At 40.4% G+C, this 140,658-nt stretch overlaps 6 protein-coding genes and 4 pseudogenes across 8 annotated transcripts; 3 read left to right on the forward strand and 7 right to left on the reverse strand.

The window, feature by feature from the left end:
- Positions 1–4,499: 4,499 nt before the first annotated feature.
- On the reverse strand, positions 4,500–5,024 carry LOC139453274 (toll-like receptor 4). Its single transcript, XM_071234912.1, has one exon. It carries the CDS (start codon positions 5,022–5,024, stop codon positions 4,500–4,502), a length of 525 nt encoding a protein of 174 aa, XP_071091013.1.
- A 1,045-nt stretch (positions 5,025–6,069) lies between these two features.
- On the reverse strand, positions 6,070–8,963 carry LOC139447178 (leucine-rich repeat-containing protein 4-like; annotated as a pseudogene).
- A 3,591-nt stretch (positions 8,964–12,554) lies between these two features.
- Positions 12,555–13,079, reverse strand: LOC139453283 (toll-like receptor 4). Its single transcript, XM_071234925.1, has one exon. The coding sequence runs from the start codon at positions 13,077–13,079 to the stop codon at positions 12,555–12,557; it is 525 nt and encodes a 174-aa protein (XP_071091026.1).
- A 1,059-nt stretch (positions 13,080–14,138) lies between these two features.
- Positions 14,139–18,423, reverse strand: LOC139447185 (leucine-rich repeat and immunoglobulin-like domain-containing nogo receptor-interacting protein 1-B; annotated as a pseudogene).
- A 4,152-nt stretch (positions 18,424–22,575) lies between these two features.
- LOC139447193 (uncharacterized) lies at positions 22,576–28,511 on the forward strand. The gene is made up of 7 exons (XM_071228412.1): positions 22,576–22,673; positions 23,528–23,563; positions 24,700–24,822; positions 25,559–25,705; positions 26,880–26,999; positions 27,786–27,899; positions 28,276–28,511. The coding sequence occupies exons 1-7, from the start codon at positions 22,664–22,666 to the stop codon at positions 28,350–28,352; spliced, it is 627 nt and encodes a 208-aa protein (XP_071084513.1). The 5' UTR covers positions 22,576–22,663; the 3' UTR covers positions 28,353–28,511.
- A 12,129-nt stretch (positions 28,512–40,640) lies between these two features.
- LOC139453291 (uncharacterized) lies at positions 40,641–46,323 on the reverse strand (annotated as a pseudogene).
- An 8,215-nt stretch (positions 46,324–54,538) lies between these two features.
- LOC139452671 (CCN family member 1-like) lies at positions 54,539–56,092 on the forward strand (annotated as a pseudogene).
- Positions 56,093–63,055: 6,963 nt separating this feature from the next.
- On the reverse strand, positions 63,056–76,080 carry LOC139447198 (SCO-spondin-like). Its single transcript, XM_071228426.1, has 6 exons — positions 75,986–76,080; positions 72,523–72,575; positions 67,679–67,814; positions 66,137–66,244; positions 64,642–64,791; positions 63,056–64,105 (listed from the first exon to the last, which is right to left on the reverse strand). Exons 3-6 carry the CDS (start codon positions 67,782–67,784, stop codon positions 63,867–63,869), a joined length of 603 nt encoding a protein of 200 aa, XP_071084527.1. The 5' UTR covers positions 67,785–67,814; positions 72,523–72,575; positions 75,986–76,080; the 3' UTR covers positions 63,056–63,866.
- Positions 76,081–81,815: 5,735 nt separating this feature from the next.
- On the forward strand, positions 81,816–89,998 carry LOC139447219 (transmembrane protein 208-like). Its single transcript, XM_071228449.1, has 6 exons — positions 81,816–81,890; positions 83,008–83,103; positions 84,218–84,277; positions 85,870–85,973; positions 88,358–88,442; positions 89,286–89,998. Exons 1-6 carry the CDS (start codon positions 81,885–81,887, stop codon positions 89,409–89,411), a joined length of 477 nt encoding a protein of 158 aa, XP_071084550.1. The 5' UTR covers positions 81,816–81,884; the 3' UTR covers positions 89,412–89,998.
- A 15,708-nt stretch (positions 89,999–105,706) lies between these two features.
- LOC139447224 (uncharacterized) lies at positions 105,707–138,421 on the reverse strand. 3 transcript variants are annotated; one of them, XR_011652013.1, is made up of 4 exons: positions 138,362–138,421; positions 111,517–111,560; positions 109,420–109,537; positions 105,707–106,112 (listed from the first exon to the last, which is right to left on the reverse strand). XR_011652013.1 is itself a non-coding variant. In XM_071228462.1 (4 exons), the coding sequence occupies exons 1-4, from the start codon at positions 121,153–121,155 to the stop codon at positions 105,969–105,971; spliced, it is 369 nt and encodes a 122-aa protein (XP_071084563.1). In that variant the 5' UTR covers positions 121,156–121,203; the 3' UTR covers positions 105,707–105,968. The 3 variants fall into 3 exon arrangements, 1 of the variants encoding a protein (XP_071084563.1); XR_011652014.1 differs by lacking the exon at positions 138,362–138,421 and adding an exon at positions 129,448–129,537; XM_071228462.1 differs by lacking the exon at positions 138,362–138,421 and adding an exon at positions 121,093–121,203.
- Between the last annotated feature and the right edge of the window lie 2,237 nt (positions 138,422–140,658).

A 140,658-nucleotide genomic window follows, 5' to 3' on the forward strand; every position in this document is an offset into this window, starting at 1 on the left:
GATTTAATAAAAAAGATGAGCAAAGGCTAATAGGATAACATAATATGTGTGTTTTAAGTATTTAAGTTGATTCAACTTGTAAGGACAGTACTAAAAAGAAGGTATGTCACATCACAAGCTTAAAAAAATAACAGAAATGTGTTACAGTGATCCTTCGCTACAATACTACCTTCGGGGTCCAAATAATTGATGAGTGTTATAGATGATCAGCGGTTTAACAAAAGTCGAGTCGTAGGTGGTAGAATACCAACAAAACAGTATACATGCTCTGCCTACCTAACACAATCTACGTTGCACATTTCAGAGTTTCAAAAAATGATTAGAATAGAAGTTATTCATGATTCATTGTGTAAAAAATGATGTTCTTGTTTCATTTCTCATCTTCCCTAGGCAAGGACGTTAACTGACTATAAATGTCCAGTTTTCACCCTTGCCGGACTAGGCCGGAAATTCCAGGCTCAATCATTGCATCACCAGTGGTTATTACGAGTTGTTACACCCCTTCCATATCCCTACTACAGACCAATCAGATTCCACCTATCATACTACTTACAATTGCTTCAATCAACATAGCGGTGCCCAGTCAAGACAATCTGATCAATAATCAAGATCTATATTGTAATAAAATGGGCCTTATCTCACGAAATGCATCATATCATTTGAGCACCTTGATTTAAATTATGAAATGGTTTTCAAAATATCTGTCGACGCCCGGTTGGTGGTATACATGCTTTGCAAATCCTTCAGTCAACTGAAATCTGCATGTTGAAAGCTCGTTACATGATTTTGATTGGACTATGCATAGGCTTGTTCGTCCAGCCAAAATGTGACTCCGGAATTCCATCCTTGTTTGGCAAGGGTGGAAACTGGACTTTTATAGTCAGTTAACTCCCATGCGCGGGGAAGATGTTCAGTTCTCTGCAGATGCTTCATCTTCATGACTGTATCTTAAGCATGTTTGAAAGGCAGCTTCTTATGTCCCATCATGTTTGTTCCTGTCTCTGCTGGATGTGTACATACATGTATATGGAATACCAGATATTTTTATATATCATATTCTTATGTTGTATTCGTATTATGTAGAATGTTTTGCCATGACAAAGTTGTAATTCCCAGGGTTACAACTCAACACAGCATCTTGTTAAGATAACATCAGTAGTTTTGAATGAGGGCTTTTTTCCATTTAATAGTTAAGACATTGAAAGAAACTGCACAGTTTCTTGACCAAACTTGAATATTCTTAATACTACCCATCATTTTCTTTTAAATATTTAGCAAAGTGTTTATAAATTACCTGGGAGTCGGTGTTAAAGTGGAACTATGTGCCAGAACATGTTGTCTATTTTCAGTCTGGACAATATAATTGGTGTCCTGTTTGAAACTGACACTGTGTCTTAGTAAGATTGTGAACTTTTAGACTGACATACATCAATGTCTTTGTGGATACGGAAAGTGGTGTTTCAATGACTTCGATCAAGTTTCCCAGCCTTGTTCCTCTTTAATTAGCACTTGCAGGCATCATTTTCAGCTGCTTTTTGCAGTTTGTCTGCATGACTTAACATTCCTATCCATAACCACATTGTTGAAATATCCCATTGTATTTATTTTGGCTTATGTAGCTGTCCATCAGATCTTACTACGAAGTCATCTTAAACTTAATACCTTGATCTCTCTTTCCCAGTGGGTATTGGTTACCACATCCAATTTCATCTAAATTGCTATACTGGTCTGGAATTGTTTAGTATCATTTTCTAGAGGACTTGTCTGTCGGCAACATACCTTTCAGCAAAGTGGGATACATATTCAAGCTTCCCCCTTTGTTTGCTGGCTATAGTAAAGTTGGAAACATCCTTATTCTGCCACTTTTGTTGCCTATAGCAAAGTGTGAAACATCTTAATTCTATCCCCGGGGGGCACGGTCATCGAAGGCGCCGCGATTCGCTGTGAAGAATTGCGTCTCTTGGGCTCGCCAGAAACCTATGATTGTGGGTTCGAATCATGGTTCGCCCCGATTATGTTTCTACATTTGTCAGCACCATACCCGTGCTCATGGGTTTCACCAAAGTGGTAAACATCTGAGACCTGCATCACTTTGGGCTTTCCTCCCATATTAAGCTGACACGCCGTGATATGACTGGAATACTGTTAAAAACGGCGTTAAACCCAACTCACTCACTCACTAATTCTGCCACCTTCATTTGCTGGCTGTAGCAAAGTGTGAAACATCTTAATTCTGCCACCTTTGTCTGCTGGCTGTAGCAAAGTGTGAAACATCTTAATTCTGCCACCTTTGTCTGCTGGCTGTAGCAAAGTGTGAAACATCTTAATTCTGCAACCTTTGTCTGCTGGCTGTAGTAAAGTGTGAAACATCTTAATTCTGCCACCTTTGTTTGCTGGCTGTAGCAAAGTGGTAAACATCTTCAATCTGCATTCCTTTGGGCTCTCCTCCCAGTTAGCTGCCATAGGTGTTCAAAGCAGCATTAAAGCCAACTCGCTCCTACCCATATCATGCCAAAGAGCATGGGTAAGATGTGTAAATTGTTGATTCTCCCAGCAGCATGTGTTAAAGTGCACATGAATTCATTAAGAAGTGATGCTTGGACATTTCTGAATTAAAATTGTTCAAGATGGGTTATCTTTGAAGAACAATACTACCCACAGCATGGACATGTGACCAGCTATGACCTGTGTTAGTTACAGCATCCCTGGACATCAGGTTAACCCTTTCATCACAATTGTTTCTTCAGTACCACCCCCATGATGTGGGCATCACCAAATTGCGAATACCCAAGGACCTATATCACCTCAGGCTTTCTCCCACAATAAATTGACATGCCATGCTATAACTGAAATACTGTTAAAAGCAGCATTAAGCCAAAGTTCACTCAGCAGACATGCCATATGCCGTTATGACAGAGGCCAACAGAGAAGCAGAGAGTTAGAAAGCATATCATGGTGGCATCTACCTGCTTCCAACAAAACCAATATAATGTAAATACATTTGTATAGCCTTTCCTTATCATAGTACATCTGGTATATTATATTTGAAAAGTTGCAATGATGTATAGTTGTTAGAATTTTAGTGCTGTTACTTGTTAAATTTGTTGAATAAAATTTTAAATACTATGTAACTATGTTTTAGTAATGTTTGGCTGCCTATGCCATGAACCCAAGTGAGCTCATGCCATAGTCTGTGAACAGTTTCTTCTGTGAAACCTCTGAAATTATGAAGCATGATTTGGACATGGGTGGCCCAGTCGTCTAAGGCGCTGCGTTTCGTTGTGCAGAGTTTCGTCCCTTGGGCATGCCAGGAACCTATGATTGTGGGTTCGAATCCCGGTTCGCCACGATTATGTTTCTAGGTTTGTCAGCAACATACCCGTGCTCGTGGGTTTCACCGAAGTGGTAAAGGTCTGAGACCTGCATCACTTCGGGCTTTCCTCCCACATTAAGCTGACACGTCGCGATATAACTGGAATACTGTTAAAAGCGGCGTTAAACCCAACTCACTCACTCTTATGCTAAATGGTTTACATAACTTTATGTTCAAATCAAGAAATATGAGAGTTTATTTTTACAGGATTCGTACACGCAAATTTATGTACACATCCATTTGAGGAGAACAGGGATGTTTGATGTAGATTCGTATATTTCCTTGTGTAAATCGTTATCTGATAACTTAAATTAGGGCATAAGGAAAACATCTGGTTACAAACAATAGTACATGCAATCACAAAACCATCGGCTCGCGTACACAAACAGTACAATACAAAATGTACCAGACGAAGAATACTATCTTACACGCTACATGTTCATATACACAAATAATTAATCACGGATTTGTCGTTGCACACAAACCAGGCAAATAACTTCGCTTAAGCATCCATCTCCTGGCGTATCACCTCTAGGCAGGACAGATTCAAGTCTAAAGTCTAAGGTTATCAATGACATCTAAAGATGCATGACTACTTACATTTATGCAAGTGCTTCTACACATCAGGATGGACTTTACACTTTATAATGAGTTTTATATGCAACAATACATTCAAAGCAATGGAAAACTTCTAATACTATAAGTCTAATACTATACTCAATAACAGTATTTACAATATTCAAAGTGCAGGAATGTGTATGTGCATGATATATTTGCACATTAATTGCATAAGAGAAGTAATATATGTTCTTTGGCTCACAGCTTAACAATTCTACTGTACAAGTATGCTATCTAGATCTTTGGCATCATACCGAGGTTTCAATTCTATTAACATGGTTTTAAATTCCTTTATTAACCATCAGACAAACTTGATATTGCTTGATAGTATGTACTCAACTTATCGTCATTATGATAAGGAGCGATGCTGGTCTCAAGTTTCAGAATTATTATTTTTTTTATTCATTTACATCCCCTTGAAAAGATAAAACGTCAAAGCTAGGGATAGCTATTCTCGAGTATCCGCCGAAACAGATTCCATTGGTCGTAAAAGCAAATTTTAGTCTTCCTAGTTCTCGAGGGCTTCATTCAATGCTATCCAGAATGTGGCCTGATCCACAGCATTTTCCGGATACTCTGTGTAGGAGTCCGTCTTCATCATGTACAGAAGCTCACGAGGAACAGACTCTGCTTCAACCTCACCGATCTTCACAACAAGGATGACGCTTCTGGCTTCATAAACACCTTCCATTTTCGCCATCTCAAATTCATATCGACACCATGTGCTTGACAGGAAGTTCGGAGAAAGTATGATGAGTGTTCGTCTACTCGTCTGCACAGCTTTGACAATGTTTGATGCGATTGGTTCTCCGGGTTTAAAGTCTCTGTGATGAATACATAGCCGCCTGCCCTGTCCCTCCAGCTGACAAACCAACTTGCCCACGAAATCCAAGTCCTCATCAGAACAAGACACAAAAGCATCGAAGTCAAACTCTAGTTCCCCTCCCACACCACCTCCCACAGGGCGATAACGATCTCTGGCTACGTAATAGAGATACCTCAGCTTCCACCTATATCTGTACACCAGGGCCATGACAGAGAACGACAGGGTAAATGTTATACCAACAAGACAACTGATTATAATTCCAAAAAGTGGCTTACATTGTCTTTGTAAACCATCTACTACTTCTTCAGTCAAGGGGATTGGTGTATTCATCTGATGAACACATGTATAATTACTCAAATTTCTGAAATACATTGCATGTTGAAATAGCCAATTGAGGAAATCCAGATTTTCACAGGCACATGAGAGTGGGTTTTCGGAAATATCTAAAGTAGGATTCTTTGAAAGGGTTCCCAAAGATTCACGAAAGGTAAAACCAAGTGTCCGGAGTTGATTCTGGTTAAGATCCAAATAATTAAGGCTTTTCAACTGTCTGATATCAGGTTCCCAGTCTCTAAGTTCATTGTTGCTGAGATCTAAATGACTTAGTTTTATATTGGTTTCAAATATGTTTTTATGAAGAAAACGGATTCTATTTCCTGAAAGATCAAGGGTTTCAATATTTGTCAAATTTTGAAAGATGGTCCCACTATCCTTTCCGAGTGTACGTAGAGCATCACCTATCAAATTATTTGAAATGTTTAAAAACGTTAAATTTGGCCACACAGAGAAGAAGCGTTTTTCTATGTAAGAACAGAAATTGTATGACAAATCTGCACGTTTAAGAGATTTTAAACCTTTAATCGGACCTTTCCATTTTGTTATAACGTTATTGGAAATATCAATTGACTTTATATTAGGTAATTCGATGTGAATGCTGGAAATAACTGAGTTCATTTGGAAGTTTCTGGCAGTAAAATTTTCAAGATCAGGAGGACCAAAAAACACCTGATCCGTGTTTTGATTCCAACGTTGTTGTTTTGAGAACTTCCTAAAAAAATGATGAGTAATGCTCATGTCGCTCATATCTATACTCTTTAACCCTTTTAGTTTCATAATATCATATACATAAACACCAACAGTGAAACGATTGTCTACAATTGACACTCGCGCTAGTGTTGGGGGGTAAAAGTCAAAAATACCTCCCTCCAATATCTCTATGAAATTGTGTCCAGCATGAAGCTCTTGAATTGATGTGTTTCTCAAATAGTTGAAAGTTGTGTTTTTTGCAACCACGCCAATCGTGAAGGGCGGAACAACTTTGTTCATCTTGAAAACTTTTATTTTAGTTCCAATCATCCCATGAGTAGAATTGGTTGCGTTTGGAAGACCCAAACCAGTGTTTCCGGATACATCTATGGTGTGAATGTTCTTCAGTGGAGAAAACGCGTTCCTGTGGATGTCGTAAATATGACACCTTGATAAGTTCAGTAATTTAAGATTTGGTGTCGTGGCAAACATGTGTTCTTGTATATACAACAGGTTACAGTGACCCGTATATATCAGTGAGGTCAGATTTGTCAGCTCTCTGAAGGCAGTTCCCATCCGGGGTTTGGGTATTCCATCAATGTACAGCTCTTCCAATGACTTTAATTGTCTCAACGATTTGTCAGGATAGGAATAGCTTAATGTTGTATTTAAGGCAGCATCACAGTTGCCGAAGAGTCTGAGAACACGTAGCTGCACCAGTCCACAAAACGCACAAAGACTGTAAACATTTGAAGAGAGACTTAGTTTGTTGTCCTCCAAATTCAGGTCAGTCAAGTCAGGATAGTGGATAAAACTCCCATTTTTAATTTCCTCCAGTGAATTATTCCTCAGACTGAGATGTGTAATATTAGTTGGCAAATGCTGAGGAACAGCTGTGAGATTCCCGCTTGAGCAGTCAGCATAGCGTTGTTTACAGAGGCAGGGCTTGCAGTCAGTTGAATGTTGGGTTGCCCGCTGTTGGCTTAGCGTCACTAAAACTATTTCCAGGGCTATGAAGCAGAGTATTCTCATTGTGGAGCTGGAAAAAAGTAAGTTACATTAGAGAAGCAGCGCTATGATAAGTTGTCCACATTGCTCACAAAATAGTATTTTAAACAGTTTGAATAGATATTGCTGTGTACAGGAAACATGATTGTACTCTCAAGATCCAGAGTATCAATTGTCGCGATTGTTATGATTCAGCTGGAATCGTACAATAGAGGGTCATGTATGGCCCTATTTGGGTAAGAAGGTAGCAGGAAAGGATTATTATCCTTAATAAATAAAAAAAGGGATAAAATGAAAAATGTCGTACTTAAACTTTGTTTGTTGGTTAACAACTCTCAACAACAATCCACCTACATGACTGCGTTTTGTAAATACTCGAATCTGGACCAGACAATCCAGTGATTGACATTTGGAGAACCGAGCTACGAAACTGGGATACGATCAATTAAGTCCGCGAGACTGACCACCCGATTCCGTCAGTTGCCTTTCACAAGAAGCATGGATTGATGAAGATCAGTTCTAACCCTGCTCTTCACGGGATGAATAATTGACCTTTAAAACACTACAGTTTGTTGCTTTGTTTGTTTTGCGAAAACAACAACAACAACTGTTTCTGGGTGTAAAGTAAAAAAAATGAACGTTTGAGCTGAGGTGATCAGCAATGGGCCATGCCACCACGATTGGTCACACATTCGTTTAAACCGCGCGGCATGGTCCGAATCAATGTCAATTGAAGGTTGTTTGGTTTGTTTGTTGTTTAACCCCGCACTCAGCAATATTCCAGCTATTTGACGGCGGTCTGTAAATGATCGAGTCTGGACCAGACAATCCAGTGATTAATATCATGAGCATCGATCCACACAATTGAGATACGATGACATGCATCAACCAAATCAGCGAGTCTTACCATTCGATCCCGTTAGTCGCCTCTTACGACAAGCATAGTCACCTTTTACGGCAAGCATGGGTTGCTGAAGACCTATTCTACCCCGGGTCTTCACGGGTCGTCAATTGAGGGAGTCTTGTCGACTCCTCTTGCAACGCCTGGACGAGTTTGGTTCACGTAGCATCGGCGAACACCCCTCCCGATCATGTCTCAGACGAGTTTTGTGCGGGAAACTTTACATGAGACCATCGGCGATACCCCAGTTCATAGGCTGTAACACACAGACGAATCGCCTGGTCAGTAACTTTAACGCCTGTGGCGTTTTGATTAGCTCGATTCCTTAAAACCTAGTGTCTTTTTTATCGACTCTGGACGTGTTATTTGACAATTGTGGGGCCAGTCATTAACATTTTATGACAGTTATATGTTCCAAAGTCTGCACATCTGAGACACATTGAACATATTGGCTACCTTTCCCTGAGTTCTAATGTCAGAAGCATTTCAATAGCACTCGGCACTTCATACCTCTTTATAACATTTATATTTCTTGATCCGCTACTTTGTTTCGGAGAGTATATATACCGGATGTTCCTACACAGTGTTCCCGAGTTTGGTTCTCCCAAATTCGGTTTTGTCGAGCCACGAGGGTTACTTTGTTCGATCCGAAAGTGAATTCGGGGGTTCTTGATCATGTTTTTAGATTCTGTATTATATCTTTTCTTTTAATTGATCCGGAAAAAGCTGCGAACTTATGATATGGTTCATCTTGGGAGAACAACCTTTGGATTAATCATGATCTAAGAATAAAGTACTCATATGCCACTCTTATTCCAGCCAGACCATTTCTGCACGTGTATTTCTACAGGTACCCGAAAAAAGTGTTTAACTATTTGACCTTTGATTTGGCTGCCATCAAACAAATTATGTGATTAAAGTCAGTGTTATAGGATATAACAATGAATATACTGTTTTTACTTAACATTGAGTATGCTATATAATCAAATAAAATGTCATTCAAAAATGGATACGTTCGTTTCTGTGGCACACTAACCCACCTCGCATTTATTTTAATATCAAATTAAATTAAACCGAACATGTTAAAGGAAACAATTGTTCATATACAAACACAGCATCAATGTACATGTAATCCTATTAACTATTAAACTATTGAAGAAATAGGACCCACCTGATGTATGTAGGTTGCATGCGTCCAATACTGAACGAAGGCTGTCAGTAATTGTATTTGAAGTCAATGTAAAATGTCCTCAACATCGTGTTTAAGGAAAGTATTTATCTAATCTAGGAGGAAACTTGCAACTAATTCAACAAGTGATATAAAAAACTGAATAAATAACGATAACAACATGATGCTTGTGTTTGCTCGCGTATGCTTGTCAAAGCAGTTGCAGTGTTGTCAAAACGCCCAATGGACAAACGGGTCGCTTCCCGTCATAAATGAAGGTTTTCACTTTTCGCCAACTTCCGTGTTTCCATTCAAAGGCTGGTGGGCTGGTATAATTGTCAATGTCAGTTAGTCAAGGCTGAGAGGTTAATGATCACACGTAAGGAATTTGCAATGTTAATTAACTTATGCTTACCCCTTATTCGACCCATGTAGACGCGGGGTGGAATAGGTCTTCAGCAACGCATGCTTGCCGTAAAGGGTGATTATGCTTGTCGTTAGAGGCGACTAACGGGACCGGGTGGTCAGACTCGCTGACTTGCTTGATGCATGTCATCGTATCCCAATTACTTGAATCGATGCTCATGATGTCAATCACTGGATTGTCTGGTCCAGACTCGATTATTTACAGATCACCGTCATATAGCTGGAATATTGCTTGGTGCGGAGTTAAGTAACTTACAAACCAACCTGTTATTCATCGTACAATTTATGGCAAATATCCATTAAATCAATCCTCAGCCCTTTCCCGTGTATTGTAGATCTCTGAGGAACCTCACAGAATCAAATCTTAGTGTTCAGGTGAGATGATACAAAATATAGCGACAAGTTTTATGCGCATATGGCAATGAAATTTTTCTGTGACTTTTTGTGATTACTTGTAATTTCGCTAAGAAATCATCTTGTGCAAAGACATTTATAAGGGTGTCTGTGTTAATAATACAAATATAAAACATTTTAAACTTCCCTCTGTGGCGTTGACCATAACCATACTATTTGAGTCAACATTGTCCCACTACTGATTGTGTGTGATACACATATACTTGAAACAGAAAATGTTTGTTGGTGAAAATTAAATACATTTGTAATCCCATATTCTTGGCATATCATGACAGCCATTTGCATTTCCCTCAGATGACGTAGTTGTCTGCTCCTGGTTAAGTTGTTTTCTGAGCGAAAATTACGATATGCCTTTGTCTTTGTAAAGATATGTGTAACGTACCAGTGTTTTCCGCGCTTTAGAGCAGTTACTTAATAATTGATATCAACACTCTTGAAATCTTTATTGGATGACATAAAATAATTGATATAAGAATATAATGTTGTAAAACTATATACACTGTATACAGTCATTACTCCCTTTAAAATCTGACCGCACACTTAGTAATGTGATAAAATGTGTTAACTTACACCTCTGACTCTGATGTGACAACCTCGGTTCATGTGGATCCTTTCAGCTGTCTAATATGTTCATTTATGATCATAGAAGGATTTATTTGTCAGGTAATGTATCACACCAGGTACACTGTATCATCTATATTGTTCTGCAGCTAGTTTCCGACATGGAAAGTTGTTAAGGTAGCCAGTGTGTATTCCGGACTATGATAGAGGTTTCACGTTAACAGCGAGGCCTAGATGTCCCCATTCAAATGCGCTTGAAATGCCTGCATCTTATGCTAAGTGGTTCACATTATGATATGTTCAAATAGCATAAATTAAATAGTTTCTTTTTGTATGATTATTGTACACAAATTTATGTGCTCACCTAATCGAGAACAGGCACGCCAGCTGTCGGGTCGTATATTTCCTTGTGTTAATCATTATCTGATAACATAAATTAGGGCATGAGGAAAACATCTGGTTACAAACAATAGTACATACAATCACAAAACCATCGGCTCACGTACACAGACAGTGCCATACAAAATATAATAGACGAATTATATACTTTAAATTTCTTTGAATGGCTTAAAAGTGATACCCATAACGAAGAGAATTAATGGATGTTAACTTCTTTGTTATGAGGAACACAGCGTTTCGGAGTATGCACTTACACCTTCATGAGGTGAATTAATGCCATGAAGCAGAGAACATATATATGTTCCTGTAGGAACAACAAAAGTAATAAGATCACAAAAGATGGAAACATAACAAGTGAAGCCACCAGTTAATTGGCGCTGATAGGTGACTAGCAATGAACAAATGGAAGCCAACACTTAACAGTTAATTAGCGCTGATAGGTGATAGCAGGACATAAATTATCACTGACTGGTAATCGTCAATGGTCAATGAGCAAACGCGAGGCAGGAGGTAATAAGCACTGGAAGGTAATAGCAATGGAAATGGACAAATGGAAGCCAGCTGGATAATTAGCACAGACAACATCAAAGCAATAAGTTCCAAGCACTGGGCAGGTAGGATTCATGCCCGGCTCCGAAACGTTGTGTTACCATTAATTAAGAAGTTGACATCATCCATAAATTCTCTTCCCGAATATACTATCCTACACACTTCACACATATCCATGTACACATATTAATCATGTCATAACTTTGCAGAAGCATGCATCACCTGGCGTATCACATATAGGCAGGAGAGATTCACGTCCAAAGTGTAGTCTTTCACTGACATCTGAATGTTGCATGAGTACTAACTACCTCTATACAAGTGCTTCTTCAAATCAGGATGGATTTCTCAATTTACGATGAGGAAAACTTAGTACAATCTGATATTATAACTCTTCAATAGCAACATTTACAATGATCAAGGTGCAGGTATGTGTATGTTCAGGATATACGATGGGCGTTCAATAAGTTTTGCGACTTCATTACAAGACCAAGTCGCAGAATATCTTTTGCACTTTTATTTTTCAATATAATCTCCATTCACCTCAATACACTTATTCCATTTGTCCTTCAAGCTTTTAATATCACTTTTATAGAAATCCGCAGATTGGCCCTCTAACCACGCCTTTGTGGCAGCCTTTATGTCCCCTAGTCACTGGGGGCTAAGTCTGGTCTGTACAGTTAAATCACCCACCCGTCATCCTGGAAGCGTCTTCCACGTAGGGCAGATTTCATTTGTCGGAACAGGAAATTATCACTGGGGGCTAAGTCTGGGCTGAAGGGTGAGTGATTTAACTGTACAGACTAGACTTAGCCCCCAGTGACTTGGGGACATAAAGGCTGCCACAGTGGCGTGGTTAGAGGGACAATCTGCGGATTTCTATAAAAGTGGTTTTAAAAGCTTGAAGGACAAATGGAATAAGTGTATTGAGGTGAATGGAGATTATATTGAAAAATAAAAGTGCAAAAGATATTCTGAGACTTGGTCTAATATTCAAGTTGCAAAACTTATTGAACGCCCCTCGTATTTGTACAATAATTGCATAAGAGGAGAAATGTGTCCTTATTCTCACAGCCCTGTTCAACTCTATGAACAAGGTTTTCTGCAAATCGTCTCTGCTTTATGCAGAGTTTCTATTGGATATGGAAAGGGTTATGTCGCTTTATTAACATCACCTATTTAACCATCAATCATCAATCATATTACTTCATTTCATCCTCTTGAAATATCGGAGCCAGAGAATAGCCAGTCTCGATTATCCACCGAAACAGATTCCGTTTTAGTCTTCCTAGTTCTCGAGGGCTTCATTCAATGCTATCCAGAATGTGGCCTGATCCACAGCATTTTCCGGATACTCTGTGTAGGAGTCCGTCTTCATCATGTACAGAAGCTCACGAGGAACAGACTCTGCTTCAACCTCACCGATCTTCACAACAAGGATGACGCTTCTGGCTTCATAAACACCTTCCATTTTCGCCATCTCAAATTCATATCGACACCATGTGCTTGACAGGAAGTTCGGAGAAAGTATGATGAGTGTTCGTCTACTCGTCTGCACAGCTTTGACAATGTTTGATGCGATTGGTTCTCCGGGTTTAAAGTCTCTGTGATGAATACATAGCCGTCTTCCCTGTCCCTCCAGCTGACAAACCAACTTGCCCACGAAATCCAAGTCCTCATCAGAACAAGACACAAAGGCATCGAAGTCAAACTCTAGTTCCCCTTCCACACCACCTCCCACAGGGCGATAACGATCTCTGGCTACGTAATAGAGATACCTCAACTTCCACCTATATCTGTACACCAGGGCCATGACAGAGAACGACAGGGTAAATGTTATACCAACAAGACAACTGGTTATAATTCCAAAAAGTGGCTTACATTGTCTTTGTAAACCATCTACTACTTCTTCAGTCAAGGGGATTGGTGTATTCATCTGATGAACACATGTATAATTACTCAAATTTCTGAAATACATTTCATGTTGAAATAGCCAATTGAGGAAATCCAGATTTACACAGGTACATGAGAGTGGGTTTTCGGAAATATCTAAAGTAGGATTCTTTGAAAGGGTTCCCAAAGATTCACGAAAGGTAAAACCAAGTGTCCGGAGTTGATTCTGGTTAAGATCCAAATAATTAAGACTTTTCAACTGTCTGATATCAGGTTCCCAGTCTCTAAGTTCATTGTTGCTGAGATCTAAATGACTTAGTTTTATATTGGTTTCAAATATGTTTTTATGAAGGAAACGGATTCTATTTCCTGAAAGATCAAGGGTTTCAATATTTGTCAAATTTTGAAAGATGGTCCCACTATCCTTTCCGAGTGTACGTAGAGCATCACCTATCAAATTATTTGAAATGTTTAAAAACGTTAAATTTGGCCACTCAGAAAAGAAGCGTTTTTCTATGTAAGAACAGAAATTGTATGACAAATCTGCACGTTTAAGAGATTTTAAACCTTTAATCGGACCTTCCCATTTTGTTATAACGTTATTGGAAATATCAATTGAGTTTATATTAGGTAATTTAATGTGAATGCTGGAAATAACTGATTTCATTTGGTAGTTTCTGGCTGTAAAATTTTCAAGATCAGGAGGACCAAAAAACACCTGATCCGTGTTTTGATTCCAACGTTGTTGTTTTGAGAACTTCCAAAAGAAATGATGAGTAATGCTCATGTCGCTCATATCTATACTCTTTAACCCTTTTAGTTTCATAATATCATATACATAAACACCAACAGTGAAACGATTGTCTACAATTGACACTCGCGCTAGTGTTGGGGGGTAAAAGTCAAAAATACCTCCCTCCAATATCTCTATGAAATTGTGTCCAGCATGAAGCTCTTGAATTGATGTGTTTCTCAAATAGTTGAAAGATGTGTTTTTTGCAACCACGCCAATCGTGAAGGGCGGAACAACTTTGTTCATCTTGAAAACTTTTATTTTAGTCCCAATCATCCCATAAGCAGAATTGGTTGCGTTTGAAAGACCCAAACCAGTGTTTCCGGATACATCTATGGTGTGAATGTTCTTCAGTGGAGAAAACGCGTTCCTGTGGATGTCGTAAATATGACACCTTGATAAGTTCAGTAATTTAAGATTTGGTGTCGTGGCAAACATGTGTTCGTGTATATACAACAGGTTACAGTGACCCGTATATATCAGTAAGGTCAGATTTGTCAGCTCTCTGAAGGCAGTTCCCATCGGGGTTTTGGGTATTCCATCAATGTACAGCTCTTCCAATGACTTTAATTGTCTCAACGATTTGTCAGGATAGGAATAGCTTAATGTTGTATTAAAGGCAGAATCACAGTTGCCGCCGAGTCTGAGAACACGTAGCTGCACCAGTCCACAAAACGCACAAAGACTGTAAACATTTGAAGAGAGACTTAGTTTGTTGTCCTCCAAATTCAGGTCAGTCAAGCCAGGATAGTGGATGAAACTCCCATTTTTAATTTCCTCCAGTGAATTTTTCCTCAGACTGAGATGTGTTATATTAGTTGGCAAATGCTGAGGAACAGCTATGAGATTCCTGCTTGAGCAGTCAGCATAGCGTTGTTTACAGAGGCAGGGCTTGCAGTCAGTTGAATGTTGGGTTGCCCGCTGTTGGCTTAGCGTCACTAAGACTGTTTCCAGGGCTATGAAGCAGAGTATTCTCATTGTGGAGCTGGAAGAAAGTAAGTTACATTAGAGAAGCAGCGTTATGATAAGTTGTCCACATTGCTCACAAAATAGTTTGTCAAACAACTAAGACAAAGTTGTTATGGATGAGCAACTTCTTTATCACAATTGGGCGATGTTTCGGTGTAGATTCTAACAAATCATCGTTTACTTGATAACGGTGTTAGAATCTACACCGAAACGTCGCCCAATTGTAATAAAGAAGTGTCTCATCCATAACAACTTTGTCTTAGTTACCATTCCAACTTCTAAATGCCACTCAAAGAAGTAGTATTTTAAACAGTTTGAATAGATATTGTTATGTACAGGAAACATGATATGGTCGATCAGGTGCGAAAGAATTTTGAGTTTTATACTCTCCAGATCCAGAGTATCAATTGTCGCGATTGTTATGATTCAGCCAGAATCGTACAATTGAGGGTCGTGTACGGCCCTGTTTGGGTAAGAAGGTAGCAGGAAAGGATTATTATCCCGAATAAATACAAAAAGGGATAAAAAGTAAAATGTTGTACTTTAACTTTGTTTGTTGGTTAACGCCGCTCTCAACAACAATCCACCTACATGACTGCGTTTTGTACATCCTCGAATCTGGCCCAGACAATCCAGTGACTGACATAAGGAAGATCGAGCTACGATATCGGGATACGATCAATTAAGTCCGCGAGACTGACCACCCGATTCCGTCAGTTGCCTTTCACAAGAAGCATGGATTGATGAAGATCAGTTCTAACCCTGCTCTTCACGGGGTGAATAATTGACTTTTCAAGCACAACAGTTTGTTGCTTTGTTTGTTTTGGCGAGAAAAAACAACTGTATAGTAAAAAAATGAACGTTTGAGCTGAGGTGATCAGCAATGGGCCATGCCGCCACGATAGGTCACACATTCGTTTAAACCGCGCGGCATGGTCCGAATCAATGTCAATTGAGGGTTGTTTGGTTTGTTTGTTTGTTGTTTAACCCCGCACTCAGCAATATTCCAGCTATTTGACTGCGGTCTGTAAATAATCGAGTCTGGACCAGACAATCCAGTGATTAATATCATGAGCATCGATCCACACAATTGCGATACGATGACATGCATCAACCAAATCAGCGAGCCTGACCACTCGATCCCGTTAGTCGCCTCTTACGACAAGCATAGTCACCTTTTACGGCAAGCATGGGTTGCTGAAGACCTATTCTACCCCGGGTCTTCACGGGTCGTCAATTGAGGGAGTCTTGTCGACTCCTCTTGCAACGCCTGGACCAGTTTGGTTCACGTAGCATCGGCGAACACCTCTCTCGTACATGTCCCAGACGAGTTTTGTGCGGGAAAGGTCAGGACTCATGGCTGGCCATTGCATTGATAGTTAATCTGTAAACTTTACATGAGACCATCGGCGGTACCCCAGTTTATATGCTGTAAACACACAGTGACTTTAACGCCGGTGGCGTTTTGATTAGCTGTATTCCTTAAAACCTAGTGTCTTTTTAATCGCCCCTGGACGTGTTTTTTGACAATTGCGGGGGCAATGATTAACATTTTATGTCAGTTATATGTTCCAAAGTCTGCAAATCTGAGACACATTGAACATATTGGCTACCTTTCCCTGAGTTCTAATGTCTGAAGCATTTCAATAGCCCTCAGGCGTTCATCACGTTGTCGACGAGCTCACTGAAGTGTCAAAAGGAAGAATGTTTGAGGTGCGTTAGATGTTTGGTTCAGAAACCGTTCTCTCTTTAGCAGTCATTTTTCATAGCTCTTTATAACATTTATATTTCTTGATCCGCTACTTTGTTCGGAGAGTATATATACTGGATGTTCCTACACAGTGTTCCCGAGTTTTGGTTCTCCCAAATTCGGTTTTGTCGAGCCACGAGGGTAACTCTGTTCGATCCGAAAGTGAATTCGGGGGTTCTTGATCATGTTTTTAGATTCTGTATTATATCTTTTCTTTTAATCGATCCCGGAAAAAGCTGCGAACTTATGGTCAGGTTGAATCTTGGGAGAACAACCTTTGGATTAATCATGATCTAAGAATAAAGTACTCATTCCAGCCAGACCATTTCTGCACGTGCATTTCTACAGGTACCCGAAAACAAAGTGTTTAACTATTTGACCTCTTTGGCTGCCATCGAACAAATTATGTGATTATAGTCAATGTTATAGGATATAACAATGAATATACTGTGATACAAAATTTGTTTTTACTTAACATTGAGTATGCTATATAATCAAATGAAATGTCATTCAAAATTGGATACGTTCGTTTCTGTGGCACACTAACCCACCTCGCATTTATTTAAATATCAAATTAAATTAAATCGAACATGTTAAAGGAAACAATTGTTCATATACAAACACAGCATCAATGTACATGTAATCCTATTCACTATTACACTATTGAAGAAATAGGACCCACCTGATGTATGTAGATTGAATGCGTCCAATACTGAACGAAGGCTATCAGTAATTGTATTTGAAGTCAATGTAAGATGTCCCCAACATCGTGTTTAAGGAAAGTATTTATCTAATCTAGGAGGAAACTTGCAACTAATTCAACATGTGATATAAAACTGAGTAAATAGCGATAACAACAACAATTATAATAATAATATCAATAATAATGATAATGATAATAATAAGTACCAAGTACCAAGTTGTCCGACTCCCCCTTGTTCTCTCAGTGCCCTAGGTTTGGTACCTCCCAATCTGTTGACTGACATTGGGAGAGTACCCGGGTTTGTACCAGGAATACAGCCCTTCTGACAATCTGGGTAATGCAGAAGGCTGCAGTGTTGGGGAGTCTTCACATTCTCAGAAAAGTTCTGGGTGGGTTTGACTAGGCAACGCTTCCTGAGAGAAGTCCCATATTATGATAATTATTATTATTATTATTATTATTATTATTATTATCGCCAACCTGAGCCAGAACACGCCAACATCAACGACAAAGATTGAGATGCGCACGCGCAATACGTTATTCGCAGAACTGGAACTTGGGCTTCATCAAAGCGGTAAACGTGTAAGGTCGCCATCACTTATCAGAGAACCTTGCCAACTTAAAAAACCCGTGACCTGTTACAGGCAATAAAAACACTCGATCGACATGTAGGTAGCATGCATATGCTTGTGTTTGCTCGCGTATGCTTGTCAAAGCAGTTGCAGTGTTGTCAAAACGCCCAATGGACAAACGGGCCGCTTCCCTGTCATAAATGAAGGTAAGTTTTCACTTTTCGCCCACTTCCATGTTTCCATTCAAAGGCTGATGGGCTGGTATAATTGTCAATGTAAGTTAGTCAATGCTGATAGGTTAATCATCACACGTAAGGAATTTGCAATTGTTAATTAACTTATGCTTACCTGTTATTCGACCCGGGGTAGAATAGGTCTTCAGCAACCCATGCTTGCCGTAAAGGGTGATTATGCTTGTCGTTAGAGGCGACTAACGGGATCGGGTGGTCAGATTCGCTGACTTATTTGATGCATGTCATCGTATCCCAATTACGTGAATCGATGCTCATGATGTCAATCACTGGATTGTCTGGTCCAGACTCGATTATTTACAGATCACCGTCATATAGCTGGAATATTGCTGTGTGCAGAGTTAAATAACTTACAAACCAACCTGTTATTCATCGTACAATTTATGGCAAATATCCATTAAATTAATCCTTAGCCCCTTTCCCGTGTATTGTAGATCTCACAGAATCAAATCTTAGTGTTCAGGTGAGATGACACAAAATATAGTGACAAGTTTTATGTGCATTTTGGCAATGTAATTTTTCTGTGACTAATTGTGATTTCTTGTAATTTCGTTAAGTAATCATCTTGTGCAAAGACATTTATAAGGGTGTTTGTGTTAATAATACAAATATGAAACATTTATGTGCACTGAAAAGTCAGGTTTTGTTTTTCAAAAACAGGTTAATCTAATTTGTAAATGATGATGACTAAATCCTTGTAAAGTCTGTTTACAAAGAACTCTGCACAGTGGCCTCCGTATTCTGTGGGACATGATTAACATGGTCATTACAGAACCAAAAGCATTTGTTTAACATGTTCAGTTATAGATAAAACTTACAACTTTAATCTATCAACTGTTTCTTAATGTAAGCATTGTAAGAAATTCGTAGTTTTTTTAGAAGCATGTCGTATGTGTTCTCAAAAGTGTTACCTATCTTATGCAGTTGGGCCATATGTTCATGTTTCAGGGGAGAAAGATGTTTTTAAAGATTTCTGGTATTAGCTATGATTTGAATTTACATTGAATATGACATCATAACAATGCACATTGAAGGCAGGATAATATATTGTCAGTTCATAGGGCAATATTTTCCTTCAAAATGCTTCACATGCTAACCAATGAAAAGTCAATGGCATAGGCAGTTATTTAAACATGAAATGAAGTATTTGTTGAAATATCAACAATTCTATAGTTTTTGCATCATATGTAAGGGTCCAGCAGATACACAGGACAATAACCAATTAACATTTTTTTCTGGACCAGTAATTATAAACAATATTGGTTCAACTGGATAGTGGAAAATGTGAGTATTTGGAATACACAAACGATGAAACATAAGTGCATTTGTTCCTATCTATGGCTCAAGTCAATATCCTTGTACTTAATCGTGTTCATCAATGTTCACTGAATGATGATCAAGTTGAACGTATTAATGCTTTCAGCTTCCCGTCTTTCATCATACAGGAAACGTCATTGGGTTATCGCTTTCATTATTTACACCACACGAAGGGACAGTACTTTCCAAATTCAGGCATGCTAGGAAATGAACGCTTGAACCGACGTTTGAAATGTATGTAGCATTAGGCCGTCAAATTTGCACCTGTTACGAAGTTCTTGAAAATAATGAGCTTTCAACTTCAACAAACCTGACACTCCCCACTTGAGATTTGCAAACATGTGAAACCAGGCTATGTACAAATTGTATTTTGTAATGAACAATATACCTTTTAGACACAAGAGGTCGATCAAGCCTTTTTATCACTGTTCTGATGTTCCTGGTTTGTTACATTTGAACAGACAAAGGCACAACATGATTGTCGGGGAAAATTATCTCACCTGTTGGTAATATATTTACAAAGGGTTGGTTGGTTGGTTGGTTGGTTGGTTGTTTTACGCCGCACTCAGCAGTATTCCAGCTATATGACGGCGGTCTGTAAATAATCGAGTCTGGGCCAGACAATCCAGTGACATATATCATGAATGTCGACTCACGCAATTTGGATCGATGACATGCTTCAACCAAGTCAGCGAGCCTGATCTTTACGGGTCATTTACAAAGGGTAATATCTACCTTTACGTCAAATATGTTAATCTTGAAACAAGTAGTCTGAGCCATGATGCTTGTGGAAAATTGGTCGTACTGTATTTTTGTAACCTGTGTTTCATGAGAGAAAACGTGTTCACACATATATATTTTCTGTTCTAGATTAGTTCCAAAAATGGATAGTAGAGGCGCACCTTTGCGCAGTTTGACATCATACATGTATTGTAAGACAGATGTGTATGTTCAGATTAGTAAAAAAACATACAATGAGATATGGCGCCTGTATACAAAACTGATTTGACATTGTTGGGCGTTATGCTTTCATAAAGAAAAGAACGAAGTAAAATCGTGTGATTGAATGAAAGCGTTTGCTGGTGTGAAAACATCTCGCACACAGGCCCACGTAGTGACCTTTCACACCTGTGTTGACTTCTCATCACCCGCGTTGGCGTCAATGTCGTTCAAGATATGCGAGTGCGAGTGACGCATTGTATCAGTTAACGAGTGACACATTGTGTCAGTTAACGAGTGACGCATTGTGTCAGTCAGCGAGTGACGCATTGTATCAGTTAACGAGTGACGCATTGTGTCAGTTAACGAGTGACGCATTGTGTCAGTCAGCGAGTGACGCATTGTATCAGTTAACGAGTGACGCATTGTATCAGTTAACGAGTGACGCATCGTGTCAGTTAACGAGTGACGTATTGTGTCTGTCAGCGAGTGACGCATTGTATCAGTTAACGAGTGACGCATTGTATCAGTTAACGAGTGACGTATTGTGTCAGTCAGCGAGTGACACATTGTGTTAGTTAACGAGTGACGCATTGTGTCAGTCAGCGAGTGACGCATTGTATCAGTTAACGAGTGACGCATTGTTTCAGTTAACGAGTGACGTATTGTGTCAGTCAGCGAGTGACGCATTGTATCAGTTAACGAGTGACGCATTGTATCAGTTAACGAGTGACGCATTGTATCAGTTAACGAGTGACGTATTGTGTCAGTCAGCGTGTGACGCATTGTGTCAGTTAACGAGTGACGCATTGTGTCAGTCAGCGAGTGACGCATTGTATCAGTTAACGAGTGACGCATTGTATCAGTTGACGAGTGACGCATTGTGTCAGTCAACGAGTGACGCATTGTGTCAGTCAGCGAGTGACGCATTGTATCAGTTAACGAGTGATGCATTGTATCAGTTGACGAGTGACGCATTGTGTCAGTCAACGAGTGACGCATTGTATCAGTTAACGAGTGACGCATTGTCAGTCAACGAGTGACGTATTCTATCAGTTAACGAGTGACGCATTGTATCAGTTAACGAGTGATGCATTGTATCAGTTAACGAGTGACGCATTGTATCAGTTAACGAGTGACACATTGTATCAGTTAACGAGTGACGCATTGTATCAGTTAACAAGTGACGCACTGTGTCAGTCAGCGAGTGACGCATTGTATCAGTTAACGAGTGACGCATTGTATCAGTTAACGAGTGACGCATTGTATCAGTTAACGAGTGACGCATTGTGTCAGTCAGCGAGTGACGCATTGTATCAGTTAACGAGTGACGCATTGTATCAGTTAACGAGTGACGCATTGTATCAGTCAACGAGTGACGCATTGTGTCAGTTAACGAGTGACGCATTGTATCAGTTAACGAGTGACGCATTGTATCAGTTAACGAGTGACGCATTGTATCAGTTAACGAGTGACGCATTGTGTCAGTCAACAAGTGACGCATTGTATCAGTTAACGAGTGACTCATTGTATCAGTTAACGAGTGATGCATTGTATCAGTTAACGAGTGATGCATTGTATCAGTTTAAGTGTTTGATGCATTGTACAAGTTGGTGAGTGAAGCATTTTATCAGCGAGTCATTGACGCATTTTATCAGTACTGCTTCTGTTGTCCAGTGGAAAGAGCGTCTCCCCGGATCTAAAGATTATACCTGCCTGGCGCTCGGCATTAAGGGGTGGGGTGGGGATTTGGGGGTGGGGTGGGGGATAAGGAGTGATCAGCTCGGAATCAGTACCCTGTGTCTGAGTTGTAAATATATGGTGATCTGCAACTTATCAAATATTGCAACACTCTGCAATGCATGTGACTCGACGATCTATCACGCACCTGTTCATGTGTTTTGACACGTCCTATATAATGACTTCACTTCACGAGCTACACGTCGAAAGCAATTTTGCATCACTATAATTATGGCATTGATTAACATGTATTAAAATTCTTGTTTTATTCAAACACAAAATATGGGGTAAGTAACTTGCCCTCGAAGATATATTTCTATAGTCTTAAGAGAATGGTCCTATACATGTGAATTGTTGCAGCCGACGTTTGAAATTGACCCCTGTGTCTTATCTTCAATACGTTGGCGTTTGAATGTGTATAAGAACAATTGTTAAGCAGAGGAAATCTCGTTAAGGGAAATACCTGAAGAATGTTGCAAGGTAAGATGCGTTCAACGTGTTATTTTCTTTTCTAATGTCAAATACACTTGTGCCTTGAAATTAAGATTACCGACTTCATATTCAGCGCTAAGCAAAAATGTTTAATATGTCGCTTGAAGTCACATATATTCATAAGTGTACGGGTTAACGAATCAATATACATAAAAAAATACTCACCAGATTAGGAGTATTTAGGAATGAATGTTGTCTTACACCAAAGGCAACAATGTTTTGGTGGCCATTAATAATTCGGTCAGTACAAACCAGTTTTTGATGGGGCCCGTGAAGATCCGGGGTAGCATAGGTCTTCAGCAACCCATGCTTGCCGTAAAAGGCGACAATGCTTGTCGTAAAAGGCGACTAACGGGACCGGGTGGTCTGGCTCGCTGACTTGGTTGATGCATGTCATCGATCCCAATTGCGTTGATCGATGCTCATGATATCAATCACTGGATTGTCTGGTCCAGAAACGAACACTTACAGACCGCCGTCATATAGCTGGAATATTGCTGAGTGCGGCGTTAAATAACAACCAACCAAACAAGCCTGTTAGTAGGAGTATTAATTATACAATGTTATGGCAAATATCTATTCAATGTATCCTCAACAAACAAACAAACAAACAAACAAACAGTTGTTGATGGCATGGTAAGTAGCCACAATGCACGCACGTCCATTGCAGCCGCATTGTGCCCTCTCGATACTCATTTTCTTTTTTTTACAACATGCATGTGGTTCATATGTGACGTATTCTGCCCAAAGGGATCTTCATTCACAGTGAATAAGAAAAGCAAAAAGAAAAGAAAACATCGAAAGAAGTAATACGCCTGACCTTCATTTTCATTCTCTTGCAGCACTTGCCTTCTTTGCAATATTACTCAGCCACATAGGTAAGCGAACGTACATGATTGGATATAAATGCCACTATCATCGTGTTTAAATTTTAAATAAACATCCTTCTACGATTTCATAAATTCAATAAACGTCGAAAGCAAATTGTAACATTCCGTGCATGCTTTTGTTTTCGTCTTGTTTGTTGTTTAACGCCGCACTCAGCAATATTCCAGCTATATGACGGTCTGTTAATAATCGAGTCTGGACCAGACAATCCAGTGATTGACATGAGCAACTGTCCACGCAATTTGGATACGATGACGTGCATCGTGATGACGTCAGCGAGCATGACCACCCGAGTCTGGGTTCGTGAAGACCTATTCTCACCTGGATCTTCACGAGTCTACTGTGTATGTAATAAATGCTAACCGATCATTTACGAAACTTACCTGTTATCTGTGAGTTGTATATCGCTACCATTGTATGGGTGAGTGAGTTTAACGCCGCTTTGAACATTCTTCTAGTTTTACCACGGCGTTCCAGCTTAATGTTATAGGGAAGCCCGACGTGATGCAGGTCTTGGACGTTTTACCGATTTGGTAAAACCCACGAGCACGAGAATGTTGCGGACAAACATAACCGATCATAGGTTTCTGGTGTGCCCAAGGGACGCAACTCCGCACAGCGAATTGCCGCGCCTTACACGACTTGGACACCCATGACCCCAACACCTTTAATGAACATAGGTTTCTGGTATGCTAGCATTGTGTGCGTGTGTGTGCGTGTGTGTGTGTGCGTGCGTGCGTACGTGCGTGCGTGGTCTTAAACGGGTAAATGTCAACAGTATAACACATCCATTTCGTTTGGTAGCTTATGAATCAAAAAAGATCTCAACACCAACAGCACCATAGGGGAGTTTCTATTTGCATAATATATGCACCTGGTTTCATCACTATTTGATAGTGATTCATAAAACACGTGCTAATGATATAGTCGGAATCGTAAAAACGACTCTGCATTTGACAGAGATTTCTTATGAATACGGAAAGGGTTTTGTCGCTTTTGTTTGCTTTATTGATATAAGAATATTACTGAGTTAAACTCACCAATGTTCTGAAATTAACATTTATGAAAGTCTTATACTTGGCTTGCTAAATCTGGGGACAGAATATATCCGATAATAACATTTCAGATGGCATCGTCATGCAAACAACGCCAGCTCCATGCAGAGACGTCTTCATGAGTTGTCACAGCGACTCCTGCAACTACGGAGACTACAGCTTATTGTTCTGTAAACAGACCTGTGGTCTTTGTGGTAAGAGGATTACATAATGCAGTCACTACCTGCCACTTCTACCACAGATCCTCTAAATTATTACGTGATCGAAAGTCATGCAATCTTCACCTACATACCTTACTATTGATGTTTGTTAGATATGGGGCGGTCGGGTAGCCTAGTGGTTAAAGCGTTCGCTCGTCACCCCGAAAACCCGGGTTCGATTCCCGACATGGGTACAATGTGTGAAGCCCATTTCTTGTGTCCCCCGCCGTGATATTGCTGGAATATTGCTAAAAGCGGCGTAAAACCATACTCAGTCAGTCAGTCAGTTGTTAGATATGACTATAACTGATGTGACAACAACTTGAAAGTATCAAAATCGTATACAAATGCATTCCATGTATATGTCTGGATGGATGGATGCAAGGCGAATACAATGTTGAGTGAGTACATCCTGGATTCGTGGCCATCCAGGGACCCGTTCCACAAAGCGATCTTAGCGCTACGACTGTCGTAAGCCTATGTTAAAGTATGGGACTTACGATCATCTTACCGTTAAGATCGCTTTGTGGAACAAGGCCCTTGATTGGAACCTATTTTCACAGACCGATTCACAGTTTTAACTTGTGGTTAACCCAACCACGTGGTTCGACGAAGTACTTCCGGTCTAGGGTCACTTGCTTCAGGGTCGATCGTACTTAACAGTGCTCCATTAAACGGTTGAGCAGTACCGATGTGCAGAACCAAGTTCATCCCGTTCTTCATTATACAGGTCCCGATGTGAAGAAGCCACCATCCTACGTCTGTAAAGACATCCTCTCCTATGATCTGTGCAGACACTACTCGTCAGGATGCACTGTTAAGGGGGATCAAATCAAATGGGCTATCAAGTATTGCCCTAGGACATGTCAACTGTGTGGTGAGAAAATAACACTAACATTCCATATCTATTCATACTTTGGCAGCTTTTTTATTGGCATGTAAGACTTCACATGATTCTTCTGTAAAGAGGTCCAAAACAACTTTACACAAGGTATATTGATCTTGTAATGGCTTCTAGCTTCTTAGTCTGTCCTTGATGTGGAGTGGTGTTGTAGTTGACACCAGAGACCATATAATTATATCATCTATTATATGGTCTCTGTTGACACCGAGTGGTTAGAGTGGTTGAGATCCGAAGGTCAACCCTCCAATGGAGTGAGTGAGTTGGATTTAACGCCGCTTTTAACAGTATTCCAGTTATATCGCGGCGTGTCAGCTTCTTGTGGGACGAAAGTCCGAAGTGATGCAGGCCTGAGACGTTTAGCACTTCGGTGAAACCCACGAGCACGGGTATGGTGCTGACAAACCTAGAAACATAATCGGGGCGAATTTGGATTCGAACCCACAATCATAGGTTTCTGGCGTGCCCAAGGGACGCAACTCTGCACAGCGAATCGCGCCGCCTTAGACGACTGGGCCACACGTGCCCCCTCCAATGGATACAATGTGTGAAGATCATTCGTGGTGTGTTGGAATGCTGCTGAAAGTGTTGTTACACTCTACTCATCCACCTACACTAGCAGAAGACGTGTCACCAACCCTTCCATAACAAGTATTGAGGCGACTAACGGGATCGGGTGGTCAGGCTCGCTGACTTGGTAGATAAAGGTCATCGCATCCCAATTGTGTGGATCGATGTTTATGATGTCACTCACTGGGTTGTCTGGTCCAGACTCGATTATTTACAGACCGCCGTCATATAGCTGGAATATTGCTGAGTGTGGCGTTAAACAACAAACAAACAAACATTCATGGCCTAGTGAGGAGAAATGACACTGGTGGTCCAACGATCTAAGGCGCTGCAACTCGCCTTTCAGAGTTACGCCCCTTGGTTACCTAGATTTGCTCATGGTTGGTTAGATTTCAGATTCGTTCAAATTAAGATCATTTTTCTGTCGTCATACCGGTTTTGTCAAAGTTGTAAACATATATGACCTTTATGTTTTGGGCTGATATGTTGTTGAGAGCAACGTCATACCCAATTGACTCACTCAACACCTCATTTGACTTTGCATATAGCTCAAAACTTGCATCCCTGCCTCTGTTGATAGCGGATCCTCCCACCTGTCAAGACAACTTTCCAACTGACTGCCGCAATGGAAAGACTGCGTACGGTTGCGAGGACGGGAACTGGGGACACACAAACTGCCGTTTCACGTGTGGCCTCTGTGGTACGTTACTTTTTCAGGGAGCTCATGTCATGCAAATTCCACATAAGACAAGGTCCAAAGCAACGTCATGGATCAGGTGATCATGCACGGTGACACAGCTGAAGGAATGTTTTCGATCGTTTGTTTAACGCTGCACTGTTTGAAAACTTACGAAATCTACATTTTATTCACTGATCATTTCTGTAATTGTGATTCAGTCTTATTCATATTCATCGACTCTGATTGAGCGATGGATGCCAGTAACAAATGACTTTATCCATAGACTAAAGTGGTAGGATACAGTTTAATTTTCGCCAACATTATGATGCCGCAAACATGTATCATGATAATTTTATCAAACAATTTGGGCAAAATTAAATATTTTAAGCATCCATTTTCATCAGATTTATTAAATCAACAAGCATGTATAGTGATATGTTTCCGTTAGGCCCGTGCAGATCCGTGGTAGAATAGGTCTTCAGCAACCCGTGCTTGCCGTAAAAGGCGACTATGCTTGTCGTAAGGGGCGACTAACGGGGTCGGATGGTCAGGCTCGCTGACTTGGTTGATGCATGTCAACGATCCCAATTGCGTGGATCGATGCTTATGATGTCAATCACTGGATTGTCTGGTCCAGACTTGATTATTTACAGACCGCCGTCATATAGCTGGAATATTGCTGAGTGCGGCGTTAAACAACAAACAAACAAAGTATACGTTAATGTTCAACACACCACTTAACCAACCTGTAATGCTGCGTACATTACACTGTTTATTACTATCAAGGCACACTTTTTTCTGAAACAGGCAATGAGTGCATAGACAGGGTGTCATCGTGCAGTTCTCGACCAAAGGAAATGTGTCAGGGATTTTACGAGGAATGGGCTAGGAACAACTGCGCATTGTCATGTGGATTTTGCAGTAAGTGCTCAACAGGATCTACACCTATAGTCAGAGGCTAAAATAACTGATCAGAACTTGCTTTTGGAGAAACAAATTTCAAAATTCCTCTTCTTTTATTAAGATGAATTTGCTTTTATAGAAAAAAAATTCAAAATTCCTCTTCTTTACCTTTGAAAAGATTCTTCATATTCAATTGTGCTGAAGATGAATCCCATGGATTTCGGAGAGATGTTTGATTATTTTAATTTTTATATTTGAACAAGTTCAGTTTTAGATTTAAGGTTTGATCTGTAATGACAGAAGATAATTACATGTGATACGTTCGTGTGCTTAAGAAATTCAGTCGAAACCGTTAAAAGTTTAATGTGCATAATGGATGTTCATCTTTTTATAGATTCTACCCTTACGCTGACAACAAGGAAAACCAATATCAATACGTTCGTACCGACTTCATACCCGTTCGGGAAGTGAGGATCAAGGTCACAACGTAGTTGTCCTATTTCGCCTGAATTATTTAAACCTTTAAGTTTCGGTTATAAATGTTGGAGACATAAAATGTGTGATTAGACTTGAGAGAAACAAAAGCAATGTATGATTGTAAATAAATAAGGCATACAGTTTCAGGTGTAATATCTGAGTATTTATACTTTATTCAAATTCCTCCTTTACCATCATACATTTGGCACGGTTGGCCCAGTCGTCCGATGCGTCGTAAGTCACTGTGGTTAGCTTCATCCCTTTGCGCCCATTTGGCGCGCCAGTATCCTTTGATCGTTGGCTCCAATCTCGAATCCTCGGCTTTCAATCAGAGTGGTTATTGTCAGGGTTTGTGCTGGTTGTTGGTTTGTTGTTTTACGCCGCACTCAGCAATATTCCAGCTATATGACGGCGGTCTGTAAATAATCGAGTCTGGACCAGACAATCCAGTGATTGATATCATAAGCATCGATCCACGCAATTTGGATCGATGACATGCATCAACCAAGTCAGCGAGCCTGACCACCCGACCCCGTTAGTCGCCTTTTACGACAAGCATTGGTTGCTGAAGACCTATTCTACCACGGATCTCACGGGTTTGTGGGCGACATGTATACTCCTCAGACGTCTGTTTTTTTAGCGATACAGATTGAAACAAACAGCTCTGCTGGTGTTAATTTTGTTAAGAGCAGCTTTAGTCCGCCATTGTTTTCATTCGATAGCGAGTACCAGTGAACGCCTGTCTACTCGTATAGGTAAACATGAACTAAGTCAAGCCAAGACAAATTACACACTGCAGGTGGACGTGATGTTCTGAACTTCTTCAAACTGCAGGCTGTCGATGTGATTTTGGACACAACAGTCTCACGTGGCTGCCACAACTATATCACGCTGTGCAGGCTATCAAGATGCCAAAACCAAACTACACTCTGCAGGTTGACGTGATGTCCAAACAAGTTATAACTGAACACTGTCGTTCTTCCGGGTGGCGGGATGATCCATCCACATGATATACAGCAAGCGTGTGTGATATTCTTGCACTCAACGCCTGCAGGTTGACGTGATGTCCAAACAAGTTATAACTGAACACCCATTTGTGGTGTCCCCCGCCATGATATTGCTGGAATATTGCTAAAAGCGGCGTAAAACCATACTCACTCACTCACTATAACTGAACACTGTCGTTCTTCCGGGTGGCGGGATGATCCATCCACATGACATACTGCAAGCGTGTGTGATATTCTTGCACTCAACGCCTGCAGGTTGACGTGATGTCCAAACAAATTATACCACGTCATCGCCGGGACCATCTTCAGTCGGCAACACAGCACCAGCATTGGCGCCACCAAGAGTCCTCTTCCCAGACGAGAGCCGTTACTGTATCTCAACAGCAGAGAGAGAGAGAGAGAGAGAGAGAGAGAGAGAGAGAGAGAGAGAGAGAGAGAGAGAGAGAGAGAGAGAGAGAATGGCGACGCGGTGGTGAAAGGTTTTCGGGTATGAAGAGAGGGGGATGCACAAGCAAACCGCCGGTGATGTGCCGACTTGACTCATACAGATTTCTAGAACCCCTACTGTTATGAACTACGTCAATTTTGATGAATAATCTTTTTTTTAAGAAACACACATTTTTAGGTTTACAATCAAACAGACAATGCAAATAGTCAATACGTGGCGGCAGCAGTAAGCAACATGCCTTATGATATATTTGTTGGTGTACTCACGAATGTCTAGAATTTGTCACGGTTGAATGTCTTGAAAGGGGCCGGTGTTGTTCTGGAATGCAGAATAGCATTGGAAGCTGGCAGGAATTCGGTGCTGTTAGTGTACCCATTTAGAACTCGGCAAGTAGACAAGACACAAATCAGGTTGAACAATGCCTCGAATCGTCCTCGCTCATCTTCCCGAGGCAAGGGAGTTAACTGACTATAAAAGTCCAATTTCCACCCTTGCCGAACTAGGCTGGTATTATGGAGTTAGCAGTTACAATTTGGCTGGACTAACGAGTCTATGCATAGTCCAATCAAAATCGCGCACGGAAATCGAAATCCGGTTCGTAAACTGTCGTGCAGATTTTCGGTCGATTGCAGGATTTGCAAAGCATGTGAACCGCCAACAGATTGTCAACAGATACTTTCTAAATCTTTTCATGTTTTAATCAAAGTGTTCGCGTGATTTGATGCACTTCGCGATGTTAGACCCGTTTTATCCCAATATAGATATTGATTATCGATCAGATCGTCTTGACTGGGCGCCGCCATTTTGTTTGAAACAAATGCAAGTGATGGGACTGGATTGGTCCATAGGAGAGGCTCAGGAGGGACATCACTCATAATAACCAGTGGTGGCGCGACGATCGAGCACTGGAATTCCAGCCTAGTTCGGCAAGGGTGGAAACTGGTCTTTTAAAGTCAGTTAACCCCCTTGCCTCGGGAAGATGTCCTCGCTACGCACTTGTATAGGACAAGCCAGTCTTCTAGAAAGAGTCCCATCCCAAAACTTTTCGAATGGTCAACACTGTCATGTTCATTGATACACAAAGGCGAACTCTAAAGCACTCTTGATCATGTAGATCGGTGAAACCTGTCCACCACAGAACTCGGATATTGTACAACCGCTTCAATCATTTGCTGCCTGACGCTGCAAATTCACTTCAAATAAGCTTTCAAACTGAAACAAATTACAACAACATCTACTGCCACATAACAATATTACAACAGTAATACATTTATATGTTTATTAAACAGTGGTATCTTCAACGGGTGAGTAATACAATCAAATCACGAAGACTTGGAGTAGTTTTGATTGTGACGTTATATACGGCAATTATCCCATATTATCATACCCCCATGTCAGAATGACGAGATATGATTGGTCCACGAGATTTTGATAAAATCTCTTATACCCCGCCACGAGCAATACAGGCTGCACGTGGATTTCTGAGAACCAGAATACGTCCCTTATACGCCTCTTCAAAGAAAACATCAGCACCCTCCCCCCCCCCCCCCCCCCCCCCCCCAAGTCAATTGAAGTCACGTGACATAGTATAAGTCAACCTCAGCTCAATCGAACAGCTGTTTTCTATCAATTTTGAACTTGTGTTAATTCCTATACAATATCACATTAAAACATGTCAGTGAGATAAATTCGCTGTAGCAGAATCATGAAGTGTACATGGGGTTTTATGTGTCCCTCGTTAGGTTTTTTACCATTCGTCTCAACCTTGTATATGTCTCTAATTTAACGCACATTTTTATAACCAAGCAATTGTTGTCAAATGATGTTGATTAACAACGACGTCTGCTTAATTTAGTAACTGAGTCTATCATTTAGGTGTAAAATAAATTTGTTGGCTTCGGTTGATATGATGGAAAAATTACGACTGTGCAATTGGTTTGTTCTCACTTTGCCGGCAGTCTGGGGGAACTGGTCAGACGATCACGTGTTTTCAAAGGTTTAGTCTGTTCCACTCTTGCTTGGCTCAGCAGTATGATACCGTCAAGTCTAGTTAAATGTCAGTAAGTGAACTGTGTTCACCAGTCAATATTATTACCATTAATTAATCATGTATCATGTACGAGGGCTGGTCGAAAAGTTCTAAGCCTATCAAACAAAACCAACAATTGTGAAAGTGCTTTAAATTTCATTTTTCAAAATACTCTCCCTGCTTTTCAATACACTTCTCATATCGATAGTGAATCTGAAGCCACCCTGAAAACCCATTCCAACAGCTTTATGGTCATCGTTGTCTTCATAGTGCTTTCTGTGTGAAGCCTATTTCTGGTGTCCCCCGCCGTGATATTGCTGGAATATTGCGAAAAGCGGCGTAAAACAAAACTCACTCACTCACTCACTTCATAGTGCTTTCCGTTCGCTCGTCACGCCGAAGACCCGGGTTCGATTCCCGACATGGGTGCAATGTGTGAAGCCCATTTCTGGTGTCCCCCGCCGTGATATTACTGGAATATTGCTAAAAGCGGCGTAAAACCATACTCACTCACTCACTCACTCACTCATAGTGCTTTCCATGAAGGTGTTCTTTCAGTTTAGGAAACAAGAGGAAATCACTTGGTGCCAGGTCTGGCGAGTGTGGAGGGTAAGGAGCCTTTGCAAGTCGGGAGGTGTGAGAAGGGGCATTGTCATGAAATAGTAGAACTCCAGCAGTCAATGAACCTCAATGAACCGAAAAAAATACACAGTCAATGCTTATAATTAAATTCGACAACGTAAAACATGTTTTATCTACAATAGTTTAACCCCAAACAGTTGCATATATCAAAACAGACAAAAATGACGGCATTGTTGAACATTCCAGGTGTAGGAATACATACAGTGGCGTGACATGAATCAGGTGATCGTTTAATTTATGCACATAACTTGACACGCCTACACAGTCAGTAGCCAATCAACGGAGAGTGGGATTAAAACAATGTTCATTTGACCTGTCAATTAAGGCAAGAGGTGAAAAGACTTGCAACAGTCAGACTGTAACGAACCGGAAGAAATATGTCCGAGAGAAGGCGGCTGTTTCAAATAACATGGTCATTTACTGCGTGATTCAAACATTACTTCTCTGATTACGGTAAAACAGTTGGAGAAATGCTAGTTAGAAATGAAACGCGAAGACATGAAAGTTGAACCGAGGCGAGCGGGAAAAAAAACTGGCGAGCGAGCCTGCACGTTTGCTGTTTCATTCATTCTCGGCCTTCGGTGTCAAATGGTAGTTTGGACAATGAATATGCATGAAAGTCGCTAAATGTCCTGTGCATGACGATACACGTGAGCAGAAAGGGAATTCCCTCGACTGTAATATTGGGATTCCCCGACATTCCGCAGTAATAAAAGTAGTGCGCAGCGGTGGGCGTGGCTTAATTTTTTACATTCATTGGGAAATGAATGCAATAACACGTGACCAGTTCAGCTAATCAGAATGCAGGAATTTCCATGAACACAACGAAAATTTAATCATTGTAGTATACTTTATTTATATTACAGTTACATTGTAGCTAGACATTCCACTCCCTGGAACGACCTATTGTTTTCATCCCTATTGTTATCGAGTTATATCGGTCCGGTGATGTTTATACGAACATTTTGACATAATTGAGAAATTACATCTCAACGGGTTTTTAAAAAATTAGCAGCATGACTTCCACTCCTAATTTCATGGTTTATGGTGAATTAGATAGAATGCCACTTCGTATTAAAGTCTACAAAAGAATGATCCATGTAACCAGTAGAACAATAGTTTCTCAACTTCTTTATAACTATGTATATTTTACCAAAATTGAAAATGTAACAAATGGCTGGAACAAATTTATAATGTATATTAAAATCGTGTGATCGTGTGCTCACCTGAGCAAATTCCATGGTGCACCGACGAAGTAGCCGACGAATTTAACAGTAGTTCGTGTGTGTGTGTGTGTGTGTGTGTGTGTGTGTGAGAAAAAAATACTGCCGGCGAGAACACCCGTGTAGTTATATCTTAACCTAATATTTACCTATGGTAAACAAGTTACAGAGAAATCACTCTGATTTTCCACAATCAACATAATTTTTTATATCTTTACTTTGTATTGGTTATTTTCGTTTTGAACGGTTTCGAACAGTTTCAGATTTTTTTCTCATAACCCCTATAAACCAGCATAATATTCAGTTAGCGAACGTTTCTTTAATTGAAAAAAAGTAAATGTTTTATGCAAACGTTATAATTTTATATATCAACGTTTCACTCTAATTAGGATTATTATTTGATCATGCCTAAAACAATAAAATATCACGATCACTGAAGGTAGACTCTTGTAAACCAATGTAGTTTACACTTTGGAAACTTTCCGAAATGATTATAACTGACAAACTGGACACGTTTAGAAACGATTATACTTTATAAGTTGTTCTAAATTTGGAAACTTATGATCATTTCCAAGATCTGAACGTTTGAAAACCATACTTTTCTTCCAGTGTTGCTTAATTGCGTGTTATCGAATCCCGACATCGTCGACTGCTGTTCATGCTATCAACCACTGGATTGTCTGGAGCAGATTTTTTTTTTTTTTTCACAGACCGCCATCATACCTATGGAATATTGCTGAGCGTGGTGTTAAACAAACGGACAATCCTATATAAATGCGATTCACCTTATCACGACCCTGTTCCAAGTTCAGCAGGTCATCTGGTCACTGACGGTCAACTGTATCTAAATATGGTGGGAATCATAAACAAATTAACTTTTAATCAAACCTTTGAATTTCGGCAGGTTAATTATATCCGAATCCATTTATATATGATATATATTCCATCTTAATTGTGAAGCTGTGACCACTTGCTTCAAAGATGAACTGTCGTATTGTCAAGGTAACCAACAGCATGTACCCTATGCAGTGATTCATAATAACAATAATCAATTCAATTATACCTTTAGTTTCAAGGGGGGGGGGGGGGGGGGGGGGGGCGTCTAAGTCGTGGTCAACATGGCCATAGGCGCGCTGTTGTTGATAAACATAAATTGCGTTTACTCAGTGATTGTTCGAAGGGCTACCCAATTCGACAGTTCAACATTGTTCTTTCGGTTGTGCAGGCTAAAGCGCCAAGTAACCACTGTAGATATATCATTGTTGTCGTTGTTTTTCTAAAGTGTTCATTTTTGTTGTTGTTGGATGTTTTTTAAAACATTTTTTGGGGTGAGTGAGTAGGGTACACATATATATTGTGAGTTATAATAGTAATGATACAATTTCCTTTTTTTTGCATTTATAAGATTTCTTTTTCGTATTAATTTCATTTTGGATTTTTTTTAGAATTTGATTGAATTTCGTTGGCTTCTCCGTTTATATACGTTCGAGGAGCTGACCATCTCTTAGAAATAGAGTTAGTTTGGCCTTTGCTATTCCATCTCCTGGCTTCAGGAGATCTACGATAGGTTCCTTTTCCCCCAGTAAATATTTCGTCCTTTGTTTGTTCTGTCACTGTAAGTGTGTGTAAGATTTGCTATAGTTTAAATGAACACCTGTCTACACTGACCCAAGTATCCAAACAGGGGACCCCCTGTCGAATGGAACAGGTGTGTGACGGTTGTTGACAGTGGTTAAATGGAAGCCCAGGAGTTCAGCTCTGTTGATATTAGACTGCGGTAGAAGTGCAGTCTCATATTGCTATGAACGTTTGTGTGTTCGGGTGTGACACGGTTCTTAACCCCCTGGATGCCGAGTTTTGTTTCTGACGCACATTTTCCTAAGATCAGAAAAGTGAAGGTTGTGCGAGAATTGCGCTCACGCGGCACTGGATCTACCTCTGGCTATAAAATTACGCAGATGTGGAGAATATTAAATTTCCTATTTGATGGTGTAAATTTAACTGCACATATTAAACCGGTTTAAAAAAAAGACACTTGTAAGTGTTGTCCGAGAATTTATTCTGCATTGAAAAACAGTAAATTTCTCCGCTTTCTATCGTACGCCGATAAAAGTACTGTGCGACAATTCTTTTTTTAGAAGCTTTACGGAAACTGTGAGGGAACAAAATACTGCCTAATATCTGAACGACATAACTACATATCAAATGGAGTTATATGCGTATGTACAACGACATACATTCAATGCCAAAAAAGCATGCCGTAAATGACGAAAACTGATTTTTCTCTATGACGTCAAAAGGCGACAGAGAGGTTACACACGCACAAAGAAAAGGGGGTATAACTCCGCTATGCTTAGCACTAGTTTATTGTAACTCAGGTCACTTGGTGAGAATTTTCTGTGGGTAAGGACAATATATTTTCGTGATGTTTTGTTCGATATTGATATTGAAACTGTATACATTTAGTTATAAAATATACCCATAAGAAATGATGAAATCGTACTTCATAAAAAGGAGGTAATAGAGAAATGGATGGCCTAATCCAACCTCTAACTTAGTCTTTAGATTCCAACATTCTCCTGATTGTGTAAGTGTAATTTGACTAATGTTGCATCATTATTAACGGAGCACTAGCCTTATCATCAAATCTAATGAAATACCAAAATAATAAAACCATTCCTTTTGACGTCATGGCGGGTTTTATGTTTTTGATAACGTCGGAGGAAGACGACACTGGTATTTTGATTAATATACATTTCCCCTAGTTTTCGTTCATGGTATGGACAATCTCGATGTGTGAAACAGAATTTGACGCTTTTTCGACACAACATAAAATGACTGCTTTCACCAAGTAAATAATGTCTTAAATATGTAAACAATTAGATAGTTTATGGTGTATCTTAATTGGACAAGGCACCTGTTTGACATCAATTTACATAATGAAATACCCAAAAGAATATTTCAAAACAACCAAAATTATATTCATTATTGGACATATATTTGTTCATTATTATGTTATTATTTCTTACACAATAAAAGATGCGAAGAAAGCTCTATTGGTATAGAATTATCAGGATAATCGTATACGTTTGAACCAACGGGGTACCTGGCATGGGTTTTATTTTTATACAATTTCTGGAAAAATAAAGTAAACTGTTTACTATCCTGTGATCACAATATTGAAAAAAGAATGAACCGATTGATTATATAATGCAAAACGAGAGGAATAATTCGTAAATTGTTTGGGACTAACGCGCGCACCTGGCGAATCGTTAGATATCACTGTTCTGTGTGTCAAACGACATAAAAAACAATTCCAAGACCAAGACAATTCTTTCAGAAATGTGTACATATATTTTACCGAAAAATATTATCCATTTTGTTAAAGTAATATATTCAGTTTTAGTTATAAAATAATATGTATTCATGGACATAGGTTATATGAACTGATAATATTGACTATTACACATCCCAAGAAATACGTACATGCTGCAGTTACATTTACACTTCATCTTGTAACACTTGTCCAAAGGAAAGAAATAACGTTTTCGACACTATAAACCTATCAATTGTTATGTAAACAATGTTCACAAAAACAGGAAATTATCAAAGGTTCGTTCATACATGTTGTGGCCTATATTTACGTCTGATATCATGTTGAACATTGACAAATATCCAAAGTGAAATTAATTGTGTGAAAAAATGCATAAAAGATATGCAAAATGTACCATCATGACTGAAACTGTAAACAACATGATACAGAGATCCTGTGCACTCTCATTCTAGGACCTTCACCTCAAAGAAATTACCAAATAGATCTATGTACAACAATGTTGACATCACTACCTGTGACCGACTTTTGCAAAACAGTACGCGGGATTTTACGAGGGGACGTTCGTTGATTCAGGGATCGTATGCACATGAATGTGACGTAATCAGAAACATTCTGATAATCTATGTACTGTTATTAGTTGTTATAATGTTCATTGAAACAAACGGAAATAGTCAGAAATTCCGATAAATACCGTTGTCGTTTGCGTGATTTTGCGTCAGTCATGGCGTAACTCAGAACGGTAACTTTGACAATTTCTGTTGAAAATTTCAAATCATTGCAATGTATCTATTTTAATTCCTCAATTTTTCCTACGATTCTCTTCCCATACTTATTCTGAAAATGTTGAGCCAATATGTTCAACGAATAGACGAATGGATATCTCAAAATAGGAGAAAATGCTACACTGTGTAAAGTCTGTATTTTGCTTTGTTTACATTTAAACAAGTCCATTTTTTCGAGCACAGCGTTCGTTTTCACACCTAACTTATTTTGCTTGATTTCGTCCAGTTACTTTGTATTGGTGACAAAAACCATTGGTCATTTGATTGTAAAATGTATGAGGAATTCAAGGATGTATGTATCGCAGCTAAGTTTGAAATATTCGTGATGTTACAGGCGTCTCATAACCGGTGTACCTGAAACGTGATTTTGTAAACACTATCCAATATGGCGGAATGTTCATTTCGGCGTTCGTGTTTGCGTATTTTCCAAAACATTCTAGATCTAAACGATTCTAGGGTTATCGGAGACGTTTTGGAATGATCACTGGTGACAGATACCCGTGATCACTAATATGCTATTTTTGGAATTCATTTCTCCGAGTAAATATCCGAAATTTAGATTTCAAAACATGCTGTAAATAACGCCGTGAGTGGTGATTTAGTAATGTGTCAAAAAAGGCGACATTTACGATGTACCTAATTTTCAGAGATCATTTTCAGAACTTTTGCTTGGCCTAAAATGCCAGTGGATGATATCACAGAACAGGGAATTTCCCACCTTATTCAAAACTGTGAAGTGGAGCAGATGTATTTTGAATTTGATTCGACTTCAAAGTGAGGGTAGTAGAGGAGGGACACTCTCAGCACAGGTTCAATAGGCATGAAATTAACTATGTAAACTATGGAGTAGCTTAATTGTCTTACTGTATGATCAGTTGAAGGAGTTGAGTTTAGATTATCTACTCATCAAACAAATAAAAAAGATCTTGGGGTACGTACGTATCATTAACGGTATCGATATGGCTGGTTTAAGCAAAGTAGAGTACATAACCTCTCAGCGGGGAAGTAAGCAGTTGATATTAGATGGATATGAGCGCGAGAAGACATCACACAGATGCAGGCATTTTACGAGGAGGCAGGCTTTTTCGACAACTGAAGACAGAAGCTCTAGAGCGACTCAACAGACCTCTGTCCCGTAGCAAGATACAGGTTGACTTTGAACAAGCCGTTGTCAGCGCGATCGAGACAGAGTTTCCACAAGCAGTGATGAAGGGATGTTTTTTTCATTTCACCCAGGCTATTTGGAGAAAGACTCAAAATCTTGGACTTGCAGTCATGTATAAGGAGGACCCTCATGTAACCCAGTAGACTCGACGAGCAGCTGGGCTAGCTCACCTGTCCATTCCCTTCGTTCAGGATGCGTGGGTTCAAGCTATTGAGTCGACACCAGATGTGCCCAGAGCTGTGGACTTTAACGACTACATTGTGAGAACCTTGGTGGATGATGACGCCAGATTCCCAATGCGCATGTGGAACCATTTCGAAACTGATGGACCCAGAACCAACAACAACCTTGATGGATTCCACAGCCGACTGAACTACCTACTGCCACATGTTCACTCTAACATCTACAGGTTCATTGAAGTCATCCAGAAAGTAGAGTTCAGTGAAAGGACTAAGGTGTTGCAATGGAACATTGGTGCGGCATCACGCTGCCGCAAGAGAATCTACAGAGAGACAGAGAACCGCCTGGTACGCCTCAAAGATCAGCAACAGCAGGGTGACAAGTCTGCTATTGAGTATTTAGATGCTTGTGGACACTTGCTTCGTCTGGGATAAATGAACTGTAAAAGTTATTAAATGTAAAGTGTACATTACCAAAAACTGTCACAAAGTGTTGTTACAAACTGTATGAAATGTATCAAATGTAAAGTGTCATTAAATGTTAAGTATACTATTAAAGTATCTATTTAAAGCTGCTTTGCTTTGTTTGTCAGATCTTATCTGGACTATTCCATTTTAAAGTCTGGGGTAACAAGCATAAGGATTAGTATGCACTCAACCGTTTAAAGTGTTGTTATAAGCTGTCTAACTATTGGGACGTCTAATTAATGGGGGGACACCTTAAGCAAGCAATTAACAATAGGACTCTGTACTACTAAACAGGCGAATGTACACAAGCTAGAAGCGTAACTGGTCAGGTCAAATATACAGCTGACCCGATCGAAATACACAGAGAGCATTTCAAATCTACACCGATAGAAGTCAGCTCCTGATTATAAAAGTCGCATGGTATGAATGTTGTCTACATTGCCACCTGACCCGCGAAGATCCGGTGTAGATTGCTTGTCGTAAGAGGCGACTAACGGGATCGGGCGGTCAGGCTCGCATGGTTGATACATGTCATCGTATCTCAATTGCGTGGATCGATGCTCATGATGTCAATCACTGGATTGTCTGGTCCAGACTCGATTATTTACAGACCGCTGACATAGAGCTTGAATATTGCCGAGTGCGGCGTTGAACAACAAACAAGCACCAAACTACAATAGATAATAACAGAATCAAACTTGATGAAAATTCAGTGATTTTTATTCCAGATTTCGCATCTTTTCCAGAGTGACATGTTACAAAATGTCCAGATATGATGACCGTAAATATTACACATTGAGATTATTACAACTAAAAGTGAATAATGTATATGAAGTACATGTTGTTCTTTAAAGTTCATGAAGGATTCCATTTCAGTATCAGCAGAACATACAGCATGACTTTGACTCTGTTTCATTTAGAGTGACTACACAAAGTGTGTTTTAGTTAATGAAATCAAATTGAACCTCCCTTTAAAATATAAATATAGAGGGTGCCATAGAGTATCTAGTAGGACCCAAACCAGACCATTTCAGATGGACCAAACTCACTATTCCTGGATTCTTGTATTTTCCCAACAGTGGCACCGAGCGTCGACACAGTTCCTGTTGTAGCCATAATGCGAAATGACCAGAAGGGGGTAGCGTCCAGTTCCACTTCACTGCTCCCTAGATAAACCTCATTCAAAGCCCGCACAGATTGCCCCGACGTGTCATCAGAACTGTATAATCTCACGTTGTCAACTTTGAGAAACTGTTGTCCCGGCACCGGGTCCACTGGAACCTTGATGCCCACCCTCAGATCAGCCCCACTGGTGACAGCATCTCTGATCATGGTCTTAGAGCCTGAGGTGATATTACCGGACGCGTCAGTAGCCATTAGCTGTACCCAGGTCCTCGTGTCCACGTACCATGTTATGGCTAAGGTCACGTTTGAGACGCCCGGAGCGGGTGTTGAGCTGTCGGAAACCAAGAGAGTGTAGGTCTTCACTGTTCCTTTGGTGTTGAGGATTACGAATTCCCAGGATGTGTCTACCTCTATTGAAGAGAATGTCACTCTTGCTAACTCGGGACACCAGCTGAGCGGACACATGACCTTCAATGACTCGACAGTTATCGACCTCCATGAACATATTTTCGAACATGACTTTAACTCGGTGGCCGTCTTCAATGGCCTGCACGAGTTCAGCGAGGGAACCATTTACTTGCGAACCACTCGAATCATGAGAGTAGACCTCAGACCAGCACGTATCGGCATACCACGCCAGCTCAACGATGTCCAAAGTGATACCTGTAGAAATGTGGTCCTTTAAGAACCATTCGTGACGTCCTCTCTTGCCATTAGCGCTGAAGGTCTCAAATAACCAGCTAGGATCCAAGCTAAACTCGTAGAAGGCCCTGATTCGTGTCTGATTTAGTCTCCACAAACTTTGACCCGAAAGAGCTCTACTTTCCAAAGACCCACTTTTCCCAACCTCCAAGTTATTAATGTAAACACGCCGGTCAACTTGGCCCAGCGACGAATCGACTACTCGAAGACTTGCACCAGATAAGGCAGCCTGAACCAAATTTCCCCAACTGCCTGATATGACCGTCCCATTGCCATAGGCAGAATATACTGCCTCACCTGAGGGTCCATCACATGTGTTTTTGGCTACATACCAAGTCCCTCTTCTCCGATTTCTGATCGCAATTCGTGCAGTAGGGTTTTCCTTCAGTCTGAAGTTGTGGCCACTTGTTGACAGATGAAAAGCCTCCCATTTGGCAACAGTATCGAATCGGTCCCACGAGGCTCTAAATACCCCGCCTACCAGTTGGCAAGCAAATTGCAGGGGACCAACCAGCAGGCAATCATCTGACTCTGCGCCGAAGCCATTGTCAATATCGTCCGAGAAGTATTTGATGCGCTTGCCTGTGGATACCGCCTTCCGCATCTTGACCTTACTTCCATACACCGTATTTCCACCTCGGTCAATCTCAAGGATTTTCTCCCACTGCTCAGTACACGGAGCTGCAAGAAAGACAATTGGTAAAGTACGATGCATGTCTTCCTGTCGGAGGGTTAATACGTGATTTGGATTGTTTGTTGTTTAACGTCTCACTCAGTGATGTTCCAGCTATATGGCGACGGTATGTTGATAATATAAAACGCGAACAGTGAATAACCAGTCTCGATTATCCGCCGAAACAGATTCCATTGGGCTCAAAAGGCAATATGGCGGTGAAAATTATATAAATCGAATCTGGACCAGCAATTCAGTGATTGATATGAGCATTGATTGATTGAGCATCGATCCAATTGGGATCCGACGACCTGCATCAACAAAGTCACCGAACCCGACCACCTGATCCATTTACTCGCCTCTTACAACATATATATTTGATAGTGATTCATAAACCTATGCTTACGATTTGCTCTGCTTAATTCAGAGCTTTCTTCTGAACATGAAAAGTTTTTTTATTCGATAACGATTTGTCAGGGTAAATACGACGCGGTGCCATTGTTTTTTTTGTAAAGCTCACTCACTCTCGAATTGACAGATAAAACTATTATTCACATTGTTTTAAGCTCGGGAAAATGAAAATTCTCTCATGTCATTTAACATCCTGCATACCTTAGTCCACCAACGGTATGGATTCAAACACCAGTGGGTAATAATTTTAGGTAATGATTGTACTTAATTAAAAGCGACAAAACCCTTTTCCATATTCATGAGAAATCTGTAATATCATTATGAAAACTCATTCGTGACCAACTCGTGTTATTCCGGGACAAGCCGAATAGCGACTCGTGCCCCTCTCGTGGCCATTTTTGCGACCGGGTTCCGTCTTAGCGCAAACGGGCATACCTAAAACAATTGTCAACTCGTTGCGTAATGGTGCACATATATTTCACCATATATTATATATATTTCAGATGCAATTAATAGCACATCGGGAAGTGCGGAATTATACAGTATGATTGAACACACTTAACTGTGTCTTTGTTATATTTTTAGATGCAAGACATATGTAAAATCCAAAATTATTTCTGAGGGATTCTTTGACGAAGTACTTGAAATCATACGCGCATTCTGATTGGTTTGTCGTATTTTCGCAGATAACATTCATCGATAGGGGGACGAGTCTTCTTGCAGCTTACGGAAAGGGGCGAGTGGTGACGAATGTATGAAAACTGTAAAATCTTCCATTTAAACCACCCCGCCATCTTATGTAAATTATTCTGTTTGCAAATGTGTACTTCATATGCCGAGTATCCCGGCAAGAGTGTAAATAAAGTTCTTTTCTGTTCTGATTGTACGATTCCGACACTATGTCATGAGCATGTATTAGTGTGATGAGAAAAAAGTGATGACACCAGGCGTTAGCGAAAAGGTAAGCGTATCCTGCTCCACCGGTGGCAACCGTCATAAACACATGCAAAGGTAAGTTAATAAACGCCTCGAAATACTGTGTTACCACGTTTTATACATTGGCAAAGAAGCCTGTAAATGTTTCGAAATCGGAATGAAATTTACAGGTATAGAATCTACATTTACAGCACCTAAAGAGCAAGAAAAAACAGGTCTCCAGAGTGACCAATGCGGGCGGAAACTGCAGGGCGGCCGTGTAGCCTAGTGGTTAAAGTGTTCGCTCGTCACGCCGAAGACCCGGGTTCGATTCCCGACATGGGTACAATGTGTGAAGCCCATTTGTGGTGTCCACCGCCGTGATATTGCTGGAATATTGCTAAAAGCGGCGTAAAGCCATACTCACTCACTCACTACTTACCACTGCAGTTGCTCCATTTCAGCTCGAACAAGAGGAGTAAGGCGACGTATACAAGGAGAATCAAAGGTCGAGTCCCACTATATCAGAGAAATACATTATAGTTTTGGCATCATTGTTACTAAAACATGCAAGGACAAATCTTTTACTTGGAGGTCATAATTTGGGAGTTTTGTTATCATGCTCCTTTCCATCACCAGACCCAATATCGGCCCGTTGATACGGGGTATGATATAAAAGCAAAACAAAAACAAAAAAACAAAAAAATTATATAAAAGCTGCCATGTGATTACCCATTTATACCATAACATCAAATTTAAAAATGTACGCATTTATAAAACATCCATGGATTCCGGCAGTGCACATCTCGCCGACTGAAGCCAATTTTTTTCTGAATAGCTTCGTGTCGCTGACGGGTTTAGTACGGAGTTCTTGTTTTTCATGCTTACAAACCTTCCCTGTCGTCCTCGCATTTAAATCGGGCTTCCGTTTAGTTATAGAAGCATATAGCTCCATAATTCTAATTGCAAGTTAATGCAATACATTTCACCTTGTCAGGAAGACATTGTCTGAGAGCTGGCCATTCAGATGACCCACTAAAGGATGTAACTCCAATTTCTTAACACCCGGGGTGATCTCGATCGCCTATTCAAAATGCATTGACAAGCCATATCAGCCTGTGGGTTGCAAAGCATGCAGGACCTGACAAAGTACGAAGTATTGTTCTTAAAAATACTGTATGTATAGACCTACTCTACAGGCCGATTTCTTATAGTTTGGAGACTGGAAGTATACCAAGTATCTGGAACGGGAACGATTAGACCCATATTGAAACAAGGCTAAGAGGGCGCACCCCATGAATTACAGTCCAATCACTATCCTGTGTATATCCTCCACAACATATGCTGGCATGATCAAGCAAACACTGTGTAGGTACCTAGAACACAGTGGACGAACAAAATGGTTCGCTGTTATTTAGACCATGTATACAGTATACATAATATTAAAATAACAGAAAGAACAAAAATAACTCTGCCTTAACTTGTTCATTAGATTTCCGAAAGGCATTTGTTTGTTTGTTGTTTAACGCCACTCTCAGCAATATTCCAGCTATATGACGGCGGTCTGTTAATAATCGAGTCTGGACAAGACAATCCAGTGATTGACAGCATGAGCATCGATCCACGTAATTGGGATCGATGGCATGTATCAACCAAGTCGGCGAGCCTGACCACCCGATCCAGTTAGTCGCCTTTTACGACAAGGACAGTCGCCTTTTACGGCAAGTATGAGTTGCTGAAGACCTATTCTAAACCGGAATCTTCACGGGTCGAAAGGCATTTGACTGTCAACAGAGACATGTTATGGTTTAAACTCCTAGTTTATCAGGCAACATATAACATGAATCTATGAATGATGTTCGGTATGCTCTGTGCATGTGAATCAGTTTGAAACCGATGCGTTTCATGTGCATTCTGGTGTTAAACAAGGCTGTGTGTTATCGCCTACTCTCTTTGCGTTGTACATTAGTGATCTCGCTGAAGAGATCAAGGATTGCAACGTCGGTACACAGATTGATAACTTGAGCATGTTACTTTATTCTGACGACATAGTTCTTCTAGTCCCTGATGCTGACAGTTTACTTCTTATGCTGGCAATTCTTCACCGTTGGGTGCGTAAATGGAGTGAGACCAAAGATGTGCATTCCAGGCAGAAACTCATTTCACAGTGAAACAGGATTTTTAATTGTGGTGACATAAATTTGAGTATTAAGAGACTTACAGGTTTCTTGGACTCTGGCTTCATGCTAACTGTGATATGATGTATGCAGTAAAAGAACTTGTCAAGTCACGTCCCTTTGGCTAATAAACACACCTTTACTCTTGTGGTGACATGTATTACAATATGTTCTCACGATTATATGAAAAGATTGTTCAACCAGTCCCAGCACATTATTCTGGTTTATGTGGTGTGTGAAATACCCGGATGTATGTACTTTTCAGAGTAAAACTTGCAGATCTTTTTGGTGTCTGGAGGAACACGCTTAAATTTGTCGCAAGAGGGGATATGGTGGGGCTGGTTGGACCCATAACTGAAATCATATGTTGAATCAGCTAGACTGTGGTGTAGGCTCGAACGTCTGCCAGACAATAGGTTAACACACAGGATCCATAGATGGTCGAAAACTCACGGAAAATCCTGGGACAGTAAAGTCATATGTTTGTGAAAACATTGATTTGTGTGAACTTTTGTGTTCAAATGATAAATCTCCAACCTGGTTGCTGAATAGTATAATTTTATCTAACTTTATATGTCTTTATAAAACCAGGTGGAGGCCAGGAATTCAGTCATTGCCCGAACTTAAAACTTATGTTACTTTTAAATCAGATCTCTGTACAGAATATAATGTGAACCTACCACATTTCGGAAGATCCGTTCTCGCCGCTCTTCGTTGTGGTTCTATGAAGCTAGACGTTTCAACGGGCAGATTGAGTAAACCACCAATCCAAACAGCTGGTTGTCGTATGGCTGTCAGTGTAAATACGAAGTCACACGTACCACTTCAATTTTTATTAAAAAGTGTAGATCTAGTACTACATCCTTCGAGGCTAAAATAGAGATATAAAAAACAAGCTCCGACGTTCATACAGTTTGGCCCTAAATCTATGAAGGGTCTCACACAAAGTTAAAAACAAAATTCTTAAATATTATCCTTTGTATAATAGTATTTGGAGTGTCCTCGGCCAAAACTGGCCTTGCATGATCCGCGGTTTACTGTTTACTGTGTGTATGAATACTAGTATACGAGGGCTGGTCAACTAACTAACTTCCAACTGTCGGCCATAACAAAGTGATCACATCTATGTAGTACATTGTTTGAGTAGTTCGTTGCAGGTGTATTTGGTCTGTTGATGCCGTTTGTGTATTAGTGACAGCCAGTTGTACGTGATAGGGGTCCAAATGGACAAATACTTGGAAAAGAATGAGTACCGAGCATTCATCAAGTTTTGTACTTTGGAGAGAGGTGCATCCCCTGAAATTCATGACCGCGTGTCACGAGTGTATTAGGATAAGTGTCCAAGCTATTCCACTTTTAAACGTTGGGCAGCTATGTTTTAGGCTGGGAGAACAAGCCTTGATCATGACCCTAAATCTCGACGTCCCTCAACTTCCATCAATGAAGATTCAATCAAGGAGATAGAAATACTGGTATTTATGAACATTTACAGATGATCTTCAGGAAATAAAAACTGACATTGCCAGAGAAGATTTAGAGCTAATTGAGGAGGATTTCGTCAAATTCAAAAAGAGATTAGTAACGGGTGATGAAACATGGGTCTACCACTATGACGCCGAGTCAAAAAGTCAATCCATAGATGGCACCATTTGAACTTCTCTGGCACCAAAACAATCAAGTCTTCAAGATCAGTGACGAAAGTTATGGCCACTGTATTCTAGGATGCAAAGGGTGTGATTCTTGTTGATTAATTAGAAATGTCAAAAGACGATTACCGTAGCCTGCTATGCTGATTTGCTTCATCGCCTGAGATATTCTATTTAAGAACAGCAGCGAGGAATGCTCACTGCTGGAGTTCTACTATTTCATGACAATGCCCCTTCTAACACCTCTCGACTTGCAAAGCCTGATGTGCGACAATGTGGGTTCGAAGAGCTTCCTCACATACCACACTCGCCAGACCCGACTCCAAATGATTTCCTAAACTTAAAGTACACCTTCATGGAAAGCGCTATGACGACAAAGATGACCTCAAAACTGCTGTGAATGCGTATTTCAAGGTATCTTCAGAAAACGTTTTCCTGACTGGAACTGAAAAGCTTTACTATCGATATGAGAAGTGTATTCAAAAGCAGGGTGAACACTTCGAAAAATATAATTAAAAACACTTTCACATTTGTTGGTTTTGTTTGTAAACTTTTTGACCAGCCCTCGTATGTATCTTCTTTGTGAACTTTGTGATACATCTTAATAAACAATAATTTCATATATTCTTGATACGGTTCTTGTTATTACACCCATATGATATGATCGCCTTTATGTTGGCTCTGGCGAACATGCATTTACAGGTACGAGTATATGCTAAAAGTGTGAAACAACACTCTACTAAACCATTATTTAGGAGGCTATTATCATCAAAGTATTCGTGATACGTACCTGTAACCGGAAGCCACAGCGTAAAATTGCCGAACTGTGTGGCTCTCAGACTGTTCATGTCTATATACCACGGACACTAATTGAAATCAGTTGAATCTGCCCCGCAAATTGAAATCAGATTGGGAAAATTATATCTTGTTGTGATTAAGAAGCCACGCGTTTGCAGCACTGGTCGCTGTACCACCCATGACCTTTTCAATTGTTTACTGGCCGCTGTAAATGACCGATGGTCAGTGAACAACATTTGTTGTAAATTGAAGTTTGTCGCGATATTCCGTTGTAGCTTACGTTGTGGCGTCTCGATTCGACTTCATTTAGCTCAAGGTGGCACGGATGGCCCATTAGCCTAAGCCAACACGTGCCAAACATTCGGGGTTCGAATCCCTGATTATGTTGCTAAGTTTTCAGCACCATATCCGTGCTCGTTGGCAAACGACTCAGACCTACATCACTTTGGTCAGCCCTCACACATGAAGCTTATACGACATGATATAAGTGACATACTGTTCAAAGCTGCGTTAAACCAAACTCACTCATTCATTTAATATACCACCGTGGGTCCCTATTTAAACGCGACTGGTACGATTTGTTGAGATTTCGTATTCTGATGACGTGTATATCGTTGCTCATAATTTAAGTAATTGGTTCCCCTGGTGCAACTCTAATGTTGCCGCGTGTGGCAATCTCATTAAAATCAGATCTTAGTTCTCGCTATCGCTAAACAAAGATCTGGGAACATCCCATTACGGGTCACGTCAGACCGACCTTTCGCGAACTTTGACCGACCAATGAAATGATTGACAAGAAGTAGACATTCGCCAGTCAGAAAGCAGCTTTCTCGTGTTTTACGGTACTAATTTCAAATTGGCGACTACCTTCGAAACATATTTTGACAAATTCCCGATTAAAAATTTAAAACCTGAACAAAAGAACATTCTGGAATGGCTAACATATGTTAAGACCGTAACTATCGTTCGGAATACCACGTGTTAAAGTTTTCGAGGCTGCATGATTAGAAATCACATTCCGACTGTCACTTTCATGATCTGGTAAGCGACGCTCTGACTGGTCGGATAAAGGTTGTTCTTGCGTGACCCCTAATGGGATGTCCTCAGATCTTTGTTTAACAGTAACGAAAACTACGATCTGATTGTAATGAAATTGCCGTGTGTGGCATTAAACAAAATTCAAAGGGACGATGCGATGAAAAGAGCGAACGATGCAAAGGAACGAATGCAGCCATACGATGAAAATAGGACTGAAACAACGGACGATGCGAGGCTATGTGGCTTTGGGGCGATATAAAAGACATGACAGATCAATGTTGACACGTATCATTGTTTTTTTCATCGTGTTTTATTTCTGAAATTGTTTATAAATTCAGGAACAAATGGGGAAGCACAAAGTAAGACCAAGACGTTACTCTGTGCCGTTGATAGAAATCAAACGACTCCATAACTTTTACTGATGGCTGAGTGTACTAACATTAAACGCCCAGAGTTTTGACTAGAGGGTATAGGACTTGATATCGCTTTGAAACGTTTAGCCAAACCAGAAACAGACTCCTGTAAATCCGAAAACGACCGCACGACCTGGATTTGAAATTTGGAAACAAGTTAATTGATACTTTAAACATTCTCAAACAAAAAATCTGTTTCCCAAAATGTCCCATAATATTTCAAATTTCAAGAGCCACCAATAGTTTTACCAAACGAACACCATCTCACGCCAGTTGTTCTGAACGTGTTGAGAACGTGGACTTGGCAGCTCTTGGTGTAAACCCCCATTACGTATGACTGTGAAGACTCATCACACTGCTTCCAACCTGTTTGTCATATATAATCACAGATGACTTCCCTATTGTTGAGACCGCCTCCGTGGTCTAGTGGTAGAGCGTCCGCCCGGAAAGCGGATGGTCCGAGGTTCGATCCCCGGCCGCGTCCTACCAAAAGACGTTAAAAGATGGTACTTGTTGTTACACTGCCTGGCGCTCGGCATTAAGGGGCTAAAACAAGGACTGGTCGGCTCGGAGTCAGTAAACTGAGTGTGTATTCATGTTTAACCGCGGCTTGGTATCTCAGTGGACTAGCACTATAAATCGGCATTAGTCCGGACCAGTACAAGCAGCCAAACACACACACGTTGCTATATAAGTGAAATAAGCTTGGACGCGACGTTAAACCCTCACCTCACCACTCTATGGTTGACATTAACAACCTTCAGCAGATATTCAAATATGAATATGCGTGACGTTGTCATTGGTAGGATTCCTTGATCAAAGGGGCATTTGTCACTAGACATTAACATAGATACAGGTGCATCTGTTTACAGAGGTTACAGAGGTAAAGTACTGTAAGTCCCCATGGTCAATAGTATGGTGATCTACCTTCAGTTGCTGGCGATCTAAAGCCCGTTTTTATGATGTTATGTTATGTTTAGTGCTATAAATTTTATGATTCCACACTAGTTTTAAATGTATTTCTGTGATAAGTCTAGTTATTTTACTGTCCTTCGTTGGCAGGTTTTTATATAAGTTTCAATATATGTATTATGTTTAACTCTTAATAGTCATGATATGGCTGAAATATTGCCGATGTGATTTAAAATTTTAACCCACTCACTCAGGACAAATGGTCAAAACTGAAATTACAGGTCATCTGAAGCTTACTGAGAAAACAAAATGTAAAATGTTGGACGTTCTCATTGATAACAACCATGTGATTTGTTGATTTTTAAAAATATTTTTTATTTTCCTGGTAAAAGTACATCATGTTTTGGTAGAACTCGTTATACATGACCAGGGTTTTTTAAGCACCCATGTGAAAATTGGCAATAAGACATTTAGGAAAGAAGTAAGCATCCCCTTGACATCAATTTAATCAATTCATTATAAAGCATATATGGTAGAAAGGTTTTGCTAGTATCTCATGTGGGGTGTGGACAAATTCCTTCTGTCTGTTTAAATTTCAAACTTGATACACATGTATCAATAAATACAAGTAGCTTATGACTATACGACGGGTTGTTTTGCTTAATGTTGAACTGTTGTCTTGCAGAGAGAAGACTCGACAACAATAAATTGTGCGTGCGTGTTTGTGTGTGTGGTTGTATGTATACGTGTTTCATTAGGCTAAGGGGGCACGGGTGGCCCAGTCGTCTAAGGCGCCGCGATTCGCTGTGCAGAGTTGCGTCCCTTGGGCACGCCAGAAACCTATGATTGTGGGTTCGAATCCCGGTTTACCCCGATTATGTTTCTAGGTTTGTCAGCGCCATACCCGTGCTCGTGGGTTTCACCGAAGTGGTAAACGTCTAAGACCTGCGTCACTTCGGGCTTTCCTCCGACATTAAGCTGACACGCCGCGATATAACTGGAATACTGTTAAAAGCGGCGTTAAACCCGTTAAACTCAATCACTCACTCACTCATTAGGCTAATCCTCTGAGATACCATGCCCCAGTTTAACATGGACGTACCTAATGCAGAACGCTGGCAGACCTTCTTTCCACTACACCATGGAGGTGGAGCGGGAATCGAACCACCTGGTCAGACCCTCTATCCACTACACCACTGAGGTGGACACGGAATCGAACCACCTGGTCAGACCCTCTATCCACTACACCACTGGGGTGGACACGGAATCGAACCACCTGGTCAGACCCTCTATCCACTACACCACTGAGGTGGACACGGAATCGAACCACCTGGTCAGACCCTATATCCACTACACCACGGAGGCGGACAGGGAATCGAACCACCTGGTCAGACCCTCTATCCACTACACCATGGAGGCGGACAGGGAATCGAACCACCTGGTCAGACCCTCTATCCACTACACCACGGAGGCGGACAGGGAATCGAACTACCTGGTCAGACCCTCTATCCACTACACCATGGAGGCGGACAGGGAATCGAACCACCTGGTCAGACCCTCTATCCACTACACCACTGAGGTGGACACGGAATCGAACCACCTGGTCAGACCCTCTATCCACTACACCATGGAGGCGGACAGGGAATCGAACCACCTGGTCAGACCCTCTATCCACTACACCACTGAGGTGGACACGGAATCGAACCACCTGGTCAGACCCTCTATCCACTACACCACTGAGGTGGACACGGAATCGAACCACCGACCTTCCCCTCTCCGGTCAAACCCTCTTTCTACTACACCACGGAGGCGGACAGGGAATCGAACCACCTGGTCAGACCCTCTATCCACTACACCACGGAGGTGGAGAGGGAATCGAACCACCGACCTTCCTCTCTCCGGTCAAACCCTCTTTCTACTACACCACGGAGGCGGACAGGGAATCGACCCACCTGGTCAGACCCTCTATCCACTACACCACTGAGGCGGACAGGGAATCGAACCACCGACCTTCCTCTCTCCGGGCAGACACTCTACCCCATGTGTGGTTATTTCATTGTATTCATCTCACCACTTTGTGAAAAGAACCATTACTATATGGCAGCATACTGTTACACTCAATAGGGACTGACTTCCATGTTTGACCCGTGAAGGTTCCGGAGTAGAATAGGTCTTCAGAAACCAATGTTTGCCGTAAAAGGCAACTAATCTTGTGGAAAGAGGCGACTAACAGGACCGGGTGGTCAGGCTCCTGACTTGGTTGATGCATGTCATCGATCCCAACTGCGTGGATCGATGTTCATGACGTCAATCACTGGATTGTCTTGTCCAGACTCGATTATTTACAGACGGCCGTCATATAGCTGGAATATTGCTGAGTGCGGTGTAAAACAACAACACAAACACCCAACTCCATGCTTAGCGACACTATCATCAATAGCTTAGCTATATCGTGGGAGCATGTTAGGCACACATGGCTAAAGGTATGAGCAGCGACCACGTCATAGAATCACAACGACACACACGCAATAGGCCAATCATAACCCGATTCGCTTCATCACTTCATCGTTACATCCTTTCATCACTTCCTCCCTCATATGGTCCAGCAGCAGCTCGGGGGTTTGACTTTAAGACGACACATGCTCCGTCACGCCGTGTTTCAATCCCAAAAAACAACATTTCAGCTGAGTCCCTCTGCATCCGTGTACCATCTCCAACTGGGAATCCAGTTAAGCGAGTGTCTACTCTGTATAATTAATATATATTTGAGCAATCTGTATATTGAATTAAATTGAAGATTAATATTTGAATGTATTATCCACAGTGGGTTCTGATTTGTGCAATGTAGGATGGGGTTGTCCTGCCCAGGAAACCTCAGTTGGGAAGACGGCGTGTTGGGATTGAAAGAGCCTATTAATGTTGTGTGTTATCTTTAAAATGGAAATGTAAGACAAAACTAATTAAACTGCATTAAGAGTGAATGCATGATCGTCATGTTTACCTTTGTATAACGCACCCAGGCAAACAAGGAGATCTGTTCTGCTCTAAGTACAATAGAGGAGAGTTTGATATGCATGTACCAGTTGCGATAACATGTATGTTGCGTTTAAGTGCCTTTATATGCGATATTGTTTAAAATCTAAATTGATGGAGAACGTATCCCTAGTGCCGTAATTGAAAACGGCGTTGGATATTTTTCAGAAAATCCTTTTAATAGTTGAAAAATAAAACTGAAAGATCAACCTGTTTTATTTTCTATTTCCTATTACAATTGGTACATAACCACTAAAAAAAACCCATGAAGATCCGGGTTAGATATGCTTTTCAGCAACCTATGCTTGTAAGATGCGACTAACGGAATCGTGTGGTCAGGCTCGCTGACTTGGTTCATGCATGTCATCGTATCCCAATTGCGTGGATCGATGCTTATGTTGTAAATCACTGGATTGTCTGGTCCAGACTCGATTATTTAGAAACCGCCGTCATATAGCTGGAATATTGCTGAGTGCTGCATTAAACAACAAACAAATAAAATGGGAAATGGAAAAAAATACATAACCAAACCAATTGCGTAGATCGATGCTCATGTTTGTTTGTTTGCTTGTTGTTTAACGCCGCAATATTCCAGCTATATGACGGTGGTCAGTAAATAAATAATCTACTCAACTGGGATACGATGACATGCATCAACCATGTCAGCGTGCCTGACCACCCGATCCCCTAAGTCGCCTCTTACAACAAGCATGGGTTGTTGAAGACTAATTCTAACCTTGATCTTCACGGGTATGATACTCACGACGTCAATCACTTGATTACCAGCTTGGTGAAACATACGAACACGGGGTTGGCTTTGCAGACCAATTATCTGGGATTCGAACCCACGATCATCTGCCTCCTGGTACGACTGTGGGCGAATATCGGCGCCGAATATCACTTGGCCACCCGTATCCAACCGAAAAAATCTTAATGACGCTTAGCTCACTTCATTCCTGTATGACACTTTCACGAACACTACGCACCTTGTATTTCCTGCCCAGAACGCAACCCAGACCTTCTAACAAAACTGTAATACACCGACACAAGACGAGAGAAGATGGCGACACTGTGGCTTGTATTAACCGTTACACTTCTCTGTGTGGGTCGATCTGCAGCAATGAGCGTGGGATCTAGCCCTGGGCCGAAAGGTGAGTGAAGGACTAAACGTTTTGAACATGCAACGTACATATATATACATGATTAAGATGTGAACAATTTAGGCAAACTGTCCCTTATCAGGGACGCAATGCTAATGAGAATATTCGAACCCTAAATTTTACTCAACATCTCAACATTTTAAAGTCCCATTTCTTTCATAACCTCTAACCTCTGACCTTGCCCTCTTCATCCAGGTCACTGCCTGTACAGGGGTGAGATGTTCCGGCAAGGCGAGACTTGGAACATTGACTGCGACTACAACTGCCGATGCGTGGACGACTACTACGAGACATTTCATCTGCTCTTCAGAGTGTGTATAGCTAAATATTTGCAAACTCAATTGTGTATTGCTGATATCACTCATTTTCAAGTCGCAGTTAGTCGCAATCATAACTATTCGCAGAAAAAACTGGAAGGTTTGCGAGATATATATAAACATTTCCCCCCTCCCCCCCCCCCCCCCCCCCCCCCAGCTGAACATTCAACACTTTTAAATGATGTATAGATTGGTATTTGATCACAGGAATTACGAGAGGTTCATTGTTAATAATATAAGTTCATAGTTCGCGCTCATTTGAACTTGGAAACACGAGTGATATTGGATAAGGATAGGTTTCAGTGCTGGTTATTCGAGGCGACGAAACGAATCGGGTTGGCCGATCTTAGTGGTATAGTGTGCTTGCGATTAGCTTTCGACCATAGGAGTCGTGCCAATTTGCACATGTCAGAGGGGTACACAAAGTAGGTGATCCAGACTACCAGTCGTCGGACTTTCATTTTCGCAGGAGCCTCGGTGGCTGAGTGGGTTAGATCACTGATTTTGTGTGCTGGAAATTGGGTGCCTCGTTTTGGCAGTGTGGGTTCGATTCCCGGATGGGACTCAACCCCCAAAAGTACGAGAAAATATACTTTACTGAGAAAGTGTTATCATAACATTTGTTGCTAAGGTGATCGTACCCTTCTTTAACATTGGCTTTAATTTGTACATGTAATAACGTGAAGGATATAAGTGATATGAAATGATAAAGCCTAAACTTCCTCTCCCGAATTATAACCCATAAACAGTAAGTAGTCACTTTTCTTAATGAGTGAGTGAGTTGGGTTTAACGCCGCTTTTAACAGTATTCCAGTTATATCACGGCGTGTCAGCTTAATGTGGGAGGAAAGCCCGAGCACGGGTATGGTGCTGACAAACTTAGAAACATAATCGGGGCGAACCGGGATTCGAATCCACAATCGTAGGTTTCTGGCGTGCCCAAAGGACGCAACTCGCGGCGCCTTAGACGACTGAGCCACCCTGCCAATTTTTCTTAATGAAACTCCCCAACCGTTATCATGCATGTCTCTTCTTCCCTTCAGATGCCAAGCTATAGAGTTAGCTCCCCCTGGGTGTCGCTTCAAGAAAGTGTCGGGCCAATGCTGTGACGTAATCATCTGTGACGTCAGATCCTGATTGCTGCTTCAGTTATTAACTATTAAGGACGTCATACGAACACACAAATAAATATTATTTTCTGAAACATCTTCTGTACTTTATTGTGTACGTTTCAGAAAGTGACGCTCTGGCCACAGATACACATTGGTAGTAGGGTTGTAGCGATTGTCCAAATACGCATGGCATCTCGATGGATGACATAAGATGTTGAACATTCAACACTTTTAAATGATGTATGGATTAGTATTGGATCACAGGAATAACGAGAGATTCATTGTTAATAATATAAGTTCATAGGTCGCAGTCATTTGAACGTTGAATAACTTGTATAAAAAATAACATGACATTTGTCCACGTTTAATGACGTTATTGCGTTTTAAAGTGACGTCATGTCTCTTTCTCAGCTGTTTCAGTACACAGAAAAACAGCGTGAAGTTAAAATATCTTTCTCTTTGGATAAATGATATACTGAATAAGTTCTGTGACATTGACGCCGCAATATGACTGGAATAATGTTAAAAGCGGTGTTAACTCACTCACTCCTGTGACATTGAATAAGATTAAATGCAAAGTTATGTTTTTTTACCAAATCTTAAACAATTTCGGTTTGCAACAGATAAAAGACTCCTGTAAGTGTTCAAATGGTTTAATTTGCCATACTACTTCAGAACATGCAAAAATTTCAATTTACAAATCAATAGCGTGTGTGTCCACCTCTGGTTGCGATGCAAGCAACACATCTTCGTCTCATGGAATGGACCAGGCATCGCACAAAGTCCTGTGGGATATCTGTCCATATCTGCTGAGAGATCAGGGGAGCGAGCCGGCCAGGGGATGACATTCACGTTGTTGAAGAGAATCCTGAACAAGCCGAGCAATATGAGGCCGGGCGTTGTCATGTTGAAAGGTAATGCCTGGGCCACGACGATGCAAAAACGGTAGACCAACAGGGTCGAGGATCTCGTCGCGGTAGCGCTGTCCATTTAGATTTCCCTCTACCAGTATCAAACGGGTCCTCTGTCTTGCTGTAATCCCACCCCATACCAAAACGTTGCCGCCCCCGAACCGATCTTCTTCCATGACACAATGATTGACGTAACGTTCACCTCGACGTCGGTACACACGAATCCGTCCATCGCTGTGGCTGAGGTGGAAACGAGACTCGTCAGTGAATAGAATTTGTCCCAACTGCATGGTCGTCCAGCGTTGACGCTGTCTGCACCACTGTAGACGTGCTTGATGTTGGTTTCCTGTCTAAATGGGACGTCTGGCGGGTCTTCTGGCGACAATCCCTGCACATCTGAGGCGGCGACGTACGGTTTGTGAAGATATTCGTCGAAGGCCAGGGATGCTTCTTGCAGTCTCTGTTGCTGGCTGGAATCGATTTCGTAGGTGTGTTGTTCGAATCCAGTTGTCTTGTCGATTATTGGTTATGCGTGGCCTGCAACTCCCAGGATGGCCTCTGACTGCATTCGTCTGTTGCCAACGTTGCCATAAACACCAAATGGTGTTTCTGTGGACGTTAAATTGTCTTGCAACATCACGTTGACTCGATCCTGCTTCAAGCATACCAATGGCTCGCAGACGCTCATTTTCGGACACGCGTGGCATTTCGTAATGTTGAATAATTGCGTAATTTTGTTGTTTTTCTGAGTGGTTGTTGTCAGCTCGATGCTAAACAATGCATATGGAATCCCGTTAACGCACATGTTTTTATACCCATTCTTGGGTAGTGAAATGCATGGGGCTTGCATAAAAGTCAACTTTGGCATGGAATGGAATGCAGTTGCGTTTTTGTGACTAGATTCCATACATGCACTACAATATTGAAAACCAAACTTTACTTGAAAAATACACTAAAATATTGGTGTCACAGGAACTTTTGTTGTTGAGTATATGTTCAATGTATCCTACAGACGCAACAGTTTTGCATCAATGACGATAAATGAAGAGTCGTACAATCGCCCGAGGAAACACGCAACCTTCGTATCTGTGGCCCAGTGAGTGTACCACAAGGCAACAGAGGTGCTGATAAATGGCACTGCTTTTCAGAATGTCTTTTTCAAGAATCGTACGCCAGCAACAAATATTTTACGCCCGTTTCCTAAGGTTCGTGGAAAGTATGTTTGTAACATAAAGATGTTGATAAATGTTGTTTCAAATGATATTTAAAACTCTTATCCTTGGATAAATTTTCTGTGTTAACGCCCCTTGGTTTTATCCGGCGGATAAATGCCATAAAAACTCTCGGACGTGCATTATCCTACACATAAAACGCTGCAGGGAGAATAAACCTGAGTGTTTTATTGTTCGATAAACAACGACCATGAGTCGTTTATTTCTTTCAAGAGATATCAACATTATGCACAGCCTCTTTAAGGATGTTGATAAAATGTACAAGCTTAGAAGATATTCACTAAAATTTTAATCATGAAGTCTCCCTGAATAGAATCCGACTTAGGAAATGTCGGACAACATCATTTTACGAACAGGTGGGTTAAGTTTGGTATTTTGAGTATTCTCACGACGAAAGTATCTTTTCTCTCAATACTGATTGTCATGTCTCTCCCACTTTTGGATGTGATCGTTCGGCCACTGTGTTTATCTGCGTGGCCCAGCTACGTATACGGGAACAACTGACTAGACACTTTGCTCTCAAACATGACGTCGTCCAACATATGATGTCATCAAGTTGCGAGCACATATTAATATCTCCAGTTATGAAGTAATGATAGGACAATTATTCAATCATAAAATAAACCATGCTTCATTCTTTATTGTTCTTTGCTATTGATCGCGCAGCTATCTTATATAAAATAATAGGTATTCGTTACAAGAACTTACCACATATAGGTTTTGTTAACACTGCTCCCCAATGAATGGTGCATGCCACGTGCATAGCTAAAACTGGAGTGAGTGACTATAGTTTAGCAATATTCCAGCAATATCACGGCAGGGGACACCAGAAATGGGCTCCACATATTGTACCCATGTCGGGAATAGAGCCCGGGTCTTTGGCGTGAAGAGCGAATGCTTTAACCACTAGGCTACCCAACCGCCCCGCTAAAACTGGAATTCACGACATTTGGGTATCAGTAGTAAAAAGGTTGAAGTTCTTTACAGCTGAGAGGGAGTGAACAGTATTCCAGTTATGTCACGGCGTGTCATGAGTTTAACTAGAAGGAAAGCCCAAAGTGATGCAGGTCTCAGATGTTTACCACTTTGCCGAAACCAACGAACACTAAGACTGACAAACCAAGTAACATAATCGAGGTGAACCGGGATTCGAACCGGCAATCATATGTTTCTGGCGTTGCTAAGGGAGGCAAAGTGAATTGCCGACTCCCGAGACGACCATGCTACCCGTGCCTCTACCGCTGAGAAAGAGACGGATTAACCCTTTACAAGTTTGGATAGGTTATCGAACTTGCCAAGCAGTGGGGCTGTTGTACCAATATGTGAATGTGGTGTGATAAAAAAACAAACAAGGAAGGGGTCATCTCAAATAATCACCAGGACGAAAAATAAAGCTGGTCAACTGTGATAATTTATAACGATGAAGGTTTAATTAGTCGTACGGTGTGTATAAAGATCACAATCAGTAGGATTCAAGGGACAATTATAGACACAATAAATGTTTCCCGGACTACACTTGGCATTGCTCTGTACGAATGGGACTTAGGTACATTTGACAATGATATCCTTGTTGTCTCAATTTAACTTTATCAAGAAACTATTTTATTTCATTAATGTTAACCAAATTGTCTTTACTGTGATTGACTGAGAAATGAAACGATTACTTCTATGTTGGATTTGAAAATTATAATAAACAATAAAATAAAATATCGGCCATTTCACACCTTCTTCTACCATTTTACCAACTGAAATTGGAGAGTAACGATGTTGTCACGCGCTAGAACTTGGCTTTTTAACATAAGAAAATGGAGAATTGTGCAAGCCAGTTTTCGCCCAAACCTGTAACAAGTCACCTGCCCCAAGTACCGCAGTTTGTCAATCAGGAAAGCATGAAGACGATTTAACGCCGTGTGTGAAAAGTCTGTCACTGTTGAAGGTGTCACATGTGATCTGTACTGACCCTTTGAAGCTTGTGCAGTCGTCCTTCCAGCGTGAGTGAGTGAGTGAGTGAGTGAGTGAGTTGGGTTTAACGCCGCTTTTAACATTATTCCAGTTATATCACGGCGTGTCAGCTTAATGTGGGAGGAAAGCCCGAAGTGATGCAGGTCTCAGACGTTTACCACTTCGGTGAAACCCACGAGCACGGGTATGGTGCTGACAAACCTAGAAACATAATCGTGGTGAACCGGGATTCGAACCCACAATCATAGGTTTCTGGCGTGTCCAGGGGACGCAACTCTGCACAGCGAATCGCGGCGCCTTAGACGACTGGGCCACCCGTGCCCCCCCTTCCAGCGTGAGTGAGTGAGTTTGGTTTTATGCTGCTTTTAGCAATATTCAAGCAATATCAAGGTGAGGGACACCAGAAATGGGCTTCAAACACGGGATTTGTCTCAAAATTCATGTAGCTTTTGGAGGGATAGACGGGTTATTTTGTGATTTTGTGTTGGGTTGCCATGTACTTTACACTTAGTATTACTGTAACCTGTTTCCTATAAAACGAAAACATGTTTGTATATGTGTTGTATATTCCAGCTATATGGTCTGTAATTAATCGAGTCTGCACCAGACAATCAAGTGATTGACAACATGATCATCAATCCATGCAATTGGGATACGATGACATGCATCAACCAAGTCAGGAGCCTGACCACCCGATCCTGTTAGTCGCCTCTTTCAACAAGCTTAGTCTCTTTTACAGCAAGCATGGGTTGCTGAAGACCTATTCTACCCCGGATCTTAGTTGGTAATCAAATGCCCATTTATTTGGGATAAACGGCAGGTATTATATGGGTGACACGTCTGGTGATTGTGCTGGCCAAGGCAAGATGTTGTTTTGGGTCTTGTGTTATCTTGTTGAAACAGGGTCTGTCCTGTGCTGCATTGACAGGGCTACAGATGCTGCCACCTCCAAACGGTTCGACATCTTGAATGCAGATATGTTCTCCTTGTCGGAGGTTGACACAATCTGCCAATCTGAAGAAAACAGCACACTTGGATTTTCCTACACATGGTGTTGTAAAAAAGGGTCTTTTATTATATAAAAATGCTTTATCATACTGTTATTTTCAATGAACTGTTTTAGAATCACCTTCATCTGTACTACTTTACAGTACAGTGAGAAAACTGTTACATTCTTTTCTTATGTTGAAATGTGACAATAAATAAATCTCAGCTCTCGTTTGAGATGGTCGGCCTCTAAGGGGGGTAACTCTTGTATACCTTTCACAATACAAAGAGTATGTTATGAACGGAGGAAACCAGTGATTCAATGTAGCCAGTAGGTTTGTGTGGCTGATTGCAACCCGAATTTATCCAGATATACACATATTCAACTCACAACCCATAATAATAAATGTATGTAACACTAGTCTACTACTAAACATTGAATGTACATTGTACTGTAGGAAAATGGCCTCATAAAAGCTGAAATATAACAACAATGGCTTATATAGATATCCAAATTTATTATGCCTCAAAGTGAGTTTGATCAATCAGAGAGCAGAAATACTGACCCATCATGAGCTCGTATACCGTCTGTAAAAATCCAAGATGGTTGTTACTGACCTAATATGAGACCGTCAGTAACAGCCATTTTTTATTTTCCAACACCCACCTCACATATTTCACATGAAAAACTCTGGTACAGAAATTCATTATTCGACACAATTTTGTGTTGTAATATCATTAATTTTGATGTGCAAGGACGTTTATGTTTTTTTCCATCACGTTCGTGACTTTAAGAAAGATTGTATAAAGTTAAAATTATCAACAAGGTTTGGCTTCTGAAGTTTGAAGAGTAGTCTCCCTTTGACCCTGAACGTCTGAGATTGTAAGTGTTAAGTTTTGAGCTTTAAGTTTTGACATGACATGTGCGAAAAAGATACGAAATAGTGTAAACCTTTTGGCATAATAAATTCGTTATGGTGTCTTTAGTTGCCGTATATAAGGTGTTATATTAGGTTATCAGAAAAATATTGGGCTTGGCTGATGTCTAGCCCAATATTTTTCTGCTAACCTAATATGACACTGTATACGGCAAGTAAAGACACAATAACTAAAAGTATGAAGTAGTGGGGTATTCCAGCAATATTACTCTAGCATTCCGGCTTGGGACATCAAGTATGGGTTTGGCAGTACTCATGCAGGAATCGAACCTGGTATTTTAAACCACTTCTCTTATGATTGTTTGTTCGTTTGTTGTTTAACGCTGTACTCAGCAATATTCCACCTATATGACGGCAGTCTATAAATAATCGAGTCTGGGTCAGACAATCCAGTGTTTTACATCCTAAACATTGATCCTAGCAATTGGGATGCGATGACATGTATCAACCAAGTCAGCAAACTTGACCACCCGATCCCGTTAGTCGCCTCTTACGACAAGCATAGTCGCCTTTTACGGCAAGCATGGGTTGCTGAGGAGCTATTCTACCCCGGATCTTCCGGGGTCTCTCTTATGATTGTTTAGCTCAGGATGTTAAATGTGGACTGTGTGTGTGCCACTAATTATTGTCTTATAACTGTATATATGTTTTGCTTCTTATCTTCTCCATGTCACCACTATGCTTCATGAGAAATAACATCTCTCTGGTATCTTCACACACAGAGATATCGTATCGGAGTACAATATTGTAATTAGACTGGTCACAATTCGCCTCTGCGTAAGGGCTTGTCCCGGAATCACACGAGTTGGTTATGAAAGAGAATATGGGTTGTGAATGTTGGTGAATGGACTTTCCCCGGAATCACTGGACTAGCCACAAATACGACAAACCGACACAACCATAGTACATGTTGAATATGAACAGTTTTATTTATTTTCTAACAAAAATAAACACCATATCAAAATGTTTACACAATTCTCTCATTCGGCATTGTGTAACCTCAGCGTCAACAAACTTTTGACGTCATAACCTTGGGGTATGTCTTCATGATCAGGCAACAGTGAAAGTCCGGTGTTTCATCTTTAGTGTAAACCACATATTTCATCTCGAAACATTAAATAGCATAAATTTGCTAGCGACGATATAAAATAGTACCAAGACTGGACGTTGGACGTTTCTCTTGTCAAACTGAGAATATACATGACAAGTGCTACACATTTTCCACATGCCCATCAATAGAAATCAAGTATTGGTCCAACACTTTCTCATTTCTAAATTCCATGATGTACATCATGTATTCAAAATCGTTATTATTTGCAAACACTTAACGAAATGTAACACTGATTGTTTGTAAAACATTGGTAACACGACGGGATACTTACAATGGATGAAGAGTAGTCTTAACTAATATCAGCACAATGGGTGAGTGAGTATCATTTTACGCCGCTTTTAGAAATATTTCAGCAGTATCAAGGCTGGGTTCATCATAAATTGTCTTCCCACATTGTACCCATTTCGGGAAAACACAGCATGGTAGTTTCCATGGCAATCGATAACAGCTTGTTTTGGTAGGAAGTCGTTCGTTTCGATCGAACTCAGCACTAAATATGTCATAGTCATAGTCATGGTTTACTCGTGTCAAACAGCACCACCAACGGTAGCATTTGACAGGGCACCATTGTTGATTATGTGGTATTTTTCGGGTCATACAACTGCATAACTTGAATAAATATCAAAAGATAGTAACCAGACCTAAAGCCAGTGTTGCGTCACGTCACCGCCATCAACATAGACGCTTTTATCGCCCCTTGACGACCTTGACCCGGATGTACTTGCCGCCGGATATCCGGTCTGGGTGTTGATGTACACAGCGCATCAGCGAAATCTGAAAAGTCATCCACGACGATGTCTTCTTTAGGCACGACTCTGTAGGCGTCGCTGTCACTTGTATGTTCAGTCTCGGTGGAGGGATCGCTGCTGGATGCGCCACTTTGAAGAGGTTCGGAACCTGTGGATGTGCATAGTGGATTAATCAGTCAATCACCCCAAAGCCTGATCTAAATTGTCATTCTTTCTGGTTTGTGTTGCGTCGAGGTAGTATTTACGTTTGGTACACACTGAACATCTGTCCGTGTTGTATAGGTGCACTGATTCAGGCACAGCATCCAACCACAGCACGTTAAAGGGGACAATATCACAGCAGCGGTTACCATATTCCCTCATCCGTTTATCGTTTAATATCAGGTATTTGTCACTACTTTGGCGTCGAATCGGCCCGTTAGAAAATTTAAAAAAACCTGAAAGTGTGTGCTGTAGCATTTACTTCAACATCTCCGATAGGCTACAAATCATAAAATATTTTAGGACCTATATGCCAATCTATTCCTTCAATTCTTACCTCCAAATATGAACACATTTTTTTTAATCGAAATTGAATATGACCGAAAACAGAAACGCGGGGGCCGCCACATTGTTTTTCAAAACGCAAACCGACAATGTAAACATACCTCGCTTCCAACAGGTACATCGACTACAGCTACATACCTGACTCTCGATGCAGGGACCGCAGCCGCCGGCGTCTGAGGAACACCAGCACCGCTATGATGGCGAGGGTGACGACGATGATGGCGATACAGACGCCGGCTATCACCGAGGTTGGGGGATTGACATCTTTATCGGATGTAGGAGAGGATTCTGGAAGGAGTGTTGGAACAAGGATTCATTGAAAAGGGGACATTACTTTCTGTCGTCAGATATATACAAGTGATGGGTGAAGATGGTTTTACGCCGCTTTTAGCAACATCACGACGTCGAACACCAGAAATGAGCTTCAAGCACGAGATTTGTCTCACAATGCAAGCGCACGTAGCTTTTGAGGGTACAGACAGGTTATTTTGTGATTTTGTGTTGGGGTGTGTAATTTTGTTAATTTTGTGAAAACTTAACACCAAATGAATAAGTTAAAGTGTTGGAATACTTTATACTCAGTGTACTCTGTTTTCTTTAAAACGAAAACGTTTGTTTATGTGTTGTATATTCCAGCTATGTAAAGACGGTCTGTAATAATCGAGTCTGGACCAGACATCCAGTGATTGAGCATCGATCTACATAACTGGGATAGGATGACATGCATCACTCAAGTCAACGAGCCTGACCACCCGTTCCCATTATTCGCCTTAGCCTTACGACAAGCGTAGTCGACTTTTATGGAAAGCATGGGATACTGAAGACCTAATCTTACCCAGATCTTCATTTGTAACGTTCACATGTCGAAAGGTTAGTAGTATAACAAGAGTTTGTCACTAACGTGGCCATATCCCCCGCCCCTGTTGCAGAATTTATGACATAATTAAATCTAAACAAACCCTAACCTTTTTTAACCGAGGTGGAACTTGTCATGGAAAGTGTAAAAAAGAAGAGTTTCTAAAAATTCTAAATAGCAAAAGGCACCAGTTCAGCATGTACCTGGCAGACCTGCAAAGTTTCATGAAAAAATATTGAACGGTTTCTGAGTTATGCTCCGGAAACGAAACGTGACAGACGGACGGACGGCGGAGCCCGTTTCTATATCCCCCGCCAACTTTAAAAAAAAGGGGAAATGGAAGCAGAATGGGCCACGTGTGCCTCATGCTTGTCGTAAGAGTCAACTACAGTGAGGATCGGATGGTTACACAGTGTGAGGCCTTGTTGAGGATATGCCTTGTAAAACAATGGCAGGACGGGTTTCATCGGGTGAAGGTGCAGTCAGTCGGACTGAACAAAGCAGGAAGACTGTAAAAGTGAGGGAGTCTAGTCTTACGCCACTTTAAGCAATATCCCAGCAATACCACGACGGGGAACAGGAAAAATGGACTTCTAACAGATTACCCACTTGGGGAACCGAACTTCGGTGAGAGTTTAATCATTAAGCTACGCCACCGAGGGCAATCATGATTTTTGCCATTCGAACATTGGAACACGCCTTAACAAAACCAATAATGGAAGATCGTCAGGGTGTGGATGGAAACTGCGGACGTAAAAGAACTATATGTCGACTTACTGCATATTGTTTCATCCTCGCCATTGAGGCAGTCCAAGTTGCCGTCGCATAGGAGACTTGGATGTAGACAGCGGCCGTCTAGACACTGGAACTGCTCCAGGTCACATGCTGGGGAAGAATGAGTGAGTGAGTGAGTTTTACGCCAACAAAGAGTGACAAGTGTGAAACAAATGGTGCATCTGTACCAAAACCCTGCATTAAAAAGATAACGTATTTTAAAATTGATGAAAATTGATAAAATTCTCAATTATCTCATTATTGTTATAGGCCCGTGAAGATCCGGGGTAGAATAGGTCTTCAGGATCCCATGCTGGTGGACAGGCTCGCTGACATGGTTGATGCATGTCATCAATCCGTACTGGGTGGATCGATGCTCATGATATCAGTCACTGGATTGTCTGGTTAGACGCGATTATTTTCAGACCGCCGTCATATAGCATATATTGCTGAGTGCGGCGTTAAACAACAAACCATCCAACCGGAACCAAACCAAAACCATTATTGTTGAATGAAAAGGTGAGTAGGCGAGTGAGTTTTGGTTAGCGCTGTAGTTTAGTCTGCATAACCTTGGGGGAAAAACTGAAGTGATGCCTTAGAAGTTTACCACTTAGGTGAATCCCACGAACATGAGTATGGTAACAAACCTAGAAACAATTAGGGCGAATGTTGGATTCAAATCCACGATTATAGGATTCTGACACACCTAAGGGGCGTTACTCAGTCTGCACACGAATTGCAGCGCCTTAGACGAATCTTCACATGCAAGGTCGAATAGGTCACATCAGATGATGGAACGCTTAAAGACTGCGGACAATAGTCCTCACCGACTTTCTCTCTATTATCATATTGTCCCTGCAGGTACCCCCCGCACACCACGCAGGGACTTTCAATACACACGCACTGTTCCGTTGCATTGACCGCTTACTCTTCCTGAAAACCTGTCTTTTGACTATCTTCTTTCTTTACCAGCAACCATCAACATTTACTCCCGAACACTAAACCTTCTTTATCGTGCTTCTTCCAAAACGGGTTTATCAGCAGGGATCACCTGCACAAAGCAATCTCAGCGCTATTTCAGTTTATTATACTACAGTGTGTGTTACGATTGTCTTATCACTAAGACTGCTTTGTTTTAGTTGGCCCAGGGTGCCGTTGCACAAAATAACCTTAGCGCTACGACTAGACTAACATCTAGTCTTTGAAATGAACGTATTTTACAGAAAAAAAACCAGTTGTTTAAATATACTTATAAAATATAATAAAAAGGAGCCCAGAGATTTTCTTCATTTCCTGATACTGCAGTAATCTAGACTTGCCAAACATTATAGACTTGCATGGGCTGTATTGGATATATTTGTTTCAGGGTCTGTATGACAGACTACGCTACGACTGTTGTAAGACGATGTTAAAAATACGATCACATTTTAGGGCTGAGATCGCTTCTACAACGACCCAAGGACATTCCTGATGCAGTAGCTTCAAAATTTTGAGTGACTGAACTTTTAATTTACATCTTCTACATACACCAGAAGCAATACTTACGGCACTCTCGGTCGACTGGCACACAAATCTGATTGTCACAAAGTTTGTACTCGTCAGGGTTGTCGTGGCAGTACCGCAGCTGGCGGACCACACGGGACACCGCCATCTTGAAATCGACGAAGTCCTGTTTTATGGTCTGAAATTAGTAATGACATGACACTCTGAGGTCAGGTTTTAAACCATGTGTGCACTTTCTTCAAGGGTACGTGAAGAGTGTTTAACGCCGCAGTTATCAATATTGCAGCTTTATCACTGTGGTCTGTAAATAACACAATGGAGCCTGGATCTGAAATCACGAGCGCCGACCCGCGCCTTTGATCGGAGCATGGTGACTAGCAATCTACAAAGTGAGTGAGTGAGTGAATGTTGGTTAATTAAGGCAACAAGGATCCTTCCATCAGCTATATAACCGGCGGCGGGTGTACACAACTGGAGCAGACAAACCAGTGGTTAATATTGTGAGCACCGACCCTGTCTGGATAAGCAATGAACAAGTCAAATGACCTGTCCACATACCGATTTTAATTACCTTCCAGACAAGCATTGGTTACTGGGTACCTACTCTAACATGTTTTGTTTGTTTGTTTGTTGTTTAATGCAATATTCTAGCTATATATTCCGGCAGTCTGTAAAAGATCGAGTCTGGACCAGACAATCCAGTGATTGACATCATGAGCATCGATCTAAACAATTGGGATACAATCATATGCATCAACCAAGTCAGCGAGCCTGACCATCCGATCCCGTTAATCGCCTCTTACGACCAGCATCGTCTGAATGTAACAGTTCTAATTGAGTGAATGGGTATGGTTTTCTGCCGAGTTTAGCAATATTCAAGCAATATCACTTGGGGGGAGGGGGGGCAACAGAAATGGGCTTCACACATAGTGGGGAATCAAACCCGGATGTTCAGTGTGACGAGCGAACGCTTCAACCACTCGTCTACTCCACAACCCCTGCGCTAAGTAAGAAACCTAAATATAGAGTTACACACCAAGTAAGGGAACAGTGCGACATATGCCACATAAGACGAGTGACACATTAAATATTGACACAACCTACTGATGTTGACACGACCAAATGTCACAATCTTCAGTACGGGTGCGGTATTGAAACCCGGGTCAACTCCAAAGGTCTGAACACTTTAAGTAGTGATAAACCCCAGTGAATCGCAAGGGGGGCATTATTAAGACATTGATACAAAAGATAAAACGTACACTATATTTAGACCTTTATCGTGTACGTATATTGGATTTATCGTGGATGATTGGGCTAACCAGTTGTTCAATGTATGTGGGTCTACCAACACATACCTTTACACTGACATTAAATCAGTTGACAGGGCACGATATTGCCAGCCCACTCCATTCCTCGGTAGTGAACACTTACCTTACCAGTTGAGCGCGCATAAACAGAGGCAATTACCGTGATGATTTATTAACGCCCTTGCTCTTGTACTGACGTCATTAGCATATTTGAGCTACTATCCTCTGAGTACTAATCTACCAGGTACTCGTCCGAACTCCATCATGTTATCACGCGTCATACCAAAAGACGTTAAAAGATGGTACTTGTTGTTACCCTGACTGGCGCTCGGTATGAAGGGGCTAAAACAAGGACTGGTCGGCTCGGAGTCAGTATACTGTGTCTGAGTGGGGTATTCATGTTAAACTGTTAATCTCAGTGTGCTAGCACTATAAATCGGCATCAGTCCGGACTTGTACAAGCAGCCAAACACACGTGCATAAGTGCAATAATCTTGCACGCGACGTTAAACCCCATTTCACCTCACCTCACCTCATGCTATCACAGGAATGGTTGGGTGATATGATTTTACGCAAAAAACGTATGGCAGTGTGACTAAAAATAATCCAAATTGCAGATTGCATGTTTCATATAACTGGCAATTCAGTCTTGTAAAAAAATACCACCGCACTCTGCAATATTCCCGCTATATGGCGGCGGTCTGTAAATAATCCAGTCTGGACCAGACAGTTCAGTGATTGACACCATAAGCATTGATCTACGTAAATGGGATACGATGACATCAACCATATCAGCTAGCCTCTTACGGCAAGCATAGGTGCTGAAGATCGATTCTAACCAGGACCGCTGGTCCACCCGTGCCTCACATATTACTAACGTGTCCCACATGCAGTATAAGGGAAGCTCTTGACCCATTTACCGTAGTAAACGATAGGGCAGCCAGAATAGCACATATACCCTGTGGAGCAAGCACATCAAGAGACGGAGCCGGTCCACTCATTGTGTCGTCATCTTGAGAGAAGGACGTATGTTTGCTTGACTGACTCTACTCCCACTAGCCCCGGGAAACACTGTCAACTTGATATTTTTACGTGGATGAAATAAATACAGTTTTCAGGCCTGCTTATTTCAAAGTAAATCATTTATTTGATCTGAATGTTGTTTGTCTTACCCTGTATATATTAAAATATCTCAAATATATACTAAGTTTCTAAAGGCTCTAGTCTTTCTTTACTGGTGCTGGGGGTATTCCCTAATCACTATAGTAACATTAGGTATGCTAAAAATGTATGTTTTCACTTTTCTGATACATCTCAATGTTTGGTTTTATTATGTTTTAAGACGTTTCTCGTCAGCCTTTATCAGGCTGGATATTGTACATTTTATCGCTTCAATAACTTGATATACTTTTACTCTGTATAATATCTAATTTTATGTGAGTGAGTGAATATAGTTTTACGCCGCTTTTAGCAATATTCCAGCAACATCACGGCGTGGAACACCAGAAATGGGCTTCACACATTGTACCCATGTCGGGAATCGAACCCGGGTCTACGGCGTGACGAGCGAACGCTATAATTAGCGAACTCTACTATTATGACACATCTATCTATTTTAAAGGTTGCAGTTGGGTGGCACATGTGAGTGTGTGTGTGTGTGTGTGTGTGTGTGTGTGTGTGTGTGTGTGTGTGTGTGTGTGTACACAAGCCATAGTTGTAGAATTATGGGAAATATGATGAAATATAAAACAATCACTTTCTTCACATTGAAGTAAAAGTTTCTGTTTGATTATAAATAACGCATGTCTTCGTTTGACATCTTAAAGCCTAATTTATGTGTAGCAGATAAAAGCAAAATATTAGTATTTGTGAACAAGCAAAATATTCAAGATTAAAACGCAGATCCAAAGACATAGGGCAGTTTAGACATCTACTTAATCCTCTATACAGTTATGTCTACACATGGCGCGGTCGGGTAGCCTAGTGGTTTTAACGTTCGCGCGGCACGCCGAAGACCCGCGTTCGAATCCCGAAATGGATACAATGTATGAAGCCTATTTCTGGTGTCCCCCAACGTGATATTGCTGGAATATTGCTAAAAACGTCATACTCACACACTATGTGAACACATAGGACAGATGCGTTGCTCGACATATAGGTTTCTAATATTCTATCCATGTGTCTAAGCAAATATGCAATGCCCTAAACATTGGGGTCTTGTGCAATGTATCATTGTTGTGCAGACAAACCAGTGGTCGATAGCTAGAGCATGCATCGATTGAGTGTATGAGGGTATTACAATAAATATCCTGCACATGGTGACGTTGTTTAGAGTTACCAGCGGTCACCCTTTGTTTCAATGTCTGCCGTCTCCAGACTAGACCACACATCACAGCCAGCTGTGACATCACTGACATCTCGCGGCGTTAACCCTTGTGGAGTCGGCCGTTGGTAAATAACTTCAACATCCCAACATTTGTATGTTGCACTCTATCGTTGAGCAGTCGTAGTGTTAATAACGATTGATAAAGTTTCTCCGATCATGTTCCTATCTAACAAATAAGATGTTTGTTTGTTTATTTGTTGTTTAACGCCCTACTCAGCAATATTCCAGCTATGTGAACGGCTGTCTGTAAATAATCGAGTCTGGACCAGACAATCCAGTGATTGACATTATGAGCATCGATCCACGCAATTGGGATCGATGACGTACATCAACCAAGTCAGCGAGCCTGACCACCCGATCCCGTTAGTCGCCTCTTACGACAAACATAGTCGACTTTTACGGCAAGTATGGGTTACTGAAGACCTATTCTACCCCGGATCTTCACGGGTCTATCAAATAAGAATATTGTGACGTTGAGAAGCATAGATATTAAGCTTTCATCACAAATAGTACTGTGTGGTGTTTAGTTAGGTGAAAAGTGAGCTGAACGTCTTATGAAGACCTGTAAATCCACATTCTCGTTTCCTGTGCTCACGCAACGGTTAAATATGTGGTCATGTTTTGGTCTCAATAGGGACGTATGGAAGATTGATACACCAGGGAACCCGTAATCTAGACTGGTAAGCGGGGCTTCTTTTCCAAATAAGTAGATAGAAACATATACAATCAGAGGTGTGTATCTGACGGCATCAAACCCCTGGAAAATTATTTAAAACAAATTGTTGCTGATGCTGTTTGTAAATATTATTAGGCATTAATTATATTTTATCATAATAGAGTGGAGACTGATCCAGTCTATCCCCATCTCCAAGACAGTACCTCAACACAGCAGCCTTGTATTGCAGTACATTTTTCACTGGAAGTATTCACGTAATACCAGCATTCTACGTACAGGGCGACCCTGATCGGTGACTCGGTTGATTGGTCCAGACCTGATTATATGCAGGCCGCCATCATATAACAGAATATGTAGCGTGAATCGACAAAAACAACAACAATACAACGCAATACAATTTTATCAGGCTGTACTGACCTTAAGTTTCTCGTCCTACCTATACATGTACAATCAGCAGAGCCTGAAAACACGCCATTTTCAAGTAACAACAAGCACTTACAGTCATCCGCACACTTACCTCACGCGCAGCACATGGGGGATGATGGGGTTCTACTCCTGGGCGGCGACAGTCTGAAGAGGAAGAATGGAACTTAAAAAATCATCATCCAAGCATGCGAATTTAAGCTACACAATCTATTAAAGCCAATCTTTCGAATCCCAATCGATCTTGGACACAATGATTTAGCTTCACAGCTGCGAACACCACATTCTACCTTGTGCAGAAATACAAATTGAAAATTTCAAAGCTGTCGCCAAGATCGGTAAATGGATTAATGTGATCGCCGATGTATCTTAAAATAGCAAAGCTTGTATATGAATATTAATACACAGACCTGGCTGGTATCTTTGAAACATCCAAGGAGTGGATATGTGGCATGTCATAAACACCATTCCTCCTCGTAATTCCAGTTTATATTTTGGGATCGTACATGTATATCCCCAGGGTATGCATAACACATAACGTTACGCTTTAAAACTCGTCGCTTTGTGAATTTGTAAAATACACTCTTACTTGTGTGTTACTGGTGACACGCTGTCAGGTCTCAGGGGTCAAAGGTGTCAACTATTTTGAGGGAAGTAACAAGGAAATATCAAAACGAACGATGGGTTTAAAAAGATTTATGAAAAAATACATATTGCACCTCTTTCATGCGTCCAATACCTGGCAGTGTATTATATACCAGTGATGTTTGTTAGTGGAATGAATATATACCATCTGTTCTTTACTTCACACATTCGACCCGTGAAGATCCGGGGTAGAATAGATCTCCAGCAACCCATGCTTGCCGAAATAAGGCGACTATGCTTGTCATAAGAGGCGACTAACGGATCGGGTGGTCAGGCTCGCTGACTTTGCTTGATCGATGTTCATGATGTCAATCACTGAATTGTCAGGCCCAGATTCGATTATTTACAGACCGCCTTCATATAGCTGGAATATTGCTGAATGCGGCGTTCAACAACAAACAAACAAAACTTCACACATTCAAAAGAATAACTTGAGTTTGTCCCAGTTGGAGAAGATTCAACAGACTTTCAATAAACAGGAGCCTGTTTTAGCACGCAGGGGAATAGGGTAGAGTAGAGGTGAATCGGTGGGGTTTTAGTGATGTGTATGCCATGAATGCCAATCGGTTAATTGGAATATAGAAATGTGCTTATGTGATGGAGCTGAGCAGAGTTGCGCCAGAAACCTATGATTGTGGGTTCGAATCCCTGTTCGCCCCGATTATGTTTCTGGGTTTGTTAGCGCCATACCCACGTGGGTTTCACCGAAGTGGTAAACGTCTAAAGACCTGCATCACTTCAGGCTTTCCTCCCACATTAAGCTGACAGGCTGTGATATAACTGTATCCCAACTGCGTGGATCGATGCTCATGATATCAATCATTTGATTGTCTGTTCCATACTCGATTACTTACAGACCGCCGTCATATAGCTGGAATATTGTTGAGTGCGGCGTTAAACAACAACAAACCAACGAGTAGACTTTTTATACAATACTTCTGCTTAAAATGCAGTTTCGTGTGATAATTTGTATCTGTTCGTGTGCTACCCCACATTCACAAACTCACGACACCGATACACATGTCTAATTAACAATAAGCGAGACGTAGAGCCCTTTTTATGATGCATTATCGACCGCAGTAGAGTTGTATAAGTGATGCCTGCACGCGTTCGATCAGTTAAACTAAATAATGCATGTAAAGAAATACAGGTACGCAAGTTTAATAGGTAATCTGTTAATTACACAGTGTAGCTACACTACTGTTGTTTTTTAATTTGTTATGCGTATTTGTACAAAGGGGCATTTTTTAAAGAAATCCATCTTTATGACAAGATTTAGGTTTTAACCCAAATTGTGAGTTTTTTCCATTTGTCTGTGATATATGACTGATATTTTATGTGATCTTTGCTATCATACTGTTATGGTGTTCTTTATCAGTACATGTTTGATATTTTTATAGTTCTCGCCGTGAATAGCTGGAAAATTGCTGATGCGGCGTAAAACAATATTCATTCATTCATTCATTCATTGTACACAGGGAACTCAAACCTAATTGGGTGATTTATTGTGCGTGATATTGATATTCGCGCTGTCATGCCGTTATAAATCCCATCAGCATTCCACATGTGATGAACCTTCACCTCTCCAGCCCCTTCACAAGTCACACACTACGCAGACTAAATATAGAAACGCTTGAACTAGACTGACAGTCTTGTGATACATACAGAACAAAATGCGGACTACGCCTTTGTATATTCTCAGCCAAAGCGTAATCAGATTCTTGAGCAGGGTACAAGAGACCCTTAAGGGTGAGTGAGTATGGTTTTTCCCTGCTTTTAGCAATATTACAGCAATATCACGGCGGGGGACACCAGAAATGGGCTTCACACATTGTACCCATGTCGGGAATCGAACCCGGATCTTCGGAGTGACGAGCGAACGCTTGAACCACTAGGCTACCCGACCGCCCCGAGGCCCTTAAGGGTGAGTCAGCATGGTTTTACGATGTTCGAATTCGGGTTTCGGTAAGACGAACCAATCGTTGTATCCACAGTTACGGATCATCGGTTGTGTGTCTCAGCAAGGCTTTATCTCCTTCACGTGCCGTTACGGAGCAAAGGAAATATTCTAAACTGATCATAAAGAATAGTTTATGCACAACAAAGAATTTAAATTATTCCTTTCACGTATTTCAAGTCAACAATGGCTCTGAATATAGTTCTGCCAATTTGCTCCTTCTCAAAGAATACCCACAGAACAAAACAAAAACTATATACACGGTTTTTTTGTGAAGAAGGCAGAAATCAGTCAGATATTCATGACGCTGAAGTCCGATTGGGGAATGTTCATCATAATTATCAAGAACGGAATATACATACATACATACATACATACAAGAGAGAGAGAGAGAGAGAGGGAGAGGGAGAGACAGAGAGAGAGAGGGAGAGACAGAGAGAGAGAGAGAGAGAGAGAGAGAGAGAACAATCTACGACCTACCTGTCCACGCCAGCTATAATGAACGCTATATATACATCCAACATCAGTGTCACATACGATGCTCAGCGGTTTAACCCATTATTCAAACATGCACTTGGCTCAAAACTACATCCAACTGCTCACATTGGACGACTTGTTTTAATTGTTCCATTCATCTACTCCGGACCGAATCTAATGTGTGCAGCGGGGAATGTATCCCGGAGATTTATTACCACGCTGAAACCTGACACCTGGGCTTGACATGGGTAACCTAGGCAAACAACGATGCATGCTTTGAATACCATACACCTGTTAAGCTGCAGATTGTCCAAGCCATGAAACACCTTTAATTGTAGTTGCCATCATAGGAGTGATGTTTACAAATCTAAAACATAACACTCATGTTGGTTAATGTCATATAACGGCCTTATAAAGATTAGAACTCATATTACCATACACGATAACGATCGACAATAATATTACGTGGGTTACTTACCTTACATACCTCTTCATTGTTTGGATCCCCCTGTGTGTTCATGTCAGCGTTATATCTGTGCCGGCCGAGAGACACACGGGCACAACGTGCGCAAGTAACTCCCAGACCCAACAATACAAACCATTCACAAAAATTCACCTTTAAGCATGCCTCCAACTTGAATAACGCACGTTATTCCACGCTCTGTTAAATTTTCAAGGCCTACATCAATCATGTAAGGGAGATAACTCGAATGTTGACGAAAACAGCTAAATAAAGTCGTTTCACGCACGATTAAACATAGTAATTTCATGTTTCCCTGATTTGATTATTTTTTTACACAAAGGGAGGCAACTTGTGGGGGGTTTGAAATGTTTACCTACATGACCTTGTTCCCCAGGGTCGCATTCGCATGCCTGTTTTCTATTCTTCTCTCTGTCAATGGCTGATCAGATAGCTTTTACTGGCTTTGAGTACAGGTATGCTGTGGCTGCTGATATTTTCACCTACGTATACTTGCTTATTGTATGTCTTAACGGTTATATATATACTTTTTTCGTTATTATCCCCCGCCACGAAGCGGGGTGAGGATATCGTCCGTCCGTCCGTTCGACTGCTTGTCAAAGGGGACACATTTTCTCAAAAAGTATTTAAGTCAGAGAAATGAATTTTACACCCTGATGATACTGGTCACGACATTAAATGATTTCGAAAATTGGTGTCGTAAATAACGTCATTTTTACAGAGTTATGTCCCTTGCTCCATGCTTTTCAACTTAGTGGTTCGCTCGTCAAGCCGAAGACCCAGTTTCGATTCCCGACATTGGTACAATGTGTGAAGCCCATTTCTGGTGTCCCCCGCCGTGATATTGCTGGAATATTGCTAGAAGCGGCGTAAAATCAAACTCACTCACTCACTCAACTTAGTGCATACTGTGTTCAATGGGGAACTGTGTTCAATTACAGAAACTACCGAAGTTACATGAATGAACGTTTGCATCCAAAGTAACAGATACTTGTCAAGACTGATTTCGAAACTTTGGGCAGTACATGATTTGTTTTGCAGAGTTATTGCCTTTGCTCCGTTCTTTTCAACTTATTTAGTGCCTAGTGCCTGTAATGGGGACAACTTTTATTAGAAACTACTGTTAACTTTGCAAGCTTATCTAAGAGATACTTGAGTTCAAAATGTGTCCCCTCATTACATTTTTAGAGAGTTATGGCCCTTGCTACGTGCATACTGTGTGCATTTGGGACACGTTTCCACACAAACCACTGAAGTACTCGAATGAAAGTTTACATGACTATCTAAGAGATACTTGCCAAGACTGGGTTCGATAATTGGTCCCATAAATTATTTGTTTATTTGTTTATGGCCCTTGATCCATGTTATTTTACTTGGTGCATAGCGTGAGCAGTGGGGACAAGTTTTCTCAGAAACTACAGAAGTTCGCTTATGTAAGAGATACTTATCAAGATCGAGTTATATTTTCTAGAGAATGTATGTATTTTGTATGTATTATTTTCACATTTAATCATTTTATCTGATGACATAAAGCGGACTCAGTGGCCGTCTCTTTTTAAGGCTTTTTATGACTTTTTTTAATTGTTTAAAGTATATATCCACTACTGTGTGAACAAACACAATTCTGATGTGCCCCACTGGGGTGGGGTGGGGTGGGGTGGGGTGGCTGGGGGTTGTGGTGTGTGTGTGTGTGTGTGTGTGTGTGTGTGTGTGTGTGTGTGCGGGAGTTAGTGATAACGTTGTTTTCGTGTCTCTTTTATTATTCATATCTATTTCCTGTTTCACGGCTCATTTTTCTTACAATATTACAACATAGACATACAGCCAACTGCGTATTACAATAGAATGTCGTCGTTTCATTCTGATTACAATTAAGTTAAACATAAACATTATACACGTTTCCCGGGTATTGTTTTACGGCGCTTAAAGAAGCAATATTCCAGTAATATTACATGTAGGGACACCTGAAATGGGTTTCACACACTGTACCAATGTAGAGATCGATTCTAAGTCTTCGACCTGACCAGTAAACGAGGGACCCACTCGGCCACTACGACGCCTATATACTGCTCGACATCCAAGACGGGCGCCGTGCTCTTAACATACACACCTTGACAGGGAACATACTCACTCATGTCAAGTTTCATAACCAGAGTGACCTCTCGCATACCATGTTGGACAATGTCCCTCATTACATGGGAAGTGATCTATAGGGTCAGGCAGACTGACTCGGCATAATGAGTTTGTTCTGGAGACAGCCTTTGAAAATATACATAGGAACAAACATCTCCCTTTAAATTGAAATGCGTCCCAGTGAGATGGGAAATTCGGAACTTGTGGAAAATCTAGACTTGCTTCATTTACCACTATAGCATAACAGTAAGGACTGGGCAGAAGGGAAAATAATATGGTTTAGGGACTGTGAGACAGATTATTTCAGTATCTATAGGTTTGATCAAAATGCTTACCCCGTCTCTTCCCACATCTTTGTTTGTTTATCTGTTGTTTAATGCCGCACACAGCAATATTTCATATATGACGGCGGTCAGTAAATAATCGAGTCTGGGCCAGACAATCCAGTGATTGACATCATGAACATCGATCCACGCAATTGGGATACGATGACATGCATCAACCAAGTCAGCGAGCCTGACCATCCGATCCCGTTAATCGCTTCTTACGACAAGCATAGTCGCCTTTGTTGCTGAAGACCTATTTTACCCGGGATCTTCTTATCGTACGTGATATTGATGGAATATTAATATTGCTAAAAGCGGCATAAAACCATACTCACTCATTTATGACGATTGTTATTAAGATGTTGCTAGTACGTAAGAAAAGTAAGTCGTGTTGTTTAATAACCCTCATATAATAAGGGCGGTGGGGTTCGTGTTCGTGTCCCCACATGGATACATTGTGTGAAGCCCATTTGTGGTGTCCCCCGTCGTGATATTGCTGGAGTATTGCTGCTAAAGGCGGCGTAAAACATACTCACTCACCTTCCTGTTCGTTCCAGTAACTCCGCAGTAACTGATCATAATCGCCTCCGTGATCAGTGATCATAGAAATCTACTACATTATGTGGATATTTATAGTAGAGTTATGTATCTTTTCGGGGACACGGGTCAATGGAAACGTATAATACAGCCTGTCTTGGTGTCTGACAGTCAATGAGACCCGCCGACCAGCTGACGCAATTCTCAATGCTTCAGTAAACACGGTCTTGCTTCCGATATGAACGTGTTTTAGAATACGTGAAACGAGAGCTGTGAAACGTGTGTATCTCTTATTACTGTAAGGAAATAATTGCGGTAAATCATGATGTCATCTAAATATCATGAACTGGTCGAGAAAACTGGCCCAAGAAGAAGGATAGTTGCAAACGAACATAAAAATAAAAATATACTGGTTCAATAACATTAAGTAGAAAATTATGTGTTCGTAAACTTAAAAGTAGTGACGAGATTAATAAAAAGCATAATTGATAAACTTGTGTCCACACAAAATATACTGATCTGTGAAGTGGTAGTAGTAGTAGTAGTAGTAGTAATAGTAGTAAGTAGTAGAAGTAAGTAGTAGTAGTAGTAGTAGTAGTAGTAGTAGTAGTAGTAGTAGTAGTAGTAGTAGATAAGGGGGTATTTGCTTAAACTTAATGACGATGTTCTGAGGGTGCTAACAACTTGCTTGCAATACCGTTTCTGTTATTAAAGCAACTTAAGGTATTAACGTTATTTACCTCATACAGCGTACACATATCCCCAACCGGTCCCACGTGCTCTGCGTCCTTGTGCTACGGCTTCTCTGGAGGAGCGACAGGTGGCTTGAATATGGCTGAATAGCCACGCGTGTAGTTTCTGACACGCGACACTCTACCCAGCCTCTCTTACAGAACCTAGAGCATCTTTGTAGTGTAAAACTCACCCGTTCTATACTCATCCCCCTACTTAGCTCCAGCAGCCCACACTCATCCCCTTTTCAGCTCTATCACAGTTATCCCCTTTTCAGCTCTATCACAGTCTTTCCCTTTTCGGCTCTATCACAGTCATCCCCTTTTCGGCTCTATCACAGTCTTTCCCTTTTCAGCTCTATCACAGTCTTTCCCTTTTCGGCTCTATCACAGTCATCCCCTTTTCGGCTCTATCACAGTCTTTCCCTTTTCAGCTCTATCACAGTTATCCCCTTTTCAGCTCTATCACAGTCACAGTCATCCCCTTTTCAGCTCTATCACAGTCTTTCCCTTTTCGGCTCTATCACAGTCATCCCCTTTTCGGCTCTATCACAGTCTTTCCCTTTTCAGCTCTATCACAGTCTTTCCCTTTTCGGCTCTATCACAGTCATCCCCTTTTCGGCTCTATCACAGTCTTTCCCTTTTCAGCTCTATCACAGTCTTTCCCTTTTCGGCTCTATCACAGTCATCCCCTTTTCAGCTCTATCACAGTCTTTCCCTTTTCAGCTCTATCACAGTTATCCCCTTTTCAGCTCTATCACAGTCACAGTCATCCCCTTTTCAGCTCTATCACAGTCACAGTCATACCCTTTTCAGCTCTATCACAGTAATCCCCTTTTCAGCTCTATCACAGTCACAGTCATACCCTTTTCAGCTCTATCACAGTCATCCACTTTTCAGCTCTATCACAGTAATCCCCTTTTCAGCTCTATCACAGTCATCCACTTTTCGGCTCTATCACATTAATCCCCTTTTCAGCTCTGTAAATGAACATTTGGCGTTCCATGATAGTCGAGATTTACTATAAAGAACTATGTGTATTTAACTTGGACAGGATTTTATCTAGTACTTTTTGTCGGTTTAGTTAAGACTGTATGGTTTTGATCAGTTCCATCGAGTATCGGTGTCTCGTTAGATATTGACAGAAACAAGTGTCTATGAGTGTGGTTTCAAGATCTTCAGCAAGATTCGAGGAATTTACGTCTTGGGTCTACATACCCGGGCTTCACACATTGTACTCATGCTGGGAATCAAACCCGGGCCTCCGGGTGACGAGTAACCACAAGGCCAATCACCGCCCTACGGAAATAGGACATCATACACTTTTTACACCAATTAGTTTGTTTTAGGAATACATAAATGAACTTTGTTAAGGTTTTAAACGGCATTTATTAAAACTCAATCACTCTAGTTAAAGAAGAGAAGGGGCGGTCGGGTAGCCTAGTGGTTAAAGCGTTCGCTCGTCACGCCGAAGACCCGGGTTCGATTCCCGACATGGGTACAATGTGTGAAGCCCATTTCTGGTGTCCCCCGCCGTGATATTGCTGGGATATTGCCAAAAGCGACGTAAAACCATACTCACTCACTCACTCACTCACTAAAGAAGATAAAAGGGGTTTCATTCTAGCAATGTCTGCATCACAGGGAATATTGTCCTTTTTTAAAATTCGAGCGAGGAGTTATAAATACGAGTGATTGAGTTATAAATACACGTAGGGACTGTTTCAGCCATATAGCGAGGAGGACAAGTTATGGATGAATTTAAAAAGGGTTTTCAGTGTATCAAAGTAATAGATTACACCAATTAGTGTTTAATTTATGTCAATAGCATGCCGTTGTAGATATAATATGTATCACCTCAAGTGCATCAATACAAAAACATGTGACTCGGTTTGTAACGTATGAAGCTTTCGTGCAATGAGCACCCGTTCCACTGTGTAAGTAGACAGGTACCCAGTCAAGCAATAGTTGCGACGAGAATGGGACAACTTCTTTGACAAGCTCCTCACAGCGAGAGCCCGTTCGAGAGTGTAAGGAAGGTGTCACGCGCTGGGAAGGAGCCCGCTTCTTTGACTGGAGTTGTCCTTCTTGTTTTCCTATCCGGATATAGGGGTCTCTACATTACTTCCGGAATTATTTATCACGCTACGTCTGTGGACTGGCTTCAAGATGCCGGTAAGTCATGTACTTGTTAGTAATTCAGTCATTGGGGTTTGTTCCATATTGTGTGATGATGTTCTTGTAAGAGGGTACAGTGCAAACCACCATTAAAGCAAAAACTTCCATGAAAGTGAGCCACTTCAGTGAGCGTGACATCTGGCAATGATCAAGACGTGGACAATATGTTATGGGATGAAATGTGCTTTCTATTTGTCGGTCCACATCTTAAGCTACTATTGACATTTCGTTTGCGTATGATCAATTATTTGTATTCAGATAGGTATTTATAATAGCTGTGTCGATCGAGAGACACCTAGGAATGGCTGGATTTATATGACATAGTATGTACTGTTTAAACATGTTAAAGGGGGAAAGGTTGTTTACCAGACGCTGTCAAATTAACCGAGGTTGTAACCAATTCTCGCTTTTTGGGTAACAATGCAGTTTACTGTAGTGCTAATTTGCCCAGGCTGCCGACTGTGGCTCTCGCTTCACAGATCTTGCTTGCCTCCTCGATCCTTAGGGTTAGTTTGTTGGGGTTAGCATGGTTAGGGTAGTTTACCCCCAACTCTATCCTAAGCCCCTGGACCTTCTTACGACTTAAGCACTCCTTTTCAATAATTAGGGTTAGGTACCCCTTCCCGACCAAACACCCTTTACAAATCCTTAGGGGTAGTTGTGAGGTAGGGTACTGCTTAGTTCTTTCACCGAAATAATCAAATGCAATTTAAAGAAACTCCATGCAATTTTTATCATGTTCTCCTGAGTAAATGGCCACTCTGCATGCACTTAAAGCTGAACAAGTGGGTACTAATAAACTAATTATTTGTGATATCACTTGGGGTTCCGTGGTAGGGTAATGGCTAATCAGATTAACTCATTGGCCTTAGATTCAAGCTGGCAACAAGCCTCCACACAGCTATAATTAAAACTCGGTAAAGTGCACTACTCATCAAATTGGGATGTTTCTTGAACACAATTTATATTGCATTGCAAGTTACCAATGACTCGGTTTTAGCATCAGCAGTAGACATGGTATGTGTCTAGATAATAGAATCGTTTTTCACATTAACATGATTAATGTGCATTTCTTGTTCAGCGCATATTCCATGAAATGTTTTCATTTTTTCAGCCCAAAGGGAAACAAGGGACAAAAGGACAGAAGCAAATTGATGAGGAAAATAAACAATCACTGAAGTTTTATCTTATGATTATTGGAGGTGTAAATGTAAGTGTTCCATATGCCTCTAGTATCCTTATCCAGAGAATGCTGTTTATGGATTGATTAATGTATGATGTTGTTGATTATTATGGCTCGTGTTGTTGATTATTATTAGTAGGACCCTTGAGAGCGGAAGATCCGGGGTTCAACCCCCGGCCGAGCCATACAAAAAAGTGTTAAAAGATGGTGCTTGTTAATTCCCAGCCTGGAGCTCAGCATTAAGGGGCTAAAACAAGGACTTGTTGGCTTGGAGTCAGTATACTGTGTCTGAGTTAGGTGTTCATGTAAAACTGTGGCATGGTATCTCAGTTGGCAAGCACTTTAAATTGCCATCAGTCCGGACTGGTACAAGCAGCCACACACACACATATGATATATATACGTGCAATAATCTTGAACGTGACGTTACACTCCATTTCACCTAACCTCACCTCATGTTGCTGGCAAGGACCCATAAAAATACATACTGGGGTACCCAGAACCTCACTTTTGTAAATCAAGGTAAAACCCTGCATTGTGTCATTTAAAGGAATGACTAGAGACACAATAAACACATTTGGGAATTCCGTTAAACTAGCAATGGCCCCAACATGTTCTCACCTCAGAAATAAGTTTGGTGAAAGTTTAACCCATACACAAGCAGTCCGTGAAGATCCAGGGTAAAATAGGTCTTCAGCAACCCATGTTTACCGTAAAAGGCGAATGTGTTTGTCGTAAGAGGCGACTAACAGGATCGGGTGATCAGGCTCGCTGGCTTGGTTGGTGCATGTCATCTATCCGAATTGCATGGATCGATGCTCATGTTGTCAATCACTGGATTGTCTGGTCCAGACTCGATTAGTTACAGACCACCATCATATAGCTGGAATATTGCTGAGTGCGGTGTTAAACAACAAACCATACATAAGCCAACCCCTTTCCACATAATCTTTTTTCTGGTCTTCAAAATTCGGCTTACCTACAGTCATGTATGGTATGTGCATACATGGTATGTCATCATTGAATGGTATTTTACAATCCATTTTCATAATTATAAAAATGTCTGCTTTAAATCTACATATATCTTTTGTATCTATACATCATCATAATATTGCTTAATATTGTTTTTGTTTTTTTTCAGGTCTTTTATGTACTTGTCCAGTTTCTGTTTTTCTGGGACCAGTTTACAACAGGACCGATTGTAAGTTATAGTAATAAACATGACTGATGATTTCACACATTATTTCTCAAGGTGTCATGAGCATGATGCAGATCTCATGATGTTATGATTAGATGTTGTTAGGTTTTAGTTTATTTTTCAGTCAATAAGATGAAGAGTACATTTTATATGTGTAATAATAATTTACACATCCAAGAAGATGCAAGATTCTTCTGATTTGACCCAGAAACCTATGATTGTGGGTTCGAATCCTGTTTCGTCCTGATTATGTTTCTAGATTTGTCAGGATCATACTCATGCTTGCGGGTTTCACCGAAGTGGTAAACGTCTAAGGCCTGCATCACTTCGGGTTTTCACACATTAAGCTAACACTCCGTGATATAACTGGAATACTGTTTGACAGCTATCTGTTATTCGTTGTTATTTAGAACCATTACATGAATATGTCAGTTATATAGATTGAGCATGTTGAGTTGTTATGTTGATGACAACCACAGTGATTGTTCTGTTTTCTCTGACATGCCAGATTTGTATCACAAATATAGGGTAATGAATACGATTATTAATTTACGAATACAATAGCAAGTCGGCAGCTGATTTATTATTTGTTATATTCAGTAATGCAATAACAACATAAATTATTTGACATGGTTTGTTAATTATTAATATATTATACAGTTATATACTGCACTAATCCAGGTGCTAGTATCTGCTCAAAATCAAATGCAACAATGACCAGTGACCACAATACTGTCAAACTAAATAGTATAAGAGTGTTTTCTTTTGACGAAATCTATGCATATAACATGTTCTTATGGGTATTTTTATGTAAATGCACATGCTTGCATATTCATAAATATTCGATTCTAGTGGCCATGAATAACGAATTCAATTCATGAATGGATACGGTTAGATTCACTGAATACAAGGGTGAATCGTAAAAGCCCTTGTCCATGTTGTCAATACTGTTTCCTACTATTTCACTCATCGTACAATGTGTGAATGAGTGAATGTGGTATAAAAGTGCAGTCAAATTGTTGTAGGTGGGTTGGTTTTCCGTGCCAAATGTTTTGTTATTATGAAACAAGATTGGTTATACAGGGCATGTCTATGTATGAAGGCACCGTGATTTGCTGTGCAGAGTTGTGTCCCTTGGGCACGCCAGGCACCCCTGATTGTGTTACTAGGCTTGTCAGCACCATGCCTGTGCTCGTGAAGTGGTAAACGTCTGAGACCTGCATCACTTCCTCCATCATTAAGCTGACACGCTGTGATATAACTGGAATACTGTTAAAAATGGCGTAAAACGCAACTCACTCACTCATGTATGAATGGGTAATGTTATTTTAAAACATGATTTTGTTATTTGACCTGCTAATACTTTGAATGACATCATGCTACTTTCGCAGCATCCCCACAGTCACAGCAAGTCACAGTTAAATCATGAAAATGTCCTGATGACATTTGTCTCCAGCAAAATCTCGGCAACTGTGTTGAAAATGTCATGCCCACTGACAGCTTTTGATCGCTATGAGCTGATGAGTAGAACATACATATTCATGTGTGAATCTTCTCCTTTGAAGTCTTTTGATGATGTATTTTTTTGTTGACAGGTGATGTTTTTACTAGCACTTGGTATTCATTTTGCAAGTTACCAGTTTATGGGGTCAATAGCTTCCCGCAATCTGGACCTCAACATGGAATCGGGCATGGCAGAGTATGTAGCTGCTGGTCTCACTTGTACCTACACACAGTACTGCTTCATGTCACTTGTACCTACACACAGTACTGCTTCATCTCACTTGTACCTACTCACAGTACTGCTTCATGTCACTTGTACCTACACACAGTACTGCTTCAACCCACTTGTACCTACACACAGTACTGCTTTATCTCATAGTTCTGCTTCATCTCACTGTACTACTTTATCTCACTTGTACCTACACACACTGTACGGCTTCATCTCACTTGTACCTACACATACTGTACTGCTTCATCTCACTTGTACCTACACACACTACTGCTGCATCTCACTTGTACCTACACACACTACTGCTGCATCTCACTTGTACCTACACACACTACTGCTTAATCTCACTTGTACCTACACACACTACTGCTTCATCTCATAGTACCTCTTCATCTCACTTGTACTTACACATACTGTACTGCTTCATCTCACTTGTACCTACACACACTACTGCTTCATCTCATAGTACTGCTTCATCTCACTTGTACTTACACATACTGTACTGCTTCATCTCACTTGTACCTACACACACTACTGCTTAATCTCACTTGTACCTACACACACTACTGCTTCATCTCATAGTACTGCTTCATCTCACTTGTACTTACACATACTGTACGGCTTCATCTCACTTGTACCTACACACACTACTGCTTCATCTCATAGTACTGCTTCATCTCACTTGTACTTACACATACTGTACTGCTTCATCTCACTTGTACTTACACATACTGTACTGCTTCATCTCACTTGTACTTACACATACTGTACGGCTTCATCTCACTTGTACCTACACACACTACTGATTCATCTCATAGTACTGCTTCATCTCACTTGTACTTACACATACTGTACGGCTTCATCTCACTTGTACTTACACATACTGTACTGCTTCATCTCACTTGTACCTACACACACTACTGCTTCATCTCATAGTACTGCTTCATCTCACTTGTACTTACACATACTGTACTGCTTCATCTCACTTGTACCTACACACACTACTGCTTCATCTCACTTGTACCTACACACACTGTACTGCTTCATCTCACTTGTACTTACACACACTACTGCTTCATCTCACTTGTACCTACACACACTACTGCTTCATTTCACTTGTACCTACACACACTACTGCTTCATCTCACTTGTACCTACACACACTACTGCTTCATCTCACTTGTACTGGCACACACTGTACTGCTTCATCTCATAGTACTGCTTCATCTCATTTGCACCTACTCACTGTACCTCTTCATCTCACTTGTACCTACACACTGTACTGCTTCATCTCACTTGTACCTACACACACTGTACTGCTTCATCTCACAGTACTGCTTCATCTCACAGTATTGCTTCAACTTACTTGTACCTACACACTGTACTGCTTCAACTTACTTGTACCTACACACACTGTACTGCTTCAACCCACTTGTACCTACACACAGTACTGCTTCATCTCATAGTACTGCTTCATCTCACTTGCACCTACTCACTGTACTTCTTCATCTCACTTGTACCTACACACACTGTACTGCTTCATCTCACAGTATTGCTTCATCTTACTTGTACCTACACACAATACTGCTTCATCTCACTTGTACCTACACACTACTGCTTCATCTCACTTGTAACTACACACTCTGTTCTGCTTCATCTCACTATACTGCTTCATCTCACTTGTACCTACACACTGTACTGCTTAAACTCACTTGTACCTACACACACTGTACTGCTTCATCTCACTGTACTGCTTCATCTCACTTGTACCTACATACATAGTACTGCTTCGTCTCATAGTACTGCTTCATCTCATTTGTACCTACATACACTGTACTGCTTCATCACTTGTACCTACACACTGTAGTGCTTCATCTCACTGTATTGCTTCATCTCACTTGTACCTACACACTGTACTGCTTCATCTCACTGTACTGCTTCATCTCACTTGTACCTACACACACTGTATTGCTTCAACTCACTTTTACCTACACACTGTAGTGCTTCATCTCACTGTACTGCTTCATCTCACTTGTACCTACATACACTGTATTGCTTCAACTCACTTGTACCTACACACTGTAGTGCTTCATCTCACTGTACTGCTTCATCTCACTTGTACCTACACACTGTACTGCTTCATCTCACTGTACCGCTTCAACTCACTTGTACCTACAGACACTTGTCTTTCATACTCATCTTTCATAAGTAATCCAAACAAATCTTAAGAGAAACCAAGATTTATCTTTTTTCTGCTTCCCAAGCTTAAAAATATATGTTTATGTAAAAACTAATCGTTCGTTTATATACAGTCTGCTTATTATAGAACTATTCTTATAATTATGTTTCAGGCATTCTAAGGACCTGCTGATTCTCACTGCTATAGTACAGTCACTGTCTCTTATATCAAACTATTTCTGGATTTTTTGGTTGTTGGTAAGTGCTGACTTAAGTTTTCAAATCTTTGTTCAACACAAATTTTCAAAATATGGTCGGTAGATGTGCCTCAATAAAATCTCTAATTGTTTTCAATATGACATCACAAGGACATTCATCACTGATAGAAATCAGTCAATTATTACGGTATTACCACTGATCCCAACAACCATGGTGTGGGGCGGTTATTGCCCCTCATCTCTAACTGCACCAGCATCTACCCAGAGAGGGGGCACGGGTGGCCCAGTCATCTAAGGCGCCACGATTCGCTGTGCAGAGTTGCTCCCTTGGGCACGCCAGAAACCTATGATTGTGGGTTTGAATCCCAGTTCGCCTCGATTATGTTTCTAGGTTTGTCAGCACCATACCTGTGCTTGTGGTTTTCACCGAAGTGGTAAACCTGCATCACTTTGGGCTTTCCTCCCACATTAAGCTGACACACCATGATATAACTGGAATACTGTTAAAAGTGGAGTTAATCCCAACTCACTCTACCCAGAGAGTGGAAGGTTAGTGGTTTGATACCAGGCCGCGTCTTACCGAAAGACGTTAAAAGATGGTACTTGTTGTTAACCTGTCTGGAACTCGCCATTTAGGGGATAAAAGGACTGTTCGGCTCGGAGTTGGTATACTGTGTCTAAGTGGGGTGTCAATGTTAAACTGCGGCAAGGTATGTCAGTGGGCTAGCACAATAAAATAGGCATTTTGTCCGGACTAGTACAAGCAGCCGCACATGCATGCACATTGCTATATAAGCTCAATAATCTTGAAAGCAACATTATTCACCTCATCTCTAACCATGCTACATGTTCAGTACTTTCATGTTTCCCTTTTCTGTCCCAGGCTCCTGGACGAGCATTCTACATGTTGTGGGTAAATATTTTGTCACCCTGGTTTTTCGAGGCCCCTCCAGAAGTTGATGAGAAGAAACAGAAAAAGATGGAGAGAAAAATGAAGAGACACCATTGATGACAGTGCCAGCATAATTGTATTTATACCATTCCCTTGTCATATGTTCCCCTACTCATTATCATCTTCCCAAGGCAAGGGAGCTAACTCACTATGAAAGTCCATTTTCCACCCTTGCCAGACTAGGCAGGAATTATGGAGTTACCTTTTCCAGCAATACCCTGACGGGGGACACCAGAAATGGGCTTCACACATTGTACCCATGTCGGATTTGAACCCGGGCCTTAGACGTGACGAGCGAACGCTTTAACCACTAGGCTACCTGACCATTTTATTAGAAGATAGACCTTGTTTATCGATCAGAACATCCTTACTGGGCACAGCTTTTTTGTTTGAAGCAAGTGCAAGTGATATTAGAGGTGGAATCTGATTGGGCAACAGGTGTAAATAGAATAGACTTAACTCGTAATGGTCACTGGTGGGGCTACGATCGAGCCCAGAAATTCCAGCCAAGTTCGGCAAGGGTGGAAACTGGACTTTTACAGTCCGTTAACTCCCTTGCCTCAGGAAGATGCTCATAATTCACAATCTGCTCTTGTACATTGTCCGATAATCCGTTTGCATTTTAATTAAATGTTATGAATAAATGATTTGAAATGAGTCTTGATGAATTTGTTTTATGAAACAAGAAATGTTTAGTGGTGCATTCCCACATCAGTGTTGATTGGATTTGTTGTAGATATACAGGTGTATAAAAATGTGTTTCTCCAGGTGTACTCTTTTTATACCGCTACCTTGGGCAGTATCTGAGTATTGTTATTATGTGCTATTATCATGATGTCAATCACTGGATTAGGTGGCCCAGACCATCCTCATATAGCTGGACCATTGCTGAGTGCTGTGCTAATCAACAAACAAATAAGCACTGTTATTTCAATCATTTACCATTCATATCTCTCAGTGTAAGATTTGTAGGACATGCTAGTGGAACTTTTAAAACAGGTTCTTGAATGCCAAACAGGAAAATGCAGGTACACACATTCAGCATTGATGTCAAGGTAAGACTGGTGCTGTAACATGGACCCTGAAATGAAACTATCCGAAAACTCACAAGCAAGTCTATAGTTTCTAATATTTAAAAGAGTCTCTGGGCTCCTTCCACATATATACTTCGGGGCTGTCGGGTAGCATAGTGGTTAAAGCGTTTGCTCGATACACCTAAGTCACACCGAAGACCCCTGTTCAATCCCCAACATGAGTACGATGTGTGTAGCCCATATCTGGTGTCCCCTGCAGTGATATTTCTGGAATATTGCTAAAAGCAGGGTAAAAACATACTCACTCACTCACTCTTATATACTACTCACAAAAAGTACTCACACCCCTGTAGATCCAGGCTAATGGAAGTTGTACTATCAAGGGAAATAACTGTTGAACGCTCCCATTGCATTGCAGCTGCCCAGTGATTGACATTGGGTTTGCCAGTGACATTTGTTGTAAAATGTCACGGCAGGACACCATATGATAATCCGGGCAAGGTCGGGAATTGGAATTCATACCAATCACATTTGGAGAAACAAATCAAATAAAGCATTTCATAAGGAGACCCAGTTTCATTGAATATTATCTGAAAATGATCTTGCAGCCAGGCTTCCATATATTGCTTGGTGACTGATTGTGTGATTTGAAAGAAAAGATCAATGAAAATATCACTTGACCTGTGGAGTCAAGAATGTTTACACGTTCCCAAATGTTGGCCAATTTCTATAAAAGAATCAGGCAAGTTCATATAGATCATCTTCTATTGGCCAATTTATATAAGAGAACCAGGCTATTCATATAGACCACCAACTGGCCAATTTTTATTATAGACCCAGGCTAGTTCATGTGGATCATCTTCTATTGGCCAATTTCTATTATAGCACCAAGCTGGTTCTTATGGAGCGTCCGCCCGGAGAGCAGATATTCCGGGGTTCGATCCACGGCCGCGTCACACAAAAGACGTTTAAAAAATGGTACTTGTTACCTGTCTGGCGCTCAGCATAAAGTGGTCGGCACGGGGTCAGTATACTGTGTCTGAGTGGGGTATTCATGTAAACTGCAGCATGGTATCTCAGTGAGCTAGTACTATAAATCCGCATCAGTCCGGACTAGTACAAGCAGACAAACACACACGCTCATGAACGTCGCTATATGCAATAATCTTGGACGTGATGTTAAACCCCATCTCACCTCACCTCATATGGATCCTCTTATGTTGGCCAGTCCCCCGCAGTGATATTGCTTGAATATTGCTAAACGTGGCGTAAAACCATACTCACTCACTCTGTTGGCTATTTCTATATTAGAACCAGGCTAGTTCGTATAGACCATCTTCTTTGGGCAAATTTCTATGATAGAACCAGGTTGATTTATATAAAACAGTACATTCCCAACCGATTGTGCGATGACGTTTTGGGGGGATCAGCAATTTTGTTCACACCCAAACTGCCATAAATCTGTCTAGTAAACTTGATTTGAGAACATAACCGTTTAACGGCTTGCACATCGACCATCGATTCTCATGAATCGCGGTGGTGACAGAGTAGCTGACAAGCGAGACATATATACAAAGAATGAAACAATAGTTAGTGGAGCATACGCAGTCTACATACTTGGCTAGTCGTTTGAGGTTTGTAAGAATAAGTCAGAACCAATTTTTTCAGTGTTTGGATATTTACAATAATACAATGGGAGATATTAATTTCTTAAATGATCCAATTCATGGTATTCTGATATAAAATGAAATTCATCACTAACTTTAATTTTACAAGAAAGCAAAGCCTATCTTCCCTATTGAGGTTATACCATCTGCCAGTTTCAATTGAGAGTCGGTGGGTGGTGGTTCTGACTTTAGTGAGCCAAATGCGTAAATTATTAGGTAAATACAATAAATCGACTTCTATTGAGAGGATATCTTTATACAAATTATTATGTCCTTTTGATGAATAAACTTTACTTCTCCTCCAACTTTGTAGAAATTGATCTATAAGGACAGTTTTGACGTTAGCCTTTATCCATTGTACACTGGGAAAATCCTGAGACAGCTAAATGTGAGTTAGACCTGTACTTTGTTAAATACGTTGGAAATACGTGGGAACTTAAACAAAGAGTGGGAAGTTTGGAGTTTCAACATACGTTTGCACATTATACCTGATAATTTGCTTTCTGATAGAACTAATTTACTCCAATATGACACCAATCTTAACATGGATGTTTAATGAGTATATCCTATCTCCCCGTACACCATGAAATCAGGGGTAGTTTGCTCAACTTTCAGAATATATTTACAATATCTTAAATGAACACGTTTCAGCACAACATTATTTCCGAGTCCCAGACTTCAGATCCATAAACCAATATAGGTCGAACAAGATAGTCAAACAGTTTAAGTTGACAGTCAATTGGTACTTCCAATACTCATACTTTTCTAAAAATAGCAAACATTGCTCTAAAAGTCTTTGAAAGGCATTTACAAGTGATACACATAAGGAAGAGAATTTATGGATGTCAAGTGTTTTATTATGAGGAACACAACGTTTCGGAGTATATGCTGACTCCTTCATCAGGTGAATGATAAATAAAGAAGTTGGCATTCTATCCTTATTGCTCTAGAAGACAACCGTTTAATGTCTTCTAGGTGTCAAATCGTCAACATCCAACAACATGGTTCGAGGTGAATGTGGGCGTTCTCCATTATATCTTTATTCAAACAAAAGAGTTATTGGTCATTGGATAAGGTTATGAACGTGATTGGCATAGTCTTCTGGAAAAGGGTAGTAAATTGTATCTTAGCTGTGTGACCGTCAATAAATTGAGAGTGGCGCTTGTTCGGTTTAGATGTTTTTCAGCGATGTGTTGATACTGGGAGATACGTTAATATCCCACGTGACAGAAGACTATGTTGTGTTTGTAATGCGGGGTATGTGGAGGACGAGTATCATGTTTTGTTAGTTTGCTCCGGTTATAACAAGTTAAGGGTGCATCACTCAACACAGAAATATTGTGAATATCCGACCAAAGAAAAACTTAATATCATTAATGTCTACAACCGATTGTAAATTAATTAAACGTACATTATTGTCAGGACAATTAGATCTGCGTACATCACGTCCATTGTAATACAAATGTAACGAAATAAAATATAAAATATTGATAATAATTGAGTGAGTAAGTAGGATTTTACGCCGCGTTTAGCAATATTCCAGCAATATCACGGCGGGGGACACCAGTAATGTCCCATGTCGGGAATCGAACCCGGGTCTTCGGCGTGACGAGCGAACGCTTTAACCACTAGGCTACCCGACCACCCCTATTGATAATAAACTGCCGGGCAAAAGAAAGTATACACTTGAAAATTCACACTTCATTCTGTTTATTACTGTAAACTTTGAAACTGCGACCCCTGCGTCCTGGAGACGTCATGTGTACGTCACCCCTTGTGCTATACTCATTGATATGATGCATGTAATACCGCCCTATGATAAATGGTTTCTTATGTCAACCATGAAACATTTTATTGACGGTAACCAGCTTGAGTCATGAACATCATGATCGCATTGATTTTATTTGCCTCTCCAGCTTATTTGCCTTTTCGGGGGCACGGGTGGCCCAGTCGTCTAAGGCGCCGCGATTCGCTGTGCAGAGTTGCGTCCCTTAGAACGCCAGAAACCTATGATTGTGGGTTCGAATCCCGGTTCGCCCCGATTATGTTTCTAGGTTTATCAGCACCATACCCGTGCTCGTGGGTTTCACCGAAGTGGTAAACGTCTAAGACCTGCATCACTTCGGGCTTTCCTCCCACATTAAGCTGACACGCCGTGATATGACTGGAATACTGTTAAAAGCGGCGTTAAACCCAACTCACTCACTTATTTGCCTTTTCATGACACCCTTTCGTTGCACCTTTGGAACCATTCCATCCTTTGGGGGCTCTCGGTTGTTAACCTCGTTTGGGCGTCATAAGCCACTCCATACTTAAAGCATGGAAGGCTTGTGGCCCCCTAAGAACATTACGCTATTTCGGTACCGTCCGGTCAGCACGACCAGGACCAGCTTATCTATAGGGATCGTCCGGGTCATCGGACCCCAGGACTGGCATCCCACAGCTACAGACCCCAGGACATTCAGCCATCTTACCCGGGTCACCAAGACCCCAGGGTGTCAACCTGGGTCATCTCGACCCCAGGTTCTCAATAGGCAACCGAGGCAGCCGCCACTTTATGCCTTTCCAACTGGCTAGTGTATTGAGAATCTGTAAGGCAGGTAAAATTCCTTATCTTGGTATTATGTTTCGAAAGGATTCGAGCACTTTCAGCTGCCTACTAAAACTGAGAGCTCTCTAAGCAGACTGAGTACAAGCATGCTAAAGTAGTACAAATTGAACAAACTGTTTATTTACTCCATGTGAATAATAACCACGTACAAAGAGTCAACAATACAAAACGGAATGATATGGACTATTGTTACAAACCGCTTAATTACATTGCAATAACAAAATATGTACAATATCACAAACATGAAGCGACGAAGAGATGTATTTTGGGAGCTACCATTTGATTTTCGGAGGGGGGATTTTGGTTTGAGATCAGCATGTATGTTTTTACGTTTTAATATAGTCTGCACGAAAATGGCACAATATGTTTTCTACAATGCGAGGCATGTGTAACTTGTTTCCAGTAAAACATGGGCTTCAGTATCATTTTAGACCCCCCCCCCCCCCCTCTCACCCCACCCCCCGAAAATCAAATGGTTGATCCCTTAGAGCATTAGTTTATGTCATCATCTCGTAACGTTGTCACACAGCCACCTTTACATGTATACGTTCACAGAATGTGCAGGCAGATTTCTATGACTAATAAGCATAAAGAAATATAAAGATAGAAGTAAAATCATTTAAAGTAAAACCTTATCGCCTAGCACAAAAATCTATCATATAATTGAAAGTCACAACTTGATCTGTCCGTCCTTTGTGACGGTGTCCATCATTTGTAATTAAGGATGGTTGATTGACACCTCAACCGACATGCCACCTGTCATAGGAACATGACTCACAACATTCAAGACATCGTGCACATTTGGATGCACACGCTATATAGGTATAATATACAATACACATCTTGATATACGATTTATTTTACAAAGTTTGATATACTGGTTTGAATCTAATTAATTTCTCTCATTGCCGATCAATTTGAATGTTGGATTACCCTGACATAAACACACAAGATCGCCTCTTCGCCTCGTTATAAGAGCTTCAACATGCAATAACAATGATGGTAAAAGGCAAAGTCTGGTAACTGAAGAAATGAAGAACGAGAGTTTTGGCTTCAGTGACATTTTGACTTGACCCCTAATTTTCCAAAAGGAAATGAATGTCCCATACAAGATTAAAATAACATGTTCTGCCAGGGAAAAGTCCGTACGAGGTCCGTCCAGAAAAAGGTTTCTAAACACGAGCTTACTGTAATAGGGCCATTCCTTCCTCAGGGTCTCATCGTTTAGTTCTGTGGTTTACGCAATGGGTATGCCGTATAAGGGGGTGGTATATCGGCAGGTGGTCGGATCTGGGATGCAGTGTAAGGTGCTGGGTTGTTTCGGGCATCGGTTGGTGGTCGGATCTGGCTAGCAGTGTAAGGTGCTTGGTTGTTTTGGGCATCGGCAGGTGGTCGGATCTGGCTAGCAGTGTAAGGTGCTGGTATGGTTCGTGAAGGGATCTGGTTACCTGCGTATGGACCAGCAGTCCGTACACCCCTGTTAACGACAAAAACTCGCCCAGGATGGGACCTGTCAGGCATCACCTCGTGCTGGACCAACCCTGCACGATCCTGTAACAGGGAGAGGTACGTTCAAATGACAACTCAAATATGCAGTCACGAACTGTTATGTTTGTTTATGAATAAAAAGACCGTTTTGTTCCCCTTGCAACAAAGTAATGGACAATGATACATTTCAATCATGTGCAACATAGTAATTGACAACGATATATTTCATCCATGAGCAACATCGAAATGGACAATCATATATATTTTTGTCCGGTGTAACATAGCAACGGATAAGGTATATATTTCTATTATGTTGTAACTGAAGTGAACGAAAGAAAATACTCCTGCCACACAGTAAAGAAGAAATATGTGTGTGTATTTTTTTATTTGATACTGACCACTGTCATCATATTATATATTGCCATTGAATATTGTACTACCCCTCTATTGTGTATTGCCATTGTAATTGCTATGCAGTAATTTGTATTGATTTTAAAACTCAGTTAATTTAGGTAATACATTTCTTGATTGTATACCACTTGTTGGTTGCTTGTTGGTTTCACACGATTTTTAACAAAGACCTTACAGTGATCATAACAAACATGGTTTATATTATAAATGCTGATGCCACCTACAATATGCTGATCTCGCACCACGATGACAGTACGTCCTCTCCTCTCCCTCTCCCTCTCCCGCTCTTCCTCTCTCATAGCTAGAAGACAGCAGCAGATTAGGGTGGCGATCACCATGCTGAGTGATAAATGATGGCTTCAGGAAGAAAAAGATGGGTTTGAGGATTATGTAACATTATCATAAAAGCAAGGTCATTCATCATCCCAAACTGGCTTCCAAAGGAGATATCGCCAGGTGGGTATAACAGTGGAAGGGAATTCGCTATTTGAGTATTATGGAATGATATGAGATCATCGAAATACCTGAAGCTTAAAGGGCAAGTTCACACGGAAATGAACCATTTTTTCTTGTACATTTTCCACATTAAAAGTGTTAACACAGAAGTGTCATAGACAAAAATATAAAAACATCATATTTGATTAACATATTTTTTGCACTAAAACGATTTATATTTTTCACATTTACCAAGTGTTCTATTTCCATAACAAAAACACCATGGCTTATGCCCCTTGCAATATGACGTCATTGGTGCCAATTGATAAACATTATGACGTCATCATGCTTTGTTAGAGCCGCTTCACGTGGTGTAGGTACAGTTTTGTGATTCTAGCATCTCAGATGCCAGCCAGAATTGTGTTATGCTGAGTCACCCTGCGCCCGAGTGTGTCGTAGACCATGTTGTTTTACCGCAAACTGGTCCTTGATATCTTTTGCGTTGAGAATAGACAGGGACCCAGTTGAATTGGCACCAATTACGTCATAATCTAAGGGGGATAACTCAGGCCTATTTCGCTCGTAAAACGAAGGCCTCATAACGGCATATCACTTTCACACTATTGTGAGCTTCCTACTTTCACTGTGAAAAATATGAGTGTATATTTTCAAACACAGATACTAACTAATTCTAAAATTGCGTTTTGTTTAGAAAAAGAAAGAAAGTGATTTTTGCGTGTACACTTCCCCTTTAAGCTAAACTTCTTGACCAAATTCCCTTGTTTTGATTTTTCCAACGAGAGCAGAAAATGAGATCGTATATACATTAAGAAACATATCAGCGGGTAGGGACGCCAGGAAGTGCCCATAGGGCTGCCTACTTCTTGCCTAAATGTCCTATTCCCAAATGTTACGTGGATGGTACCTATCGCGTTCGGCAGCTTAGCTCCTGAGAGTGTTATTGGGCTTCCATCCTGCTCCACACTTTAATACTGTGTCTGCTTAGGCAAGCGACTTTGTTCAAAATGTGCTTCTGTTCACGCAGGAGTGAATGGGTACCCGGTAGGATGAGATGGTAATGTGGCGGTAAGCCTTCAAGCACCTCAGAGTCAGCTTGGGTTGTATACTCCCCAGAGAGATGAGAATGAAAACGATTGTACACTGATCCAGTGACCGGTTAATAATGTAGCGCTTTGAGCATGCTTCAGGTCGTTGATGTGGCACATTATAAAGATGCACGTTATTTATTATCTTTTATTAAATGGTCTTGTTGCATTCATCACAAGACACAACACAACCCCGCGGCACTCGCGAACTGTATTTGTTCAAAATGTGCTTCTGTTCACGCAGCAGCGAATGGGTACCCGGTAAGATGAGATGGTAATGTGGCGGTAAGCCCTCAAGCACCTCACAGTCAGCTTGGGTTGTTTACTCCCCAGAGAGATGAGAATCAGGGAATCAGGATGTGAATTCATCACGTGCTCTTTGCTGCCCGAATTTAAATAGCGAAAAGAGGCAAGAGTAACCGAGTATCCACAATTTGTACCTTTGTTTGCGTACATTTGAAGTTCTTAAATCAGATGCAAACAAACCAGAGTTTGTGTCTGCCTACTCAGACTAACATTGCACTAGATATTTTTCAATTTCACTCTCACAAACATAAAAGGATTCTTTTTTCATCCCGACTAATACTGGGTATGAAAGGCATTCCTGTTTGTGTTTGTTTCGTAAACATGAATTGGTAGTGTGTTCATAACCTTGGCCCGAATTCAGTGATACACGCAATAAAGATCCTATTCAATAACAATCGTATGAATCATCTGCTCATACAGATTTGTCACCGCAATAGATCTAAATCACAATGCTCTTCTACCACTATTAATATGGTAAACAAACTGATCTGAATAACGTTTGTGTAACGGTTCGATGAATATTCGGGACAGGAGCCAGCAGGACTAAGTCGCAATAAGTTGCCACCCTTGGAAAGGTATGCAGACTACAAAGTGTATCTTATATCATAGGATACTCTTTCCATCATTCAAATACAATTCCAGCTTTGGACTAAGAACCTACCGGACACAAAATAAGTGGAAATAATGAACTTTCTTTATGTCATCACAAATAACATTTTTCGTTGTGCGTCTATATCCCCACAATCTAGTGTGTTCTGATTGTCTGCTATCTGTTTAAACGACGACTTACCGTGATTGTTACGAGTCAGAAACAATGTTGCGCTGATCGTCTCCTTGCCTGTGTCTACGAACAGGACCGGGTAGGTTGAGCAATGGAGGCGCAGTCAAAGCCAAACAGAAAACAACTTGTTATGTCCTCTCTTGTATTCAACAGTTGCTCGCTATTGTTATGCGCAATGGGGTATGTGCTACTTCCTGTTGACACAATGGAGTGACCTGGTTCTAAGTGAAACAGAGTGAGACAGGAACTGATGCAAGGATATGTTTTTGAGGGCAGACCTGTTTGTGAGTAGGGACGCAGGGAACAGTATTGCTCGTAAAGTCGTATCAACTTCAGATCGCATGGCTAAATAAGCCCAGTGCTCTTAATTCCGAGCAGATCGTCTTGTCGGATTTAATTCGCAGATACTCATTGCATTTGGTGTTTTATGTCCCGCCAAAAGGTGGTTTGGAATTCCCTTTATCATTTCCTTTCCGAGGAAAACCAGTAGAAATGACCTTTTAAAAATTTAGAAGTTAGATTTCCACAATATTATGAATTACTGTCAACCACTTCTAAATGAAATGTTTTGCTATTGAAAATTACCATTACTAATTCCCATTAATTGAAGGTATTGAAAGGTATTTCTAGGTCCATGGTGGCGAATGATTGTATGTTGTTTTACGCAGTCGCTGAGTTTGGGAGAGAGTTATCAAATTGCAACATAATATCCGTGATTCTATGATGCAAAAACATGTGTGATTCTTGAAGAGTAAATTTGCATACAGTGAACATGTTTTGAATGAAGATCAGAATCGAAATACGAAATGTCCCGAGCAATACTGCTCCCTGCATCCCTATTCACAAACGGGTGTGCCCTAAAACAATATCCTTACATCAGACCCTGTTTCCATTCGTGACCAACTCGTGTTATTCCGGGACAAGCCGAATAGCGACTCGTGCCCCTCTCGTGGCCATTTTTGTGACCGGGTTCCGTCTCAGCGCAAACGGGCATACCTCAAACTTATTTCTACTCGTTGCGTAATGGTTCACATATATTTCCCCATATATTATATATATTAGAGATGCAATTTAAAGCACATCGGGACATGCGGAATTATACAGTATGATTGAACAAATTTAACTGTGTCTTGGATTTATTTTTAGATACAAGACATACGTAAAATCAAAAATTATTTCTGAGGGATTATTTGACGAAGAACTTGAAATCATACGCGCATTCTGATTGGTTTGTCGTATTTTCGCACATAACATTCATCGATAGGGGGACGAGTCTTCTTACAGGTTACGGAAAGGGGCGAGTGGTGACGAATGACCCTGTTTCACGTCAGCCCAGAGAACCAAGTCTCTCCATTGTGAATGGAGAATGTTGTTGTATGAAGTTTACTATTGAAAGCATAATAAATTCAGAATGCAGCGTAGGAGTTGGTGTCATCATGGACAGTTACATATATAATGGCGGTAAAAAAAGGATACACTTGAAAATTGGATTTGACCAACAACTTTAAAAACGTTATAAAAACGCTACAAGGCTGCAGTCACCGAACCGCTGAAAACTCCAGGTCCAAAACACAACTATGATAAGGGTGTCAATATATCCCCATCGAATAAGCATTTCTTGTTAGTTTCATGTTTAGCCACCACCTAACATGGGTGTATAGGAATATAGTCGAGTATAATGTAATCGAATCAAATTTTAAGATAGCCTTAGCACATCGACATTAATTTTAAGTATCGCGTTTGAATGTGAACATATTTGAACATATTTCAATGCTACAAAGGGTGGGGGCGCCGCTATTCGCTGTGCAGAGTTGCGTCCCCTGGACACGCCAGAAACCTATGGTAATGGGTTCGAATCCCGGTTCACCCCGATTATGTTTCTAGGTTTGTCAGCACCATACCTGTGCACGTGGGTTTCACCGAAGTGGTAAACGTCTAAGACCTGCATCACTTGGGGATTTCCTCCCACATTAAGCTGACACGCCGTGATATAACTGGAATAATGTTAAAAGCGGCGTTAAACCCAACTCACTCACTCACTCACTCACTCAATGATACAATGGACACAATCTATTTCCAGATTATTGTGACACTTTTAATCGTGGACAGTGAACGAGAGGATGCTAGTTGACCTAACAGTAAGCATCAAATAGGACCAGATCAACTGGTGGATGTAATGATGAAAAACGCCCAACGCCGTCTGGTACCAAGACACGCAATCCACCAAGTCATCGAACCAGACCACCCGATCGACTTATCGCCTCTTACGACAAGCATGGATTGGCGGGGACCAGTTCTAACCTTGAATCACAACGAAAGGATTCCTTGTCTTTTCATATACATGTCTGATAGCTCTCTAACAGCAGGTGGCGGAGGGGTAGTCTTGTGGTTAAAGCGTTCGCTCGTCACGCCGAGGACCCGGGTTCGATTCCCGACATGGGTATAATGTGTGAAACCATTCTCACTCATTCACTCCAACAGCAGGACAATGGCAGACAGATGAAGTTGATGATCACAGAACTTTTCTCCTCCTTCTAATGATCCCCCCCCCCCCAACTCACTCTCTGTTTGCCCACCCCACCCGAATGTTTATCCACCTACCTACCCGACAGTTCGCCTGTCCGTATGTTTATCCAGATACGTACCTGCCCGACTCTTCAGATGTCCGTATCGATGTCCAGCTACCTGCCCGACAGATCGACTGTCCGTATGAAAGTCCAACTAACTGCCCCACAGATCGACTGTCTGTATGAAAGTCCAGCTACGTACCTGCTCGACACTTCAGCTGTCCGTATGAAAGTCCAACTACCTGTCCGACAGATCGACTGTCTGTATGAAAGTCCAGCTACGTACCTGCCCGACACTTCAGCTGTCCGTATGAATGTCCAACTACCTGTCCGACAGATCGACTGTCTGTATGAATGTCCACCTACCTGCCTCACAGTTCACCTGTCTGTGTGAATGTCCACTTACCTGACCCACAGTTCGCCTGTCTGTGTGAATGTCCACATACTTGCCCCACAGTTCACCTGTCTGTATGATTGTCCACTTACCTTACCAACAGTTCGCCTGTCTGTGTGAATGTCCACATACTTGCCTCACAGTTCACCTGTCTGTATGAATGTCCACCTACCAGCCCCACAGTTCGCATGTCTGTATGAATGTCCACTTACCTTACCAACAGTTTACCTGTCTGTGTGAATGTCCACTTACCTGACCCACAGTTCGCCTGTCTGTGTGAATGTCCACATACTTGCCCCACAGTTCACCTCTCTGTATGAATGTCCACTTACCTGACCCACAGTTCGCCTGTCTGTATCAATGTCCAACTACTTGCCCTACAGTTCACCTGTCTGTATGAATGTCCACTTACCTGCCCCACAGTTCACCTGTCTGTATGAATGTCCACTTACCTGCCCCACAGTTCACCTGTCTGTATGAATGTCCACTTACCTGACCCACAGTTCGCCTGTCTGTATGAATGTCCAACTACTTGCCCTACAGTTCACCTGTCTGTGTGAATGTCCACCTACCTGCCTCAAAGTTCACCTGTCTGTATGAATGTCCACTTACCTGACCATCAGTTCACCTGTCTGTGTGAATGTCCACCTACTTGCCCCACAGTTCGCCTGTCTGTATGAATGTCCACTTACCTGCCCCACAGTTCACCTGTCTGTATGAATGTCCACTTACCTGCCTCACAGTTCACCTGTCTGTATGAATGTCCACCTACCTGCCCCACAGTTCACCTGTCTGTATGAATGTCCACTTACCTGACCCACAGTTCGCCTGTCTGTATGAATGTCCACTTACCTGCCTCACAGTTCACCTGTCTGTGTGAATGTCCACCTGCCTGCCTCACAGTTCACCTGTCTGTGTGAATGTCCACTTACCTGCCTCACAGTTCACCTGTCTGTGTGAATGTCCACCTACCTGCCTCACAGTTCGCCTGTCTGTATGAATGTCCACTTACCTGCCTCACAGTTCACCTGTCTGTGTGAATGTCCACCTACCTGCCTCACAGTTCACCTCTCTGTATGAATGTCCACCTACCTGCCTCACAGTTCACCCGTCTGTATGAATGTCCACTTACCTGCCTCACAGTTCACCTGTCTGTGTGAATGTCCACCTACCTGCCTCACAGTTCGCCTGTCTGTATGAATGTCCACTTACCTGACCCACAGTTCGCCTGTCTGTATGAATGTCCACTTACCTGCCTCACAGTTCACCTGTCTGTGTGAATGTCCACCTACCTGCCTCACAGTTCACCTCTCTGTATGAATGTCCACCTACCTGCCTCACAGTTCACCCGTCTGTATGAATGTCCACTTACCTGACCCACAGTTCGCCTGTCTGTGTGAATGTCCACTTACCTGACCCACAGTTCACCTGTCTGTGTGAATGTCCCCTTACCTGACCCACAGTTCACCTGTCTGTGTGAATGTCCACCTACTTGCCCCACAGTTCTCCTGTCTGTATGCATGTCCACAAACTTGCCCCACAGTTCACCTGTCTGTGTGAATGTCCACCTACCTGACCCACAGTTCGCCCGTCTGTATGTGAACCTATATACTCGGCGGTTCACCTACGATAAAACATCCGATAATTTCGTGAATCAATGGTCATAAACAAATACCGACACGTCATTCGGCCCCTCAATCCTCAGACTCCATTTGACTAACTCTCACAACATACAACCCTAGAACTGTTCATAACATATATATAGTATGAGAAAAATTAACAACATAATACCTACAATAAAAAATGTTAGTACTAGTATTAGGGTGGGGTGGGGGGTGGGGGGGGGGGGGGGGGGGGGGGAGGGGGCATGAAACAATGTTACATCAAATTTGGGGGTCGGGGGTGGTTCTGTTGTTTCGTTCATTTTTCCGTGTGGGTTGTTTGATTGTTTGTTGTTTAACACCGCACTCAGCAATGTGTGTCTCTATGTGAATGTTCAGCTTTTGCACAGCATTTCAATTACATGTTTGTATCCTGTTATATTTTTAACATACAGACACATGTCTATACTTTTTTTCTGTTGCGTTCTCAGATTTCGTCACAGCGAAGACCCCTGCGGCATTACCTATTATAATAAGAGACGGGATTGCAGTTACCCTTGACTGATAATAAGTTACTGATTTGAATTTTAAAATGTTCAGTCATGTTCAGTGATAGCCTTTTGTTGAAGTGTTTTAGTTCAAGTATTTTGTACTTGCCTTGGTTACAACCATCGGTGTTTATGGATCGTGCTGGCCCCAAGGCAACAAACTGAGAGGCTGATAGCACAGCGACATTAAACATGCAAATTCAACCGAAGTCAAACAACACCCGATGAACTCATATAACTGTACACGTAGTTAATCATGGCTGGTGGATACTGCAATCCACATCCTTCCAAATGTAGGTGTTCTTTAACCTGCTTTTAGTAGTACATGCTACGTAAGTCGTGTAGTAGTGAACAATAACTCCTGACTGAGTGACAGCCTGTTTCCTCGGTGTCTGTCTAAACAGCCGGCAAAAGAAATATACGCTTGAAAACAGTCGCCGAATCACTGCATACTTAAGGCCCCAAACACAAAAAAACGATGCCTGTATCAAATATATGTGACCGGACGAATTGTCATTGTGCCTGGATGACTTGGGTCATTGGTCAAGCTGTCCACAACTGGTCAGTCTGGTCCTGTGTTGACTCTTTAGGCAGCGCCCTTATAAAATTGTAATTGTCGGCGACGTAAATTAACATTTACGAAAATATTGGGAAAAAGTTAGAGTGACAATAGGGGCGGTGGGGTAGCCTAGTGGTTAAAGCGTTCGCTTGTCATTCCTAAGGCCCGGTACAATGTGTGAAGCCCATTTCTGGTGTGAACCCCTTAGTACTAGGAATGTTGCTTAAAGCAGAGTAAAGTCAGTCTGACTTGCTCACGCAATTGGGATAAGATGACACGCATCAACCAAGTCAGCGAGCCTGACCATCCCGTTAGTCGCCTCTTACGACAGGCACATTCGCCTTTTACGGCAAGCATGGGTTGCTGAAGACCTGTTCTACCCCGGATCTTAACGGGACATGACATCTTTGGCGTTTGGCTATAGTAACTGACTGGAAATACCGCCATCGCGGCCCCATCAATAATCACAACAAAGGATTTTGTTTGTAATTTTAAATACAATTTTATTACAAGTGAGTGAAACAATAGTAACACAAACTTGATGACATTGAAGGCAGCTTCTGTATAAATAGATACTGTTAACCTGGTATTAACATAAGATTATATACAACACACTTCGAGCAGGTTTGGTGATTATACCGAGGTATTATCAGTTGATACTGCATATAAATACGACTCTCATACGGTGTGATCCAAGTTGTACAATCACAACATAGCTCCCCCCCCCGACCCCCAAATCCCCCCCCCCCCCCCCCCCCCCCCCCCCCCACGGTGTGATCCAAGTTGTACGATCACTATATAGCTCCCCCCCCCCCCTAACCCCCACCACCACCCCCCACCCCCCTCTCCTAATATCGTCTTCCCTGAGTGATAAACCTGTGAATCCATGAAAAAAATGACAGGTAAAATGAAAAAAGTATACTATGTTATGGAAAAGGGGTTGTCATGGAAATATGTAACGAGTGTGGGAGTGGGGGGCCTGATAAATGTCACATAAAAGGGGGGGTTTCGGCAAAATAAATATAACACACTCCTTAGACCGCCCTACCCCTTCCCCCCTCACCTCCCATTATAAATTCCCAGTCCCCACGTACACAGATTTATCACTAAGACTCAGACAGGATATGCGAACGAAGGATGCAAGTCAGGATCGGCTTGTCGGTTGGTAGGGAACTGGATGTGTGACGGGGCCTCTGGGTCGCTTTGGAACCATCCGGTAGGACCTCGAAGTCAATAATGGCTGACCGGTCCTGTTAAAACAGAGGTATGTTCATGTAATCGCGCCATTGGCAGTGAGAATGGGGTTGACCAAAGCGAGGCACACGATGAGATGTCGGGTTTATCATTTCATAGTCCTGTCATTCGGACTGGGTTTTAAACGAAGATTTGGTGGCGAATGAGTTCAATGTTTGGGTATTCATTATAAACTGCCCAGCAAAGGAAAGTATACTTGTAACCGGGGTGGCTTTGTGAATATATCACACAAACGCAGGGTGTGGTTAAGATGTCAGTTGTTTATGTGTAAATAATGAACTTTTTTTTTCAGAGATGAAAAGTCACTTGCAGAGGATGCAAATGCAAGTGTGGAATGCCATTCGTCACCGCTCGCCCCCTCCCGTTAACTGCTTGTCCCGGAATAACACCATTCGTCACCACTCGCCCCTTTCCGTTACTTGCTTGCCCCGGAATAACACCATTCGTCACCACTCGCCCCTTTCCGTTACTTGCTTGCCCCGGAATAACACCATTCGTCACCACTCGACCCTTTCCGTTACATGCTTGCCCCGGAATAACTCGAGTTGGTCACGAATGCTGTGAATGCAAGCTGACCAGTCCCGTAGAACCCTGTCACTGAAGATAAGGGCTGGGTCAAGATAATAGTGACCCTCAGACAATATATGAGAGAGCATGCGCAATGGTGACTGTGCTATTGTAATACTGAAGCAGTTAAGATTGGGTAGTTGAACAAGATGACATTAGAATACACTTGATAATATATACATAACTACCTACTACTACATACACTTGAAACTTGATTTTACCAAAAATACAAACGTTATGTAAACGTTATTAGGCTGAATATAGTCGCCGGAACATACACACGTAAGGGAGTGAGTGATTGAGTATGGTTTTTACGCCGCTTTTGCAATATTCCAGCAATATCACGACCGAGGATACCAGAAATGGGCTTCACACATTGTACCCATGTCGGGAATCGAACCCGGGTCTTCGGCGTAACGAACGAACGCTTTAAACCACTGGGCTACCCGACCGCCCCCTCACACACGTAAGGAGTGAGTGAGTATGGCTTTTACGCCGCTTTTAGCAATATTCCAGCAATATCACTGCGGGGGACACCAGAAATGGGCTTCACACATTTTACCCATGTCGGGAATCGAACCCGGGTCTTCGGCGTGACGAACGAACGCTTTGACCACTGGGCTACCCGACCGCCCCCTCACACACGTAAGGAGTGAGTGAGTATGGCTTTACGCCGCTTTTAGCAATATTCCAGCAATATCACGGCGGGGGACACCAGAAATGGGCTTCACACATTGTACCCATGTCGGGAATCGAACCCGGGGTCTTCCGGCGTGTCGAACGAACGCTTTAACCACTGGGCTACCCGACCGCCCCTCACACACGTAAGGAGTGAGTGAGTATGGCTTTACGCCGCTTTTAGCAATATTCCAGCAATATCACGGCCGGGGGACACCAGAAATGGGCTTCACACGTAAGGTGCAAAACTTAACTATCATACTGTATCAAATACATCACCAGCGAATAACAAATTATTGTTTGTTTCATTTTTAACCAGCATCAAACGTGGGGGATATACTTTCTTTCCCCTGGCAGTATATAATACAATTTAATGCAATGCACACAGTAATGATTATGGTATTTCATAACATGTTATTGCATATGTAGTATAATTTCTAGGCTCATTTTTATAACGTTTTCATATTTTCTTTTCATCAAAATCCGTCAACAATCAATTCTCCAGCAATACTATCAGTTGGAAATAAGAGCATTCACGATTTTTAAAAAATAAATTAGCAAGATTTGCCTGAACATCAATATATCACATGCATGTATATATAACATGCATGATATGGAAACAGTCTCTTTAAAACCAGATCTTAGTTCCCTCTACCTCTAAACAACGATCTAGGGACATCCCATTACGTGTCACGTAAGAACGACGTTACTATAGAAAGCTCATCTTCCCGAGGCAAGAGAGATAACTGACTTTAAAACTCCAGTTTCTACCCTTGCCGAACTAGGCTGGAATTACTGGGCTCGATCGTAGCGCCACCAGTGGCTATTACGAGTTATGTCCTTTCTATGCCTCTCCTACTGACCAATCAGATTCAACCTCTCGTATCACTTGCATTTGCTTCAAACAAAACTGTGGCGCCCAGTCAAGACAATGTGGTTGATAATCAAGATCTATATTGTGATAAAAAGAGTCTTACATGGCGAAGTGCATCAAATCACGTGAGCACCTTGATTAAAAGCATGAAAAGATTTTGAAAATATCTGTTGACAACGAGTTAGCGGTGCACATGCATGCTTTGCAAATCCTGCAGTCGACCGAAATCTGCATGACACTTTACGAACCGGATTTCGGTTTCGGTGCGCGATTTTGACTGAACTATGCATAGACTCGTTAGTCCAGCCAAAATGTAACTCCATAATACCAGCCTAGTTCGGCAAGGGTGGAAACTGGACTTTTATAGTCAGTTAACTCACTTGCCTCGGGAAGATGTATAAAGCTATGGGAAAACGTATAGTTGTGTTTACCTTAAGTCGCCTTGGGACCTACTCTAATAAGGACTCCCCACAGGGGAATAGATCAATAAACATTTCTTAAAGTACCAAGGTACATGTAAGAATAACATAAGAACATGGAATAGTGGTAATATTGCGTCGAACTACACAGGAACGTGGAATAATGCTGATATATTGCGTTCATCTAGTTAATAACACGGAATATTGCTGCTGATATTGCGTTAAAACAAGTTAATAACATGGACTAATGCTGGGTTTGCGTTAAACTACCATCTTCCCGAGGCAAGGGAGTTAACTGACTACAAAAGTCATGTATCCACCCTTGCCGAACTAGGCTGAAATTCCGGAGTCCCATTTTGGCTGGACTAATGAGTCTACGTAAAGTCCAATCAAAATCGCGCAACCAACCATACGTCCGGTTCGTAAACAACATGGATGACAAAGTGCAGATTTCGGTCGACAGCAGGATATGCAAAGGGTGTGTTCCGTTTTATTACAATATAGATTTTGTTTGAAGCAAATGCAAGTGAAATGTGAGTTGGAATCTGATTGGTCAATAGGAGGGACATAGAAGGGACATTACCCGTAATAGCCACTGGTGGCGCTACGATCGAGCCCAGAAATTCCAACGTAGTTCGGCAAGGGTGAAAACTGGACTTTTATGGTCAGTTAACGCCCTTACCTCGGGAAGATATTAAACTTCATAAGAACGATGAATATATTGCCATAAACAGATATTGTCAGATAAGTACAATGGCCGCATACATTGATCCTTCGCGGCCGTGGTGCTGATACTCCCCAGTGTTTTTCCTTGGGTTGTGCTCGGATGGAGCAGAATACAATCCAAAAGAGAACTTTCATGAAGACCAGAACAACGATGAAGCTGAAATAATCAATGACCAGCGTCAGTGGATGTCCATATTCGTGTCTCAGTCTCTAGCAAAGGAACAAAGGATATGGAAGCAAAATTAATATACACGAACCCACATTCGTGAATTAAGAACATAGTACTACATAATAGATGTCATCAAAGGCAAAATTAGCTGATATAATGATCTCATTTATCATAAAAGCACAACCCTAAATAAAGCCAACTAAATAAATGTTTCTTTGAAGATTTGAAAATGATGATGACTCTTGTCCTTCTCGAAGGTTTCTATGTTAGTGTAAGACCACGAGAACTGCTTCAAACATGAATAAGACCCCACCCCCCACGTCTTAAAGCAAAATTAATGTAAGCGTTAGAGCAACGCTCGCTTATTCCTGTTGTAAAAGTATTGAACCTCTCCGATATAAATATATTCCTTTGTACAAATGTATATTTGGCAAGCTATTCAACCCATTTATTCTCGGACGTTTATTATTAATTTTAAACAAGATATCAAAATTAAATGATGAAAACTGACAGAGCGAAGGTGATTTAAACCATCAATTTTTCATATATTATTTTAAGAGTGGCAATTTTAACATTGTCAGGTGGGGACACCAGAAATGGGCTTCACACATTGTAACCATGTCGAAAATCGAACCCGGGTCTTCGGCGTGACGAGCTAACGCTGTAACCACTAGGCTACCCGACCGCCCCTCAAATTTCAGCCGTTAAAAAAATAAAGGAAAAATTCCAATCTTATCAACTAATGTGAAGACATGCAGCCTCGTACAAAGTATATTGCTGGATGCAAAAATAAAGTTATTTAACTGAATGCGTTGTGTGGGAGTAACATAGTCTCTTACAGTTTTGATAAACCATTATATATGTAAATCACCTATTTAGGTAATAAAAAACAATTTCTGTAAGTATTAAAATTTAATGCTGATTTTTTTACGATAGCTTGCTTTCAATTGAGAGATTTCTTTTACAAATTTCAAAATAATTCGTGGTAATAATTCTTATGTATCTTTACGTTTATGATTATGGTTTACCAACAATCATATAGTTGTGAGTACTTATTGAGGAATCGACATATTTCAAGACACCTCTTTTGTTTGGTAAGGTTTTCCCAGTTCGTTAATTTAATCAAGCCATGTGACACGGAACTGACATAACACAGAGGTGAGTGTGTGTTTGTGTGTGTGTGTGTGTGTGTGCGTGCGTGCGTGCGTGCGTGCGTGCGTGCGTGCGTGCATGCGTCTGTGTGTGCAGGGGTATCTTAGAGAACCAGATCACCCAAATATGTATTTGTAGTAATTTAATCCGTTTTAAATATATTGCCAATGTACTAATTTGTATATTTATAATCCACACAAATCCACCCGTTGGTATGTGAATAAAGCGAAATAAAACATCATCATTGAAGCACTAGGTGTGGCGGTGGAATGTTTCTACATATGTTAGTGACAGCTGGTTTTCTCCAGAGCAATGTCTGACAAATATATATTCATAAATATTTTTTAATAAAGAAAATATCATTTAGTACACATGTCTAAACAATTGCGTAGTTTTAGTATAACCCATGATAACCATGCAGAATATAAATGACCCGAGCAAATTCAGCTATATGTCCATTTTAAAATTCTAATTTTAAGCACAATTATTTTATTAAGCTGTATAAAAATCACTTAAGCAGACCCTCTTGTAGATTACGGAAAATGCGAGTGGTGAGAAAGGAATGTTTTTTCGTCATGTTTTTTACCCCAATACATATTTTAAAACAGGCAACTTGGTCACACTTACTTCCCTGCCTACACTTTTGACTATAGTTTCCATTTTTACATTTTTAAGACAAACAATTTAAAAAAACAAATCAGCGAATCGAAATGTAAGCATCTACAGTAAATGATTTCAACAATATTAGTCACGTGACGAAGAATATCTGCGGCAAGACATTAAGATAGGCACTTTGATTTAAACAAGATACTTACATGTAATATTCCACCATTCTGGCAAATGAAGCTATTATACCCTTCTGCAAAAAATAGCAGAAACAAAAGAGTAATGTAATCTGTTCATACACACACCTCAAAAGTCAATAACCATCAAGTTAAAAGTAGATACCAGACACACAGAGCAAGCCATCAGGACACACTGACAAACGTAGCACAAGTCTTACTTCACTGGGCCCCGTTCCACAAAGCGAACGTAGCGCTACGACTCTCGTAAGCTAATGTTTAAGTATGGGAGTTCCGATCACCTCAGGGCTACTATCGCTTTGTGGAACGGGGCCTTGCGGCGTCTGGCAACAAACACTAACTAGTATAAGGGTAACGCTATTTTCAGGGCATTATCATTTGCAGAAGCCCGAGGTCTTCCATTAACTGCCCGACGAAGGAGGGCAGTTGAAAAGACCGAGGGCTTCTGCAAATGATAATGCCCTGAAAAATAGCGTTACCCTTATTATAGCTAAAATGGATGGAATTTGTTATCAAATAGAAAGAAACAACAATGTCGATTTTGAAACATTTACTGCAATCAACACGAATGTCACTGACCCACTTTCACAAATATGGAAACGTCATAGAACAAACCAGATGACGTCACTATTGAACGTTACGTCACCTATCCCTATCCTATGACGTCACCTAACAACGGGCGTGATAATGGCCCGTCGTCAAGTTATATGAGGGCATTATCAAGTTACAGTGGCCCGCTCATTTCTGATAACATGCGGGCGTTTTTATGATAATTCTATCCATTTTAGCTATAATACTTTTTAATACGAATTATATCAGTGGTGGGTGCGTAAACCGTTCCGCGAACGCCTGATACACAACTGATTTTCGGTGATCCATTGATATAATTTCCACTGCTATTTTTCCTTTGAGGCCCAATGGAATCTGTTTCGGCGGATAATCAAGACTGGTTCTTCTCCGTCGTTGACGTTATATATTTACAGGGCATAGGCATGGTATTTCATGTTGAATTTAGAAAAGACTCATGGAATTGAAAGCAATGTGCGCATGATAAAAAGTCGATATTCACATTAAAAATACTGAGGACTCAGATCCAGAAATGTGAGAAGTCTTAGAAGCAATTGTATTCTTGCTTTGTTGATTTTAGTAAAGCTTTTGACACTGTGTGGAGAAATGGTCTAAGATACACACTACTAAATAACTATATATAAATGGGAAAATATATAATCTACTTCATAATATATACTCTAGGGCTGGGACGGGTAACTCGGGTACCCGGGTCGGGTGGGTACTGAGTAGGACCCGGGTATCCGGGTATCCGACTCGTCCCAGCCCTAATATACTCTATTCTTTTTTTCTATGCTGTGAAAAGAAGGCACCAGTACCAACATTTGTTCTAATATTGGTGTTAAGCAAGGATGTGTCTGCAGCCTTACCCTCTTCAGTATTTACGTTAATGGCCCACAGGATTACCTCGTGTCAGACAATTCTACCACTGTGCACGTGGCTCCTAGTGGAAGCAATGAATTTTACCAGAGTTCTACGCATATTGTTTTCAACTTGCTCAAATTTGCCATTCTGCGCTCATGCGACTTCGCGGATTTTTTACAGCACGTAATTGATCTAAGACAACGCGAGTGTTGCATCCTGCCTAAATAATTAGAAAAGTGAATGTTGAAGAAGCAGCCATTCGTAGATATTACTCTCCGTTTCGTGGTCAAATATAACCAACAAATATGTAAACAAAAATCTGTAAAATGCAACTGAATAACTTGCTGGCTGTCGCAACTTATCTTTGTAGGTGTGACCGTTTGGATATATTGCCAGAGACAATATATTGGAAAGTCGTCTCTGATGTTGCTTACATTTATAAACTGAGTGAATAAGTGAGTATGGTTTTGCGCCGTTTTTAGCAATATTCCAGCAATATCACGGCGGGGGACACCAATAAATAGGCAACGAAATACTACACTTCAATTTATAGAAACACTTGCAGGCTATAACAACTTATGTTAACAAGATATACAGTGTGTCCAGTGTGTAGGGTTTATACCCATGACACCAACACAGTAAGCATGTTTGTCGATGAAGAGTAACGATAGCGATAAATAATAATAAACATTTTTTTTCTAAAGGCCAGATCCAAATGAATGGTTATTGTATTGTATCAGCCACTCTTCTGAAGACAACACGTGTGACTGAGCTGAAAACGAAACATAGCATAGCGAGAGCGCAGAGCCCACCCATCACCCCCACCACCCTCACACACAACACAAAGGCCTCGACCTGACACTTATGAAACGACATGAGCGCGATGAGGTCAGAGAGAGCGCTCCCCAAATCTCTGTCTGTGTTATAATCCCAACCCCTTACCAACACTGAACACGGCCTTATTCCTGGGGTACTTTCACAAGAACCACTATGCGCCAAGTTAGCACATACTGGTTGTAGTGGTGGTGATGGTGCCCCGGAGTACCTTGCCTAACCCAAAGATATAGATAGACGTCTTTGCCTAACCCAAGCTTGCCTAAGACTGATACCACCTAACTTCGTGTTGTTGTTTTATGTGTATGGGAGGTCGCTTCTGCTCAGCAATTCCGGTTGATCTGTCCTTCTTTGGAACTCATATATGTGTGAATTGGGTACACAAGGACCAACACAGGCCTCTCCACTACAGTGCAACTCCATCTGATATCTACTCTACTAGGACCGCCTCCGTGGTCTAATGGTAGATCGTCCGCCCGGAGAACGGAAGGTCCGGGGTTCGATCCCGGCCGCGTCATACCAAAAGACGTAAAAAATGGTACTTGTTGTACTGTCTAGCGCTCGGCAATAAGGGGCTAAAACAAGGACTGGTCGGCTCAGAGTCAGTATACTGTGTCTGAGTTGGGTATTCATATTAAACTGCGGCATGGTATCTCAGTGAGCTAGCACTAAAAATCGGCATCAGTCCGGACTAGTACAAGCAGCCACACACACACACACACGTACATGCACGTCGCTATAAAAGTGCAATAATCTTGGACGCGACGGACGCGACGTTAAACCCCATTTCACCTCACCTCACCATCTACTTTATTGTATTCATAAACACTGTCTCCTACCTGTATGTATACTTGTCAACCATACTTGTACATCACTTGCTTGAACCTACACCGAAACGTCGCTCCTAATTGTAATAAAGACGTTTTTCATCCATATATCTTATCCTTACTTAGTACTCCAACTTCTAAATGCCTCTCAAAGAAGAAATATAAACATTTAGTCTGTTCGGGTAACTTATTCTAACTATTGTTTCCTGAATCAAATATTATTTAAAACACATTAGCATACCTCTTGCTGATATATGTGTCCCGGTCAATATCAAATAACCATCAAACTTCACAGATGGATAGTAAGATTAAAATAGTTTCGACTAATTGTAGAGGGCTTGCAGAAAAAAGTAAAAGACTTGAAATTATGAAAATTTGGCGCAAAAAGAAGTATTCTGTAATATGTCTCCAAGATATTCACATTTCTGATAAAGATAAAGTCATATTTAGAAACGAATGGGGACTAAATTGCATTATAGCTCCTTTTACAACCAACTCTAGAGGAGTAGCTTTTTCATTTAATAACAACACTGAAATTAAAATTCATAAAAGTTATATTGACAATAAGGGGAACTATATCATATAAGATCTAACTATTGATGGGATTAAAATGACATTGACTAACCTTTATGGCCCCAATAAAGATGATCCTTCATTTTATATAAAAATATTTGAATTAATTGAAGAATTGGGAAACGAATCAATGATTTTATGTGGTTATTGGAACCTGGTATTAAATCAATCTGTAGATCTAGAAAATTATAAACATATTAATAACCCTAGTGCAAGAAAGATTATTACAGAGAAAATAGGGCAACTTGATTTAGTAGATATTTGGCGAGAAAAAACCCTGACAGTAGAAAATTTACATGGTGGAAAAGAAACCCAAAACAACAGGCTAGATTAGACTATTTTCTTATTTCACAGGATTTGCATATCCTCTCATGTGATACGGCTATTATGACAGGGTATAAATCTGACCACTCCCCAATAACATTTTCATTTTCGAACGCTTTAAGTAAGGAGAGGGGGAGGGGATATTGGAAATTTAACAGCTCACTATTGCGAAAAGAAGAGTAAAGTAAGATAGTCAAGGAGACTCTAAAATAAACATTACATGAGTATGCTGATAGCAAATATACTGAAGAGGAAATTGATTCTCATATTGAAAATTCAACATTGCAACTAAAAAATTTTAATTGTCTTTTTCTGGAAACTTTCTTAATGAAGCTAAGAGGTAAAACTATCTCTTTCTCTTCCTTTTTAAAGAAAGATAAGAACAAGAAACTAAAAGACTTGGAAGAAAATATTAGGGTTCTGGAGATAAATTAAGAAATCATTTCCAAAATGTAGATGAAAAAATATTTTCCGATTTATCAACAATGCAAAAACAGTTAGAAAAATACCATGAAGAGGAGGTAAAAGGATCCCTTATTAGGAAAAGAATAACCTGGTATGAAGAAGGAGAGAAACCTACAAGTTATTTCTGCCACCTTGAAAATAGACATTATACCACTAAACTAATTAATAGCATTAAAACAGAAAAAGGGTGAAATTATTACAGATGGTAAACTATATAAACAGACCTACAAAAATGATAATGTTAATAATAACCTGTTAGAAGAAATCAACACACCAACAATTAATGCAAAAGAATATCATGACCTAGAAAAAGATCCCTCAAAAAAGGAAATTTATCTATGAAAAATAATAAAAGTCCAGGAATAGACGGTTACTTTTTGAGTTTTTCAATTTTTTTCTGGAATGATTTAGGAGAATGGATATTTAGATTCATACAGGAAACCTTTGATGACAACTCATTATCATGTACAATGAACAGGGGAGTTATCACCTGTCTTCCAAAACCAAACAAAAACAGAAAATTGTTAAAAAACTGGCGCCCAATATCATTACTAAAGGCTTTATATAAAATTATCAGCTCATGTATTGCTAATAGAATTAAAAAAAACTTAAATACAATCATACACCATAACCAAACAGGATTTATTCCAGGTAGATGTATAAGTGAAAACACTAGTAAGCTCTATGATATCATCTTTGAAACTAAAAGACTTAACAAACCTGGCCTACTCCTATTAATAGATTTTGAAAAGGCTTTTGATACAATTTCTAAACCTTTTATAATACAAGTAATGAACAAATCCAGATATAAAAGGTATAACACTTAACGATAAGGAAAGTAAACTAGGTCAGTATGCGGACGATGCTCAATTATTTCTAGATGGATCTGAAAAAAGCCTTAATACTTCAATGGATACCCTCAACAAATTCTATCAAATGTCAGGACTTAAAATAAATGTAGAAAAAACAAAAGCAATTTGGATAGGATCATTATCTGAAAGTAATCTAGTTTTAGCACAAGACTTTAAACTTGATTGGTATAAGGGAGATTTTTGAAATTTTAGGGATAACTTTAAATGCATCATTGAACGACCTTTGGGTAATCAATACTAGAAAAAGACTAGAACATATTAATAGACTACTAGCTAATTGGCGTAGAAGAACCTTAACTCTTATTGGAAAAATTACGGTTATCAAAACTCTTGCTATATAAACTCTGGTACACATCTTCTCTGCTTTACCCAATCCACCTAAAGCATTTATTACCGACCTAAACACATTATTTTTTAGATTCCTTTGGAATAACAAAAACGAAAAAATTAAGAGATCAACTATTAGCAGAAATTATGAAGATGGAGGTCTAAGGATGATATATTGAATGTTTTATTAATTCTCTCAAACTATCTTCATTACAAAAGTATATAAAAAAGCATGAAGATTCTACAACAATCTTTTCTTCTAAAACATCTTTTCAAACTTGGTTCTAATGCTGTAGAATGTTTATCTAAACATGACAACCCTTATTGGAGAGATGTATTGTCTGCTTGGAAGATATTTTACCAAAAGTTGAGTTTGTATGAATATGATTTAGACCACATTTTGAATCAACCACTCTGGCTGAATCATTTATTTAAATCATCTTATGTTATAAAAAACTGGTTTAATCAAGGTGTCCAGAGTGTTAGATACCTTTGCGACAACAACGGTTTTCTTAGTTTTTAAAATTTCAAACAAAAATATAAGATCCAGGGAACTTTTCAAGACTTTCAAAAATTACTGAACAATATTCCAAAGAGTTGGAGATTTCAAATCAGAGAAAAAACCCTTGATGTTAATGTAGTTCAGCTGAACAATATATGTAAACACTTTTTTAATAACGTTAAAAAATTAAGGACTTTTTATGATGAACTAATTAGGCATGATACTGTACCGAAATCATTAGAACACTGGAATACGGTTTTTCCTCAAGGTTTGAATTGGAAAGATATACTTCTATGTTATAGAAAATGCACCCGCGATTGTAAACTTTTAGATTTTCAATATCGATTTATTAACAGAATAATTTACACTAAGAAAGAATTATTGAAGATGAAACTTGTCGATGAAGACATTTGTACTTTCTGTAAAACTGTTTCTGAAGAAATGTATCATGTATATTTCGATTGCCAATCTGTTCAACAATTGAAAACTTCCTAAATAACAACCTGCAAACACATTTCATCCTTTCGAAACTTAATATCTTTTTTGGTATTTCCACTCAAAACCATGTAGCAAATCATAGTATTATACTTGCAAAAAGATTCATCTACATATCAAACATAAAACAAGATTTATCTTTCGAACAATTTCTTTCACTACTATAAAACACAATTTGTTTGGAAAGATATATCGCTAAAAAATAATCAATTTAACCAATATTCTCAGAAATGGCAAAACTTACATCTCATAATCTAACGAAGCAGTTGAAACATACTACCTGTTAATTAGTAATCATATATTTCTTGTAAACAAATATTTATGATCTCCCACTCAGTTTGAGAAGACGACATATCCTACACAATCTGCCTGTCCTCACCTATGAAAACTATAACTTGTGTTAATACTGTCATATATATACATGTTAATACCTACACTTGTAACAATATACATGAAATGGAATAATAAAAAAAAGATTTGAAAAGAATAAATCAAATAACCATGACAAAAGAAAACCCAGACACTTCGGGTAGACAAATATTATGTGGTGTTATGTAACACCAGATGTTGTTATCAACCAATACTCGTGTCGAAGACAACCATAGAAATATCAAACATCAATGCTAGAGCATAACCAATTTTGAATTTCCAAAGAAACAAATTCCAATTGTCATAAGCGTTAACACTAGCGGTAATGGATCACTGAAAATCAATGATGACACAGTTATTTGCAAAAAGAAGCTGTTGCCTCAGATAAATACTAGTATATAAAATTATGCCGAAACATTAAGCTCTTAGAACTCGTGTTTGCCAGCTGGGACCATGTCAATATACAATGTATGAAATGTATGTACATGTTGAAAGCATTGACAGAGAGACATTTGGGACTCCATTTATGCACATGAAGACGTTTCATTTATCAAAATATGCCTGTTTGTTTGAAGGGAACATGTTTTTCACCGACTTTGCTGCAGGCTTCTATGCATGGTTGGAGTACACAAAGACTATTCAGAGACATCGAATTCAATTAATAATTCAATGCTACTACCAGCTAGGGCTGTCTTATAAAAGCTGTGCTAAGAACAACCATTCACGCCATCAGAACATGTTGACACGCCAACAACCCAATCCATTCAATCCTGAGTTGCCTCGCACTACAAGTGTAAGTTGCTAGGGACCAATTCTGATCCTGGTTTCATTGGCGAAAATGTCCCATGTGGCGTGTTTGTTGTTTTGTTTACACGCATGCATGAGGGCGTCAACATACATGTACAACGATAATGTACCTGTAAACATGGAAAGAATAAACGTTCACACAACATATGGGATTCACTACAACACGCATTCACAGGCTATCGAATAACAGATACATAATTTTCAATATGATACAGGACTCAACAGAAAATCGGTTTATCTGGGTGTCTGATAGAGAATACAGAATTGTTGCTTATATTTAATTGTGATATTATAGTTTGCGTTAACAAGAAATAACTCTGATTAATTTAGATGGTCGTTATTGCTAATAATTGATTAAGAAACTATGTGCGTTTAAAACACAATCATCAGGTAGTTCACGTTCATTCGACTATGACACATTCGCTAACTCATATTATTCAACAAAATATCGCAGATGATTGCGCTTTTCTAGACTTGCCTATTATAATTATAGAACGACTGTACACACATGGACTTATCATTCAGTACAGCTTGGAGGAAGGCTAACTACAGAGAGAGGGAGAGGCTTGCGATTGGGAGACGGGCAGCTGGAGCACCTTTAAGCTCCCACTTGACGTGTGTAATAAAACAAGGCCTAAACTCCCTACTGTGGACAATGAAAACATATACAACAAAACGGTCATGCCTGAATAAATCGGACCATTTCTTATAAATAAATTACAAATATGCTTGAAAGCAGAAACCAACTCAAAGCTCGAACAAGAATGAGTTAAATGTTAAATTACTATAAAGTTTCAAGAAATTTATTAGCTTTGATATATGCAATTTGAAAGCTTGATGCTAGGTATTAAACTATTACTGATATATATAATATGAGTAGATCTGTTTTTTTCTAAATCTTTTCAAAATTATAATGATGGCATTCACTTGAGTTATACCTGTTGGTCATTAATCATCAATGTTTATCAAGACTTGCCTATTGTAAGGATAGAATTGCCATATATCCATCGACATATAATTCGGTACAGTCTTGGAGCAAGGCTAGAAAATATAGGACGAATGGATATCTTACAATTGAACACACGTTCCTCTTTGTGTACAAAACATATGACGACTAAATAAGATTCGCGTTAATAACACAGAAATCCACGTACAAATCAAATAGTCCAAAGCTACTAAATCGCGTATGGTTATCTTAATCATAACATGTTTTTAATTGATACAGTTTTGTTATTTGTTCATCTTTGCTATTTAGAATAAAACAAGTGTGAGGAAATATGATGCTGAGAGCTCTAGTTTCATCCAGCAATAGACAGTTTAATTGCGAAAATATTGAAATGGTGGTAAAATAGTTCATTAATTCATTTTGCTTCCACACATACGTCCTGATCTTTGGAGATGTGAGTGAGTGCATGCTATATGGAAAACATTGAGAGGATCCAAGATGAAATGAGCACCTGCAATGTGCCATGGTTATGGCTAATCAATCGGATCCATATTCTATAACCTGTGGTGGCAGAATTATTGGAAGAGAGGGTCTACATACTTCCCATCAATTAATTTGCATTGATAACATATACAACACAAATTAAAATTCATATATGATCTTTCATTCAAAATAATTGTCATGAATCCAAGAATTATTACTGTTAACAACTAAACATGTAAATCATGTAAGACAAATGGCTCATAAGGAAGACAATTTATGGATGTTAACTTCTTAATTATGAGGAACACCACCCTGTGACGTTGTGTGTCTCACCTTCGAGCAGACGTTGGTCCCGTGGAAGATGGTTGCAACATTTAACTGATGGTGCAATCTCATTAAAATCAGACCTTAGTTCTCGCTACCGCTAAACAAAGCTTAAAATCAGACCTTAGTTCTCGCTACCGCTAAAAAGACAAAAATGACGACATTGATAAACATTCCAGGAGTAGGAATACATACAGTGGCGTGACATGAATCAGGTGATCGTTTAATTTATGCACATAACTTGACACACTTACACAGTCAGTAGCCAATCAACGGAGAGTGGGGTTAAAACAATGTTCATTGGACCTGTCGATTAAGGCAAGAGGCGAAAAGAACTGCAACAGTCAGACTATAACGAACCGGAAGAAATATGTCCGAGAGAAAGCGGCTGTTTCAAATAACATGGTCATTTTCCGCGTGATTCAAACATTACTTCCCTGATTACGGTAAAACACAGTTGGAGAAATGATAGTTATAAATGAAACCCGAAGACATGAAAGTTTAACCGGGGCGAGCGGGAAAAAAAACAGGCGAGCGAGCCTGCACATTTGCTGTTTCATTCATTCTCGGCCTTCGGTTTCAAAGGGTAGTTTGGACATTGAATATGCATGAAAGTCGCTAAATGTCCTGTGCATGACGATACACGTGAGCAGAAAGGGAATTCCTTCGACTGTAATATTGGGATTCCCCGACATTCCGCAGTAATAAAAGTAGTGCGCCGCGGTGGGCGTGGCTTAATCTTTTACATTCATTGGGAAATGAATGCAATAACACGTGAACAATTCAGCTAATCAGAATGCAGGAATTTCCATGAACACAACGAAAATTTAATTGTTACTAAATGTACATTTGTGAACTTCTTGTGGTCTCGAATCAATGTAAATAGAACCGAGTTTTGAAAAAGAAACCTAACATGCTCAGTAAATGATATAATGTTAGAATAGACAGCTTTTGATTTGATAGCTCTTCATTAAGGATTGTCAATAATATAATGGCATGGGAGACGAGTTCAAATATATGCCGATGTGAGAATCGAAACGTTCTGATTAACCATAATTTTGCCAGATGTATGACATGTACTACTTGTAGGAATTGGAACATATTAGTGATACACCTCTATGGTTTTCATGCTGGGCAATGGTGTAGACTGACACCATTATATTTGTACCATAATGTTTCCGTGGTTTGTTTAGGATAACAATTGACTTGTCTTTGAATGTGTTTGTGACGGATGCCATCTGTGTGGCGACATACGCTTTTGATGCACACAATACACAAACTGTTTTTCATAATCGGCAAAAGTGAGGACTGGCAACACTATATAAGTACCATCATGATTCCGTGGATTGGATATAAGAACAATTGACTTGTCCTTGCATTTTTTTGTGACGGGTGCCATCGGTGACAATCCAGTGACTGATATCATCAACATCGATCCACGCAATTGGGATACAATGACATGCATCAACCAAGTCAGCGAGCCTGACCACCCAATGCCGTTAGTCGTCTCTTACGACAAGCATAATCGCCTCTTACAACAAGCATGGGTTGCTGAAGACCTATTCTAACCCGGATCTTCGCGGGTTGTCAAAATTAGGTGTAAGGATGTTATGTAATTTGTACAAGAAATCGTTTTCAATTACCCAGTTGAATTGATTAGAATATACTAGCGTCAGTGTGTATTATATTAACGCCCCAGACCGTATTTTTAAACACATATTATTACAGGTCATATACATGTACATGCACTATACCATGAACTTAATTACTGCTATATCCTCCAGTGGTGGGAATTTGCTGGGGTGAGAGCAGATATGGTGACGCTGAACTTTCCAGGGTACGTTCCATTTACAGCACTTATGCAAGATCATACCAGATGGTGACAGCTGATGATAATGTCCATCAGATGACAAGCAGGCGACGCATTAATAATTCCACAAGCGTGAGAAATACAAACATTAACACAAACAATTCTACTCATCTTTTAATTAAAAGAGTTTCAAGACAACAAACTGGGCTTAAGCTTATCACTTGTCTGAGATTGTATTTAAACATATATTAAAAGAGTTTCAAGACAACAAACTAGACTTAAGCTTATCACTTGTCTGAGATTGTATTTAAACATGTATTAAAAGAGTTTCAAGACAACAAACTGGGCTAAAGCTTATCACTTGTCTGAGATTGTGTATAAACATATATTAAAAGAGTTTCAAGACAACAAACTGGGCTAAAGCTTATCACTTGTCTGAGATTGTATTTAAACATATATTAAAAGAGTTTCAAGACAACAAACTGGGCTAAAGCTTATCACTTGTCTGAGATTGTATTTAAACATATATTAAAAGAGTTTCAAGACAACAAACTGGGCTAAAGCTTATCACTTGTCTGAGATTGTATTTAAACATATATTAAAAGAGTTTCAAGACAACAAACTGGGCTAAAGCTTATCACTTGTCTGAGATTGTATTTATATATATATTAAAAGAGTTTCAAGACAACAAACTGGGCTAAAGCTTATCACTTGTCTGAGATTGTATTTAAACATATATTAAAAGAGTTTCAAGACAACAAACTGGGCTAAAGCTTATCACTTGTCTGAGATTGTATTTAAACATATATTAAAAGAGTTTCAAGACAACAAACTGGGCTAAAGCTTATCACTTGTCTGAGATTGTATTTAAACATATATTAAAAGAGTTTCAAGACAACAAACTGGGCTAAAGCTTATCACTTGTCTGAGATTGTATTTAAACATATATTAAAAGAGTTTCAAGACAACAAACTGGGCTAAAGCTTATCACTTGTCTGAGATTGTATTTTTAACATATATTGAAAGAGATTCCAGACAACAAACTGGACTTAAGCTTATCACTTGTCTGAGACTGTATTTAAACATGTATCGTCCTTGTTTCGAGCTATAATTTTGGTGTTTATTTTCCATATCTGCAATGTATTTGTAAGCAATCATCCGAATTATTCTTGCATGGTCTCACAGCTCTGTATGGTTAGGTCTACTTTCCCCTACAGGGAAGTTCGCCAACCGTCATATAATTACACCCCTTTGTTGGTAATGGATCAGTCCCAACAGCAGTCAGGTGTATTGGTCGCGGTGTATACAGTGCTAGTAATGTGTGTTGTGGTAGAAACTATAAAGAATGAAATATTGTGTCACTTAACGTTGTGAAGAGGATAGGTAAGACAGTTATTGATATTATGATATTAATGAATGCAACTGATCTGAAACAATAAATAGTTATAGCAGATTAACATAAGAAACTGCACTCCTTAGTAGGTTCCGATTGTTGTTTAGTAAGACTAGACCACTGATCATACAAATACAAAGATTAACAAAATACAGATTAATTATTTAACACACAATGAATTCGAGATACCATTAGGGGGAAATAAGTGTTAAGTCAATGTGTAAACCCAGGTTGGACCACAATGTATCAATTGGATTTCGATGGATTTATGTCTAATGTGACATTCAGTGGAGCTTGATTGGATATGGGACAATATTATAGCAAGAAGTAAGACTTTTTAAATTTGATTTACTGACGGCAATGAATGTATCTTAAATTGTCGTGTGATCTTTCTATGTTATGGGACCGCCTCCGTGGTCTAATGGTAGAGCGTCCGCCCGGAGAGCGGAAGGCCCGCAAAAGACGTTAAAAGATGGTACTTGTTGTTACCCTGTCTGGCGCTCGGCAATAAGGGGCTAAAACAAGGACTGGTCGGCTCGGAGTCAGTATACTGTGTCTGAGTGGGGTATTCATGTTAAACTGCGGTATGGTATCTCAGTGTGCTAGCACTATAAATCGGCATCAGTCCGGACTAGTACAAGCAGCCACATACACACACATACAGGTGCATGCACGTCGCTATATAAGTGCAATAATCTTGGACGCGACGTTAAACCCTATTTCAACTCACCTCACCTCTATGTTATGGGTGGATACTGTGTTATGGATCCACTAGTAACAACTCTATTTTTACTGGCTGCCTTGGTAAGTCGAGAATGTAACTGAAGAGGTAAACTTGAAATTATTAAATCACTGGTGCATTAAGTTGCGAAGTGCACTGATGACGCCCTATGTATGGTATATTTCATCTTGAGAATAGATAATTACAATTACAAACAATAACAAAGACAATGTTGTGTGTAAGTAATTAAAACACTCAAGTAATGATATTCCATACTAATCGCTATAAGCAACATCTTATATTTCTCAAGATTTACTTTCATTTACTGGTGTAACCATATAATAGGCAACCGAGTGTCGATATAGCTAACTGCGCATGGCGGGGGGATATATGATGTCAATAAACTTAGTAACATGGTTTAGTTTGACTTCTTGGGGCGTGTCTAAATTCCAATGACATTTTAAATATTTTAAAACTGACTTATCAGCAGACACCAGAGAAAAGCATGCAATCGCAGCCAGAAATACGAAACCTACTGCTTCCTAAAGGAAGCCTTGGGTATCACGTGCGTCATCGGACTGGCGCAACATGATTGTTCGTTAACATTTGTACAAGGCGGAGCAAAAGCATCGTTTTCCCGTCTATTTTCCGCTCACCAATTAATCAATTTTAATGAATGATAGGTCGTTTTCCCGTCCATTGCCCTTATAAGAAAAAAACCCGACGTTTTCGTGTTTCAGTGTTAAAATACCTTCGCATGAAATTTATCATAACTCGTCAAAACTACTTTTGTAATGAGATCACTATCAAAATAGCAAAGCAAGGTTCTAGGAGTGACAAAAAAGTCAAGTAATATTGACTATACAAATACAATACTGAACCGCAAAAGAAACGTCACCCCAAGTAACGTTGCATGAAAAGTTGTCATTTAAATATCTGGATAATTTTTGGCAAAGTTTCTAAAATTTAACATTATCTTGTCCGGAAAAATGAAATTTGATGATAAAAAAACAAAGCAGATGACAATAAAACCGATCGGCCAAACGCATCACGGCAACGGCCATGGTAACCTGATGCACGTGAGTTTCGTGCAAATTGAAATGCACATGCGTTCCCCTATTTCTTGCCCTATAAAAAAAATCCACCCAGATTGGATAACATTCATTCGTTATTGAATTGCTACCACATGCCAAGATTGACAAGAAATCAGCGACACCAAGCCCTAGGGCGATTGCAAGCTGGACAAACCGCCCGGCAAGTAGCCAATGCATTTCAAGTCCACGTAAGGACCATATACAGGTTCCAGCAACGGTACCAGACTACCAACACTACAGATGACCGACCACGTAGTGGAAGACCAAGGGTCACTGCCCGACGTCAGGATCGTCAGATTGTGCGACAGCATCTTCAAGATCGCATTCGCTGCTGCGGAAACTGCTCGACAGACCATGGGGACACACCAGCGACACATTAGTGTGGACACCGTGCGTCGACCATCGTCGAGCAGACACCTCCACTGTCACAGGCTACACCGAGGATCCATTCTGACACCACGTCATCGCCGGGACCGTCTTCAGTGGGCAACTCACCACCAACATTGGCGCCACCAGCAGTGGAGAAGAATCCCCTTCTCAGACGAGAAGCAGATGGCAGAGAGAGAGAGAGTCTGGCGACGACGCGGGGAACGTTTGTCGGATGCTTGTGTTGGTGTGGGGTGGAATTGGTCTTGCACAGAGGGTCGGCCCTGTGGTCTTCCAGAACATCGGTCCAGGGAGAGGCAATGGTGTCACAGCAGCTCGGTACATTGATCAAGTCTTGAGACCACACGCCATACCTCATTTGAGCAACGAGAGACTTCCTCCAGCAGAATGGCATCAGAGCCATGCAGTGGCCTGCCCTCAGACCCGATTTAAATCCCATTGAGCACCTGTGGGACGAGATTCAAAGACGGCTGAATGACGTCCGACCAAGGCCGACAACTGCAGCTGAACTACGTCAGGCGTCCCTCAGGGTGTGGGTTCAAGCGCCTATGGCCTTCATCAACCGCCTTATCCATTCCATGTATCGACGTTGCAATCATCAATGCACACGGCGGACACACGAGATACTGACCTGTGATGCCATTTTCTTAGAGACTAGTGTTGTGTTTCACTTTAGAGAACATTTGACACTTTAATTTCAACCTTGATGATCAGTTTTGACAAGTTTCATCTTTTCAATATGTCTCAAAGTATGTTTACAGTGTTTCGAAAAATAAGGTTTCTCATATATCTATCCATGGTGACGTTTATTTTGCGGTTCAGTAAATATATATATATGTCCAGGTATTTCCATGTATTTCCCATAGTGCCCCATATCACAGGCAGACTGATCTTGATTCTGAAACAATACTCAAGTTCAAAAGTCAATGATTACGGTACAAAAGTCGATTAAACTCTGATATGGGCAGTCATATAGTTAATGATTTTCTTGATGTTGTACATACGAATGTAGGGGCGGTCGGGTAGCCTAGTGGTTAAAGCGTTCGCTCGTAACGCCGAAGACCCGGGTTCGATTCCCGACATGGGTACAATGTGTGAAGCCCATTTCCGGTGTCCCCCGCCGTGATATTGCTGGAATATTGCTAAAAGCGGCGTAAAACCATACTCACTCACTCACATACGAATGTAAATGCAGCGACTGCTTAAATTGTCGAATTACTCCAATATGCTGGCGATCACTTAAAAGTTATCAATAGAAATAGATCATATGATAGATTGAGACAACCTTCTTGGTTTGACTCTGAATGTTTATGTGGCAAGAGAAAGAAATATATAAATATAACGTTTCGGAGTATATGCTTACTCCTTCATTGTTCACCTGATGAAGGAGTAAGTATTGACACCGAAACGTTGTGTTTCCTCATAATAAGGAAGTTGAAATCCATAAATACTCCTCCTTAAACAAACAGATGCTTTAATTTGTATCCATAAAATGAAAGATATATTATATATAATATTTTAACATTTGCTGTCGACACTTTAAATTTGTTACAGTGTAAGGAATTCGACGTTCAGCATCAGGACGTCGTAGAATATTATTGTAGTTAGATATATTACATACGGACAGATCTCATGCCGACTTGAGATTCAGGCAATTTGAAAAGACGTGCTGTTCTTTTCATATAAGTTAAACGCTCATTGGGCTACGTGGTACGCTCCATTCATTGAACACTCTCTTGCACTGGCTGCTTCCTTGGGAGAATTACCCGAGGCTGATTGCAAATATTAAAGCAGAATACACATCCTGGTGTCAACCTGTCTTTGTGTTCAGTGAGACCTGGGCCCACTTGCACAAAACGATCTTAGTGCTAAGAGTATTGTAAGCCTATGTTAAAGTATGGGAGTTAAGATCATCTTAGCACTAAGATCGCTTTGTGCAAGCGGGCCCTGGGGCGTGAACATGCCACTTAAAACTTTGGGCAAGAGGAAAGTACTCGTAAAGAATGTCAGATTACCCTAAACACCTCCTTACACGATACAGATAGTAGCCCCGTGTCACTACCCTTGATACAGGGAGGTATATTGTGTTGCAACACTAGACAAATAATAGATCAGTGTAACACAGCTCCACAAACAGTCAGGTAATGTTATCATGGGGAGAGGATTAAAAGTTGGGCTGCCAACACAAAGGGTGTTTAGTGGCATCTATGATGATGGTCAATAGTGACCGTTAATATTTCATTATTATCGTCATTATTATCGGAACACAACAGAAACATTAACATAAACCGCCACTTTATGTAACCCTTTCTGTACGACGTTAACAATATCACTATTCAATGGGTCAAGCTAGCATTTTATATTGTAGGCAGGGAACTTGTGTCCTCAACAACCAATGCTGGTCGTAAGATGCGACTATTTGGATAGGTTGGTCAGGCTTGGTGCCTTGGCTGATTGCTTAGTAGCATGATCCGACGGCGTAGATCGTTGGTCATGTTTTTAGTCACTTGTTTGCCTTGTCTAGACTATTAAATGGCTGGCGTGATATAGCTGGAATAGTATTCGACGTAATAAGCGCCCACGGCGATATTTGCTGATATATTGACTAGTGAAAAATCCCAATTAACACCCCTTCCGATTGATCAATGTACATAAGACGTATTTATTCGTGTATGATACACACTCGTGTGTTATATGTACCCTTAATTATGGGCAATTAAATTTGGAAAAAATATATCTGTCGTATATAAACATTCCAGGCTGTCAGCTTAAACCACGCAATTTACTATGACGTGAAACAATATTCATTCACTCCGCATGTGCATGGTTCAACATGTTCAGCGACATTGATATTCCTCGGGGTTTTTTCTGCATGTTATGAAACAATATCCATTAATGGATGCTAACAAATGTAATGCATTTATAGCAAAATATATGGGATAAGTGATGCATGACTTACCCTTAGTGTCTGCACGTTCTGAACACAGGTGAGACAATGATTACCCTACTCGAGTCATGGACTTGTTATTGCTCAACCGTCAATTACAAGTGGGTGCGTTTTCGCCGTACACAGTGCGTTTTACGGGGAAGTACAATGATAAGGGTTAACAGCTGCACGTTTGAAAGATGACGTCTTTTTCAACTGAATTGCGAAATGTCATGTATTGCACTTTGGGATACATTATTCATATCTATTTCTCCTTTCTCTGACGAATGCGGATAGGCTTTGCCATACGTGAACCAGGAAAGTGCTGGATCATTAACTGTACATGTATCAGTTGCTTGATATGGGGCAGTCCATTTGATATTATTCGGGTGGGGTGGGTTGATTTTGTACCCAGATTAGATAGAATTACATAGATATGTCGCTTTCAATAAGGCCACAGCAACTGAGTTTCTGTTTGTTTGACAGACAGGTTCAGCTGCAACTTCCTTGTGTGTTATTTCGTGGAACAGCAGCATTAGCTAGTTCATGAGGATGCACTGAATGAATATCTGTGTCATATACATGTAGTTATTTTTCTTTTGTGTGTGCATTTATCGGAGGATGAAGGATACGAATCACAAATTGTATAAACTCGTGTAGCGTATCGGAGCGATTTTATACCAGATCAGTGGCTGTTGTGCTTTGATAAAGCCTTTCGAAGATTTGCAAAAAATATGCTTGGGTCAGGTACACAATCCACGCAAGGATATATGCCGTTCACCGCCAGTCTACGCCATGGCACATATTACTTCACTTTCGTAAGAGACGACAATTCTTGTCGTAAGAGGCGACTAACGGGATCGGGTGGTCAGGCTCGCTGACTTGGTTGATGCATGTCGTCGTTTCCCAATTGTGTGGATGGATGCTCATGATATCAATCACTGGAGTGTCTGGTCCAGACTCGATTATTTACAGACCGCCGTCATATAGCTGTAGTATTGCTGAGTGCGGCGATAAACAACAAACAAACAAACAAAATAAATCCAAATGGCAATATAACGTTTACAGTATGCTGAAACCCCATAAAAAATCATATGGGATTAATTAAGGAGTTTTGGACACGTGAAGATCCGGGGTAGAATAGGTCTTCAGCAACCCATGCTTGCCGTAAAAGGCGACTATAAGCTTGTCGTAAAAGGCAACTAACGGGATCGGGTGGTAAGGCTCGCTGACTTGGTTGATTATTTACAGACAGCCGTCATAAAGCTGGAATATTCCTGAGTGCGGCGTTAAACAACAAACCCAAACCAAAAAATAAGGAGTTTTGAGTCAACTATACGTTAAGGTCTCTGACTTCACAATCATTTGATGAATGACATGACACTATTCATTATTGCTCTCGGGGGTAACAAATATCCCCTTTTTACAGCAAATGATTTCCCTTCATTGCATGATACTTCTCAATTGTTATCTGTGCAAATTTGCGGTCACGGTCATCGAGTACATCACATCAGCACGTACTATTATGTAATGAACTCGCCAACTCGAACTCGTTGTTAGCCGGGACAGGACACGCATATATCCACCGTACAACTTGTTGCGGACAACCCGCTACCCCTTTCTTCACAATGGTATGCGCCAGTGGACGGACCTCATACATAGTCATACGAAGCTAATTTTCAGGTCACAAATCAACTTTATCCTATCTTACCAGGACAAAATACGTCATCCAAGTCAACAAGTGCGACCACTCGATCCCGTCTGTCGCCTTTTACGACAAGCGTGGTTTGCTGGGCACCTGTGGTAACCAGGATATTCAGGGGGCAATCACTCAGACATAGTACTGTAATGAGTCTTATTTTACGACAAGAGTGGAGTTCTGGAGATATTTTACACCGGAATCCCTGTGACGTCTGACAAATGTGATTACTACTGTAGTCATGGAGACAGTAAACCAGTGTGGTTTGGTTTGTTGTTTTACGCCGCACTCAGCAATATTCCAACTGTATGACGGCGGTCTGTAAATAATCGAGTCTGGACCAGACAAGCCAGTGGTTGATATCATGAGCATCGATCCATGCAATTGGGATCAATGACATGCCTCAACCAAGTCAGCGAGCCGGACCACCCGATCCCGTTAGGCGCCTTTTACGACAAGCTTAGTCGCCTTTTACAGCAAGCATGGGTTGCTGAAGACCTATTCAACCCCGGATCTTCACGGGTCGTAAACCAGTGTGATATATGATTGTGATATATAGTCCTCCGTGATGCGGGTACCTGTCAGATCACGCCTGATAGATTGTTATTTATTGTTTGGCACTCTTTCAAGTTCTACCCAAACTCAGAAACCAACGATTATTAGTCTGCGACCCGTGGGGATTCCGGATAAGAATAACGGTCCCCAGTAACCCATGCTTGTCGTAGGATGCGTCTAAATGGATTGGGTGGTCAGACTCTATCATTTACAGACCACCAGATGGAATATTTCTGAATGTGGCGTTAAACAACAGATAGTGAGGTGAAATTGAGTTTAACGTCGCATCCAAGATTATTGCACTCATGGCGACGTGTGTAGAGACCAGAACTGGGATAAACAGTCCACAATTTCGAAAAAACCCATTTACTGCGGACAACTCTAAACGTTTGGCGATATATATGTGGAATATGATTTAGTTCATATTATTGTGGGGAACAATACTGAATATCATCCTATATATATCCATGTTCCATTCCGAATAAATAACCTACATTAAATTAGTCATTATACTTTGGAAACATCAAGATTTATTTAACGAATTTTGTACTTGTCAAATATTCACACGCCTCTGCGTGCGGCAATTCACATTCATGCTCAAATGTCACTGTGTCTGTAAGATATTCTTTTTAATAAATTTTGTTTTAATTAGATGTAAGGAAAATTGTGAAATCAAGGATGTGTTTCTACATCACATTGTGGTCACAATAGTATCATAGAATGGTCCTTATATTACAATAGTAAAAACAGTAATTTGAGAGGTTTCTGAAATATTTCAGCCTTTGAATAAATGACTAACCTAGACTCAAAATATGCAATCCATTTAGTTTTTGTTTTGTTTGTAACCATAAACAATTCCCCGTATTCTGTTGTTCCCAGTCCCATTTAGGGTGCGGTCTCCCCATATCCCACCATGCATTTAGACATGGAAAACATTTGATCGTCACTGATCCTTATAAATCACTTATGAGTAGATATGAAAATTCTTATTTATATGATGAAGGACGGGTGAGTGTATATCAGGTATAATATATACATCATTCAGGATGAAGGACTGGTGTGTGTATATCAGATATAATATATACATCATTCAGGATGAAGGACAGGTGTGTGTATATCAGATATAATATTTACATCATTCAGGATGAAGGCCTGGTGTGTGTATATCAGATATAATATATACATCATTCAGGATGAAGGCCTGGTGTGTGTATATCAGATATAATATATAAATCATTCAGGATGAAAGACGGGTGTGTGTATATCAGATATAATATATACATCATTCAGGGTGAAGGACGGGTGTGTGTATATCAGATATAATATGTACATCATTCAGGATGAAGGACGGGTGTGTGTATATCAGATATAATATGTACATCATTCAGGATGAAGGACGGGTGTGTGTATATCAGATATAATATATACATCATTCAGGATGAAGGACAGGTGTGTGTATATCAGATATAATATTTACATCATTCAGGATGAAGGCCTGGTGTGTGTATATCAGATATAATATATACATCATTCAGGATGAAGGCCTGGTGTGTGTATATCAGATATAATATATAAATCATTCAGGATGAAAGACGGGTGTGTGTATATCAGATATAATATATACATCATTCAGGGTGAAGGACGGGTGTGTGTATATCAGATATAATATGTACATCATTCAGGATGAAGGACGGGTGTGTGTATATCAGATATAATATGTACATCATTCAGGATGAAGGACGGGTGTGTGTATATCAGATATAATATATACATCATTCAGGATGAAGGACAGGTGTGTGTATATCAGATATAATATTTACATCATTCAGGATGAAGGCCTGGTGTGTGTATATCAGATATAATATATAAATCATTCAGGATGAAAGACGGGTGTGTGTATATCAGATATAATATATACATCATTCAGGATGAAGGACGGGTGTGTGTATATCAGATATGATATATACATCATTCAGGGTGAAAAGCGACGGAGTGTGTTCACTCAGAACGATAGACAACGATGGAGGGTTTGTATCGGATGTATTATACATACTTCAGAAGGCTGTTGTTGTAGAAACATGGTGAGAAGTAACATGTCCAAGCTTCGATGGCTGAGAGCCCGCCTTGTAACTACTATAGGGACGGTCGGGTAGCCTAGTGTTTAAAGCGTTCGTTCGTCACGCCGAAGACCCGGGTTCGATTCCCGACATGGGTACAATGTGTGAAGCCCATTTCTGGTGTCCCCTGCCGCTGGAATATTGCTAAATGCGGCGTAAAACCATATTCACTCACTCACTGTAACTACTATAAATCCACACCGGGCTGATGTTGAATAACTCCAGAGTCCTCGATATTTCAGTTATATGAAGCTGGCCTGTATAGAATTAAATCTGGTCCTGTCAAAATAGGGATTGATATTATGAGCAAACATCCAGGATGTCGGAGTACGTTGAACCTGAACACCCGATCAATGAAACAGCCTAGTAAAACAAGCATCTGCTGCTTTGGATCACTTCTAAACGGAATCAACCGTCTTCGTGATCTAGTGGATATTAGCCGTCTGCAGTGGGAGTGAGTAAGTGGTTGGATATGTTTTTATGCCGATTTTAACAACATTTCAGAAATACCATGTATCGGGACACCAGAAATGGGCTTTACACATTGTACACATGTGGGGAATCGAACCCGGGCCTTCGGTGTGACGAGCGAACGCTTTGACCACGAGGCTAACCCACCGCATCATGGAAAGCGGAAGGTCAAACAACGTTAAAGGATAGTACTCTGCCTGGCAATTGACATTAAGTGGATAAAAGAAGGACTGCACATGGTCTATATGCTATTTTACGACTCGTGTAAGAATTCCTGTATTACCCTCACTCTCGCTCGGTAAGTACAACAATTCTGACACTCGTTTCGAAAAATCAGTGTCATACACATGCTCGTATAATCATAGCTATAAAAGTACCAATCATGACCTCTCTTTTTATTTGCTGATACGTGTGTTAAAATTAATTATAAATATTCGACAGTTCACAGATTTTAAAGGTGTTATGCCAATTCTGCACGGTTTGATTACCGTAATACAATAGCAAACAAATAATCAATAACAATCTTGGACTATGACCCCTCTGTATGTGTTTAGAAGTTTGTATTGTCAACAGCTAAAAGGATTCCATTAATTGTAGATTTCAAAGGCGCTGTATTATTTCTGATCAAGGTGATAAGTGCAATCAGAAAGTAAACTTTTAATATTAGGAATATTGTATTCAGATTCTGCTCACAAGTTTGAAATGTTATTTACTATCATCAGCCAAGAAAAATCTTAAGATTCCATTAATTGTAGATTTTAAAGGCATTATCCCATTCGGGTCGAGGGGATATGAATAATAAATGCAATGGGTGAATCGTGCTAATTGTAAGAGATTTTTGACTATATTATTATTCATACCCCCTTGGCCAGGATGGGATAATGCCTTCAAATTTTAAACTTAATGGAATATTGAGATTTCTTCTTGGTTGATAATAGTAAATCACATTTCAAACTTGTGAGCGGAATATGAATGCAATGGGTGAATCGTGCTAATTGTAAGAGATTTTTGACTATATTATTATTCATACCCCCTTGGCCAGGATGGGATAATGCCTTCAAATTTTAAACTTAATGGAATATTGAGATTTCTTCTTGGTTGATAATAGTAAATCACATTTCAAACTTGTGAGCGGAATATGAATGCAATGGGTGAATCGTGCTAATTGTAAGAGATTTTTGACTATATTATTATTCATACCCCCTTGGCCAGGATGGGATAATGCCTTCAAATTTTAAAATTAATGGAATATTGAGATTTCTTCTTGGTTGATAAAAGTAAATCACATTTCAAACTTGTGAGCAGAATATGAATGCAATGGATGAATCGTGCTAATTGTAAGAGATTTTTTACTATATTATTATTCACACCCCCTTGGCCAGGATGGGATAATGCCTTCAAATTTTAAAATTAATGGAATATTGAGATTTCTTCTTGGTTGATAATAGTAAATCACATTTCAAACTTGTGAGCAGGATCTGAATACAATGGGTCAATACTGCTCACTTTAGGAGATTTTTGACTATATTATCATTCATATCCCCTTGGCCAGGATGGGATAATGCCTTCAAATTAAAAAGTAAATGAATATTCAGATTTCTTCTTGGTTGATAATAGTAAATCACATTTCAAACTTGTGAGCAGAATCTGAATACAATGGGTCAATATTGCTCATTTTAAGATGTTTTACTTTATTATTTCTCATGTCACCTTGGCCAGGGGTGAGATAAATGTAATGCTTACAAGAATGAATGTTTGCTGATGATTGTCATTCACATTTGAAACCTGTGAGAAACAGGTAGTTTGATAATTATCTTTTGTTTATGATACCACATAGTTGAAAACAAGCTTCGTCCCCTTCACAACTGTACCTATAACTATAACAATACCGCACTTAGCGCATCTATCTCGCACAAACATCTGGGCGTTACTCTCTCTCATGAGATGAAGTGGACAACTCCCGTTGATAACATTTGAAGCTCAGCTTCCAAAATGATTTGTTCGTTAAGAACCGTTAAATATTTACTTGACAGACCAACCATGTCCAAAATCTATCTTGTTTTCATTAGGCCTATATTAGAATGTGCTTCAGAGGTATGGGATAACTGCAGTCAAGAAAATTCCGAAAAACTTGAAATGATTCAACTCGAAGCCGCTCGCATAGTAACAGGTCTCCCTAAATTCTCCTCTAGATCGACTTTATATTTTGAGACAGGATGGGAATCACTATCTTATAGAAGGAAAAATAAAAAACTTTGTACAATCTAAAGTATTGTTAATAACCTATGTCCATCGTATTTACATGACACGTTACCACCCAAAGTATCAACTATAAGTAGATATGAGTTACGAAACCAGAACAATCTGAATTTGCCGCATGCACAAACAGTTACATACCAACAATCATTTATACCTTCTTCAATCAAATTATGGAATGAGTCACCCCCTGAATACAAAAGTGCAACATCATTATCAAATTTTTAACATATGATTAAAACAACCATTACAGCTCCACCTCCATACTTCTCAATCGGCAACCGAAGAGCTAATATTCTACATACACGCCTAAGGCATTCTTGCAGTTCCCTAAATGCAGACCTCTTTAAAGTAAATTTATCTAATACTTTGTCCTGCTCTTGTGGAAACCCATGTGAAAACAACATAGACTTTTTTCTTGAATGTCCCAATTACATTATTCCCAGACATATCATGTTCGCTAACATTATAAAAGCTGGAACTACATGTACAATACAAAATATTCTCTACGTTGATGTATCCCTAGCTGAAAGTCACAATAACCTCATCTTCAACAGCGTTAAAAAATATATAGTGTCCACTGATAGATTCGAGTAGCCCATTATCATAAATATAGAATATCGCTCTGCGACCACTTATTATTAATTACGCCCCAAGTGTATAAACTGCATGCATGTATATGAATACATGGGTATCTCTGCCTCCTTCTGTAAGCATAATGTTTACGGGTATGTATATCCTAGTGTATGTGTCTAAATATGTGTATGTGTATGTATATATATGTATACATGCGTATACAAGGCTATATGTGTATGTATGTACATGTAGTGTGTGTATGTGTGCGTATATGTACATGTCTATAAGTGTATGTATGATTGTGTAATTATATATGTAGTATATGCATATGTAAATATGCATGTATTTTGGATTAATGTGTATATACAAGTAAATTGTGTTTATATAGGCAATTCTTATGTATGTCTATGTTATTCTTGCAAACATTATGTTAATGTTCTTGTGTAAATATATTTCTCTTTGTTACTATAAATGTAATATGTGCATATGTATATGAGTATGTGTCTGTATGTATGAGTACGTATGATTATGTGTGTATATGATTATGTGTATATATGATTATGTGTATATATGATTATGTGTATATGTATGTATTTCTGTATACGTATGCATATGTATGTGTGTATGTATATGTGTACATATATGTATAATCAATGTCTGTACATCTAGAGTAGGGAAAGGGACGCCTAAGTTGGATAACTTTTACCTAAAACCATATATGTCAATAAACTATGTTTAAAACAAAGGTGAGGTGAGGTGAGGTGAGGTGAGGTGAGGTGAGGTGAGGTGAAATAGGATTTAACGTCGCGTCCAAGATTATTGCACTTATATAGCGACGTGCATGCACGTGTATGTGTGTGTGTGGCTGCTTGTACTAGTCCGGACTGATGCCGATTTATAGTGCTAGCTCACTAAGATACCATGCTCCAGTTTAACATGAATACCCCACTCAGGCACAGTATACTGACTCCGAGCCGACCAGTCCTTGTTTAAGCCCTTTTATGCCGAGCGCCAGACAGAGTAACAACGAGTCCCATCTTTTAACGTCTTTTGGTATGACGCGGCCGGGGATCGAACCCTGGACCTTCCGCTCTCCGGGCGGACGCTCTACCACAAGACCACGGAGGCGGTCCTGATTAAAACAAAACAACTGTAATGACCGATCATCATGGATCGCCTGCCTGGACAGAAACCAGGAAAAATAGTAAAAGGTAAAGGTACAACTACTTACACTTACTGTACCTTTAGTCTAATCTTTAAAAAGATATCTTACCTTCGAAACTTCAGCCACATGGCTTTAAGCTGTAAGGACCAGACGATCACCTTTATCAAGTTGTAAAGGGAGGATAACTCTTACTATTGCTTTGATTTGTCTTTCAGTCAATTCGTGTCCCACGCCCGCCGATGACACCACCATTATTTGCGTTGACAAAGGGAGGCATATCGAAGTTCTTGTGATTTTTTAACTCTTTGAAATATTGAATGTTTACGACTTTACACATGCATATGCCATGCAAAAGATTCATAATAGCGGATAAAAATGAAACCTTGACTTTTGAACTTCAATCTGTTGTTGATTTGTTTCGAACAGTCACTGTTAACATGTTGTGCTGTCACAACACCGAACCATTCAAAGACATTACTGTAAGATTGATACTTGTGTGAGATTGAAATGTCGGCACGTTTTTTCTCGTTACGATTATATTTGAATATGACCAGAAACCTTCTCAATGAAATGAATACTGGCTGTCTTTCATCGTGGTATTGCGTAATACATACTGATCATGAAGTGACGCGTTGACTCTCTATACACAGTAGTGGTATTGGTAGATGTTGCAGTAGTAGTCGTGGTTCTAGACATTAACTAGTCGCTATTGTTAAGTTGTAGATGTAGTGGTAGGTGTTGTGGTTGTCATGGTTGTTGATTATTGGATTGTTGTGTAGCAGATGGCGTCGGATACAGCGATGTCAGCCTGGAGAAAAAGTGAAACCGACTGGACAGACGCTTTGTGCCCCTGGCATTTTGAGGCATGTGTTTTTGAGAGAGATTCAGACAATCTAAAACAGCTAGGTTACGAAAAAAATGTTTGCATTCATCGTTTAAAATAATCAATGACTAACTGCCATCGTGCAAACATTTCAAAGGACAATGCAAATGGATAAGATTACATGCTAAGGCAATATTCTTGGCACCGTTTTTGCGTAGACTCATTCTCATATTCAGACCATGGTCTTGCATACTTGAAACCCTCGTTCAGGGAAGGATTCTCTTAATTTATTCACAGACCATGCAGGATGAACTTCACTACATTTCAGTGAGTGAGTGAGTTTGGTTTTACGCTGCTTTTAGCAATATTCCAGCAATATCGCGGCGGGGGACACCAGAAATGGGCTTCACACATTGTACCCATGTCGGGAATCGAACCCGGGTCTTCGGCGTGACGAGCGAACGCTTTAACCACTGGGCTACCCGACCGCTTCACTACATTTCAGGACGTCTATGGTTGAGAATCTTCTGCCTGTATCAGTAAGCCCTGAAATTGAAGTTCTCATTTACAAAATTATATAAAACAGGTTAATCCTCAACCCCATGTACATAATATACATCTTTTCAAATAAAGAACAGGATTACTGATATAAATAAAGACGTGTTAGCCATTGATTTTAAATTTGTTAATGTATTTGCCTTTGGAATGAGTGTCCGATAAATGTCAATGTAAAAAAAGTGTTTGTGTGTCGGTTTGATTGGATATTTGTTTATTATCGATCATTAATGATCTGAGGCGGATCCAGGTTTTTAAAACGAACTGTTATTTTTTAGGTATTTTTAGTGTAATATTGTCAGTTTTATTTCATTTATTTGTTGTTAAATTTGTCTATGTTTATTTCATTCTAGGTTTGCGCAAGAATAACTGTCTCACGACTTTGTTTTATAAGATAAACATCAGGTTAACGTTTAATACAAGATATTGTACCCTCGTCTTTACGTGTTGACATCTCATAGATCTACCTCGCTTTCTTCGCTGTTGTCAATACTATTTTGACTAACCACTGGCTCATATTGATATGGAAGAATATGTGTAAGGTCAATGAGCGGAAATTCAACGTTTTCATCAGTGTCAGGTGAAGCGATGGCGAACGCTAGTAATCTACCACACACAAGACAGAAACAATGATCGTCTGCAAGTCAACGCTCCATTATGACGTCAGGTCACGTGATGTCTTCGCAGTTTCCGGAATACGAGTAGGTTTTTAAAAAGTTTGCTACTTTGATATTGACCTCCACTTCAAGATACTTGTTTTAATACTCTTTATAAAAATGATTTAATTCCATATTTTTATTTTTAGTAGTTTACACCTCATGTAGTGTTAACGATGACAGAGCATGAGATAACAAGTTCATTTGTCTATTAGTAATGTTTTTTTTCTAAATACACGTTATTTGTCTCATGCTTGTAATGTTGTAGCCTTTCTAAAAAATGCAATCATTTTAAATTTTATTATGTAGATGTCATGTTTACACGAGGACACTTTGCTGGAAAAATAGTTATGAAAGCTTCAACATGTGTG

Source organism: Haliotis cracherodii, unplaced genomic scaffold, assembly GCF_022045235.1.
Source record: "Haliotis cracherodii isolate W230 unplaced genomic scaffold, xgHalCrac1.p SCAF_10, whole genome shotgun sequence".
Lineage (NCBI taxonomy): Eukaryota > Metazoa > Mollusca > Gastropoda > Lepetellida > Haliotidae > Haliotis > Haliotis cracherodii.

Coding starts and splice junctions, on each gene's coding strand:
- LOC139447198 (XM_071228426.1), bottom strand. CDS start 67,784: ATGGCGGTGTCCCGTGTGGTCCGCCAGCTGCGGTACTGCCACGACAAC. Junction 66,245..67,678: donor GCCAGTCGACCGAGAGTGCC/GTAAGTATTGCT, acceptor ATTCTTCCCCAG/CATGTGACCTGGAGCAGTTC. Junction 64,792..66,136: donor CGAGGATGAAACAATATGCA/GTAAGTCGACAT, acceptor CACTCCTTCCAG/AATCCTCTCCTACATCCGAT.
- LOC139447193 (XM_071228412.1), top strand. Junction 23,564..24,699: donor AATATTACTCAGCCACATAG/GTAAGCGAACGT, acceptor ATAACATTTCAG/ATGGCATCGTCATGCAAACA. Junction 24,823..25,558: donor ACAGACCTGTGGTCTTTGTG/GTAAGAGGATTA, acceptor TTCATTATACAG/GTCCCGATGTGAAGAAGCCA.
- LOC139447219 (XM_071228449.1), top strand. Junction 85,974..88,357: donor ATGGAATCGGGCATGGCAGA/GTATGTAGCTGC, acceptor ATTATGTTTCAG/GCATTCTAAGGACCTGCTGA. Junction 88,443..89,285: donor TCTGGATTTTTTGGTTGTTG/GTAAGTGCTGAC, acceptor TTTCTGTCCCAG/GCTCCTGGACGAGCATTCTA.
- LOC139453283 (XM_071234925.1), bottom strand. CDS start 13,079: ATGGCCCTGGTGTACAGATATAGGTGGAAGTTGAGGTATCTCTATTAC.
- LOC139453274 (XM_071234912.1), bottom strand. CDS start 5,024: ATGGCCCTGGTGTACAGATATAGGTGGAAGCTGAGGTATCTCTATTAC.
- LOC139447224 (XM_071228462.1), bottom strand. CDS start 121,155: ATGAGATTGCACCATCAGTTAAATGTTGCAACCATCTTCCACGGGACC. Junction 111,561..121,092: donor GGACCAACGTCTGCTCGAAG/GTGAGACACACA, acceptor TATTTTTTGCAG/AAGGGTATAATAGCTTCATT. Junction 106,113..109,419: donor CACGGCCGCGAAGGATCAAT/GTATGCGGCCAT, acceptor CTGTTTTAACAG/GACCGGTCAGCCATTATTGA.